Source organism: Melanerpes formicivorus, unplaced genomic scaffold, assembly GCF_026170545.1.
Source record: "Melanerpes formicivorus ecotype bairdi unplaced genomic scaffold, bMelFor1.0.p_v2 SCAF_55, whole genome shotgun sequence".
Lineage (NCBI taxonomy): Eukaryota > Metazoa > Chordata > Aves > Piciformes > Picidae > Melanerpes > Melanerpes formicivorus.
The window spans coordinates 3,003,244-3,147,422 of record NW_027142407.1 but is presented as its reverse complement, the minus strand read 5'-3'; the positions used below and the strand labels follow the sequence as shown (position 1 = coordinate 3,147,422).

Sequence of the window (144,179 nt, the reverse complement as noted above, 5' to 3'; positions counted from 1 at the left end):
TCATACAGATTAATTTGAATTTAAACCTATTGTGTAATTTGTGGTTAAGAAATACTGTAATCTACAGCTGAGCTGGGTCTTAACAGGAAAAGATAAATCTTAACTGAACCTATTTAGAATAGAATAGAATTAACCAGATTGGAAAAGACCATTGAGATCTTGTGGTAAACTGACGGATCTCAGCTTCACTGGGCTTCTGTCTTACTGTTACAGAGGTGTGACGTTTAACCACTACTTAAGAGCTTGTTACCTTTCACTAAGGTGCTGTGAAATGTCATGAAGATATCTAGATTCATGGACTAGAACTGCCAAAAATCTCCTGGCTGGTAGAATTTGCAGTAGCACAACGCTTCACTATGAAGCACAATCAATTGATGCTTAAGTGGCCATTATTTGTGAAGTAGACAGTCTGTTCATTAGTGGAACTGATGAAGAGTGAGATGTTAACAGAGAGTATTTTATTGCCAGCTTTCAGAGCTGCAAGGGGAATATGCAGAAGAAAAGTGAGCCTTCAGAATCTCCATTTCCCATCATTACAGCTACATCCTTAGAAATGCAAAGAAAGCAAAGGAACAGCTCTGATGACTTGCCAAAGGCTGCCTTTTACAGCAATTCATGTCTTGGACAGTTTAATCATATCATGGTCCTTTCTTCAGACATCAGTTTGAGAGAAGTCTAGTCATTAGGCTCTTATGACTCTATTTAGCCTTGATTTATCAGAAGTTCATGATTCCTTCTCCTACAGGAAAAATCCCAGTCTTTTAAAAAGTGCAGAATCATGAACACAGGCAGCACTGCTGTCTTCTAGTGATAGAAGGTAAATGCAAAAGTGGACTTTATGCTACTTGTGAAGAGTTGTCAGGAGGTATGAGAAGCAGCTACCTTCTCTTCAGCCCCTCAAATGTTATCCCTTATAGTGCAGAAATATAGTCTCCTTCCTCACTGCAAATCAGATGCCATCAGGGTACCACTGACCATTATCCTTTAGAAGTATAGTAGGGACAGGTATAGGTTAAGAGAAGCACTCTTACCAAAAATGGTAACAGTAGGATTCACCATTAAAAATGTCAATAACTGGTCTTAAAGGCTTTATTTTGAAGCTGTTGGTGAGACAGAAGAAAACAGACAAGTATGTCTCAATTTCTATCACCCCTGCTCGGGAGCTGGTGAATACAAAAGACAGGATGATGAACCTTTTTATGTTTAGTGGATGACAGGGTTAATTCTCAGTCATATAATTGTTCCTCATTCTGGGAGAGGAGTTTCATCTTAGGCAGAAGGCTCACTAGACCTAAGTGTTTGGCAAGGAGATATTAACACAGGATTTTTCTCTGTTCCACAGGCTCTAGAAATTCCTACTGCATTCCAATGGTACAGTGATAACATGAGCCAAACTGTAGTAATAGTTTAGTCATTTGACAGGCAGCCACATATCTCAGGAGTTCAGGCAGGAAGTTAGAAATACTACTTCAGGTCACATTTTCCTGTTAGCATGCCATGGGATTTGCAGAATTTACACTACTGCCACAGCACCTGTAGCACACTTGTTTTCATTAGTACGTGAAATTCTCAGAGACAAACGAGGGATACTATTAGCTCTAAGAACCATATGGCATTGAAAGCTAGAACCTGCATTTTAGATCTCAGTTGTGATTTCTGCTGTATTTTGGATCTGTTCATAGTTTTGGTTTGTATCTGTTCCATGCTGCAGTTTTGTTTGAGTTTACTCCAAGGAGTGTATGCTTGAATATATTTATAGTTTATCATTTATTTAGGGTTTCTTGGTAAGATGAGTATTTTCTTCTGCATTCAACAACATATCACAAGACTTCCTCTGTTCTTAGAACAGACATTTTGAAATGTGAGGTGCTTCCATTTTCCTTTAATTACATGGACTGAACATGAGCCAGCAGTGTGCCCAGTGGTCAGGAAGGCCAGTTGGCATCCTGGCTTGGGGTTGCTTAGTCTGAAGAAGAGGAGGCTCAGGGGAGACCTTACTGCTCTCTACAACTACCTAAAGGGAGGTTGTAGCCAGGTGGGGGTTGATCTTTTCTCCCAGGCAACCTGCACCAGAACAAGAGGACACAGTTTCAAGCTGCACCAGGGGAGGTTTAGGCTGGATGTTAGGAAGAAATTCTTCACAGAAAGAGTGATTTGCCGTTGGAATGTGCTGCCCAGGGAGGTGGTGGAGTCACCATCACTGGAGGTGTTTAGGAAGAGACTGGATGGGGCACTTAGTGCCATGGTTTAGTTGATTAGATGGTGTTGGATGATAGGTTGGACACGATGATCTCAAAGGTCTTTTCCATCCTTGTTAATTCTATTCTATTCTAGTCTAGTCTAGTCTAGTCTAGTCTATTCACTTTCCAGTATATATCCAGAGGTAGCTGTAAAAATACATTACAAGCGGAAGCATGGAAGCCTCAGGATTTTATTCCTAAGTATCTTCTTTCAGTAAGAAGCCATCTCATCCATCGCTCATATATATTGAACTATAGTTGCTGCTTCTGCATTAAAGAAAAAGTGACATGGCTTGACGCAATCTCTTCCCACCGAAGTACTACTTCTGAATGAATCAATTGTACTGATGTAAATGAGAATCTTTTCCTCAGGCTTGTGACGTCCATCCCAGTAAAGACAACAGAACTCTGCCAGGGACAATGGGTTAATATCTAGGTTCTATTATGCATGAAGAGCTCAATCAATTTACTTTATAAATCTGAATCTTGAACATATGTGGCCATCTTGTCTCAAAGAAAGTACAAGTTGGTACTCAGCCACCTTTGAAGAATATTGTTATTTTGGTTTTGAAGAGTATATGTGGTTCTCCGTCTACAAACGAAGTGACATACAATTGGAGAACAACCTGTACATTTTAAGGGAACACACTGGCCGTGAAACAGAGTTCCTTGTTTTGCTTGGAGGTTCAAAGTGCCACTTGATGACATCAGCCTCAGGCAGATTTGGAGGCTGGAGTTCTACTCAATCCAAATTAACTAAGGATGCTAAGTTGTCCTTTTAGTCAATATTTTTCCCAGATTCAATATTTTCCTATGACTTTCTCTGGAGGAAGTGGCAATGCAGTAGCAGAACTGCAGTATACAACCTCCTCTTCTGAAGCTGCCTTTTTAAGATAATGGGCTACCTCAACCTCTTCCATGTCATCTTAGCCTTCTCATAAATTTCACAGAAGCTTATCTGCACAGCCCACATCATCTCTGTGATGTCCCTTACACACAGTGCTACTGACAGACTTTCTTTGAAGATGAAAGCATGTTTTACCCCAATGGTCTCTTCCCCAACTTTCATATGTTGACTTCTCTGCCTCAAGACCCCAATCTTCTGTATCTTGAAACCTCCTTCACCTCCTCACAAGCCCTCAACCCTGTTCCCAGCCTTTCTCAAGGACCTCTGGGAAAGGAATTTGTAAGCTTAATGTAGTAGGAAATTAATTATCCAACACTTGACAATACAGTCCCTTCCCCAGATGACTCTTCCTCTCTCTACTCCTGGATTTCCCTTATATTACCAGTCTAGCAGCCATTACTTTCTCAATAATCACAGCCACTGTGCTACAGGAGCAAGAAGCTCCCCTTGGAGTCTCAAGTTGTTCTTGCAGTAGTCTAACTCCCTACTTTCTCCATCAGAAGGTTACTTGCCTTCCTTGGGCATGACAATTTTGGTACCAGTGGCAGTTCTTGACCTAGAAGATCTGTTACAAGACCAGCACTCCTGTAGAAATCCTGGATTTATCTGGCTTGGGAGTTCTACTGAAGAGACTAAGACGGTCATTTCTCATTAACATACATTTCTAATGCTTTTCTTTCCCTTAATAGCACATGTAGGCATTGAACAAAATACAGAACCTTAAAGATTTAGATACTTTCTCAAATGCTGTAAGCATCCAAATTGAACTACAACATTATATTTAGACAAAACCATCACAGCCATGTACTTTTATGTTCTTTGTAATCAAGTAAATCTCCTGATGTTATTGGGAAAATCTTGTCTGCAATTTTTGTCCTAGGCAACAGAACCTTTGAGGTGTGCTAGTATGTAATTTCCTGATGCATGGAAAGAACTGGAAGCTAAATGGCAACAGTTGATTCCTCTCAATGCTGCTTAACGTGCTTTTTAGTTACTCTCTCTATTGAACTTTTGCTAAGTTAAGATAATAAAAAAGAAACTTTGCAAGTGTTTTAATTTTGCAAGAGCAACAGAAGCAAGGACACATTTTAAAATTAAAACTGAAATACATTGATCTTTTTTCCCCTTGTCCCTTCCAATCTAATAAAAACTGCAGCACACCAAATTTATGTTCTCTGTTGCAAGACCTCTACTCAGTGGATTCTATAGAGCATAAATAACACTTTCCAAACTGTGGTGTTTGTCTCTGACACGAGGCTTGTCACCCACCATAAACAATAGTCCGCTCTTAATGTCTGCTTTATAGCTTTGTCAGGACTTGCAACATGGTTTTGTTCAGCCTTCAAAGAACCTTCTTTAAGGAGTGATCAATTTTTCCCCCTGGCTCAGAAGTTAATATTTAAAATCTATTGTGGCAAACTTTAAATGAGAACATAACAAATTAGACTGGAAGAGTCCCTCGGCATTTATAATGTTAACAGCTGGAGCACTATAAAAAAATATTGTTCCAATTAACAAAGCTCTAGCTCATTAAGTGTGAAGCAAAGTTAATTTCAGACTTTGAATGCAACAGGCTACTAAATAGTCAATTAACTTTTGAGTCCTGCCATGTTCTTCAATTTGAATGTTAATACGAGTCTCCTAATTGAACGTTGTACCTAAGAGAGAATAAACAATCCATTTCATACCTAGTAATTGTTTAAATGAGCCCTTCTACATGCCATTTCTAATGCCACATGTATCACATTCCTAAAATCAGGACATGTACCATCTGCATTGCTGACTTTGAGATCTAAATTCTGTGCAGTAATCAAAACAATGATTGTGGGGATAGTGAGAGTGATGGTTACAGTTGAGGCTACATTTTGCTTTCACTTTTATAGAGGCAATTTTACTATTTCACCACTTTTATCCCATGCTTATTGTTTTCAACCCTGCATATTGCAGCTGGTATACACATAGATGTTTTCCTTGAATTTTATTTATTTTAAAGGACATCTTAAGATGCACAGAGTCCACAGCTTAATAAATACACTTGAGGAAAAGTGCCAGTTGAGGAAAAGGTTGAGCTGCAGCTTGAAGAATGGTTTCTTTGCGTTCCTGAATTGTATGCTCCACTGTAAGGACTAACATTAGAGATAGCAGAAAAAAAATTCTACTGGTTGAGAAAAAATGAAATTTCCAGAAGAGAGATGTGAAATTTCCAGAAGAGAGATGAACTTTTGCAAAGAAGCTCTGAAACAGAAAGCTACCAAGGATGGATTTTCAGCTCAGATAAATTAATACAAAGCAGGGTGAACCTCCTTTTTGACCCAGGATAAAAGTAGATTAAGTGTCATACCACTGTATCTAAAGGTATGCTACAGATCTACACAGCCAAGTTCAGGGGTTGAGTTTCTGCACACTATCATTTTTCCTCACTTATAACATAAGGAATATTAATTTTAAAACACCATAGATTTGAGAGGGGATGATATTTGCACTAAGAGTCTGTACATAAATGTTCAGATTCCAGATATATGGACCATGTTATCTTCAAACACAACAGCTACTGCTTAGTTTTTAAACCAAGATAATGTTTATCACAAGTGGTTAACGAATATGCAACAGAGGCCAATTATATTTTGAAGAAAAAGTTCTTAGGCAGAAAGCAATGAAGAAAATCCTGTTCACCCAAGACACCTACTGCCAGTTACCATAACCCTCATGAGGGGTGAGAGGCTGGTAGATCTAAGTCTGACCAGAGATTCTGTTAAACAAATTCCCTTGGGCACAGGGAGATTGAAACAACTTCAGAAGATCTTCTTTTCACTCTCCTTAGTTTCATTTTTTATGGTCTTAAAGAATTTTTACCTGTGTGTAACTGACTCCTCAAGAATTACATTTTCATTAAATAAGCATCAATTAGATTTTCATTAAATAAACATCAGATAGAAGTCCCCAGCCTCACTCAGATGCAAGGATCCAGATCAGGACCACCTTGAAGAGCGAACATTCAAGCTTAGGAGCTGCACCCAGCCTGGGAAATAGCCTCCGGCTCTGGTGTATTTAACTGCTTTTCCTCTGAAGCTGGTCATGCTATACATAGGACAACCTTGGTGATTCTGTGAACTTCTATCCACATGGTAGTGAGTTCTTATATAGACAGCCTTGCTCCTACGTGCTGTCCTGCTCCAAACCTCAGAAAGCATATCACATTTTGAGACAGCATGTACACGTATATAAAGAACAGAATCCATGAAGTTATTTTGTCCAGGACAAGAATGACTCTAATTTATGCCTTGGAGAAATCAGAGCTCATTGCTGAATCAAATGGAAATAGCCTGACAATTTACATACCAGCTTACAAAGGGGCAGCAATCAGAAAAAAAAGGGCAATAGCCCATTTTTCATTTTCCTCTGCAATACACTCCTTTCTCTCTATCTACAGAGTAAAAGCACATCTTCTAAATGTTATTCCCTTTTTGTGTCTCTTTCTGAAAAAACCTCTTATTTTAATTCTAATATTCGGTTGCTTTAGTCTCTCACAGGATGTTGTGTCCCTTCTGGTAAGAAATACAGGCCTGTATTTCTGTTTCTCTTGTGAAAGTCTAATCCTTCTCTCTAAAATGAACGACGACATGAGTGTTTTCATATATTTTCTATTTAAATCAGAATGTAAAGATAGTTTTAAATTTCTTTTACTCAACACCAAATATGAATCACTGAGCATGAAAGACATCTTCACCTTTATCCTAAAGAATGAGTTATATCAGAGAAGAGAGTAAGATGGTACAAGAAGCACATATTGAGAAATGCCAGTTTCATTCAATCTGTCTTCACAGGACACATTCAGTACAGATGAACAACAATGAAAATTAAATCAGTGTTCAAGAGTAACTCAGCTCCTCTGTGCAATCTCAGGCTCCTACACTCATCATCACATTCCTAAGCAATTTGCTGCTATTATTCTAGCATAATTCAATTGTTTTAAGAATGAAGTTCAAAACCTCTTGAGCAGCGAACAAAGATAAGAGCTGTTAAAGCTGGAGTATTCAAAATATATCTGAACCCACTACCTTCTGAGGAGATAACTACCTCAATAAGTAGATACCATGAGAAATGGTTTTACGTCATGACAGATCTTTCCCAACTCATGAGCTGTATGAGCTGAACAAAGTCTGAACCAGTCCTTACATATATTAAAATCCTTGTTTGTATTGGTGCTCTTAAAGCTCTCAAAGTCTTAGCATTTTTTAGAAGCTGGATCAGGATGGATTAGTACAAGATATCTTTAAGATAATTAGATGTCTCCTAGGATCTTTTAAAGATCTCTGGGATACATTACAAGACAAAACACTTTACAAAAAAACTTGAAGTTTCACTCTAAATAATATCCTGTGAATGCATTATGCTGCTTTTCACATCTGGAGGGAAATGTGAGCAAAATGAGAAGACAGAAGGAATATACATTGTCTCAAGGAAAGGAAGTCCAAGAAATTCCCAAATCAGCTAAGAAGACTACATTATAAAACACAGTAAGTAAAGATTTGATAGAGCAATATACCTCCACCAGTCTGTAAAAGTGTCTTCTTTGAAACAGATATTCTTAATCCCATTCACTTGCTACTTCACTGGCATCTCTATCCACAGTTTAGGAGCGCCTCCTGGACAGCTGTCAGCAAAGGCAACTAAGACACAGGACTTACCTGGGATGTTCCCTGAACAAAGCATTGGACAATTTATAAAAGGCTAATATTAACAAGAGCCTTTAGCAGGGGATAGCATGGAATCAGGCTTTTCCCCAGTTAAAAGCTTATGGACTGCTAAGGAAAAAGGCTAAGTTATTCACATGGTGTATCAGTCCATGCACACTCCTTCCAAGTCTACAGATAGGTGGGTTTTGACAGGACAAGAGGGAATGGATAAAAACTGAAATGCAGGAGGATCTCTCTGAGCAATTCTTAACTGTGAGGGTGACCAAGCACTTCACAGGTTGCCCAGAGGGGTAGTGGAGTCCCCATTCAAAACACCCTCTGGACATGGAAAATAGATTCATAGAATGATTTGGGTTGGAAGGGACCTTAAAGATCAACTAGTTCCAAACCCTGTGCCACGGGCAGGGACAGCCTCCAGTAGACCAGGTTGCTCCAGGTGTCATCCATTCTGGCCTTGAACACCTTCAAGGAAGAGGACCTCCACAGCCTCCATGGTCAACCTGTTCCAGTCTCAATCTGCTCTCCTCAAGTTTCAGTCCATTCCCCCTCACTCTATCACAACAAACCCTGGTAAAAATTTTCTCCTCATCTTTCTTGTAGGCCCCCTTCAGGTACTAGAAGGCTGCTATAAAATCTCCCTGGAGTATTCCCTTCTCCAGGCTGAACAGACCCAACTTTTGCAGCCTGTCCCCATAGGGGAGGTGCTCCAGCCCTCTGAAAAACTCAATGGCCTTCCTCTGGACCCACTGCATCAGTTCAGTGTCCCTCTTATGCTGGGGTCACCAGGACTGGACATAGAACTGCAGGTAGGGTCTCATGAAAGCAGAGAAGAGGGGGACAGTCCCTTCCCTAACACCCCCAGGTTCCCCTCCTTGAGACTGCTCTTGAACCATTCCTCACCCAGCCTATATTTGTTCTTGGGATTTCCTCAGACCAGGTGTAGGATCTTACTAGCACTCACTGGGGGTGTTTAAATAGCCTGCTCTGCGTCCAGTCAATGTCCCCTCGGTGCTGCATCAGCTCACTCACTTGCATGTGAGATCTGATAGCTCCTGCCTGGGTGTGTGTACTCAAACTCTGCCTGCCATTGCAGTACCATAAAAGTCTCTGGTCTGCCTCGATATATCCTGATATAGTACACAGCACTTACCGTTGCTGCTTCTGAGACCACACTGGGACTGCTCCAAAATGGCAACCCTGGCCTGTGCAGCTCCTGGAGCTGTCCAGTTGGCTCTGTAGTTTAGAGGCCAGGGGTATGCAGCTGACCCCTGCCCTGCTTGTGGCATCCCCAGTTAGTCTGAGGTGGTGCAGCAGGTGCGTGTGGCTGGCGTCTTCAGTCTTTTGTGATATCACAGGTGGCTGGGCCAGTGGTAGGCCTAGGGTGGGCACCTTGGGAGGAAGGGCAGGAGCAGGGCCTAGCCTGTGCAGTTGATGGAGTGGTCCAATTGGCTCAGTAGTTGAGAGGCCAGGGCTGTGGTGCTGACCTTTGACCCTGCTTGTAATGTTACCAATTGCTCTGCCTAAGTCTGTCAGGAAGGAGTCTTCAGCTGGCCTCTGCAGCATTTTGTGATGTCACTGTTATCTGTGTCAGTCATATGGCTGGTGTGGGCACCTTCCTCTTGCATCATGTCAGGGTGTCTCAGGGGCCTAATTGTGAGGAAGGGCAGAAGTAGGCCCTAGCCTGTGCAGCTCGTGACATCATAGTTGGTTCAGGAGATGAGAGGCCAGGGGTACACAGCTGAACTTTGCCCCTTCTTGTACTGTTAATGGTCCCTCTCCTAGAGCCAGGCATGCAGTATCCTGAGGCAGGATTCTGCAACCTTTTGTGATGTCATATGTGGCTGTGGCAGTGATAGTTATTGAGCAGGCACCCTCTTTGTGCAGTGGTTAGGGTTTCTCAGTGGCCTCAATTAGAGCTAGGACAAGAGCAGACTCTGGCCAGTACAGCTTCTGGTGTCATCCTGTTGGTTGGGTAGCTGACAGGCTAGGGGTACAGTATCACAGTATCACTTAGGTTGGAAATGACCTCGAGGATCATCGAGTCCAACCTATCAACACAGACCCCATGACTAGACCATGGCACCAAGTGCCACGTCCAATCTCCCCTTGAACGCCTCCAGGGTCGATGACTCCACCACCTCCCTGGGCAACCCGTTCCAATGACGAATGACTCGCTCGGTGAAGAACTTCCTCCTCACCTCGAGTCTAAACCTCCCCTGGCGCAGCTTGAGACTGTGTTCCCTTGTTCTGGTGCTGGTTGCCTGGGAGAAGAGGCCAACCCCTTCCTGGCTACAACCACCTTTCAGGTAGTTGTAGAGGGCAATGAGGTCACTCCTGAGCCTCCTCTTCTCCAGGCTAAACAATCCCAGCTCCCTCAGCCTCTCCTCATAGGGCTTGTGTTCAAGGCCTCTCACCAGCCTTGTTGCCCTTCTCTGGACACGCTCAAGTGTTTCGATGTCCTTCTTAAACTGAGGGGCCCAGAACTGGACACAGTACTCAGGGTGCGGCCTAACCAAAGCAGAGTACAGGGGCACTATGACCTCCCTGCTCCTGCTGGCCACACTATTCCTAATTCAGGCCAGGATGCTATTGGCCCTCCTGGCCACCTGGGCACACTGTTGGCTCATATTCAGGTGGCTGTCGATCAGCACACCCAGGTCCCTCTCTGTTTGGGAGCTCTCCAGCCACTCCGACCCCAGCCTATAGCTCTGCATGGGATTGCTGTAGCCAAAGTGCAGCACTCGGCACTTTGACTAGTTGAATGACATCCCATTGGACTCTGCCCATCTGTCCAGTACGCAGCTGAACTTTGCCCCTGCTTGTGATATCCTCTGTTAGCTCTGCCTGATCCAATCTGGAAGGTGCCTGCAGCTGGTTTCTTCAGCCTTTTGTGATGTCACAGGTGACTGGGTCAGTGATAGGGTAGTGATCTAAAGCACAAGTCTTAGGAAAAGCAGCTGAGAGAAGTGGTGGTGTTTAGTCTGGCAGAAAGGAGGCTGAGTGGAGACCTAGTTGCTCTCTACAACTACCTGAAAAGAGGCTGCAGCAAGGTGGAGATGTCTCTTCTCCCAAGTAACAGGTGATAGGACAAGTGCAAAGAGCTTCAAGTTGCACCAGGGGAGGTTTAGGTTGGATATTAGGATAATTTTTTTCACTGAAAGGGTTGGAAAACATTTGAACAGCCCAGGCAGAGTCATTGTGTTGGATGAGAGTTGGACTTGATGATCTCAAAGGTCTTTTCCAACCTGGTTTATTCTATTCTATTGTTCCTGGAGATACTTAAAATATGTGTAGATGGTACTCAGAGACATAGTTTAGTGGTGACCTAGACATGCCAGGTTAACAATTAGACATAATGATCTTGAAGGTCTCTTCCAATTAAAACAATTCTGTGACTCTATGATTCTCTTCCATAATGTGACATAAAATATGACAAGGTCTGCTTCTGCAAGATAAATACAGAAACAATTAAGACCAGTGAATCACCAATCCACAACTGTTAAGTTCTAGACAGCATTTTAGCAACCTGGCTGACAATATTTTCTTGTTTATACCTACTGCTAGCATCAGGTTTTGTTTTTCAGGCGGCATTTTTTATGCACAGATTTCCTTAATCTTACTTAGCAAAATATTTCAAAGTACATTTCGAATCAAACACATTAAAATTGTATGTAATTTTGACAAATTTGGTATGAAAACCTTTTACAAACTAGTAAAATCACAGATAAAAATGTTGAAGTTTTGCTATTGCCTCTGAAACAATAGCCAGGTGGATTTTGTTTTTAATATATACAAACTATGAATTATAAAATTAGGCATTAAAAATAAGACATCAAAATACAAAAGAGAGAAATAGAAATTGAGAGAGTATCTTCAGCAGGGTAGGGAAGAATCTAAGACACAGAACATTTATATTTGGAAATTTCTCCTAAAATATCTTTAAGGCAGCAGCCTCTCCTGTTTCCAGTCACTTTTAAAAAAGTTATTAACCTGTGTCACCTATTTACCAGAGTTTCCCAAGAAACAAGCAGCACTGAAAATAAACACATTAGTGGGAAGTTTTCCCAAACAACATTTAGAGCTTTGAATGTGTTTTTCTCCATGGGACCAAGTGCAGGCATTTTGCTCACTGACCAGCCCTCCTATTCAGCTGTTGGAGCTAATCACAATGACATTGTGGCAAAGGGCATGATTGTATAACTAGCTGCACTATCTTTAACAAGATGTCTAATTTGATGATTTTAGTGTTACTTTGCATTGTGCACAGGTTTGTCACTTGAAGTAGCATATCTAATACTATGGCATTAGAGGTGGCTAAGGCAGGATATTTAATACTACAGCATTCAGGGCTTAGAAGTGTCTTATGCCTTTTCTGTTTCTAAGGCTGAATGTTGGACATTGCTGACAGCTCTAAGCACACCTGCATTTTGCTCTGTAACACAGAATCCAGCACCAGGGAGGGCAAAACAAGACCTGAAAGTCTGAGGCAGTAAAAGTAGCTTTCTGTTCTTTTCGATTAAATGTAATGAAAGAAATTACTTAACTGATCAATACAAAGGCAGATTAATAATACAGGTATTTTTCAGATGGTGTGAGTGAATGACTGTTGTCTACAGTTAGAAAATATCCATTGAATTGAGGCTTAGAAGCAAAGAGAAGAGAAAAAAGGAAGCAAATGGAAAAAAAATGAGCATGTGCGAGAGGAAGGAGCAGAGGCTTTGCTGCTACTAGGATCACTTGCTTCCTTGAAATCTGAGAAATAAAGGGGAAAAGGGAACAATTTCTGTTCTTCTGCAATGTCTAATGATACATTAAGTGAATTCTTAGAAAAGAAGGAGCAGCATCCATAATCTGCCAAAGGCAGGAAATTTAATCTGCAGATTTTATTCAGTCAAGCCTCCAATAAAAATATCCCTTTATCCCTTTCCTAGGAACTGAAGTGTATCACACATATTTTATATATCTATTCATGTTGCAATTTATAAACAAGAAAACTAAAAAAAAATCCTATTAGTGAAGTATTTCTGCCTGGCATGATATTGTTGCCTGCACTGAAACTTTTGGACTGTCTGGGAAATGGGTGTCACTAGCACATCATCTTTTGATTTGCTCTTCACAGGAACAGAAAGAGTTGTCTGTTCTTTTCTAATGTTCAAGGTGTGAGGAAGGACTGAGATTTATCACATTAGAGTTGCCTTTTGAGAAGAATTAGCCCTGCGTGCTGATTGAAGAGGACCAGCCATCTCCCATTTTAATGACTAGCCTAGAGCCAAGGTAGAGGGACTCAGAGAAACAGTGGGCTGTCTGGGAAAAGGGGCAATTCAAGTTCAGGCAATTGGAATTACACAGACGATAGCAGAAATTCAGTATTAGCTGGAATTAGGTAGCTGGTGACCTGTACTACCTTTAAGTAAAAAATAAATAAAGTTGAAGTAAAAAGAAAAATGCCTCAAGGCAGGTTTTGATGCACTGAAATCAGGTATTTAAGTTATCTTGGTTGTTAGTGTTCAGAACTTAGTGAAACCAATTGGTCGGGAAGGAAGACCTTGTACAGGGCAAAGTGTTCAAAAGGCTTTCACCTTGGAATCTTATTAAATTTGTGCCTTTCAAAACCTGGCAATACTGAGAATGGCTGGAAGATATGCTGGGTAGCAAGCAGAGTACAAAGGACATAAACATTAGAACAGAAAATTGTAGAGTGAGATTCAGCATATTATCTCAGCTTCACATTAATAACACTGCTATAGGATGTTTCTTGATTGACACTGTACATTGGAAAAAATCTAAGATTTAATATTCTTTAGGGCAGGTGAGGGATGGACATGTTAGATATATTTTAGGAGATCTAGCCTAACTTTGCACCTAACAAATCTCACTTTGTAATGTAGTGAAAGACAAACACAAATGCAATATTATATTTGTTATCCCAAGGTCCTTATAGATACATTTCAGTATCTAAAGGGAACCTACCTACAGGAAGGCTAGGGAAGGACTGTTTGAAAGGGCTTCTAAGTGATAGGATGAGGGGTAGTGCTTTGAAACTGAAGCAAGGTAGATTTAGGTTGGACATAACAAAGAACTTTACAATGAGAGTGGTGAAATGCTGCAACAGGTTGCCAAGGGTTGTGGTTGAGGCCCTGCCCCTGGAAATATTCAAGAACAGACTCGATGTGGCCCCGGGGCAGCCTGGAGGTGTCCCTGCTCACTGTAAGAGGGTTGAACAAGATGACCTTTGAGGGTCCCTTCCAATCCAATTCAATCTGTGAATCTGTAAAAGTTTAAGTAACAATTCTGCTAAACAATCCCATTAAGAAAGCTCCCTAGCAAACAATGCAGTCCTCTGTGGTGGATGTGCAAAACCATTAGCACACCTATGGAAACATTTGTCTCTTTCCAATTCTGTATCTCCTTCCTTGAAAGGGTTAAATATCCCAATTTGAGGTCATTATGTCCAAAGTGAATTGCAATCAGACTGTAAAAGACACCAAAACCAAACAAGCACAACAACAAAAGAGAAACAAAAAAATCAGACCAGACTCATTTCTTGAATGTTTGGGGATATGGTGAACAGCAGATTTTTCCTACAGAAGAGAGTTCCCTTATCTGAGAGAGGAAGGAGGTGGAAGCCTCTGCAAGGCTGTGGAGAAGTGAGCATCAGCCAAAGAGTCATTTTTGACCTAGAAGTTGAGTCTGAGTTGGACTTAGATGGCAGGGAGGTGGCAGAAGAATGACCCTGCATATAAATGAGGGGGAACAGGAACAAACGGATGGGGGAGTGCAGATCACAGGTCCTTTTATTCCAAAAGAGTTAAAGGAATTTTTAGAGATCCAGCAGAAAACAGAAGAGCTGATGATCTTCTAGCATGGACCGATCTCAGCAGTGCCTGCCTTCTTGCTTGTGTACCCCTGAGTAACAATTTGGGGATTCCTCACATGCAACACAAAGAAAACTCCAGTTCTAGTATCCAGCTCCTGGATCTGGTTCCCATCTGCCACTGGGACTTCGAGCATGCCTGCTGGTGATGGTGATGTAACTGCTATCAGGAGGGCTGAGTTCAATACTAGTTTTGCATATATTTGTATATATATTATTATTGTTGTTTAAGCTGTTTTATTTTTCTTTTCCAATTCATAAATCTCTCTCCTTTATTCCTTTTATTTTCCCTTTGTGAAGGAAGTGGGGCTAATAGTGTCTGCCCTGCCCTAACACTTGCCACCTGAAAAGGCTGCGTGTTTCTTCTATCTTCATTCCAGCTCTCCAAGCAACTTTCAAATTATACATTTATTACTCCACCTAGTGACCAAAATAACTATCTCCACACTTCAGGATTCCTCACTTCAGGAAACTGTTGCAGGCTCCCAAATTGAAGGGTCACAAGAAGCTTGTTAGCTGTTTAGATGCTCTAAGATGCACAGAACCACAAAATAAAATTATGAACTTTTTCAAACATCACTTTTGGATTATATAGAAAGTGCCTGCACAAAGGACAGTGGTGAGCAATGAATCTAATGCTAAACTGCACAAAGTCGGAAAGTCTTTCATCTCAATGTGGGATGCAAGAGAGCTTTGAGATTTTTAAAAGAGAAAGAATTGTCTCCAGTGAACTCTCCAATCCAGGGGCTGGACTAGGTTTTATTTGCTGTGTGAACTTCTTCAGTTTCTTTCTAGACATCCTCCACTCGAACCCCAAGACCAGTCTTTTAACTAATCATAATTAATTAAAAACCCATCATTCTCAAATCTCACTAAGATCAGTGCCCATTACAGTATGGGTAAACTAGCAGAGCCTGAATGTTTGTTCACCTTGGGGTGAATTTTGACTCCTTTTAGGCAGTATTTTTAGACATGAGATACCACTTGGTTCTTTTATTACTGCTGCGTACTAAGAAATTTGAATTCACATTAGTTGTCCTGGTTCGGTACTAATCTCCAGTTACGGTCACTTAAACCAGCTGATCTGCACTGTCCTCCTCTCTATAAAGTCTTCTGCATTCCTTCTGATTTTCTTAAGCATCTGTAACATATTTGTGCCAGAAGGAAAGAGCAATACTTCCTAGAGCAGTCTTGCTTTTTGTATCCATGTAAAGTAAAAGCAAGCACAGTTATTGCTTTCTGCTTGTAAACTTGAATTCTCTACTCATTTTAGGCTAATTATCTGTCAAAGAGGAGACCAAAGCTCTGCATTCTCAACATTCTTTATGAAGTTTGTGTGTCCAAGAAATTATTGCCCATTTCTGGATGGCTCCGTGGCTTTCTGTCTGAGTTACCCCATCCTCCATCTGTGCATAGATGCAAAAGTGAACACTGTCTATCTCCAGTTTCTAGTACTGCACCAAATGCTACATTAAAAAAAAAAAATTAAAATCATATTCAAGTAAAACAAGCTATTCTGCTTCAAAGCAGTATTGAATAAATACAGGTTTAAAAGCCTTTCCTTCTTAAAACTTAAAAATCCCCATCTTGTCTTGCAAACAGGTTGTGACAGTTTAGGCTGGGTGCCTCCTGTTAGTGCCACACAAGCTACACCTCCAGTGTCCTGAGAGTCCAGCCCAGTAGTTGGACACAGGAAATAGAGTATTTCATACCCGTAATATCCTGCACCCTATTAATCAATCTGCAAAGTCTTTCTCTTCCTCTTTCTTCCCTCTGCTCCCGTGGGAGATGCTCCCTGCTGGGTAACAGTGGGGGAGTATCTCAAGGCCCCTTAGGCCTGGCTAGGCCAAATGCCAGGAGGCAAAGCGGGGTGACCTGGCCAGCCTGAGGCTAGCCTGGAGGGGGGTGGGGGGGGTGGTGGGTGGGGGGGGGTGGTATTGGTGGAAAGAAAGAGACCTGAGTGTGCTGTAGGGGACTCTGTGTGCTTTGGGATTCTTTCGTCACTATGCTTTGCAGCTTCTGTAAACCACTTACTGCTTTTCCATTTGAACTTTCTATCACTTCACAATCCATTTGTGTGTGTCATTCTTTTGCCCCTCTCAGAGGCAAGAGAGGATCTGCCTGGCCTCAAACCAGGACACAGGTTCATCTTGTGACTCCTGTGTCAATGTCTCAGAGAAGAGAAAAAAGGATCTTTTATTGCAGTACTGAAAAATGTCAGTTGTATTCAGCTTCTTGATGTAGAAGAGAATCTGTGCTAACAGATTTAAGAATAAAAAATGGAAAAGAAGTGTCATTTTAAAAAGTAATTTAAATTCTAAGTGTAAGGGAAACCCCACAACTGTTAGCTGTTCCAGGCTAATTCATCCACATCAGTTATGGAATTACAATGAATAAAGAATAGCCTTACATATTCAAAATATTATGGATGACTTGCATGAAAGTCTTAGAGAAAATACTAGGTCTAAAATTAGTGATTCCAAGGAGACAATCATCTAACATAAAAACTTCCTATGTGTTTTTGGTTCCCAGAGTTATCCTAGCAATGTCTTGATTAAGGGTAAGCAACTGCAAAAGGGTAATGGTAAAATTTCAATAAGCAGAAGCAGATGAAAATGCAGAAATCTGTTTTTGCAGTGATGATCAAATTGGGAGTTACCAAAAGCAAAACATGACAAAAGACAAATAAAAAATCTCATCACTCAAGCGGCAGAGAAGGGTTCCCTCTCCTTTACTCCCTTTTTAGATGAGTTTCTGCCAGTAAGCACAACTTGCATTCCCTACATCTTTAATCTTTGCTCCTCCATGTTCCCATGGAGCAGACCACCAAGGAGTTTATCTTGACTTGAGTTCATCTTGAAGCAAAAAGCTTCTGAAGCTGGGAAGCTACCCTGATAGATTTCCCTGAAATGATCTAAATCTTAGTACCTTCAAAATCTGGTGTAGCTGATGTTTCCAGGGGCCTGAGGGGCAGCTGGGACAGGGATGACCTGAGTGCATTGTGGTATAGAATCATACAATCATACTTTGACTGTATTATTTAAGTAAGTATTTAAGGAAGTATTACTACTTAAGTAAGTAGTACATTAATTCAGTAAGTATATAAGTAAGTAATACACACTTCCAGGTTAATGACAATTTTTTTTTCCATTATCCTGAGAAAGTCATTTAAAAAATTACCTTTTGGTTTTGTTTTTTGGTTAGTTGGTTGGCTGGGGTTTTTTGGTTGTTTGACTTAAATATGTGAAATGTTAAGTGCAAAAGTGTCCATCTGTATTGGGTTAAATAAAAAAATTATACAGCATCAACATCCTCTTGTGAGAAACAGAAAAAAAACAATACAGCTGGGTCAAGGTCACTGAAAACATTCCCAGTAGGGAAAATGGTAACTTGGAATACTTGATAGTTTTTTTCAGACAAAGGTCCTAACTTGAGAAATGTGCATCAACATGCTCGGAGTGAAGTGGGTGAGAGGAATTTCCTACCTGAATGTGTTCTTCAAGCGTCAACCTGTTGCAAAATAAGCAACAAGAGTTTCGATGGTGGTGGTGGTGGGGAAATGTTGGTCATCTGGTGCGACCCGCAGAGAGACAAACGCCAGGGCAGCGGAGAGACTCGACGGGAGCCTCCAGGAGCCAGGCTGACGAGGCCTAGGGGATGCTAGGGGTTGCTAGGGCAACGGCGGGAGATTCACGCGCTCTGTAAGGGGAACTAACCATCACCAGCCGAGAGCGCCCGCCTGGCGGCCGGGCATGCCAACAGCGAAGAGATCTGGGCGTATAGCGGGGGTCCTAAGGCGTTTCTCTTGGCAAGGAAACGCCTGGGGACAGACACCCGCAGGAGCCAGCAGCACTCACAGGACAGGCTTGAGGCGGCCTGGGCCTCGCCAGGGCAGCGGAGGGAGGTTTAAACGGCCTGTAACAGAAACTAACGGCCGGTCGCGAGAGCAGCTGCCCAAACCAACGGCCGCTCGCGAGAGCAGCTGCTTCGGGGCCGGCCCCGCCAGCAGCTGAGAGGTGGATCATACAATGGCCTGGGTTGGAAGGGGCCTCCAAACGCGATCTAGTCCAACCCGCTCTGCAGTAGGCAGGGGCATCCCCACCTAGATCAGGCTGTCTAGAGCCTTGTCGAGCCTCACGTTAAATATATCTGGGTGCACTGGGGGTATCCCCAGGGTTTCTCTCGCTTGGGAAACACCAGGGGAGCAGAGACCCGACAGCAGCCGACCGCTCCAGGGGACGGTCTGAGAAGGGCTGGCCATTGCTAAGGCATTGGCGGGAGATTAGAAGGGTCTGTCACTGAAACTAACCGCCAGTCGCCGAGAGCACTTTCATTGGAACCGGCCTGGCCAGCAGCGGAGAGGCAGATCTGGGGGTATCCTGAGAGTTTATCTCGGTCGGGAAACGCCAGGAGAGCAGAGACCGGCCGGCAGCTCTCGCGGGGGCAGTCTGACAAGGTCTGGGCGTTGCCAAGGCGGGACTAGCCGCCAGTCGCGAGAGCAGCTGCTTCGGAACCGGCCCTGTCAGCCCTGGGGAGACAGACTTGGGCGCGCGGGGGCGTTCCTGAGGGAGGGAAATGCCAGGGGAGCAGAGACCCGCAGGAGGCAGCAGCTCGCGGGACAGGCTGAGGAAGCCTGGGAGCTGCTAGTGCAACGGCAGGCGCGTGGAACGGTCTGTAACCGAAGCTAACCGCCCGCCGCCGGAGCAGCTGCTTTGAAGCTGGCCCCGCTGCTGTCGCCCGCCCGGCGTGCGTTACGCCAACGTGCACAGGGAGCTGAGGTATTCTGATTTTATTACATATTTGCAAATACGGACGCACAAGGTGCCCTTCCCGTTGAATACACGTTCATTACTATTCTATTCCTCTACTGGTTAGTCCATCCCTCGCTTTGACTTAAAGGTGACAAGCAGTACACAAGCAGCCACAAGCAGTACACAAGCAGCCACAAGAAGCAGGCGGAGTCTGCTTTAAGGAGGTATCTTAAGAGAGGCGGTTTGGCAACTAGATGATTATATTGAGCGTAGTTATATATATACATTATAATGAGCGTAGTTTGCACAAGGTTCATCTCTAGCTAGTCTAAATATAACAAGTAAACCTGCTTAGTTATATGCTCTGTTCAAGGCTTTTTTTACCTTGTTGCTTCTGAAGCCTTAATGGTCTTTAAGCAATTACTAATTAATTGTAAATGAAATACTTCGTAGTAACAGGGACAACTGAAATAGCCAAATAGTAAAACAACAGGTAAGCAAAATAAGTATTTCTAAGCACAAAAATAGTTAATTCTGTCAACTATAATTGACTGTCAGGGCACACAAATGGTGGCTGCTCCATCCAGGCTGGAAGTGGAGAGACAAAGGTAGCCCTGGCATGGGCCAGGCTGGGCTGCCCCAAAGGGGCAGTGCCAGAAGCAGTAGAACTAGGCGAGCCAGGCTGCATGGTGACAGTAGCAGGTCTCATCAAGGACAGAAACAAGCCAGGTCAGTAAGGGCTGCCAGTACCCCAGAGCCCTGGCACTAGGCAGAGGAGGAGACATCGAGTAATAGAAGCAATTTTCACCTTCTGCACACAGCTCTGGATCTGTACAACGATTAATAGGTATACATGATACACTACCCATGAATGATGGGCCAGTGTAATGTCATCAGATCATTCTGCATCAAATGGCATGACTTCCTTTTTCTCCCAGCATACATCCTGCCTAGAGCCTCCACCAGTTCCATGCTATGAAAAGTTCCAGCTTCTTTATCCTGTTTTGATAGGGCTGAGCATTGTCTTCCTTGCTGTAAATTTGGTTTAAAATTTATTATTGTAACACTATGTCTTTGTTCATGAATCAGTTCAACCTAGTAAGTATTGTTAGGAAGGCTTTCAGCAGTCCCTGTACTCTCTTACAAGACAATAGAGGAGATATATGTTTACTTAATAGATCTATTAAGGTGTTATGGTCTTTTTCATGTTCCACTAGAGGGTTCTTCTCAGTAAAATAAATTTATTTCTAGCTTATATTATGGAAATCTCTGGTGAGTTTAACATCAGAAAAAAGAAAAAAAAAGACATTTGTTCTTTGGCTCAATCTTTAGGCTATGAAACAGCTGAACATGGGCCATGAGGTATTTCCCTAAGAAAGGGCAGTAACCTTACTGACTTTGTGGCTGTGAGAGCATTGCCTGAGCATTTGCTAGCATGACAGGTTCATAGAAGCAACTGGCAGTTCATTATCAGTGTGGAAAGATTTGAGACCTGTTTGCTGACATGTGATGCTAACTACTTTGTTTATCAAGCCAGAAACTGCTTCGAGTGAAGTTTGGTTTTGAAAGGGGTGTTTGGGGAGGGGGGAAAGAGGAAAGACAGAAGTGGGGTTTTGTGTTTGTTCTGAAGTACAGATCAATGTTATTGAAATACTTCAATGACAAGATGGCATGGTGTTACACCAGACAGAGGTCAAATTATCCTTCAATCAGAAAAGCACAGAAGAGGGGGACTGATATCACAGTAAATTTTGCAAGGCATGTGAGTTTTTCCATAAGGATTCTTTCCTTAGGACGAATGAGTAACATGCTGTAGAAAACAGTGGGCCCATACTCTTGTTAAATCTCACAATATAATTAGGGCTGATTTAGAATCATAGAATCAACCAGGTTGGAAGAGACCTCCAAGATCATCCAGTCCAACCTACCACCCAGCCCTATCCAATCAGCTAGACCATGGCACTAAGCGCCTCATCCAGTCTTTCTTGGAAAATCTCCAAGGATGGTGACTCCACCACCTCCCTAAGCAGCCCATTCCAATGACAAATCACTCTGTGAAGAACTTTTTCCTAATATCCAGCCTGGCACAACTTGAGACTGTGTCCACTCATTCTGTTGCTGGTTGCCTGGGAGAACAGACCGACCTCCACCTTCAGGTAGCTGCAGACAGCAATGAGGTCTCACCTGAGCCTCCTCCAGGCTAAACAACCCCAACTCCCACTGCTTCTTCTCATAGGGTTTGTGTTCCAGGCCCCTCACCAGTTTTGTCACCCTTCTCTGGACACATTCCGGTACCTCAACATCTCTCTCTCTTGAATTGAGAGGCCCAGAACTGGACACAGTATTTAAGGTGTGGTATCTTAATGGCATTATTGTGACCAGTGCTGAGTACAGGGGAAGAATAATCTCCCTCGTCCTGCTGGCCACACTATTCCTGATACAGGTCAGGATGCCATTGGCCTTCTTGGCCAACCTGAGCACACTGCTGGCTCATGTGCAGCCTACTATCTACCAGCACCCCCAGGTCCCTTTCTGCCTGGCTGCTCTCCAGCCACTCTGTCCCCAGCCTATAGCACTGCTTGGGGTTAGTGTGGCCAAAGTGTAGAGTCCTGCACTTAGCCTTATCCCATTGGCCTCTGCCCACCCATCCAGCCTGTCAAGGTTGCTCTGCAGGGCCCTCCTACCCTCCAACAGATTGACACCTGCTCCTAACTTGGTGTCATCTGCAAACTTAGATGGACTCAATCCCCTCATCCTGATCATCAATAAAGATATTGAACAGGACCACCAGTTTCTTTAAAACTGTCTTGCTCCCTCTCCCTCCCCCCACCATTTTAAGGCAAGTGCCCTGAAGAGACTGGGTCAATAGGAACTCCCTTGATTTACATGCAGTTTTGCCCCCTCAGCTTGTGTTTGGAAGGGCTAAGCAGCCTTGTAGCATTTGAAGCAGGAGGTAGGTTCTTGAGGAAAAGGAATAAGCAACCTGACTCCACTAAAGTTTCTATATGCAGTTTATGAACTGTTAAGGATCTTGGATCCAAGGGTAGCCACATCTTTGTGACAGAATACATAAGCACAAAGCAAATCTGTCATGGAATTTATTCTACTGGAACAAATATTTTAAAATCATTATTTACAATATAGGCCTTTATAGCAACAAAAGTAGTAAAAAACTCTTAAGTGCACAGAGTCTCTGTAGAGCAACTCCTACTATTAACAAATTAATTACAAGCAAAACTTAATGATAATAAAATAATTTTCTATGTGATATTTTCCTCTTTCCCATTTCAGTTTCATTCTCAGTTCCTGTGTGGTGGTGGTTTGGTTTTTACCTCTGAAAGTGGCTGTTTTCTCCAGAGCCAGATTGCTTTCTAGGTTCAATATGATTCTACAAGTGCTATTTTCCAAACAGCAATGCTGAAATAAGGAAGAATCTGATCCAGAAGGTTTTGCTGCTGACTTCAGTGAAGTTTGGTTTTTTTCTGAAGAAAAGATCAATTCAGCTTCTTACAGAATTCAACAAATACAGCATGCATATGCATGCATACTTTTTATCCCCAAAACCACATAAAAATGAAGGTACCAAGCCAATGTCTACACATTAGGGTTATTATCTCAGTCATCAGTGAAATAAACTTTATTATAAACTTTAAACTTTATTAGAATAAACTTTATTAGAATAAACCAAACCAGGTTGGAAGAGACCTTCAAGATCATCGCGTCCAACCCATCAACCAATCCAACCCACCCAAACAGCTAACCCATGGCACCAAGCACCCCATCAAGTCTCCTCCTGAACACCTTCAATGACGGCAACTCCACCACCTCCCCGGGCAACCCATTCCAATGGGCAATCACTCTTTCTGTATAGAACTTCTTCCTAACATCCAACCTGAACCTCCCCTGGCGCAGCCTGAGACTGTGTCCTCTTGTTCTGCTACTGGGTGCCTGGGAGAAGAGACCATCATCAGCCTGTCTACAGCCTCCCTTCAGGTAGTTGTAGAGAGTGATAAGGTCACCCCTGAGTCTCCTCTTCTCCAGGCTAAGCAGCCCCAGCTCCCTCAGCCTCTCCTCATAGGGCTTGTGTTCCAAACCCCTCACCAACTTTGTTGCTCTTCTCTGGACTCGTTCCAGCAAGTCAACATCCTTCCTAAACTGAGGGGCCCAGAACTGGACACAGTACTCGAGGTGTGGCCTAACCAGTTGTGGTGGGGTGGAAGGGTAAGGCCAAGAAGCCTCCTCCCTTCCCCCTTGTAAAGTAAAGGGAAAGAAAAATTGAAGGGAAAGGAAAAAAAACTCACAAGCTGAATTAGCAAAGCAGTGGAGCTATATTTACAAAGCAATGTAGGATTTGCAGGGGAATATTTACAAATTTACAATATCTACAATATATACAAAGATATACAACAGAGTAACACAGAAATGAGAGTAACCCCCCTCGGCAGAGGGGGTTCCCCACCTCCGCTCTCCCCTCTCTCCCCCCCTTTCCCCCGAGTGGGATAGAAAGAGAGAGAAAAGAGAGGAAAAAAAGTTAGAAGCAGTTTGTGTTAATTGGAAAGGAGTTAATACAGGCCTTATCAGTTTTTCAAGGCCGGAGCCTTGGCAGAAAGCCCAGCACAAGACAGAGCTGCTGCACCGTGGAGAGGCGGAAGCAAGACTGATAGAAAAGTCCTGGAAATGCTCAGTTCACTCCCAGTTCAGAAGGTGCTTCCTCCCACTTCACCAATGAAATAGTTTTGATTATTCTTTCCGTTTACCAACTTCCGTCCACCATATTCCCTTTCTTAAGGGGGCAACGTCAACCAGCCACACCAGTGCAGTGTACAGGGGCAGAATGACCTCCCTGCTCCTGCTGGCCACACTGTTCTTGATGCAGGCCAGGATGCCATTGGCCCTCTTGGCTGCCTGAGCACACTGCAGGCTCATGTTAAGCCTACCATCAACCAGCACCCCCAGGTCCCTCTCTGCCTGGCTGCTCTCCAGCCACTCTGACCCCAGCCTGTAGCACTGCATGGGGTTGTTGTGGCCAATGTGCAGAACCCGGCACTTGGATGTGTTAAATCTCATGCCGTTGGATTCTGCCCATCTGTCCAGCCTGTCGAGGTCCCTCTGCAGAGCCTCTCTACCCTCCAGCAGATCAACTCTTGCCCCCAGCTTGGTGTCGTCAGCAAATTTACTGATGATGGACTCAATGCCCTCATCCAGATCATCAATAAAGATGTTAAAGAGCACAGGGCCCAGCAGTGATCCTTGGGGCACACCACTAGTGACTGGCCGCCAGCTGGATGTGGCACCATTCACCACCACTCTCTGGGCTCGGCCCTCCAGCCAGTTCCTAACCCATCTAAGGCAAAATAAAACAATATTAATGCAATGGAGTATAAATAGAAATTATATTCTGTGCATGGGACAGAAGCCATAAGCTCCTCTAGAGAAATGAGTGGGGGGTGCCTGGTCATCTTAAGCACAGCAGTTAACAAAGACAGCTATGTAAACCTAGTATCTTAATGGCATTATTGATGTACTTTATTTAAAGGTACACTGCAACTCAGGAGCCTGTCTGTTACTCACCAAACTCCATCAAAAAATATTTTGTTATATAAATAATTTATTTTCAGATTTTATTTTTCTTACATACAAAAAATCAACCAAACCAACCAAACAAAACCAAAACAACCACCCCCAGCATCCCCAAACCACAACCAAACAAAACCAATAAGGTGAAAAAAGGACATTTTATGGACAAAAAATAATTGCTTTCTCTTGCACCGCTTTAAAAAACAAGCAAGAGAGTATCAACATAATCACAAAACTAGTCTGAACAAGGCAACAGGTAACAGCTCAGATGCCGCCGACTTGGAGAAGCAATGCAACGCGAATCTAGCTCTTCGTCAGCTTGAGTTCTAGTGCCACCTGCTGGAATAACAGCATTTTTCCCCTTGCAGCCAGAGCTTAAATGAATCCACCACATTAGAGGGCAATGCATAAAGGAAGGTCACAAAGAAGCGGTGCTCATGTAATCTAAGTGCACATCCAGAGTGCCATACACTGAACCCAATAAACTGAGAACCTTCTCTTGAATGATGTCAACCTGCTCTGAAGGGCAATAGTCATCCAAACTTGATCTGTAACAAGGAATTGAAAAAGTGTTAGGAGTTATCACTGCCATCACCACATTATGTATTCTTGCAATACCCTGTGGACAGGCTGAAGCTACATTCAAACTGTGATGAGTTCTACCTCCTAGTATCCTTTCCAAAGCATACTGTTGTGGTTTTGGTCATTACTTTCAGCAGTAAAGAGTTTCCTTGAAGCCGACTATAAAGTCTGGAGGAGATGAGGAATTTAACCTACTCATCCTTCCAAATCTCCTCTCTCTCTGACTGATACAGAATGTGTTGGCAGTTGAAATTCAAGCAAATGATCTTATTAAAGGACTGATGGAAAATTAAGATTGAAAAATTCAAATGCTACCAGCAAAACAGGCAGAAAAACCTGAAAAACAAGTATTTACAATCCCTAAGATAGAACATAATTTACACTATCTATTAATGAGCTGTAAACAAATACTAGTACAAAAGTAGAGCTGACACTTCTTGGATTTTATACCTGTCAAGTCTACATAATTTATTCTGGCTTTTCTGCAACAGTGGATGTTAATTCTGCAGCTGGCACAGGAAATAAAGCTTTCTTTTACTGCAGGTATTAAGCCGTACTATTTCTTGTTGACAAGGAGAATTTCTTTGCTGGTTGCCAAGAGCAGCTGCCTCGGAACCAGTCCAGCCAGCAGTGGAGAGCTAGATCTTGGTGTCCAGGGGGCTTCCTGAGGGTTTCCTTTGGTAGAGAAATGCCAGGGAAGCAGAGACCTGCCAGGAGTCTGCAACTCTTACCAGACAGGCTGATGAGGCCTCGGCACTGCTTCCTTCCCTAACAGATTGCTATCCACTGTTAATCTTTCAGGTAGACAGCAATGAATTATCAAGACATTTAAGGGCAATGAAAAGAGATTTCCAAGCCTTGGGATTTCTGGTTAAGAGGTCAGGAACACAAGTAGTGTTCTCCTCTATCGCTCCAGTTGTGGGCAGTGATGAAGGAATAGACAGGAAGAGTCAGCAAATCAGTGCCTGAATCTGAGCCTGGTGCCAGGAGCACGACTAAGATCTTTAATCATGGGTTGATTAATTAGACCCCAGGCTCGATGGCAACAGATGAAATATACCTTTTACAAAGTGGCAAAGGAATCCTAGCCCAGGAGCTAGCAGGGCTCATGAAATAGCTTTAAACCAGATTTCAAAAGGTAAGGGCCTTGCTAGAAGTAAGCCCAAGGGCAACACACCAGCATTTGAAGGATGGTATGCTAGTGAGGTGTTTCTGTCTGCTGTGTCAGTGGGAAATGGGAGACACTTGTGGCAGCAAAGACAAAAGGGTTATTGATGGGTTAGTAACCAATGAAGAACCTGAGAACAGCCAGGTAGGAACTAGGACTTGCCCCTGCAAAAATGCAGCAAGACCAACTGAAGAGAGGATCTGGCTGGAAGCCATTGTGCATGGAAAAACTATTACCTAATGGCCATCACAGAAATACGGATGTCTCACATGACTGAAGTGCTGCAATCAATGGCTACAAACTCTTCAGAAGGAAGAGACAGGCAAGGGAGAAGTCGTGAGGTGGCCCTTTATGTCAAGGAGTGTTTTGTTTGTTTGAGCTTAATGATGGTGATGATAAGGTCGAATATTTATGGGTAATAATCAAGGGGAAGACTAATAAGGCACATGTCCTGGTGGAAGTCTGCTATATACCACCCAACCAGGATGAAGACACAGATAAAATATTCTTTAGGCATCTGGCAGAAATCTCATCATCACTAATCCCTTAGCCTCATGGACTTCAACTTCCCTGATGTCTGCTGGAAGTGTAACACAGCAGACAGGGAGCAGTCCTGGAAGTTCCTACAGCATCCTACAGAACAACTTCCTGGCACGACTGGTGAGGGACCCAACTAAGGAAGATGCCCTGCTGGACCTGCTGTTTGTGAACAGAGAAGGACTTGAGAGTGATGTAATGGTGGATGGCCATCTCAGCCACAGCAATAACTAAATGACAGAGTTCTTGATTGTTGCAGAAGTACAAGAGGGGTGTCAGCAGAAATGCCACCTTGGACTCTCAGCAGGCAGACTTTGGCCTGTTTAGGTGATTGGCTGACACAGTCCTGAAGGGACAGACATTATTCTGGAAGGAAGTCTCAAAAGCGCAGGAACAGGCTGTCCCCATGTGCTGTCTGCAGGAAAGAAGGCAAACCTGGCTGAACAGAGACATTTGGTTGCAACTTAGAGAAAAAAGGAGTTTACGTTCAGTGAAGAAGGGTATGCAGCTTGCTGAGCTGGAAGATAGGCATGGGGAGCAGAATGAAGCCCTCGTAATCCAAGAGGAGATGGTTAGCAACCTGTTGCATCACTTAGACCACTTAGTCTATAGCACACAACCTGACAGAGCTGACCAAAACGCTCACTAAGCTGTTGTGGTCTTCAAATAAGTTTTCTCAGGACAAATCCCTGGTTCCCCAAGGTCCCTGGCCTCAAATGCTATCCTGTTCTCCCTGACAAAACACTATTAAAGTCCTGTAAACATTACTTTTTTCCCATCCAAAGCTTTACTAGAGCTTTCTAGAACACAAACCCCTTTCATCTTATTGGATGAAAACCACTTCCATGAGAAGTTTCACTGAAAATCTGAAAATAAAAATACTGTCTGTACTACCATAAATCCCAGAGCAAGGGAGTAAGGAAGGGGTGATCTCAGCACGTGCAGCTTGAGCAAACTAGCTTTGTCTAACACACACAAGTAATAAAAGTGGAGATGAACCCCAGTCACAGCTGTCAATATCTACAAACACAAGGCCTCACCACAGGCTTTCTGTAACCTGTGGGGAAGCTCATGAAATTATCTTTTGAAATCTGTGCCAGCTATTCTAAAGGCCAGTAAGTGGCCATCAGTGCAGAACCTTCCCTTACCTGTGCAGATATTGTCAGTGCCTTATGATTAACATTTTAAAATCTCCATTTTCACTACACTATGCATGTGCCAACCAGTTGCTATATTGACAGAATCCTTTAGCTTTGTAAGCAGAGTCTGAGATTTTAGAGTGAAAGTATCTATATAACCTTACCGAGCAACTGTCACAAGTGTGGGCTTAGGCAGATCTTTTAGTAGAGCTTTAATGGATTGTATGAGGCCTTCAATCTCCTCTTCAGTGCTAACATGGTGAGGAAGCTCCATATAATCACAGGTCAGACCTGCCTGATGGACCTATATGTAAATTGAACATACTTAATTTCTGTTGATGAATAGTGATGCAGCTCATCTGTGTAAAAAAATCTTTCTAAGATACTATCCCTAGCCCAGCAGGTAACTTACACTTCAGGCAGTAAGATGTTTATTTGTTTTCCCAAACTTGTCATACCCAAAGAATATTCTGGAGGCTGCATGGATTGTTTTGCTACCTACAGTACACTGGACCTCTCATATGAATTCAGAGCATGTTATAACCCTTGATGATAACTCTTTTACAAATAGGTAACTTCAGTTCTATACATTCTGTCAACAGTCCCTTGTGAAAATAAACCTTCCTTCACAGGAAGCTGCCTGAAACATCAAAATTCTGGAAAGCTCATATTAATGTTGCCTAAATACAGACAAGCAGAATATAATTTCACAGTATTTAAAAAGAAAAGCTTGCTTAAGTAATAAGGCATTAAAAAAACCAAGAAAACCACCCAAATCTGACATAGTCCTGAATGAAGAAGCAAGTCTGAAAATGAAGAAAGATCTTTTCTTTCCCTGTTGAAGCTATGCTTCTGGAAACTTTGTGCTTTTTAACCTAGTCACCTACCATTTCATAGTCTGGGCTTTCCATCCTGGTTTTCAAACTGTGAACTAGTTGAACAAGTGACTTCATTCTGCAATTAAGACAAAACCAGAACTTGTTACATACACAGGTCAGTTAGAAACACATATATTTACCCTGGGTGATTTTTGAGAGAGAAAGTACAAGTTATCATGGTCCCTCTGTGTCCTCTTGCAACAGAGAGCACTTGTTATTATCAGTACTATTGTATTGTTTCACTAGGGTCTTTCTTAGAGAGCCCTACACTAATACCTGTGTCTGGCAAGACCACTTTGCACTTCTTTTAGGGCAGATAAGGAGAGAAGCTGTTGTAGCTCAAACTCAGATGAATTTGATAGGAAATATTTGCGGTCCCTGTTACACAGGTCTGCCAGTAAGTGCTGCACTTGATGGAGAAAAGGGGTGGATGTCCTATCAACAGAATCACAGAATCACTAAGGTTGGAAGAGACCTCAAAGACCATCAAGTCCAACCTGTCACCACAGACCTCATGACTAAACCATGGCACCAAGTGCCATGTCGAATCCCCTCTTGAACACCTCAGATTTGTGCTGCTGCTTTTCAGCTGAAAACATTTAGTTGAAAAGCATAGGTGAGGCTGCTGAGATGTTCTCTGGACACTTGCTCAGGTACAGCCTTTCATTTTTTTCCATTTTTCCATAGAAAGCAGAACCTTTGGGAGCACCAAAGCAGTCCTTTTCCATATCCTCCCTAGTTTCTTGCTTTTCTGAGGGCTCTGCTTCACACAGGTCAGTAGTCACCAAACCTGCCTCCCTCCACAGACAACAGAATTTGCATACAGCTGTACAAGGATGATCTTAAAAGGCTTACCATGATACTGAAGACAGCAGACTACCTTTCATTTTGTTTGACTCTCCTCTAGTACTAAAGAAAAAATGATAGGCTTGCATAGATCCTATCCAGCTTCTCTCCTTTTGTTAGCAAAGTGCTGGTCTAAGCAGTTCAAGAACTACTGTTTTCATTTTGAGGCATTTAGAAATCACCTACCCAGGATATGAAGCCCACTTCTGTAGGGTCTCTTCATCATCATTGTCACACAAATCTGCAAATGCTGCTTCCAGATCTTCTAGCTGGTGAACACGGCTTTCAACACAATCCAGCAAGCTCTCCTTTACATAAGCACATATAAAAGTATGTTAGGAAAATAGGAGGTAAGAATGTCATGGCTTACCCTATGGCTTGAATTCTGACATGAGTGATCCATTTGGAAGTTAGGTATCCACAAGTATTGATTCATTACTAACAGATTATCTTTTCAAGAGGAACAGAACAAATTCCTGCAGAATAAATGTTAGACCCACAGAATAAATCGGGTCCTTTTGCTTTGTCTTTCCCACAACAATTGTGGGAGAGCTAAGAAACTGTGTCAGACTAATTGCTACAGCACTGAAATGCTCAGATGAGTACAAGCTTTATATCTTTATATTGAAAGGAGAATTTTTTATTATTTTTTTTTTACCAAGAGTATTATTAAATAAATATTTGCTGAAAAAAACAAAACAATTGTTGATGTTTTGAGGTTCTTTCAACTCTGCATGCCTGAAAAGACAAGGAATTCATGCGACAGCCTTCTTGGAGTGAGGCTCCACACATGAATACAGTTGTGTAGGCAAATATTTGCTGAAAGAGATCCTACATATCAAATCAAATGCACTGCTTGGCATATTTGGTATTAAAAATGCTGAGGGCAACAGTGTGTGAAGGAAATTAAAAGCCTTTTGGAATAGATGGACAACAATTAAGACCATGTAAATTCCTTCTTAGGATTCTGGTGGTTGTATCATGTAACAGCTACTGCTTCTTTAGGCCAGAGATGTCAGCTTTGGGCCATTTTTACAAGGAGCTCAGAAGGTATCAATCATTCATGAAGTACAACTTTGGGATCCTATCCTGGGGTATGAATAAGACACTTTCCAAAGCATCGCCAGCAACTAACCTTGAAGACACTTCTGTTCTCCCTCTATACTATCTAAAAAACAAAAGCAAGCAAAAAACCTCCCAATGATACAGCTTATTGTATGATTTAACCATTGTGTATTTAACCATACTCTGGAACTCTGACACATTCAGGATATTATCTGAAACTTTGAAAAACAGAAAGTTCACTGTTTTCAACCTTCAAAACCTTTAAATTGACTGCCACTATAAAACCACCCATGAATCTTGCCTAGTTCAGTTCTACACCTAAATATAACCATCTGCTAACCATTTTAATTTGATCCTATAATTTTTTTGCTTTTGTAAATAATTTATGCCCTGAAATCATATTGGGAACTTAAATCACAAGTGTTTACCCTTTCCATATTTATCTACCTTTTCAATAGGGAACTGCTTTCATTGCCAGCTGAATAAGAAATATGAAAATCAATTTGACAATCTCCCACAGATCTCCATTTCTATATACACACACTAATTAGGATTAAACTGTGATAATTTTATGTGTTGAATAGCATACAGATGAGATTATGACTCCAAAAACAAGACCAAGGTTAGAAATTATTTGCTGTAGTGACCTTCAACATGTCTGTCTCCATGGTCTGAATGACTATTGGTAGCTACAGCAAAACACCATTCTGTGATTCAGAAGCATACAATGCATATAAAAATACATTCAGTAGTATAATAAAGGCCTTTCCACGCTTAAATATATAGCTAAAATACCAGCTAGGCACTCAGCACAGCTCTGACTATGAAGGAAGAGCACTTATGGCAAAGAAGGGGAGAGCCTGGAGGGAAGGAAAAAACCAAAACCCAAGAAGATCACAAACCACCCCCTAAAAATCATCCAAACAACAACCACCCCCCCCCCCCAAATCCTATGGAGCTAAAAAAATAAGGTTGCAAACGACTTAGTGTGTTTTCATTTTTTCCTTGTCAATTACCACTTGTATATTCAAATTAATTTTCACACTCTTGCTAAATATTTATGTAGTTGAGATGTTTAACTAAAATATTTCATAGGAAAGAACTCCTAAGATACTCCTGATTAGCATTCAGCGTGCTGCATAGCTTAATTTGAGACCACTTCGTTAAGCACCTTTCATAGGTTCCTTCCTTGTTGTAACTCATTTTTATTGGGTAAATCAAAAGAATCACTCACTTGAACAACCCACAAGGAAATACCATACCTCTGTTGCATTTCTATGAGGCTTCTTGAAATTGTACAACTTTTGCAAAAGCTCATATTCTGCCTTTGAAAAAGACAAAAGAAGCAAAAAATTAGGCTCTTCAAATGAGAAACAAAATCCTCAAAGCCCTCTTTCAAAAAATGTTGATCACCAAGATCATTCTACAACTCAATTAATGCAGACAGTTCTCTGTAACTGCAGCTGAGGAAGACACTGTGAGGCTTGAAAAAGCAATATTGCACAGCCTCAGCCAAGCACTTTGCAGTTGTTTAAACCTGACTTCAAGCACACAGCTTTAAAAGCTAAGTGCAGTCTGTTGGAATCTCTGAAATGAACCATGCATTTCGCTGAACTCTAGTCTCAGTGAAATGCTGAGTGAAACTCAGATGGCAGATGTAGGCAGACAAAACCATCAGAGTATGATTGTAAATGAAAACCAGACAGGTAAAGACTTCAGGCTGGTTGGCCAAATTCACAAGTAAACCAATGTAGTGGCTTGTCATGCCTAGTTCCTGATAATATTCAGGTTTAATTAATCAAGGACAAATGATTTTATTTATTTAATAGCATTCCAAAGGTGAACACCCACGAATTTTTTAGGAGTACAGGCAGAAAGAATAAATTTGTCAGTTTTTACAGAAATACATCTTTCAGGGCAATGTTTTAGATTTTAGACTTTTTGGGTGGAAGCCAATACTCTTGGTATTGGAGAACCGTATTTGCTTTTTGTTTTTCCCTTGTATTCTTACATTCCAAGTGTTAACTTGTGAAAAATTGTTGGGTGGAATTATTGTCATTTCCTATAGTGGGAAATACTAACTACAAATGAAATGTTGTATAAAAAAGGTGCACTGCACCACTTCTGAAAGTTGTTCCTAGAACTGAGAACCTATCATAGCACATAACCCCCCTTAAAAACACAAGAAAAAAAACACCCTACACCACCAACCCTGCCCCAAAACCCAACCAAATAGAAAAAGCCCCCAAAACTTCCCCATTATTTTATTCAGAATGTATTTTACCTAAGAGAAGCATTGAATTTCATTCTTATATGGCAACACCCCTATGGGGTTTTCCTTTTGCTGTACACTTCTGTTTGTAATTCAGAACTGGCACTGTAAATTATCTGAAGACATTGATCATCATCTCAAGAGATGTCCAATGACATTGTCCAGGGGAAATGGGTGCACCCTGGAGCATAGGAGGTTCCATGTAAGCATAAGGAAAAACTTTTTCACTGTTATGGTGACAAAATACTGGAACAGCCTGCCCAGAGAGGTTGTAGTTTCCTTCTCCAGAGACATTCTCTCCTTCTCCGGAGACATTCAAAACCCATGTGGATGCATTCCTGTGTGATCAACTCCAAGTGATCCTGCTCTGGCAGGGGGGTTGGACTAGATGATCTTTTGAAGTCCCTCCCAACCCATAACATTCTATGATAAATACTGAATGTCAGAAGCTTACAGGGACACTGTATTCACTTCTTTACAGTGAACAAGGAAGCAACAGTCTAGGTGAAACTCAAAAATGTCAGATGTTCTCTAGCATATGCTCAAGTTAAAACAGTGTTAAAGAGAGATTTAAATGCCAAAACAAGCCACGATGTTGCAGAATATGTAAGCCCAAATGTCACACTGAATTTTCAGGGTATATTAATAGTTCTTAATCCTGTTCACATCAGGAAAAGCTGCTAACTGCTTTACACCTCTGAGGACTTACTGTGATTCCATGATAATATATTTATGACTCTATATAGACAAGCTACCTTTGCTGTGCTAGCAAATTAGAAATAGAATGTAAGGTAGAGTCTTAAGGTCAGAGCCACAGCATTAGAGACAACAGTTGCTTTGTTTGCTCTTCTGCTTAGCAGTCCAAACGAAATAAGAGTAACATTACCACAAGTTACCACTCCTGGGGGTAAAAACTGATAGTCTGTTATCACTCCTTGATGAATCTTGTTGTGAGTATTTGGGATGTTACCTTTAGAAGCCCAAGCATAGCTATTATGTCTCAAGCAACAAGAAGTAAGCCATCCACCTTTGATCTTGAATGTGCACACAATACTTATTTCAAATGTAAGGATCTACCCTTATTAAACTGTTATACTTTTTTGGAGCACACACTCCTTTAGCATGTCTCTCCTTCAACTAGTACCATGATTCATTAATCATGATCAGTTGATCTGCTAAGTGAGCTTAGATGAAAGTTTCTCCACAGATATAAATGCTAGGACTTGTGACTGCTAAGAGGCCTCTCCATTGTAAAGCTTACCTGTGTGTACATTTCTTTGAAAGGATTTTTAACTGAAAAGAAATCTAAGTCTATGTCTAAGACATATGGGTCCCCTTTCTGCAGTACTTGGCAGACATCTTTAATAACTTCCCGTACTGGGCATTCACTGTTCCTGGGAGAGCTTGAAGCTGAGCACTCTGATAATGTTTCTGCCTTGTTCGGGGCACTTGCATTTTGTACATCCTTCTTCTTCAGTCTTGGGGTGCTGTGATCAAGGTTACCAGGAGCCACTGATGAAGAGGCAGAAGAGGTGCTTGCTGTGTCATCCGTATTTAGCTTCAATCTCTTAGCAGCTGCTACTTCACCATGTTCTTCCTGGCTGTTTGATGCTTCAGTAGGATTGATGAGAATGACATGTAAATTTAAAGGCTTCTGGTTTTCTAGCTGGTCAGCAGGGACATAAAGACCATCACTTAAAAAGTAATGATCTGTACCTGTAACCCTGCAATTGACAATAACTCACAGTTAATATACATAGAATGGGTTGGGTTGGAAGGGACCTCCAAAGATCATCTAGTTCAACCCCCCTGCAGTGAGCAGGGATGCTCTCCACTAGATCAGGTTGCACAGAACCTTGTCAAGCCTGACCTTGAAGATATCCAGGGATAGGGCCTCAACTACCTCCCTGGACAACCCGATCCAGTGCTCCACCACCCTCATGGTAAAGAACTTGCTCCTAATATCCAATCTAAACCTGCTCGAATTTCAAGCCATTGCCCCTTGTCCTATCACTGCAGGCCTTTGTAAACAGTCCCTCTGCAGCCTTCTTGTAGGCCCCCTTCAAGTACTGGAAGGCTGATATTAGGTCAGTGAAGCCTTCTCTTCTCCAGGCTGAACAACTCCAGTTCCCTCAACCTGTCCTCGTAGGAGAGGTGTTCCGGCCAATATCTTTGTAAAGAGATTAGGAAAAAGCATGTACACTTACAGGAATCTGAGAAGAGTGAAGAGATGATTGATGGGCAAGAAAAGTAATAAAACTATGTATAAAAAAATTATTCAGGGCCGGGTTGGATGAGGCCCTGAGCAGCTGAGCCTAGCTGAGAGGCATCCCTGCCCATGGCAGGGAGGCTGGAGTAGATGATCTCTAGGTCTCTTCCAACCTAACCCATTCTATGATCCTATTCATACAGAGGTTTTAAACTTGAAGGTTTGTATACTACTTTATTGCTGAGCCAATACATTTAAATTCTCTCTATATATTTTGATAGCCCAAAAAGATTTCTAACCGATAAGATGAAGGGTCCATGTGAGGTACCACTGAAATTAATTTGCCTTTGAATTGCATTTTAAAGACCAAATTCAGAATTTAACATGGTATTATCAATATTGTGGCATGTGAGACTGCAAAACTATGGATATTTTGTCTTGGATTGCTTATTTGTTAGTTGTGCTTGAGAACTGGCCTGAAAGCCATGAATATTGATTTAGTAGAAGTAAATTATTATTGTTAACTAAATGGTAGCATTCCACTTTCCTTTACCATTAAAGTGATCAGAGGACTGGAGCATGAAAGGGAAGCAGAGGAAACAGGGTTTGATTTGTCCTTCTAAGGGAGGACTGCAGAGGATCTAAATGCTGCCCTCTGTTACCCAAATCAGCTGTCAAAAATTACTACTTTCTGAGATTTTTGACATTAATAAAGAGAATAAACTTAAAACTTGGGGAGATGAAATGTGAATAGGTAGAGTTACCTATAATAATAAAAAAAGAATGTAAGGCACAATTTTAACTGTATCCACTCTCACCAAAAAAGGAATGCAAAAATACAATTATTTTTTTCTTTTTAATCCAAGAGAAGAAAAAAAATTGATTAAAAGCTACAGAAATAGTATATAACAGCAGAGACTTTACCTGATTGTAGTTGTTGATATGTCTTTCCCAACTAAAAATTGATGTTTTCCTTCTGAGATCTGCTGGGCCCAGGGTGGGTGAAGCCATAGTACTTGAGAAATATGACCAGCATAAACAGCAGGCATTATCCAGTTCTCAATACTTACTTCACTGAAATGAATGGAGAAAGACTGGAGATAATACTGTTACTTTTCTTGTTAGCAAAACAGGGTTGGTTAAAAATACCAACACCTTCCACACCTTGAAAGTTCTCAGACAAATCACCTGAAATTAAGACTCACATGAAAGAAACAAAGAGATGGAAATCGTCATCCACAAGACAGACCAAAAATGTCTACTGTAGAATTAAAAAAGTTAAGAGTATAAATTATAATCAGCTTCATGCATTTTGAGTATAAACTACATTGATTTGTTGTCCTTCTTCTCTCATTATTTCACACAGAGGAAAGTACAAGGAATATCATCAACACTGTTACAAACAACGTCAATCTAACCTCAAGGAAATATTTTACTGTAGACTGCTCTAAGAAGATTTAAAATATAATCTCATATAGAGTCAACCAGCACCTACAGAATAACAACTTCCCTGATTATCAATGTCCCCATTTTTTAGGTGTATGATGTAGGCCACAAAACTTCTTATTCATTGAACAAACTATGAGTAGCAGGATACAATTACTTGCATACCAATTATACAATTACTTGCATACCAATTACATAATTTTATCATCACCCTAAAATGGAAGTAATCAATACTTATTTTAAAGCAGGGAAAAAAAGCAAATACCAAAGATCACTCTGTGGCTTGAGAAGTTGGGTGAAAATATTGGTCTTAATAGGAAAAGCTTATTTAACTTCCCATATTCACTGTTCCCTATTCACAGGAGATAGTAGCTCAATTGTAGAGTCAAGTTTTCAGTGTGAAGAAAGAAAAACTGTTTTAAAACCACAGCTCTTCAGACATAAAGCACACACTCAGGGTGCTGTCCTATTACTCAGAGGAACTACCTATTGGCCTAATAACATTTTATGCTACAGAACAAATAAACAAAGTAAATGTATCTTAAATGGCTTGATATGTGGCTTAAATATTTGACCACAATAGCAAATACAAACATAACTTTTTTCATCAAAAAAAAGTGTTCAGCAAGAATGAAGAGACAGGACACACAGCTTCAGGCTGACTGACACTGCTTTTGTTCATACCTACTACAGAGTCATACCAATATCCACTCTAAAGTCTTGACAGGGCTCTGGGGCAACCTGATCTAATTGAGAATGGCCCTGCTTACTGCAGAGTGGGTTGGACGAGATGACCCTTAGAGGTCCTTTCCAGTCCAGACCATTCTATGACTCTATTAATCAAAGGCAGCAGGAAGTTTAAGGGTTGGAAGGGACCTCTAGAGAACATCGAGTCAAATCATCCTGCCAAATCAGGATCACTTAGGGCAGGCCACACAGGAACACATTGAAATGGGTTTTGAAAGTCTCCAGAGAAGGAGACTCCACAATCTCTCTCGGCAGTGCTCCGTCACCCTCACAGTAAAGAAATTCCTCCTCATGTTGAGGCGGAATCTCCTGTGTTCTAGCTTATACTTGTTGTTCCTTGTCCTATCACTGGACACCACCTTCATCTTGACACCCACCCCTCAGATATTTATAGACCTTAATAAGGTCCCCTCTCAGCCTTCTCAAGACTAAACAACCCCAGTTCTCTCAGTCTTTCCTTATAGGAGAGGTGTTTAAGTCCCTTAATCATCCTCATAGCTCTCCCCAGACCTAATATATTCTGATACAGTACCTAGGACTTACCTAAAAAGAGCCTCTTTGTCAAATACAGTGTCTGCAGGCATATTCACAGGAATAAGAAGGTCTGGATGGGAATCAAGGTGAACAAAGCTGATGTTACTAGCAGGAAGATGCTTTGAACCAATGGCTCGATAGATGAAAGGCAGCACCTACAACAACACATATATATCCACTGCAATTAGTGAACTTAAAGATGCAATAGCTTTTACAACAAAACCAGTAGATCCACTATTATTCCTTTAGAATTTGGGTTAGAGGGAGAAGGAGGTAGAAAACAGTACAAAGGAGAAACAATTCTAGTGGCAAGAACTCATGAACTGTAACTATTATGAGATGAAGTGTTCCACATGAGAAGATGATGAAGAATCACAGTTCTGCTGCCACATTCCTTTAAAGGAAGTCTTGATGATAGAAGATCTTCTCGCTAATTATTTTACTCAATTCCTAGGTCCAAGAATACCTTTCTTCTTCGGCAGAACATTGCCCCTGTATTATGTCCTCACCACGCATGGGTGCCATGGAGAGAGACATCTTGTGTTTTATAAGTTAACTGATAGTGAAAACTGACCCCACCATCGTTTAAACTGTAGCTCATCTTTTAACCTAGCCGCACTGAAGAAAGGGCTTACTTCCTAACCTCTACATGGTTTAGTCACTGTAATATAAAGACTGTCATTCTCAACTGCCCAACCTTATCCCTTGCTGAAAGTCTTCTCTCAAAGGTGGGAAAATCGGAGATGAGGCAACTCATCAGTTTGCAGTACAGCAAACCCCTGAAGTGCAATAATATTGGGTGGTAAAATGAGAAAACTGATGGCTGATTCATACCGTATACTGAATTCTGAATTGCAGTACATGTAGTCCCTCCCACAGAGACAGGATAGTAACTGTCTTAGCTGCCACAACAAATCCAACAAGGACTGGGGGGGGGGGGCCGGAGGGACACTGCACCAAAGATCCACCGGACACCTCCCTTCGCTTCCACCTACCAGACTAAGCTCCCACACTGTGGAGAAGGGAAACGCAAGCAACCAAGGAAGAAACAAACGAAGCTACTCCACATGCACCACCCAAGCGACTCTTCATTCCACCGCCCCACCGCCCAGCACCGGGTACTCACATCCTGATGGTCCTCCACCACCCACACCGGCAGCACCGGGTAGGTCCGCAAGCAATCCTTGCGGGAACAGTCCCAGCCGCCAGCCACCGAGGCCCCACCGCTCATACCGCCGCGGCAACTACAGACCGCCAAGTCGAACCGCGGCCCAGCCTCCGCCTCCTCTGCCGGCGGACGGTGCTTCCGCTCCCCGAGCCCTCCCATCGCTTTCCTCTTCCGGAGCCGGCGCTACGGGCCGGGCTGGCCTCGGCTGCGGGCCCCAGGTGGGCTCGGGGGGGCGTCTGTCTGCCGGGGGTGCACAGGGACAGGCGGCGGGGGCATGTTCGAGGTGCTGCGGATCGTTGTGCGGCGCGGGGGATCTGGAGCCGGGGCGAACGGCGAGAGCAGACCCCTGGGGCGGGGTGGGGGGGGGGGCGTCGGTGCTGGCGAGCTCTGTAGTGCTGACCGGGATAGGGGTGGCCGGGCCAGGCGGCCGCTGCCGGTAGCGCCTTCTGCAGCAACCGCCTGGCCGGCCTATGGCTAAGGAGATCCCTCTGTGTGGAGCGAGCCGTGCGGCGGGAAGCCAGGTCGACGGAGGCGGTCGGGTGGCGGGCTCCCCGCGGGGCTTGTCTCCGTTGTGTTCTCTGCCGACCCTTTGGTGGCCGTTGGAGGCCGTTACAAACCGTTGGGAGGCGGTGGTCGGGGGAGGCCGGGTCTCGGTGTCCTGTTGATCTTAGCTGTGTGGTAACAGGGTTAAAAGAGTTTTTCCTGTGTGTTTTAAGGAACCTGTGTTACTTTCGTATGTGGTAGGAGCAAACTAATTTCCTATTCTAGGTGATAGGAGAAGGAGAATTTGTTATTTCCAGTGTTTTAGAACTTCAGTTTAAGTGACGAGTGTGACCGAAGCTCGGGGCAGAGAGAGATTTTCAGTAATTTGGGCGCTAAAAATAATTTCATGTACTATTTTGTAGCTTTGATTCTGTGCATTCTGAAACAGAGAAACCAAGGTGATAGAAATAGAGCAGCTCTTTGGTGCTGGACAAGTCCTAGAGCTCTATTTAAGAGGAAGCTGCTACACAAGACCTTTTGTTTGAATGCCATGACACAAAGCACAATGGCTTTTGCTTTATTTAAGGTAATAAGAGTCTAGCTCAGAAAGCAAAATTGATTCAGCACCTAATGGATTAGAATTAATAATAATTAGTTTTCATATTGCCAGAGAAAATACCTTTTTTCTTTTTTTTTTTTTTTTGAGGATCTTTACACAACTGGAGGCTACAGAGCAGGCACAGGCTCCTTGGAAGGAACAAATGGCTTTACCATCATGTCACTTGGGATATGGATTAATGGCCATGGCGATATTAGGTTGATATTTGGAGTCAGTGATCATGGAAGTCTTTTTCAACTGAAATAGTTCTGATTCTATGACTGCTATCTCCTAGAAATGTGGAATTCTTGCTCACGTTAGCTTTTGGTTACCCCAGAGAGGGAATGAATGTTTCCACCACCAATTAACAGTGGTTTCCACTAAGCCCTGCATGTGTAAGGACAGACTTAGGATCCTCTTGGTTCCCCCTCCTTATGTCCATCCATTGCCCCTTCCTTTCTTTTTTCCTTCTAGTTCCAGAAGGTTTGGCTGTCTCTCAGCAAGCTACATCACTTGCAGCACTGGCAGCAGAATGCAGTGCTCTGGACAGTCTAGGTTGGCCATATTGCACGGTAGCAGGTGGGAGAGTATTCTGTGTGTACTCCAGCACCAGCAAAGTCTCAGTAAAAAGGAGGCTTTATTTTCTTTATTTGATGATTTTTCCAATTACATGCATGTCTCCTTTCCTTCTCTGCCTTCCCTTTGTGGAAAACTGGATTTGATTTCTGTGGCTGCTTAACTAATTTGAGTAAACAGCATAGTTGACTTTTTTTTCTTGTAAGAAGCTTATTCCATGAAAATATACCCACCGAGCTTAAAATACTTCAAAGTATGTGTTTAATCATTTACTAAATGGAGATCTCAATTATGAATGTAAATTATTACTGTCTCATTTTAAATTTGTATGATTTCTTGGACCGGATAAAATACAATGAGGTAACTTAACAATGCCTGAAGTTTGTAATAATGTTTTAGAAAGGACACTTCCATATGGGACTTTGGATGACAATTGCAGTTGTTGAGTGATTCCTTTGGTACGGGCTTTCTGAAGGATTTATATCAAAGTGTCTCGACAGTACTAATAGATGCACATGTATCTTTGGCAGTTATCATATCTGTCATTTGAAATGGATATTGCCATTGTCAGAGAGTGTGGTTTGGTTTTGGGGTCTGGATTAAAGAGAGTAGAGTGCTCTCGTGGATTGGAGGCTTAAAGTAATCAAGAAGGCATAAATGGCCTGTACCTAGAGGTCCAAGGAGCACAAAGCTTCCAATGAGAGTCAGTGAACATTGTTCACTGCTTATGCTAAAGGAAACTGCAAAAACTACTTCAGTGCTTTGGGAGGAGTTCCTGCAAATGCATTAAGGACATCCTACAGAAATTGTGTGACCTTTATTTTCCTCATTAAAGGTGAGCCATGTCTTTCCATTCCGGGCGAGGATGTCCCCGTGGTCAAGGGGGACCAGGAGCAAGAACTTCAACACAGACCTACCGCCCTCAGAACCTGCGGCAGCTTCATCCACAGCAGTCGTCTGTACAATACCAGTATGACCAGCAAACTGCCCCTCCAGCAACCTATTCAAACCCTCCATCCACAGGTTACATACCTCCCAGGCCAGACTTTGTGCCCTACCCTCCTCCAGTGCCCCCTTCCACACAAAATCCCATTGGCCAGTGTACCTTGAGGCCACCATTTCCAAACCACCAAATGAGGCAGAGCTTTCCAGTGCCTCCGTGCTTCCCTCCCACTCCTCCACCAGTGCCAAATCCTGGCAACACTCCTGTGCCAGGAACTCCAGCTGCGCAAAGCACCTTTCCTTATATGATGCCTCCTCCAACAGTACCACATCCTCCCCCACCACCAGTCATACCACAGCAAGTCAACTACCAGCCTGTGTACTCCACAGGGTATTCACAGCAATCATTCCCACCGCCTAACTTCAATAGCTATCAGCACAACTCTGCCTCCTTTCAGAGCAACGCTGCCAACAGCAGTGGTGGCAGCAGCCATTTCCGGCACATGGGTCAGTACCAGGGAGAGAAATCACAAAGCGATCGACGGTCCCCAGACAGGAGCAAGCACTATGATGAGCACAGACACCGTGAGCACAGTCACATCCATGGCGACCGGCATCGGTCCACTAACCACGGAGATCGTCGGGATCGAGGCCGGAGTCCAGACAGGAGGAGGCAGGAAAGCAGTCGGCACCGGACAGATTATGACAGAGGAAGGATATCGCCTCATCACAGAAGTTACGAACGTAACAGGTAACTTGAGGTGTTTCCTTCCTGCAGAGGGAGAGCTGTCATCATTGTTGTGTAGTATTTGTGTCAGTGTTCTTCCCTCACTTTTCCCTCTAGTTTGGGAGGTAGCCAGTACCTGGGTTTGATGGAAGAGCTACTGTTTTGACACCTTTCCGGTCGACTCCTTCTGCCTCGCCTTTGTAAGCTGATGACTTGTTGGTCTTGTCCATGGAGACAGCTGGAAGCAAAATCTTGTTTGAAACCCAAACAGATTGCTGAGTAGTGCTCTACTCATTGATATTTACCATACAAACTTGTGCACTTGTGGCATTAGAGTAGACTTGGCACAACTTTGTGCTAAAGACTGTGTTCCCAGTTGAGCCTTAAAACCGGTTAAGTCATAGCACTTAGATTTAGGTACCAGACATAGGGTTCTGGATGTTGAATTAAATTTGGCCTTTCTTTGAGTAAATCCTGTGTTTGTAGAGAACCAGCACTTTGTGTGTGTGTGTTTATAGTCTGATAGTGCACATACCTAATCTCTGCAGTGAGGTGTTTTAGCGAAAAGCACGCTGCTCAGTGTTCTTGCATCCTGCTGTGCGGGAGACCAGCATGGATGTGTGCAGACTTCTCAGGACCTACCAGTGGGTGCTTAGACTACCTGTGTGATTCTGTTCAGGACGAAGACTTCTGAAAGCCATCCTGTAATCTCGAGGTGAAAATTAGTATACACCGTATAAAAGAGATAGACCTCTTAACGATTCTTGTTCTGTCACTTGTTGCTCTATAGAGGAGACATCCCATCTTGATGCAGCCTCCTTTCAGGTAGCTGTAGAGAGCAAGAAGGTCTCCCCTCAGCCTCCTTTTCTCCAGAATAAACAGCCCTAGTTCCCTCAGATGCTCCTGATAAGAACTTCCTCTCCAGATTCTTCAGTTTCATTGCCCTTCTTTGAATGTGCTTGAGCACCTCAACATCTTTCTTGTAGTGTTGGGCCCAAAACTGAACACAGAGTTTAAGGTGTGGCCTCACCAGTGTTTGAGTTACAGAAAGGCAATCACTTCCCTGGTTCTGCTGGCCACACTCAGCCAGTTGTTGATCAATGTCCTTTTCCATCAGGCACCTTTCCAGTCTCTTCCCCAAGCCTTCAGTTAATTTAAAGCTCTTTTACCCTGGAAATATGTTTGCATGGTCAAGTTCTTTATATGTATGCAACAGATGAGACTGATAGTTTCAGCATGTTGCAGACTTTTTGGTTTTTTTGTACTTTTTGTGTCCTTGAGGTGACTGTCAGAGCGGGCTTGCCTAAAACACTCAAATGACTGCTGTGCTTACAAAGCTATTGTGCCATGGAAAAGGTTTACTTTCTGTTTCCTGAGGCATTAAGAATGGTTAAAGATGCAGTAATCCTAACCTTTGCCATTTGTAACAGGAGAAGAGGAGCAATGGCAGCAAGTCCTGTGGTGAATTTCTAGATGTTACCTCTGGGTGGTATTGAGATAGCTGGCTTTATGGCATAGGTGGAGAAGCCAAGGGACTGTCTTTTACAAATTACTGGAAGGTCAGCATTAAGAATGAGTTTCTAGTGGTCAGCATGTGTGTGTCATTTTTCATAACAATCTCAGCCTGCTTCTGTGTTCCTTTCAGGTGTGGAATGTATGAAATGCCAGATTTCTCAATTAACTTATGTTTTGAACTCTCCAAGGGAGCGGGAGAGGGAGAGGCACAGGCACCGCGACAGCAGAAGATCACCATCACCAGACAGATCCTACAAAAAAGATTACAAGAGAGCAGGAAGGTAAGGAAGATTACATTTGGTCTCTTGTGTGTTTGAGACTCTGTGCCTTGACACATACAAGCTTTTGTCTATGTATACATGTGCACATGCCTGGTTTGAAACTCAGAGAAGATGAGTGACTTAAATTTGTAACCATCTGCTTACACATGCAAAAGAAATCATTTAGGTTGGGAAAGACTTTCAATGTCAAGTCCAGCCATGAACCTTATTCTGCCAAGTCCACCCTAAGCCACATCACCAAGCACCACATCTACAGGTCTTTTAAACACATCTAGGGATTATGATTCAGCCACCTGCCTGGGCAGCCTGTTCCAATGCCTGACAATCTTTCCAGTGAAAATTTCTTTTATAATGTCCAGCCTAAACTTCCCCTGGTGCAGCTTGAGACCATTCCCTCATGTTCTATCACCAACACTCACCTCATGACAATCTCTCTTCAGGTAGTTTTAGAGAGTGATAAGACCTCCTCTCAGCCTTCTTTACTTCAGACTAAACAGCCCCGGTTTCCTCAGCTGCTTCATATAAGACTTCTCTAGGCCCTTCACCAGCTTAGTTGCTCTTTGGACCCACTCCAGCACCTCAATGTCTTTGTTGTTGAGGTGCCCAAAACCTAACACAATACTCAAGATGCATCCTCACCAATGCAAAGTACAGAGGGACAATCACCTTCCTGGTCCTGCTTGTCACACTGGTTTTTATATAAGTCAGGATGCCACCTGGGCACACTGCTGGTTCATACTCAGCCTCTTGTCAAATAGTATCTTCAGGTCCCTTTCCACCAGCCAGTTTTCTAGACACTCTTTCCTTAACCTGTAACATTGCATGGGGGCTTTGTCACCCAAGTGCAGGACCTGACACTTGGCCTTGCTGAAGCTCATGCAACTGACCTCAGACCATTGATCCAGTCTGTTCAAATTCTGTAGACCCTCCCTACTCTCAAGCACATTAACACTCCTGCTCATCTTGGTGTTGTCTGCAAGCTTGCTGAGGGTGCACTCTATCTCCTCATCAGAGTCACTGAAAAAGATGTGAAACAGAAGTAGTCCCAATACTAAGCCCTGAGGAATGCCAGTTGTGTAATGTCAGTTATCTCAAGACCTTGTAAAGTTAGAAACAGAATTAATCTCTGGAGAGGGCTTCACTACTTCTTTTTATTTTAAGTCATTCTGTTTAGATCATTAAGAGCTTTTTTAATATTGATGCTTTTATGAGTCCTGGATAGTCAAAATCAGAGTGACATTATTGGCTTTGTAGGTATAAGAAATAAAAAGTAGGTTTCCTACATTTCAGCTTTTAAAAGCATTGATCTTGCAGTATGTAAGGAGTCTCACAGATTTTGCTCTCCAAAGAAATGTCAGAGGCAGAGTAACACAAGCAGGGTGGCTTCTATGTAACCCTTCTAATAAAACCCTAATTCTTTTCTCGTGCAAGTAGTTTGTGGGCTACGTATTAGAACTTTATATTAGAACTTCTAGTTGTGGGTGATGTGACTTGTAGTTTTTAGTGATGAGCTTCCAGATTTGGAACAGAATTATAAAAAAGTCAGAAGTAGGCATTTTAATGAAAAATACTTATTTTTATTCTAAAATATTTTTTTACATTTAATTACTGAATAAATTTTATAGTATCATAGTATCTGTCAGGGTTGGAAGGGACCACAAGGATCGGTAAAAGCTACTGAGTGCTTTACTCTTGATTGTGCAAGTTAAAACCAGGAAGAGGCAATTGGATTTTGCTGTAATGTATGTGATAAAATGATGTACTGATCTGAAGCAAACTATTTGCTTTTCATTGTAAAACTCTCACTGTTAAGATAATGAAGAGAATTGTTCTCATTTGCTTTCTCCCACTAAGCCGATCTCCAAGCAGAGAAAGAAAAAAACCTCGATGGGAGGAGGACAGGGAAAGGTGGTCTGAGAACCAGAGCTCCACTAAAGAGAAAAATTACATTGCTACCAAAGACAAAGAGTCAGAGGAGAATGCATCTGAAAAAAATGAAGAGGAAGATGAGGAGCTGCTAAAGCCAGTCTGGGTTCGCTGTACCCATTCTGAAAGTTACTATTCCAATGACCCTATGGATCAGGTGGTACGTTTGTCAGAGAGCTCGGCACTGCTGTGCACAATCCTTTATTGATTATTTGACTAATATGAACATTTCAGCAGGATCATGTTTCACATCATTAATCCTCCTCTCCTCCCAACCATCTCAGCCTTTTAACCCTCTTAAGAACTTTGGTATTTTGGTATTATTCTCTTATTTTCATCAGATTCTTCTGTCTGCATTCAGAGCAGCGGTATATGAGAGAGGGCTACTTTCTAGTCTGTAGAATAGAAAGGTGGATTTTTTCCATTCTAGCTGTATTTGAGCAAAGATGCCTTAAGCACCATCCATTCCCACAGCTTTGGAGACATTTTGGACAGAAGCAGGAAGTCAGGATTGTTTGTACTTGAAAGTACCACTTGGAGATGGAGTAGTGATAAAAAGCAAGAAGTTTCTGGGATCTTGTGTGGGGTATTTTTGTGCTTATGGCTGGTTGTAGGTATGGGGTTTTTGAGAATGAATTCATGGAGTTGCAAAGCAGGCAACAAAGTGAACTGTGTTTTGTGTTTATTGTGTATGATAAAATGCTTTTTAATTGCAGAATACTTTCACAGATGTCCTGTTTCTTGTAAACCATGTTAGAAATCAATGCTGAGCTGTACTAAATTTGCTTAGCTATAGTTCTGCTTCGTTAGGCCAAAGGTTTGATGATAATGCACCAGCACATGAAGTAATTTCTCTGCTAATTCAGCTGGCAGAGCAATGTAATGGTATGCTAAAGTCTTACCAGGTATTTCCATGTTCTGTGAACTACACAGATCTGTCTTTTTCCCCTTTTCATTTCACAAAATGCTGGTACATTGTGTTCATGTGCTGTTTCAGTGCTGTCTTTTTGTTGTTTGTTTTTTAATTAACAGGGAGACTCTACTGTGGTAGGAACAAGCAAGCTCCGAGATCTCTATGAAAAGTTCGACGAGGAGTTAGGAAAGCGACAGGCAAAGGCCAAAGCAGCCAGGCCACCATGGGAGCCACCAAAGACCAAGCTGGATGAAGATTTAGGTAGGCAGAAAACACAACAAATCTCTGAAATGGAATAATCTATAGTTAAATTGTTTTTATTCAGCTGTGTGTATTTAGTAATGTTGGTGGATTAATCTGTGTTTTTTAAATCTTCCATTATATTGCATATCTATGGGAGATTTCCTGTTGATTTTGACTGATGTGGAGCTAGATTCTTGGCCCGGAGGAAAATGAAGAGTATCTAGCACTGAAGTCTCTTGAATAGCATAAAAGTATCCTAAGTATGGTGTGATAGGTCAAAGCCTCCTCTAGATAAGGTTGCTCAGAGCCTTGTTGAGCCTGACCATGAGTATCTCCAGGCATGAGAAATACTACTTCTCTTGGCAAACCTGTTCCAGTGTTCTACCACACTCATGGCAAAGAAGGTGTTCCTAACATCCAATCTAAATCTACTCTTCTCCAATTTCAAACCGTTGCCCCTCATCCTATCATTGCAAGCCTTTGTAAACGGTCCCTCTGCAGCCTTCTTGTAGGCCCCCTTTGGGTACTGGAAGGTCGCTCTAAGGTCTCCCTGGAGTCTTGTTTTCTCCAGGCTGTACAGCCCCAACTCTTTCAGCCTGTTACAGGCATTTCCTCTCCACAGTATTTGCTGCCAGTTGTAATTAAAAATGCAGTTGCTGTCCTTCTTTATCATAGTGTGAATGTCGTGCAAAATGTTGATAACTTCCAATGTGTGCCCCAGTTATCTGTGTCATGTTAGAGAAGGCATTGCTATTGGAGAAGGCTGTGTGGAAGGGGTTTTCAGCTGACTTTATTTTTCTTCTGTGAATCAGAGACCTCCAGTGACTCAGACTGTGACTCTGAAGATGACAGCAGCTGCTCCAGCAGTTCAGATTCAGATGTTTTTGACGTCATTGCAGAAATTAAGCGTAAAAAAGCACACCCTGATCGTCTCCATGAAGAACTATGGTACAATGATCCAGGACAGGTACAGTGAGAGGAGAACTTGCTGTGTGTCTGAGAGTTGCTCTCCCCTGTAGACCATGAATTCTGTATTGTCAAACATACCGGGTGACATGCATTTCAATATGCCTCTTCTGTTTTGTTTTTTGTGCCCCCTCCCCCTTTTCCCCTTGTCTCCCTCATCTACTTAAATCAACTTATTTCAAGAATGTGCTTTCAGCTCATGAATTCTGTGGTTATTTAGCTGGAATCCTATCTGCCAGTGTTAGTAAAACCTGAATTGCTAACAGTGTACTAATGCTGTCCTCTTAGCCCTGAGATAAAGGTACACAGATGAAGTCTGGGATGGAGAAAGGCTATGTATTTACCTCTTTTCCAAGTTTAGCACCTAAAAGCTCATAATGATAAATAACATTTTAAATATGCAGTTAATGCTCCTAATTTCTTGTCTAATGGTTCTTTTGAAATTGCATGGAAGTTGTAGTTCTCATTAAATGTAATTGCTGATCTCATGAAGTGTGGAATGTACACATTGCACAGAAGGCTAGTTCTTGTTTGAAAATTTGCCATCTTCATCTGTGTTACTTAAATATTTTACAGTGTATTCTAACTCATTGTCAGATGGCACCCCAGCAAATTCATTGTTCAGGCACTTTGTGATGCAGGAGTTTAGCGTGCAGCAAACCATAATGTGAAGACATGCTTATGGCCACTGTGGTAATTCAAAGGTCTGTTGTATATTCTGTTACAGACTCATCAATGCCTCTTGTTTAAAAAAAAAATAACAGCATAGTTAGATGTTTGTAAGGAAAACAGAAATAGCACACTTGTTGTATAACTGAATCAATTGGCTAGCTCCAGGGCACACTTCAAAGTCACATTGTAGGGCAGAATAGTGACTAAATAAGACATAGAATAACTGTAGGTTTAATAGATTTAGGAATGTGTGGTTTATGAATTTCCTGCTGAAAAACTTTCTTTCCTGAAACCTTCCTCGAGACTGACTCTTCATCTTTCTTGAAGGGGTGACATGAGATCGTGGTGAGCTTGTCAGTGCTGTACTGAGTAGATTTCATTTGAAAACACTTGAAGTTTTTCTAGTTATTTATCTGCTATGCCAAAAAGCTTTCTAACTTTCACTGCATAAACCAGGAGTGATTGCTGTGCACAGTGGCATGTACAAGTACACAGTGTGACACGGAACGAGATTTTTAGGCTGTATCTTCCCAACCCCTCAGTCTAAGCAGTATGTTTGTTACTTTGGATAATCTCCAACAGTGCTGGCAGTTTCTAGAAAATAAATTGTTAAAGCTTGATGCCACCATATTGGCCTTTTCCTTCCAAGTGTTGCCTGTTGGACAGAGAAAGTTAGAAGCCACTGCCTATGTAAAATTGTGATCTTTTAACATTTTATCATCACTTCATGATACTTTTTTCTGCATTTTTTTCCATGAATAGTGTCATTAGGGACAAGATAGATACATATCTGACTTGTTTCTCAAGTTCTGGGCTTCACATCTCTCTCAGTTTCAGTTTGTGCATTTAATGTAACAGAGGCAGTGTAAGTGCTCAACTAATGCTCTAGCACTCAGAGCTAAAGGTCAAGGATAAGGTTTTAAAAAGTAGGTGGTGATGATTCTAATAGCCACAGTAGGTGTTTATTTTGGGGGAGTCATGAGCAGTTTGCTATTGATTGCATTTTTTGATTCTCTTTGGGTTTGTGACTGTATCAGCCAGTGAAGGAGTATGCTTTTACCTACAAGAATGGTTCAGTTTCATTGAGCTTGTACTTTCCTCAAGGGAAAAAATGTGTTAAAAAGCCAGCATGCCAACTCTGTTAAGATTGCATGACTGAGTTCTCCAAGCAGAAGAGAAGTGCCCTACTTGTTACATTCCTTTGTTAGTATGACAACTTTAACCTAGCATGAATGCAGCAAATCGAAAAAGTTGTGTCCCTCTCCAAACTGTAGACTACAATAGCAGCAGTTCGGTTTGGCTTTTGCTTCATGTTGTGTCTACTGTGTGATGATACAGTTTAACCCTGCTTTTCTACATTTTGAAACTGCTTATTGTGGCACAAAAAGTTCTACTGCTTTTTGTATTACATTACAAGCAAAGTTGTTTGGTTTTGTTTGGGGTGTTTTTTAAAGTCTTGAAAAAAATGTTTCATTTCTTGGATCCAGACTTTGAAAAACTCCATTAAACTTGGGAAATTGACTTGTTTCTCTGGGTTTTTAGTTGGATTTCTATGATGGGCATGATGTTAAGAACTGTTAGCTTTAGGCTATTGCAGCAATTTATAGTCTGCATTGAAATTGATATAAAAGTGAGAAGAAAGACACTAGATTTATATGATTTGCAAAGGCTTTTCTGGGTATAGCTACTTGAGGTACCCTTACAGAATACTCAAGTGGATATCTGGATATTTTGTTCCCTCTCTTTTTTTTTTTTTCCCTTCTATCTTTTTTTTTTTTTTTTTTTTTTTTTTTTTTTTACAGATCTGTTAACCAGGATGGGTTTCAAATGCTGCTATTAGTTCTTTAAAGCACCAAGTAAAATCTTAAAATGGTCTGCTTTGCATCCTTCTAGTAATAGTCTTGCTACATGGCAGAGGGGTTAGTCCGGGGCAGAATTTCAGCTGCTGAACCTAATGGAATGTTTTGGACTTGGAGACTGCATCGTGAAAATATTTGTTAGTGCATGCTTAGGGCCTGAATTTCTTGAGGCAGACAACCACGGGGTTTGTGTGTATGAGAAATGGAAAAGATGTACATGATAGAGTGGTACATTTCTGAGAGTTTTTCCTTGTTGTGCTTCTGGAACAGTGCTGAAGTTCTAATGCAATCGTGCAGTTTTCTTACATAAATCTATACTCTTTTCAGTTTTATTGGCTTAAGAACATCCACTTAATCCAAGCATGACAGGCTTTTAGAAGCATCAGCACTTCAGGCATTAAAACCAACATACTTTTCCAAACCCATTTCTCAATAGAAACAGAACTCTATTTTGTTTTCCACAGATGAACGATGGACCTTTGTGCAAGTGCAGTGCTAAAGCCCGACGAACAGGAATAAGACATGGCATTTATCCTGGTGAAGAGGTGAGTAATCCTAAGAATTGCAATTATGAATACAAACTTGCTGCTGTAAACTCATACTGTGGTTGATTAGAGGATTTTTTTCCCCCCATGATTTACAGGTTGAATAAAAACTCCTGCGTAACATTAAATCTCTTAGTTGTGTAACCTTGTATTTAAAACACACTACCAGTACGAAATCCACCTGAAAACTATGGAAACCTTTTGTCTTCATTTGGTTAGTTCCAGATACTTTAAAAAAAAATACTGAAATACAGTTACATTAATAAAAAAGAACTTAAGGTCAGAGATCTGAAGTGGGTCCAGAGGAAGGCCATGAAGATGATCAGAAGGCTGGAGCACCTCCCCTGTGTGGGGACAGGCTGAGAGAGCTGGAACTGCTCAACCTAGAGAAAAGGCAGCTCTGGAGAGACCTTAGAGAGGCCTTGCAGTACCTGAAAGGGGCCTACAAGAAGTCTGGGAAGGGAGTTTTCACAAGGGCCTGTAGTGATAGGATGAGGGGCAATAGCTTTAACCTTGAGGAGGGCATATTTATGCTGGAGTGTAGGAAGAAATTATGTACAGTGAGGGTGGTGAGACACCTGAACAGGTTGACCACAGAGGCTGTGGATGCCCTCCCCCTGGAGGTGTTCAAGGCCAGGCTGGATGAGGCCTTGAGCAACCTGGTCTAGTGGAAGGTGTCCCTGCCCTTGGCAGCAGGGTTGGAACTAGATGAACTTTAAGACTCTTTCCAACCTAAACCATTCTATGAATCTTGAAGTGAGTATATGAAGGGATTGCTTTGAAAGTGAAAGCAAAAATAAAGAAATAGTAGTTCTGTTGCTGGTGGGAGCAGGAAGCTTGTCAAGAGGTATTCTGGCCTTAGAACTAGAGCCTCTCATGTGAGGAGAAAGTTCTTCACTGAGAGAGTCGTTCGCCATTGGAATGGGCTGCCCAGGGAGGTGTTAGAGTCACCGTCCCTGGAGGGGTTCAAGAGGGGATTGGACATGGCACTTGGTGCCATGGTCTAGTTATGAGGTCTGTGGTAACAGGTTGGACTTGATGATCTTTGAGGTCTCTTCCAACTTTGGTGATACTGTGATACTGTGACACAGTCTCAAGCTGTGCCAGGGTAAGTGTAGACTCAAGGTGAGAAGAAAGTTCTTCACGGAGACAGTTGTTAGGCATCGGAATGTGCTGCCCAGGGAGGTGGTGGAGTCACCATCCCTGGAGATGTTCAAGAGGGGATTGGACATGGCACTTGGTGCCATGGTTTAGTAGTCATGAGGTCTGTAGTGATTGGTTGGAATTGATGATCTTTGATCAACCAACCTTATTGATTCTATGATTCTCTGCACTGTGAACTGTCAAACACTATTCAGTTCTTCATGTCATCAGAAAAAATTGCTCCATTTTAGAATGGTAGTGCCTTTCTTTTGAAAACCATTGTTAAAATAGTGTTTGGTTATTCTCCTTAGAAATATGTATAGAGCATGATTGATGATCAGTGTTGCTTCTGGAAATAAAAACAGTGCCCTGATGACCTCAAGCTATTTTGTCCTAAAACCCTTTGTTCTTGTGAAAGAATCAGAGAACATAAATACGTAAGGTTTACCATTTAGCTTTGTAATTTTTCTTAATGAATTTTATTTTTCTTTTTTTTTTTTTAATATATGATCTGAAACATTATTTTATTTAGCTGCATCTAAGGATTTATGAATATTTCTGGGAATTATTCCAGTTCAGAGAAATGGCTTTGGTCTGAAGCTTACTTTAAATCACTCCACTTCAGGATCAGTGCCTCCCTAGATTGCCTCTAGTGTTTGTGAGGGGTTTTTTGCTTGGGGAAATTTTAGAAGGAAAAAGCTGATGTATCAGACTTCCTGCATGAATACAGCTGCTTCCAGGTGCAAAGCCAGCTAGGAATTTGAGGTTGCAGAAAACCTCCTAGGAATTGTTCTGTGTAGCTCTTAAACTAGCAGGTTTGTAACTGTCTTGTTGCAGCAATAAGAACCTTAGCTTGGGCATGACCAGCCAGAGTAATTACCCTACTTATTCATAGATTCATAGAACAGTTTGGGTTGGAAGGGATCTTAACAATTGTCTTGTTCCAAGCCCCCTTCCTTGGCCAGGGACATCTGCCACCAGACCAGTTTGCACAAGGCTTCATCCAGCATGAACTTGAACACCTGTAGGGAGGGGGCTTCCATGACTTCCCTGAGCAACCTGTTCCAGTGTCCCATCACCCTTGCTGTAGAGAATTTCTTCCTAATATCCAGTCTAAATCTGCCCTCCTTGAGCTTCACTCCATTCCCTCTCAGCCTACCATTAGAAGCCCTTGTAAAATGTCCCTTCTCAGCTTTCTTGTTAGGCCCCTTTCAGGTACTGGAAGGCTGCTATAAGGTCTTCCTGAAGCCTTCTTTTCAAGGATTTATTGGATGGGTTTTGCAAAGTAGGCAGTTGCACAGCGGTGTAGTGCTCTTGCCATGGCAGTCAGGCCACTTTTCCTGCTGCTGTTTGGTGTAGTGCACTTCTAGCTGCTGTGATTTTATTTTGTTTTCATGCAGACAGATCTGTTCTGAACAGACTTGTGGCTGCCTTTGAACTGCAACAAATTTGATGTAGGGCATGTGAGAAACTTTTGTCTGGCCTGAGGATTTTTAGGTCTTTAAGATGGGATGCTTCAGAAGCAGCTCAGGAAAACATGAGTCCCAGGTGTTTGGCATTGCATCAGAGTGCCTGGAGGGCTGGCTGCCTTTAGATCTCACAGGCAGGCATTACAGCCTGGCAGGCAGAGCAAAGTTCACAGAGCTACCTCAGAATATTAGGGGTTGGAAGGGACCATGAAAGATCATCCAGTCCAACCCCCCTGCCAGAGCAGGATCACCTGTACCAGATCACACAGGAGTGCATCCATGTGGGTTTTGAATATCTCCAGGGAGGGAGACTCCACAACTGTTCCAGTGTTCCATTACCCTCTCAGTGAAAAAAATTGTCCTCGTGTTTCCATGGAACTTCCCATGCCTCAACTTCCACCCATTGCCCCTTGTCCTGTCATTGGGCATCACTGAGAAGAGCCTGGCTCCATCCTCTTGGCACTCACCCTTTACATATTTATAAACATGAATGAGGTCACCCCTTAGTCTCCTCCAAGCTAAAGAGCCCCAGCTCCCTCAGTCTCTCCTTGGAAGGAAGATGTTCCACTCCCTTAATCAATTTTGTGGCTCTGTTCTGGACTCTTCCAAGCAGCTATCTGAGGCCCCTCTTGAACTGAGGGGCTCAGAACTGGACACAATATTCCAGATGTGGCCTCACCAGGGCAGAGTAGAGGGGGAGTAGAACTTCTCTCGACCTACTAACCACACCCCTTCTAATACACCTTAGAATGGCATTGGCCTTGTTGGCCACAAGAGCACATTGCTATCACCTCCCTGGTGATATAATCCTTTCTCTTCAGGCCCCGGATTTGCCCCTAGCAGATGAACTGATCCTTGACTATCTTCATAACATACTTTGAAATCTCATGTGAGCTCCATGTTGCTTTATGTGAGCTTTTAAAATCAGCTTCCTGAAAGAAATTTATATAAAGGAGGGAATTATTCTGGTATGTAAACAACTACCTGCTGTGTCTGAGAAAGACCGAGAGTCAAATGGAAAAAGCAAACTCTACAGCAATGTTTTTTGCCATTTTTTTTTTCCTCCTTTTGAATAGCTTTAAAAATATTTCTGGAAGCAAAAATGTAGTTGAAGCCAGAATGCTTAATTATGACAGCCTGCTTTTATTTAATTTTTCATAGTGCATATTTCATGGCTATTAGAAATGCTTTATTCTCTCATTTAATCTAAACTTGCCTTGACTTTACACAGAGTTCTACCTTATCTCTTTCTTTAAGCCCATTAAGCCGTGTCGCCCCATGACCAACAATGCTGGCAGGCTCTACCACTATCGAATCACTGTGTCACCTCCCACAAACTTCTTAGTAAGTACTTTATAAACCTTTTGAACTAGAACTGTCATGGGTTAAGGCTTATGCCTTTAAGAACCGTGGAGTACAAGCCTCCAGAGCATAGATGGGTCCAGGTAGTGGACAGGACATTGTAATCTTTTGGTATTTCATTCCCATGATTCTGTTATTTTACCCTATTTAAGCTGGCAGCAAAGCTGGCTCTTCCTCTTTCTTTCCTCTCTTCTCCCAGGGAGGCACCTCTTTTATCTCCTGGTATTTTTACTGGGCAATCATGGCTTAGGTAGTGCAGCCCTAATGGGCCTCAGTAGGGATTAAGGCGGGGGCAGCCCTTAACTAGCCTAGCAGGGGAGGGGGGGAAGAAAGAGCACTGGGGGTTATGGCAAATCCCAAGTGGGGGTGGGGAAAGAAATGCTGGGTTTTGGTCTGATTTGATGGAAGTTTGGAGAAGGCTTTGGCATGATGAGGTTCTGTGTTAAGCCCAGAATGTGAATTTGTGTATTTCATAGGCTTTTGCACTGCTTTGTATTGTAGTTTGCAGTTATTAATAGCACCTTCCATTTAATTTTCAAATAATATTCTGTTCTTCTGTACAGTCCAATCCTGTGTGGAGTCTTTTTTAATTACTTGGAGAGTGGTTTTAGAGCCTGACTTCCTCTACTACTTAAGCAACTGCTAAAACAAAGACAAACTCTTAATTTTGTTTTCTGCGATAGAAGTAGTACTGCTTCGTGCTTACTCCATGATGGTTGTGTTTGCTTTTTTAAGACAGACAGACCTACTGTTATTGAGTATGATGACCATGAATATATCTTTGAGGGGTTCTCGATGTTTGCACATGCTCCACTAACAAATGTAAGTATGCTCATTGGTACAGATGTGGAGTTTGTCTGGGAGGTAAGCTGGTTCTGCCCCCAGGCAGAATTCTAAACCAACCTTAGCACTGATCAGGGGAAGGGCATTTGTGTTAATGAATGTTGGGCTTTGTCTTCACTGATGCTGCTGAGTATTATCTTTAAACTGTGACTGAGACTGTGATGTGCATCAGAGTACTGCCTTTACATGTTTCACAGTTTGGAAGTGAAATAAATCATGGAATAACTTGTTAAAACTGTTAATTGAATTTAAACTGAACAAGGAGGTTTCTTAGCTTGGGAAAATTTTAAAACACAACAACAAAATATTTTTCCCTTTAACTGACAAATGGCCTTTTTTCAGAGGATTTTTCAGAAATATTCTCTTATGAAAACTGCCTAGATATATCCAGTGCTTTCTGACATCTTTTCAGCTTCTTTAGGAGCTAGGCAATTTCTTGTTTTTATTAAGAGTCTTAAATATTTAAAAGCAATTAATTTTATGCTTTGAAAGTAGATATAACAAGAAAAGGACATGGTTGGTACCTGGCTGCCCTGCTTTTCAATATAATCATATTTGAATGAAAAATACTCAAATACTTAATTTCTGTATGCTGCAGATTTTTTGGTATCTTGGTATTTCAAGAACTGTTTTCAAATAATGTGTTGGTTGCTTGGTTTTATAACTGTTACTGGCAACACCAGCAATACCAAAACTCAGTATGAAAGTGTTTATCACTACAGGACTAGCATGTAGTTGGTAGCTGTCCTGAGGTGATTTTTTGGCAGCATAATTGCAGTTTCAGAGATATTTAGGAATGTGTTTCATAAAAGGGAAGTGATAAAGAGTAGTAAAAGCAGAGATCTGAACACCAGCATCTTTGAATGAACCAATACTGAAACTGAGAGGCACCCAGACGACAGTATTTTGTTTCCTGACGGTTTGCTTACATAATGTATATGACAAAGCTCCACTGGGGAAAGAGCTCTTCGTATCAAGAAATGAGAGGCTGAAGTTCCCAAGTGCTAACCTGAATAATTACTGTGAAATCCTCCCCATTAAATGTTTGTGAAAGGTGGAACGTTGCAGATCACATGTAGTTCATCATGGCCAATACATGGGAGGGATGTGGAGTGCTGATGGGGGACAAGACAGTGCTCAGCATGCCCTTCAAGTGTACACTTTCTTATTTCCACACTAAAAGAGAACAATTGTACTAATATTCCCATTTACAACTGCCTCAAGGGTGGTTGGAGCAAGGTGGGGATCAATCTCTTATCACATGCAACAGCAGGACAAGAGGAAACAGCTTCAAGTTGTGCCAAGGGAGGTTCAGGCTGGATATCAGGAAAAATTTCTTCACAGGAAGTGTTATCAATTTTTGAAACAGGCTGCCCAGGGAGGTGGTAAAGTCACTATCCCTGGAAGTATTTAAAAGATACATGAATGTGGTACTTGGGGATGTAGTTTAATGGTGGGAGCTTAGCAGTAGTGGTGGGATTGTGAGCTCTAGGCTTGTGGTTGGACTTGATGATGTTAAAGGTCTCTGTTGTGTCATAGTGTGAAGCACTCCAGGTTGGTAACATTAATTCAGCCTTGTTGTTCAAGGCAGGTTTGTCCTGAGGCATTTGCATTTTCACTTTGCAAACAAGCAAAAAGAAACAGTTTTATTAAAAAGTTAGAGCCTATCATATCTATAATTTTTGTATCTACTCCATGACAGGAAGGCTGAGTTATGGAAATATCTTTAATATACAGTGATTTTTTTTTGTGGCCAGATAGTCAAATATTTGGCAGTAGGCTGCAATAAGATGCAAGCTGGATACTGCACCACTGCTAAGTCCATTCATTTGTGTGTTTATCAGTGCAAAATAAGCTTGGGTTGCCTCACTTTGGCAAACCATTGAATTGTTCTAAAATTCTTTCATGCTTGCAAGACCAGTGAATAGTAAAACTTACTAAAAGTTGTGGATCTGTGGGATAGCACTAGGCATTTCTGTAACCTTGTAGAGATTCAGCTTTTTTATTTTTCTGGAAAAAATCCCATTTATAAATACCTGCAGCAGTCCATGGATTTTGTAAGCAAAGGAACCTTTTATCAAAGATTGGAAAAAATTGAATTAGATGCTTCTCTTACTAGTTACCTGAGTGAAATTCTGAGGATGTTTATTGGATGAAATGAGTATAAACCTTACATTGTGTTGCTGTGCCTTAAAGCCATGTTTTAAGACAGTACAGATAACAGAATTGGCAAGGTGCTGAGAACACCTTGCCTTCAGGCCACTGTATCAATCTGACGTCTCGTTATCACCAACAATAAATTCACTTCCAGATACACAAGTGAGAGGAGATAGAGGTTTCCTGAGCTTTGTTTTTCATTGAAACAAAATTTCATCTCCAGTAGATGGCATTATTTAATCTTCCTTTACAATCCCTCCTGTCATTTCTGTGTTATTACAGAGGTGGAGGTTAGAACTGTTACTTCTCTTGCACTTGCTTGTCTTTTCATGATTCCCCAGAGCAGCTGTTTCAGTAAGTGTCCTTTTCAGCAGACAGCGATGCTTTTGCATACAAAACTGTATTAAGTATACGTTCCAGGCTGTATAGTTTTCAGTGCTGTATTTCTCTTTTCCTTCCAGATTCCTCTATGTAAAGTAATCAGATTTAACATTGACTATACAATTCATTTCATTGAGGAAATGATGCCTGAGGTAAGAAGGATAATTAGTCAAAATGTCAGATTAGGTAATGAGTTGTTGGTGTGCTTAATGGATTAAACTCTTCAGAATCCCATCTCATGAAGTGTCTGAGGCAGGCTGTGTTCTGAATGAATGACTGAAAAAGGACTTGCACTGACAGGTACCAGCATAGATCCATCTACCTAGGTTATCATATATTAAAATCAAATGCTAAGAGATGCTTATACCCCTAGCTTCTTTTCAATTTAAGTTATATACAACATATATCAGGTACTCTTATCTTCCTTTTATGGGTGACAAAAATAAGATGTGCCAGGACTATATAAGTCAATGCAGAGCTGAAACTTAATCATGAGTTTGAAGCTCTGATAAGATTGCTTATCAGTGATTTCATATAATCTGTTACTTGAACAAATTTCCAATGAATACAAGCAAAGCACATTCAGATCATCATTTTTTATAGATTTTTTTCTATTACAAATTAATCCCTAGTGAAGGCCATTTGTGAAGTAATTGTTTCAGTGGAGCAGCATGTGGAGGTACAGAAATACCCCTGCATATTAACTACAAAGACAGGATCAGTGTTTCATTTAGTCACATATATTTACATCTTTTTCTTTCTACTTATCTCTCCTTTTGTTGCTCAACAGCATCTAAATATATGCAAGAACCCTGAAATTCCTCAGCAAGATGTATGTGATCAAAGCAATTCATTTCTTGTTACTGCATCTGCTATGCTGATTCCAAATCTTCTTCTAAAATAACAAATGGCTACTAAGAAAATGGAGTTCTACTTTTTGGGGTTTTGTGTTTTCTTTTTTTACTCCTGTTCAATTGGCTACAGCACTACTTGGAGATTACCTTCTAATGTATTCTTGCAAGATTGTGTTGATGGATTTGGGATTTATGGCCAGTATCATACTCATACAGTGTATATCAGCCTGGCCTGATTTTGTTCATTAAGCAAAGCTTTTGAAGTTCATTTCTGAATGAAAGTTCTTTGCTTTGCAGGAGCTGCTTCCCCACTTAATGAGAAGAATCTCTTTTTCTGTTGTTGGGGTTTTTTTTCCTTTGCCCCCTTCCTCTTGTCTTTTGAGGTCAAAATCTTCAATTTGCATTGCACATTGCTATGGAAGTGATTGTGGTATCACAGGTGGTGATTTATAAACTTTGAATGTGTAGAAGAAAAGTGACTTAGGGGAAAGCCTTCTCAGAAATGAGTCATCTCCTTAGCTTACTTAGGTGAGAGGGGATTAGTGCATGGTAAATCAATGCAAATTTGTGATTTCTACCTGTTGTTTTGGTTTTGACATTGACTAAATAGTCTCCATCACAATGCTTTCTGAAGAAGTCACTGTTATATTAAAGTGGACGATTACTAATATATCAATGCTGTTTCCACAGCCCAGTGTCTAGCATTTGGAAAAATATGTTTCTTCAGTTGTTCTATGTAAATAGATGTGAGTGGCATTATTTGCATTACAATATTGACTAATTCTGGTTGGTTGGTTTGTTTCTTTCCCCAGAATTTTTGTGTGAGAGGTCTTGAGTTGTTCTCTTCATATCTGTTCAAAGATATTTTGGAGCTCTATGACTGGAATCTTAAAGGTAACTTTTATTTAGGGGAAAAAGAATACAAAAACCCAATTAATTGTAGCTTTGGTAATAAAGCTGGTGAAGAGTCTAGAGAACAGCTCTTATGAGGAGCAGGTGAAGTAACTTGGGTTGTTTAGTCTGGAGAAACGGAGGCTCAGGGGAGGGGTTATCACTCTACAACTACCTGAAAAGGAGGTTTTAGCAAGGTTTGGTTCAATCTCTTCTCTCTAGTCACAAGTGTTTGTACAAGAGGAAAAGGCCTCAAGTTGCACCAGGGAAGGTTTAGGCAGGGTATTTCCAGAAAATTCTTCACTGAAAGGGTTCTCAAACTTTAGAATTGGCTTCCCAGGGAGGTAGTTAAATCCCCATCCCTGGAAGTGTTTAAAAGAAACATAGATGTGGTGCTGAGGATGTGGTTTATCCTCAGACTTGGCAGAGTTAGAGAATGGCTGAACCTCATCTTCTTAAAGGTCTTTTTCAATCAAAATGATTCTATGGTTTGACCTCAAAACAACAGAATCAAATTCTGGTTTACATGAGAGGAGGGAACTTCCACTTTGTTCTTCAAGAAGAGGAGATATATCAAGAGTTCATTATTGCAAGCTGTAGCAATTGAAGTGCACAAGCATTGCAATGTGTTCTTGCAGATGAACTAAATTCCTTTCATAATCAAACCCTATTTTTTTATCAGACAGTAAATATTACTGTATGTTTAATATTGCACAGGATCCTCTGCACCTTACCTTGAAAGCCAAGGTGTCAGGTAAATGGTTCTCTCTGTTTTTACAAGCTAACACACTAGTTACTCAGACAGTATTTTTCTACAGTCAACATGGAAAGCAGTGTCCTTCAGACAGCCATAGAGGGATAACATCAGAGCTGAATGGTTTTGACTTTACAAGATAAAACTACGTCTGTGTAAAGGGCAACAAAGCTGGTGAGGGGTTTGGAGCAAATGCCTTATGAGGAGAGGCTGAGGGAGCTGGGGCTGCTTAGCCTGGAGAAGAGGAGGCTCGGAGGAGACTATATTGTTGTCTACAATTACCTGAAGGGAGGTTGTAGCCAGGTGGGGGTTGGTCTCTTCTCCCAGGCGGCCAGCATCAGAACAAGAGGATGCAGTCTCAAGCTGCGCCAGGGGAGGTTTAGGCTGGACATTAGGAACAAGTTCTTCATAGAAAGAGAGATTGGCCATTGGAATGGGCTGCCCAGGGAGGTGGTGGAGTCACCATCACTGGAGGTGTTTAGGAAGTCTGGATGGGACACTTGGTTCCATGGTTTAATTGATTAGATAATGTTGGATGATAGGTTAGACTCGGTGATCCTGAAGGTCTTTTCCATCCTGGTTAATTCCTATCCCATCCCATCCCATCCCATCCCATCCTATCCTATCCTGACAAAAGACAATTTCAGGGATGCTCCTTCCCATGGTCTAAAAGAAAGATTAGCGTATCAGAAGAATTTAATTTCAGAATGTGTAGGTGTGCTTTGGTGTCTTGGTTTTGTCTATGGAGGTGCACTCCACACTTAACTGCAGTTAAACAGAGGAGTGCACACTTTTCATATAGTTTGTGTAGCCTTCTTTGGTTTGATACAGAATGTATTCTAATATCACTGCTATCAATCCTATCACTGGCCCTGATTGTTCTTTCTCTTTTATCACCGGGTACTTGCTGGATTTGTTTCATGTAAAGCTTTAGATGATGAAATAGGAAATTAAAAAGCTACAAAATAGCATCATGGAAATTTCCTTGTCTTTGTTGCTGTAACCAAAAAATGGCCCACTGATTGGAAGGGAACAATAAACTGGTGCTTGTGTCTATAAGGCTATAGTGAATTAATGATACAAAACTATTTTTTTCTATATCACAGTTTGAAATAAAACCACTGTGCTTTTGTTAGGTGATTTTTATTTTCAAGGTATTGTAGCTTTCTTTTGAAATTGGCCATTGGAAGGCTTTCACTAGAAGCTGAAGGGTCCCAGAAATTATCAGGAGGTTGGAATAACTCTCTTATGAGGACAGGCTGAGGGAGCTGGGTTTGTTCACCCTGGAGAAGACTGGAGGGAGGTCTGGTGGAAGCCTTCCAGTACCTGAAGGGGGCCTACAAGAAGGCTGCCAGACTGTTTACAAAGGCATCCAGTGATAGGACAAGGGACAATGGTATGGAATTAGGGAAGAATAGGTTTAGGTTGGATGTTGGGAACAAGTTCTTTATAAGGAGGGAGGTGGAACACTGGAACAGGTTTCCTGGGGAGGTAGTTGAGGTCCCATTCCTGGAGATCTTCAAGGTCAGGCTCAACAAGTGTCTGAGCATCCTGATCTGTGGAGAATGTCCCTTCCAACCCAAACCATTGTTTGATTTTGTGATTCTGCATTGTTACTCTATTCCTTTCTGCTGTGCATTTTGTTATGTTTTTGAGTGAAACTTAGACCTGATCAATTGTTATCACTGTTAATTGATTTAATCTGCAGCTGTATTGCTTTTATTTTTTCCTCCTTGTGCAAATCTGTTGCTGTTTATAAATATTCCTCTTTTTTCTGTTCATATTTAAGGTCCTTCACTTGAAAACGATTCTGTTTGCTGCCCCAGGTTTCACTTCATGCCAAGATTTGTGCGATTTCTTCCAGGTAATGTTTGTATTGTGTGGCTCTATGGAAGTGAGATCTAAAAAGTCCCCAAGAAAACAACAAATCTCTCCCCAGACACCCTACCCCATTCCCACACAAAGCAAAACAAACAAACAAAAAGAAACAAACAAATCCAAACCCCAAAACACCTCACCAAAGAACACCACACAAATCTTACTGCTAGTTAAATGGTTCAGTCAGTGTAGGGACCTGGTGCTTCCACCTGAAGTCTGGGTGGTTTACTTGGAACTGGATTTTGCATGAGCAGGCCAAGTCTTGCTTCCAGCTTTTGTCTCTGTCATGGTGATTTTGGGCAGCTCTAGGTCATCCCTGTCCTATTCTGCAGTAGACCTGTGGCATTTGGGGAGTGCTATTGCCTCATCTCACACATGATACTGTATTTAATGTCCCCTCTTCCCTTCAGGATATCAGGTAATTGTACTGAAATTCTTGATGTGTGGTTTTGAGGGTCAGCCTGATTTGCACCCCTGAGCACACGTTGTTCTGGTTGTTTCTTTATCTTAATGTAAGCTTAAGACCTTGCAGACAATGAAAGACAGAAACACTCCTTTGCAGTAAAATTCAGCCCTAGCTCACCAAGCTTCAGTGTGGAGCATTACGCTCATGTTGAGTGAGCAGCTTATGCAGGGATTTAACACATCATAAGATGCTGGGGCAGACTTTCAGTTGATGTAGCTGTCATGGCTCCGTTGATAGTGTGTCCTGCTGAGATCCTGCCAATGACTGTTGTAAAGGGGTTGCGTGGACAGGAGGATGTGTTTCAGCTGCTGGACTGGGGGTGCAGATGAGACATGGAACAATCATGAAGGCTGTGGCCTGGAGGTGCTCTCTGCTCTGGGCTTTGAAACTTAGTTGGGATATTAATTAAAGCTGTAGCTAAATGAGGTTTGGCTCATTACTGTGGAGAATACTGATGGCTAGATGACTATGTTTGTAATTGTTGTTCCTTCCTGGATACACTACACTGTTCAATCAGAAGCAGAGCTCTGAGTCTTGCTAGCAAACATTGATTTGGTTCTGCTGAAGCAATTTACAAAATAAGCCATCAAGCCACATGTGGCTGATTAACTTGACCTCATCACAAAATGAGAATGTTTGACCTGCCTGGTTTGTATAGCTTGAGGGTGTTCTCCTGTTACTTTGGAATTTTTTATTCTCACTTGTTTTAGTTTGGAAGTCAGCTCTTTCTGCACTCTGGGATTGATTACTGATAGGAAGAGAATTCTCTGCATTTGTCTGTGCTTCCTCTTTAGAGTTCCCAGCCTTATAACTCTGAAAAAATACCTTTTTCCTGGTATTTCTGCACGTATAGTTGCCTTTTAGCATCTTTAGGACAAATACTTACTTTTTTTCTAATCATGTTTTCACTGTGTGTTATTTCCTGAGATGTCCTTGGAGATCTTTTTAATTTCCAGAGGGTGGGAATTTAATTCCTTCAGGTATGTTTGCAGAACACTGTATATCTGTGTCTATTCAAAGAAGGTACATTGGTGTAACAGATCTCCAGACATCCATCAGCTGTCTCTTTAATGGCAGAAATTAATTGCCAACTTCCCATCCCCTCTACTTGACTTTTCTTTCTAATTTTTCTAATGTGGTCTAAAATGATGAGGTTTGGGATGGTAGATTTTCTGTGTGAGTTACATAAAGACAGGCCTCTGAGCTTTGAGCTAATCACACCACGTTTACTGAGTGTCAGAGATGCATAGCATGTGGAACAGTTGCTGTAGTGTGTTCATTGTTACAGGGGTCTGTCCTGGGTCCAGTGCTCTTTAACATCTTTGTCAGCAACATGGGCAGTGGCATTGAGTGCACCCTCAGCAAGGTTGCTGATGATACCAAGCTGTGTGGAGCAGTAGACTCGCTTGAGGGAAGGGATGCAATCCAGAAGGATCTTGACAAGTTTGAGAAATGGGCCCATTTCAGACTGCATGAGGTTTAACAAGTCAAAGAACAAGGTCCTGCATCTGGGTCTGGCCAACCCAGTCACAAATACAGGCTGAGTGCAGAGTGGGTTGGAAGTAGCCCTGTGGAATATGACTTGGGGATGTTGTTTTGATGAGAAGTTCAATTTCAGGGCAGATTGGATGAGGCTCTGGGCAGCCAAGTCTAGCTGCAGGGGGGGTTGGAGTAGGGCACTTCCATCCGAAGCCATTCTGTGATTAAGAGACTGAAAGACTAGAGGAAAAAATTAAAAAGAAAAAAGGAACATTTGAGGTCTCAAATACTGAGTTCTCTGACCAAGGAAATTTCAGGTCTCTTAACTGCTGTTTAGCACAGCTGTCTGTAGCAGCCTGTACATAGTCTTCTGTGTACACTACACTTCTTTTTCCCTTTTTCTTTCTTATTTTTATTGATTCTTGAGCATGGGTTGCCTCTTGTGTAACAGTATCATCTGGTTGTTCATAAACACAAAAGTCTTGTAAACTGAGCCCCTTTTCAATTTGAAGGAGAATTTTTCCATTGCCTTTGTAGCTATTTAGAAGTATTTTCAGTTCTCAGTGAGGTTAGGGGTGTATTTCCCCCATTTAAGCTTTCCTCTTGGAACCTGAATGAGGTTAATTGCTCTAAGAGGCCAAATTTTATCATGCACTCTCATCTTTTCTATACCATAGCACTGTAATCCCTTCTGAAGTAAGAGAAGCTTGTGCTTGTGAGGCCTTACCTGGAGTTCTGTGTCCAGTTCTAAAACTAATGGAGAGAGTCCAGCACAGGGCCACAAAGATTAGGAGGCCACAAAGATTGTGAGGAAAGGCTGAGAGGGCTGGGGCTGTTTAGCTTGGAGAATAGGAGGCTGAGGGGGGATCTGACTTGCTGGAGCGTGTCCAGAGAAGGGCAGAGAAGTTGGTGAGTGGCTTGGAACACAAGCCCTATGAGGAGAGGCTGAGGGAGCTGGGGCTGCTTAGCCTGGAGAAGGGGAGACTCAGGGGTGACCTTATCACTCTCTACAACTACCTGAAGGGAGGTTTTAGACAGGCGGATGATGGTCTCTTCTCCCAGGCAGTCAGTACCAGAACAAGAGGACACAGTCTCAGGCTGCACCAGGGGAGGTTTAGGCTGGATGTTAGGAAGAAGTTCTATACAGAGAGAGTGATTGCCCATTGGAATGGGCTGCCCGGGGAGGTGGTGGAGTCGCCGTCACTGGAGGTGTTCAGGAGGAGACTTGACAGGGTGCTTGGTTGCATGGTTTAGTTGGTTGGGTGGTGTTGGATGATAGGTTGGACACTGTGATCTTGAAGGTCTCTTCCAACCTGGTCTGGTCTGGTCTGGTCTGGTCTGGTCGGGTCTATTCTATTCTATTCTATTCTATTCTATTCTATTCTATTCTATTCTATTCTATTCTATTCTATTCTATTTATTCTTATTAAGCCTTACAAATACCTAAGGGGTGGGTGTCAGGAAGGGGGGGGCAAGCTCCTTTCAGTGGTCCTCAGTAACAGGACAAGAGGTAATGGGCATAAACTCAAACATAGGAAGTTCCATCTAAACATAAGAAGGAACTTCTTCACTGGAACAGGCTGCCAAGAGAGGTAATGTTAAGTCTCCACCTCTTGGGGACTTTAAAGCCCCACCTGGACATGTTCCTATGTGATTTGCTTTAGGTGATCCTGCTCTGCCACAGGGATTGGATGCACTCTTCAGAGGTCCCTTCCAGCCCCTACCATTCTGTGATTCTTGTTCCCTTGCATGTCTTGCAGAAGGCATCATCTTATGCAACACTGCTGTTAGGCAGCTACACTGCTGTAACATTTGGAGTGTTCTTTACGACAGCTGCATAAAGGTTGTTTGACTGCCATTCTGAAATGGATGGTAAAAGTGTGAAAAGGAAAATATAACTGGACAAGGGAACTGATTGTTCTGTCTCCTCCTTTTAAAGGTTTTTCAGGCCAGTTAGAAACTTCAGCTTTACAGTATGCTGAAACTGACAGTCTCACCACCACTACCATTAGTGCTCCCGGTTTAGCAGAGTGTTTATGCATGTGCTGTATGCATCAATAAAACATTGGCTTTCATATTTGTCAAGTCACTTAAGCATTTTGCTGTTTATTCTGCTCATCCAAACATTGTCTTCTGCATATTTTCTCTTTTGCTCATGCTTTAGGAATGACTATCTGAAGTGTGTTTATTTATGTTTTTAAGATGGAGGAAAAGAAGTACTCTCAATGCATCAGATTCTTCTGTACTTGTTACGATGCAGTAAAGCCCTGGTGCCTGAAGAAGAGATTGCCAACATGCTCCAGTGGGAAGAACTGGAATGGCAGAAGTATGCAGAGGAATGCAAAGGGATGATTGTTACCAGCCCTGGCATGGTAGAGCAAATAATTCTGATTTATGAACAGTGCAATGGCATGTACCTGAGCCAGCAATGTGTTTTTGTGGTCAAGAAGCCAATTGTATCCTGGGGTGTATTAGAAGAGGAGTGGTTAGTAGGTTGAGAGAGGTTCTCTTGCTCTGCACTGTACTGGTGAGGCCACATCTGGAATATTGTGTCCAGTTCTGGGCCCCTCAGTTCAAGAAGGACAGGGAACTGCTTGAAAGAGTCCAGCGCAGAGCCACAAAGATGCTGAAGGGAGTGGAACATCTCCTGCTGAGGAGAGACTGTGGGAGCTGGGGCTCTTTAGCTTGGAGGAGACTGAGGGGTGACCTCATTCAGTTTTATAAATACGTGAAGGGTAAGTGTCAGGAGGATGGAGCCAGGCTCTTCTCAGTCATGCCCAATGGTAGGAGAAGAGGCAGTGGAAGCAAGCTGGAGCACAGGAGGTTCCATGTGAAGATAAGGGAAAAACCTTTTCACTGTGGGGGTGATGGAACACTGGAACAGGCTTCACAGAGGTTGTGGAGTCTCCTTGTCTGGAGACATTCAAAACCTTCCTGGATGCATTCCTGTGTGACCTACTCGGAAGGGGGGGTTGGACTGGATGATCCCTCCAGCCCCTAAAGTTCTATGATTCTGTTCATGTGTTGTTTCAGGAAGTTTGCTATGGGCTGAACTGGAAAGGTGAAAATGAGCAGTGACAGCTGCAGATTGCTATAGGAACAGCTCACTGACTTGCTCCAGTCCTGGGAAGAATTGCACCCTCTGCTGCTCTGCTGAAGGGCAGATTTCCAGACGAGCACAGTTTCAGTGTGCACGTTAAAAGCAATAGCTAAATTTTATATGTGTGAAACACTAGTTTAGTTTGTTTCTTTGCTTTCTTACTCTCTCAGACAGTCTTTGTGTGCATGATCTGGTTCTCTTTTCCCTGACAAGACCAGACAATTAGTAACTATTTGCTGTTTTCTTTCATCTTCCTCATTTGAGCCCCTCGCTCTATTTAAATTGCTCCATGCAGATTCTGCCTTAAATATAGAGAAGGTGTTTCCTGCAATGTGGTTTTTTCCATGCTATTTCTATATTTCTCTCACTCAGACTGAGGAATTTTGTGTACTCCAGTACTGGAGCCCCTATTACAAGAGGGATATGGACATGCTGGAACGTGTCCAGAGAAGGGCCACAAGGATGATCAGAGGGCTGGAGCACCTCTCCTGTGAGAACAGACTGAAGGAGTTGGGGCTGTTCAGTCTGGAGAAGAGAAGGCTCCGAGGTGACCTAATTGTGGCCTTCCAGTATCTGAAAGGGGCCTACAGGAAGGCTGGGGAGGGACTTGTCAGGATCTCAGGTAGTGATAGGACTAGGGGGAATGGAATGAAGCTGGAGGTGGGGAGATTCAGGCTGGATGTGAGGAGGAAGTTCTTCCCCATGAGAGTGGTGAAGCCCTGGAATGGGTTGTCCAGGGAGGTGGTTGAGGCCCTGTCCCTGGAGGTGTTTAAGAGCAGGCTGGATGAGGCTCTGGCCAGCCTGCTCTAGTGTAGGGTGTCCCTGCCCATGGCAGGGGGGTTGGAACTAGATGATCCTTGTGGTCCCTTCCAACCCTGACTGATACTATGATACTATGAATGCATAAAATGTTAGTGCCTCGCTTGACACCCCTATGGCCTTACTATTTTTGGAACAATTACTATTTTAAAACATATTTTCTCTGAACACAGCTCCTTTCTACTCCAGTATTTATGTGAATTTAGCCCATTTTTCTGACTTAGATATGGGTCACAAGAATAGATGATGTCCACTAAAAGCTGCAGGGTTCTGTTTACACAAAGTGGTATCTCAGTAGTAAAGGCATGATTCAGACTTAGCATTTCAGATGGCCATGCATGTTTCTTGGTTGTGATACCTTTCTTTGACTTAATTTTCCTCCTTTGCTTATAGTTCAGCCTCTTATCTTGTGCAGAAAAAGTGGGACTTGGTATCCTGCCTAAAGGGAAATCTGATCTGTTAACTGAAAAACCTGTCCCCAAAAAGTAGCCAAGCCTAAGTATATTTTTCAAGTTCCTATTTTTAAGTATGGTAGCATTACATTTAATAAACTATAAGCTAAATAAATCCATCCAATTTGCTTTATATAAAGTGACAGGAAGGTGATGTGAATCTTCTGTCACATGGAGAAGTGCTATTTTGCTTTGGGTGCCTCCAGAGTCATGTTGTCCCTTGGTGGGGCAAATTACTTCCTTCAGCTCTGCATCACCTCCTTTTTCTCTTTCACCTCAACAGACAAGCATGCACATAGTTGAGAGAATGTCTCAAAATATCTTGTGTCAGCTAAAAGGAGTGTTAATATGAGAGAGATGGTGAAAAAGAAAGTGAACAGACAGAAGGAGAATAGGCACACAGTGGGCCACAGTTTAACTTTAGTGGGGGTCAGTAGATATTATGGGTAGAAATGGCACCGTAGGAGGTTTAAATTGGCTATTAAGAAAAATTTCTTTACTGAAAGAGTGGTCAGGAGTTGAAACAGGCTGCCCAGGGAGGTGGTGGAGTCATTGTCCTAGGAGGTGTTCAAGAAACATGTGGACATAGCATTTTGGGACATGGTTTAATGGCCATGGTTACAGGTTGATGGTTGGACTTGATGATCTTAGAGGTCTTTTCCAACCAAAATAATTCTGTGATTCCTATCATGGCTTGGGCAGCATAATACTATTTTTCCCTTCTTCTCATTCTGAGTACATTTGTTCTGGATAAATCTTTCTAAACAAAAAAGAAAACAAGATCTTCTGTGGGATACATGAAATATAGAATACAGGTGAACTCTCACTATGGAAAATTCTGCCTGAGCTGCTTAAAATTGAGTGCTAAAGCAGAAGCTCATAATACACAGACTTAACTGGTTAACTTAATGTGGCTTGTGGTTTCTCTGATACCAGATACATGCTAGTGCACAAGTTGTGAGCACTGCATGGTGTACACTGACACAACATCAAGGGTTTTGCTGAAGGTACTCTGGTTTCAGCTAGCAGAAACCTTACTTTTTTGTTTAGCATAAAGGAATTCAGGCTCCTTCCTTGAGTCACTGAACTGTAAATGCACAAGGCAGTGCAGGATGTGAGTGGCAGTGTTAATTTTGAGATTTGAAGTGGGGTTTTGTGTGTGTGTGTTGGCTTTTTTTTTACTGAGAGACCTTGCATTCTACAAGACAATACTTTAGAATAGAATAGAATAAACCAAACTAGGTTAGAAGAGACCTTCAAGATCATCACGTCCAACCCATCAACCAATCCAACCCACCCAAACAGCTAACCCATGGCACCAAGCACCCTGTCAAGTCACCTCCTGAACACCTCCAATGACGGCGACTCCACCACCTCCTTGGGCAGCCCATTCCAATGGGCAATCACTCTTTCTGTATAGAACTTCTTCCTAACATCCAACCTGAACCTCCCCTGGCGCAGCCTGAGACTGTGTCCTCTTGTTCTGCTACTGGCTGCCTGGGAGAAGAGACCATCATCCGCCTGTCTACAACCTCCCTTCAGGTAGTTGTAGAGAGTGGTAAGGTCACCCCTGAGTCTTCTCTTTTCCAGGCAAAGCAATCCCAGCTCCCTCAGTCTTTCCTCATAGGGCTTGTGTTCCAAACCCCTCACCAACTTTGTTGCCCTTCTCTGGACTCATTCCAGCAAGTCAACATCCTTCCTAAACTGAGGGGCCCAGAACTGGACACAGTACTCGAGGTGTGGCCTAACCAGTGCAGTGTACAGGGGCAGAATGACCTCCCTGCTCCTGCTGGCCACACAATGTTTTTAAAGTTACATGTGGACATCTAAATATATAAGCATAAAAGAAGAGTTGGGAGCAGTTTGAAATGTTGTCATGTTCCAGTGCCAACATGAGACCATTTTTGTTCTCTCAAGATTACAATAACGTTCTTAGGTTGGTATTTTTTCTGTTCATTGCAGTGTTACTATTGAGTATGAAAGCAAATGAAGAGAGTATGAAAGTATTTTCTGTGTTAGAAGATAAAACAGCTCTGTTATAGACATAATGTGAAACTGGTTTAGAAAATGACAGCTCTTCAATTCCATTTTATCTGCTTGACACAACAAAGTGAAAACACTAAAGTTCATTTTGTTGCTTTCTTCCACAACATCATTTCAGAAATAATAATTCCTCTTGTGAGCAGATCCAGTTTTTATTCATGTGTTTCATTTTTTCAAGGGAGGTGTGTGCATGCATGCTGGAGGGAGAATTTTGATGGGCATATAAATCCCATTTATTTAAACACTTAACAATAGTTCAGCATTATTTAAAACCATTGAATTTATTAATGGAGTTTCATTAGTTCAGTGAAACTTTGTGTTGGAAGAGATTTAAAGGCTCACAAATGTTAATCCTCTTTAATACTTCACTCTTGCTAAAATAGGGCTGCTTTTCTCAGTAGCACAAATGTAGATGTGTTTTAACATACTTCTCTACTGCATCTGCATACCATCTATCTTCTGATATCAGCAAAGCCTTGACTGATGAGGTTCAGAGCAGGAAACAAAGAAAATGGGCCTCTGCTCTGTTAGAATTTCCTTTTTTAATGAGATTTCAAAAGCAAGGTTGTGATAATTGAATGGTCTCTCACAGCACTTCTGAAAGAACACGGGGACTGAAAAAGAAATGGGAAGAATTAACACATTGCTTATGTCCTGTCTTCTGGTGTGTAATTTCTGTTTCTTTATATGCTACTTGTTCATTTAGCCTTAAGAAATGGCACCAGAGAAGGAGCTAGTGGTCACTGTGCCACAGGGAAAAAGCACAGCCTAGTTGCACCTCTCTCATAACCGTCAGTGAAGGAACAATTAAGATGAAGTCTTAAGGAGGTCTTTTTCCTGGCTGTTATTAGGCAGCTGTGAAAAGCTGCATGACAAAACTGGAAGGCAATGAATGGCATGTAAAGTAAGAGTCTAGTTTTGAGACCTGCTATAGGTGTATTGAAAGCTCTTCTCCCTTTCATGCTTTTGACAATCACAGAATGTTAGGTTTTGGAAGGGATCTTGAAAGATCATAGAGTCCAACCCTCTTTCCAGAGCAGGACCATTTAGAGTAGGTCACACAGGAATGCATCCAGGTGGGTCTTGAATGTTTCCAGAGAAGGAGACTCACAACCTCTCTGGGCAGCCTGCTCCAGTGCTCTGTCACCCTCGCAGTGAAAACGTTCTTCCTTATGTTCACATGGAACCTCCTGTGCTCCAGCTTGCACCCATTGCCCTTTGATCATATTAGTTTAAGTGTCTAAAATGTTTGAGTAAGAAAATTTTATGTGTGTTTATTTTTTTAGAAAACATCTTGATTATAATGAATGCATGGATTCGTGAGTCATATTCTGTTAACCACATTTTACTGCCTTGGTTCTCAGAAGAGTCGTGTAGTGAGGCTCCTTTTCTGAGGGGAGTGAGGATGGGAGAGATTGAGGGGGCAGAACTAATAAAGTTCTGTGAAGATAAAAACTTTACAAGTTAGCTTTGTGCAAACCCCTCAAACCCAGATAAACTTAAATTTCAGGACTTTAAGCTCTCTTTCAGAGAACAACATTCTGCCTGCCACAAATCCTCTCTGTATTTTTCATTAGATTTTTTTTGTCCTAATCCCTTTTGATTGGAAATGCTGTAGGGAAAACCTTTTCTCTTCCTTTTTTCTTCCTACTTTTGTTTTAAACCTGGCAGCATGAGCTAACTTCAATTTTTTTTAATCTTTTTTCCTTGACTGGGGAAATGTAACTTTATGTTCAGTCATCATGTCCAAAAGGGGAGCTGATAAGCATTTTTCCCTTGGAAAATGTTTCTCTATCTGAATGTCAAAGTTTTAAGTAAGTTTTTGTTCTTCCAGAATAGATTGGAAATGTGACCACCTGATGAGGCTTACCTTTATTTATAGAACTGGCTTTGCTTATCCATGCAGAAAATGATTCTTGTGAGCAGTTCTATCAAGGTGATTTGAAGGGTGAAAGCTTTGTTCTTGACACGTTTTTTGTTTTGTGAAGAGAATGGTAGGAGCTGTTTCTGCAACTCTGGAGCTCATCTTGGAGAAATTCACAATGCTAAATTAGAAGGTTTGAGATGCAGGTAACTAGAAGTAATGCCCTTTTTCTGAAACCTTAGACAAGCAGAAAATATTGGCCTCATCCAGCTGATTGCGAAGTGGGGGGTAGGCAGGCACATAACAAAGCAGCTTGCGAGGTAATGGCAGAAGTGTTTACTTGGAGACAAGCTGTGCACCTTCAGCTGGCTTTTTCAATGTGCTGGGTAAATGATGGAGAGCTCTGCAAGCAGCTTGTCTTCTACAGTGATCTGCAATTTCTCATTTTTTTGTGGGCTTTGGAGGTGAAGCAAAAGTTGCCTCCTTCTATGCTGCCCTTTTTAACTACAAAAAGAACTTGTGTTCTTTTGATGTGCAAAAAGGCCAAAGGGCTCCTCATTATACAAGACTGTTTTCCTCCTTGTACACATCAGCCTAGGAGCCTTTGTTAAGAGTAGTGTGACATTTTTTTTCATGCTGTTTAGTTGGTGATTGAATGGATCTAACAATAGCTTCACTGGCTTGGGGAAATCAGGAACAGAACTAAAATTAGAGAGGTAACCTGATCTTAGTGAACTGTTCAGGCATGTGGGACCTTGGATACCAGAATGCTAATGCTGTTTTTTTTCTAGTGTGATGTTCAGACAAAGAAAGATGCTTTAATTTCTCCCAAGTTATCTATATCTGTATCTATATCTATATCTATCTATATCTGTGTGTGTACTAGAGGAAATAAAATATATGGTAAAAAATAATACATAGAGGTTAAAAAAGACAGAAAAAAATATATAGAAAAACATACATTATAGAGAAAAACATACATATTACAGAGAAAAAATACATTATAGAGAAATAATGTATGTATATTATGGAGGAAAATATAGAGAAAAAATTATATAGGGAAAAGTATATATTAGGGAGAAAATATATATATTATATAAAATATGTATATACTAGAAAGAAAAATATATATATTAGAAAAAATACATATATTAGAGAGAGAAAAATATATGTATTAGAAGAAAAAAAATACATAAAACTATTTCTTGGCTTGTAAAATCAAAGCAAAAATACTTCCTTTTTTTTTTTAAACTGAAAGATCAAACACGGTTAACTTGGTTGGAGTCATTGTCATTGCCAAATAGTTATTATAATATTAATGATTAGTTTTAGGTTAATTTTAATAAGCTTGGAATATTGCTGCTTGGTGGTCCCTGGCTACTGTGGGCTAGAGGCAATAAATCTTCCATGGAGCAGTTGTCATTTGGGTGTGTTGTTTGTTTTTCTTTCTCCTAGAAGCCCAGCTCAGTTCGTATTGATCAGCTGGACCGGGAACAGTTCAATCCTGATGTCATTACTTTCCCCATTATTGTCCACTTTGGGATACGACCTGCTCAGCTCAGTTATGCTGGAGACCCTCAGTAAGATGCTTTTCCTTCCATCATTCATTCAGCAATGCATTACTGTTGTAACCTGTGGCTTACCTAAGGCTTTTTTGTGTGCTTACTTAATTGAGTCCAAAATAAAAAGCTTAGCTTTTAATACAAAGCTTAGCTTTTATGACACTGAGCACAAGCTCCTGTATATTTCTGGATGTAAGGTAGAACTCATTTTTTTTTCTGGCATGATTCAGTAGTAAATGTGCAGAAGTAAATGTGAATGTGTGTCCAATATGAAACTTCTCAACCTAGTAACAGCTCTTCCAGGTCAGACCAAAGGTTCACAGAATGGTAGGGATTGGAATCTCTAGAGATTTGAGTCCAGCCTCCCTGCCAAAGCAGGATCACCTCAGGCAGGCTGCACAGGAATGCATCCAGTTGGGTTTTGAAGATCTCCAGGCAAGGAAACTCCACAACCTCTCTGGGCAGCCTGCTTTATCACACTCACCATAAGGAAGTGTCTCCTTGTGTTGAGGTGGAACCTCTTTTGTCCTAGCTTGTACCCATTGTTCCTTCTTCTGTCACTGGACACCACCAAAAAGAGCCTGGCACCTTCATCTTGATACCCACCCCTCAGATATTTATAGGCATTAATAAGATCCCCCCTCAGCCTTCTCTTCTCCAGCTTAACATCCCCTGTTCTCTCAGTCTTTCTTTATAGGAGAGATGTTCAAGTCCCCCAGTTATCCTTGTAGCTCTCTGTTGGACTCTCTCCAGCAATTTACCTCCAGCGTCTTTTAAGGACATTGAATCTGACCTGCAGCTTTGAGGGCCAAACACTTGTGTACATGTATGACAGACAGACAGATTCTTCTACAAGTGCTTACTGAAAATTTTAGATGAAGAATGTTGGGAAATGGGAATAGGGGACACAGTCTCAAGCTGCGCCAGGGGAGGTTCAGACTCGAGGTGAGGAGGAAGTTCTTCACCGAGCGAGTCATTCGGCATTGGAATGGGTTGCCCAGGGAGGTGGTTGAGTCATCGACCCTGGAGGCGTTCAAGGGGAGATTGGACGTGGCACTTGGTGCCATGGTCTAGTCATGGGGTCTGCGGTGTCAGGTTGGACTCGATGATCCTCGAGGTCCTTTCCAACCTAGGTGATACTGTGATACTGTGATACTGTGAATAGTGAGGGATTATCCAGATAGTGCATTTTCTTTTGTCTTTGAGCATGACTCCTGATCCTCCTTGTCTCTTAACTTTCTTGTCCATGAAAAGAAAATAATTAGCCTGAATAATAGAAGAACTATTTCTGTTCTGATGCTGAATTTCTTAATGTTTGTAAAGTTCTGCACCTTGCAGTATAAAAATAAAAAAATCAATCTTGCCACACTTTTTTTATTTGAACTGCCTTTAAAAATTCCATGGCTTTTTGGGCTTGGTTTCTCTTCCCCAGAGCTGTGTACAGAATTTAGATGTGATTCTTTTTATCCTAGCAACAAAGACATTTTTGTGAAAGCTTTCTGTGGTGACATCATAAATCACAGGTTTAACTCTGGTGTATGTGTGAAAGGGGTAATGCCCAGAAAATATTTTCCTCAAACTTAACTACAATAACAGAGTTTATTACACTCATATTAATACTGGTAGTAAAATTCATGTTGTAGATCATAGTTTTAAGTTCTTGGGTTTGGGTTGAAACCTTCTCATGGCGTTTGCTTGTTTTCCGATTGGCTGATCTGTTCCTTAATTAATTTTTCTTCTTTGGATGGGGATTTGTCAGATGTGTTATTCTGCAGATTGCAGTAATATGGAGAACAGAATGTAAGAAAAATCTGTGCATTGATGATTTAGGATGTGTTTACAGACTGAAAAATATCAGCATCTCGAGAGGCAGAAAGCAGACATTCAAAAATGCTGCAGAGAAATATCTATGGGGAAAATTGGTAATAAGAAAAGATGCTTGTGTGCCTGTGAATGTGGAATGCTGGAAAGATTAGGAAACAGTGAAAGCTGCTTCTTCATACACTCTTTGCCACTAATGTGGTAACTTCCTACTAAAACCGTTGCTCTAAATTGGTCCTGAAGAGATCCTCTTTTAGAATGTAAATGTAAAAACAAATGGCTTGGGCAAACTTCTTTCCTTTTGTCCTCTAATTTCCTGCTTCCTGCTAGAAGTCTGAGTTTATAGGTTTTCTTGAAAAACTCTACAGAGATGATACTAGTTTGAAGACAGCATTGTTTTCTAAGGAAACAAAGTCCATGGCATGATTCTCTTGGTTGCGCCTCCCATAGTAACTTTTGAACCTGTTGGTCAGTTGCAGTTGGAAGAAGCTGCCCAGGGAGGTTGGGGATGCCTCCTCACTTTGTGTGTTTAAAGCCAGGTGGGATGAGGCTGTTAGCAGCAGAGTCTGGTTGAGAGGTATCCCTGCCCATGGCAGGGAGGTTGGAGTAGGTGATCTCTAAGGTCCCTTCCAACCTAAGCCGTTCTGTGATAATGGTAGGATGTTGTCTACAAATGGAGTGAAAATCTGTGCTAGATTGCAGAGGGACTCTCACCAAGGGCAAAGTTCTGTTATTTGAAGTTCATGTGTGACTAGACAACCCTGAAATAGGAAAAGGTTAGATGGTTGGAGAAAACCAGAAACCTTAAGTAAATGCTAACTACAGAGAAAACTTGACTTGCTCTTTCCATTCAGCACAAAACCACAGGGAATGAAACTTTTACTGCACTATTCACACAACGATCGCAGGTGGTGCATGACTTGGAGGCTTCTTCCTCCTGTGCTTTGCTAAAACATTTCAGCCAGTGGAAGGGCAGACATTTCTTGGGAAAGGTTACTTCTGCTTTTCAGTGAGTGATAGGCAAACCCTGTGAAGAAAAGGGAATTTTCACCTGCTTGAGATGTCCTACTACAGTCAAGTCTTTTCAGCATGTGGAGGTTGCCCAAGTGAGTATCTGCAGACCTGAGTTCTGCCTTGAGCTTTGCTGTTCACCTCATACTGCGCACTAATGGCTCCTCTGCTGCTGTGTCCAGTCTGGTGGAAAAACAGAGACGCTGTTACTACTCCTGGGAAATGCTTTGAGATTTCTTTCTGGAGCAAAAAGATGCTCATGGGCAATCTGTGTGTGTATGGTTGCAGCTGATGTGTTCATAAGGATGAATGATGAGAGGCTTTAGTTGTATTGACCAAAATCTTTATTTCCTGGTTTTGTCCTTCAGGTACCAGAAGCTGTGGAAGAGTTATGTGAAGCTGCGTCACCTGCTGGCTAATAGTCCCAAAGTCAAACAGGCTGATAAACAGAAATTATCCCAAAGAGAGGTAGGTCTGCTGGGCCTTCTAATAACTGATAATTGAGTATTCAGAATGGAATAAAGCAATGTGACTGCCCTGTGTATGGAAACAATAGAAATCCTTCACAAAAGATTTTCTTTTCAGGCTGTTAACACTGATTTTATTTTTACCTTTGCTTGTTACTGAATGGATTTTTTTCCCTTTTTTCAGCTGTCAAACTACTGCAAAATTTGAGCCAATTATAGAAATTATCATTATAGAACCATAACTTCTTCATAGCTGTTGCTGTTAATGGTTTCAAGAGTTTGCATAGAGAAGGATTTTTTTATTTCAGGGTGCACTTTTTAACTGGCTCATAATTTGAACCATTGCTCTTCTGAGGTAAAAACTGCCACAGTTGTTGATGGTTTTAAACCGTAATTTATTAGACAGTCTTAGTGACATTCCTTGAGATCTCTCACTTCAAGTCATTTAGTTGTTACTTTCAGTAATCTCTAATGACAAATGAGGTATTTGTCAAATTTTTGTCTTTTCTCTCTTTTTTTCTTTCCCCAAAGTGATGAGCAATAAGCATTTTCAAAGTGCAGATACTCAACCAATTGGGAACTCAAATGAGAAGAATAGTCATCTAAATATAGACTAAAGAAGCCTGCCCTCAGGTATCTGGGATTTTAAGATTTTAGTCAGATGGTTTGACTCTCTCTGGTGCATGTCTACCAGGCATTGCTAATTGGACAACTTATGGAAAGAATAGAATCATAGAATAGTTTGGGTGGAGAAGGACCTCTAAAGGTCATCTAGTCCAACCTCCCTGTAGTGAGCAGGGACATCCTCCGCTAGGTCAGGTTGCTCAGAGCCTTGTCAAGCCTGACCTTGAATATCCCCAGGGATGGGACCTCAATTACCTCCCTGGGCAACTTGTCCACTACCATCATGATAAAGAACTTGTTCCTAACATCCAGTCTAAATCTTCTGTTCTCTAATTTCAAACCATTGCCCCTCATCCTATCACTACAGGCCTTTGTAAACAGTCCCTCTGCTGCCTTCTTGTAGGCCCCCTTCAGGTAGAATAGAATAGAATAGAATTAACCAGGTTGGACAAGATCTTTGAGATCGAGTCCAACCTATCACCCAACACCATCTAATCAACTAAACCATGGCACCAAGCACCCCATCCAGTCTCTTCCTAAACACCTCCAGTGATGGTGACTCCATCACCTCCCTGGGCAGTTAATTCCATAGGGCAATCACTCTTTCTGTGAAGAACTTCTTCCTAACATCCAGCCTAAACTTCCCCTGGCACAGCTTGAGGCTGTGTCATCTTGTTCATGGGAGAAGAGACCAGTCCCCACCTGGCTACAAACTCCCTTCAGATAGTTGTAGACAGCAGTAAGGTCTTCTCCAGGCTAAGCAACCCCAGCTCCCTCAGCCTCTCCTCATAGGGCTTGTGCTCCAAACTCCTCACCAGCTTTGTTGCCCTTCTCTGGACACATTCCAGCAAGCCAACATCTTTCCTAAACTGAGAGGCCCAGGTACTGGAAGGCCTCCATCAGGTCTCCCTGGAGCTTTCTCTTCTCCAGGGTTAACAGCTCCATCTCACTCAGCCTGTCCTCATAGGAGTGGAGTAGAGGGGACATTAACTTTGGTACTGGATGGAATTTAATGAAGTGATGGTCTATTTTTATTTATTTATCAGAAACTCTGATTTAGAATCATAGAATGTCTTGAGTTGGAAAGGACCTGTGAGGATCACTGAGTCCAATTCCTAAGTCTTCCCCAGTTTGCTAATTGTGTAGCTTTGGGGCAAATGTTTGATATATTTGACATTACAATTGATTTTTATTATTACTGCAAAGCATAGTGTGCTGTTGTCTGAGCAGGAGCCTTAGTTAACGTTTTATTGATGCTGGTATTAAATAATCCCATAGCTTCCTGTAAGGAAAAAAATATGTCCCTATAGGTGATGATTTTATTTGACACAGCTTTCTACAGTCAGAGCAGGTAGAAGGGAACGCTGTTGTTTAGTGGGAATGTTTTCATTAGGGGCTATTGGATGACTGATGTGTAAAATTGTAGTGGATGTAGGGGGATGATTATGCTTTGCTTCAGAAGATAGAATGCTCTTTTAATATTTATCACATACTGTGTGGTGTGCAGATTTTTGTTTCTTGATGGTATTACCTAGGATAATAAGTTTATCAGGTAGTTTGCCATCAGAGGGCCATATGGGACTGAAGCAACAGCTTTATGTCAAAGTAACGTAATGCATTTTGCCATTGAAGGAGTCAATAACTTAGAAGAAGCCATAGGGCTGCCTGTTACTGGTACAGGCACTTATAAAGGTTATTAATTATATCATATAGGATGGTAGGGGTTGGAAGGGACCTCCAGAGAGCTCCAACACCCCTGTCAGAGCAGGATCACATAGGGCAGGTCACGCAGGAGCACATCCAGATGGGTCTTGAAAGTCTCCAGAGAGGAAGGCTCCACAGCCTCTCTGGGCAGTCAGTACCAGTGCTTCATCACTCTTACAGAAAAGATTTTCCTCATGTTGAGTTGGAATGGACCTTCCTGTGTTCCAGTTTGTATTCATTGCCCCTTGTCCTATCACAGGACACCACTGAACAGAGACTAGCACCTTCTTGACACCCACCCTTCAGATATTTACAAAATAAGATCTCGCAGTCTTTTCCAGACTTAACAGCTTCAGATCTCTCAACCTTTCCTTGTCAGAAAGATGTTCCAGTCCCTTAATTATCCTCATAGCCCTCCACTGGACACTCTAGTATATCCTATAGAACTGGGAAGCCCAGAACTGGATGCAGTTCTCCAAATGTGGTTTAACCAGGGCAGAGCAGAGTATTATAGGTAGCACTGGAGTGCTCCTGAGCCAATCAGCTTGAAAGTATAGCTCGGTCTAGCAAACACCTGAACAGTTGTCTCAGAAACCACCCATTGACCCAGCCCCAAAATGCAGTTTTTAGAGTGTGCATAAGGAGTGCAGTGCTATAAGGATCTCTATTCCTCCTGCTATTCATCATTCACTGCTATGAGACTACAATATTCCTCTAACCTTACTTGAAGCATTTACAGCAGGTGCATAAATTGGAGCCTGAAGGCTCACTTTGAAGTCAATGGAGAATGAAATGCCTTCTTTTTGTTTGTTTGCTTTTGAAGCCTTTTATGCCCCTTCATTGAATATAAAAGGAACCAGGGCTATCTAGCCTCATACACTAGGTGCCTCAGTAGAGAGGTGTCAGAGGTTTGATGAATCTGTATCTGGACAGAGGCATGTTTTGGAATCACCCTGTGAGTCTCTGCAGAACAGTAAACAGAACCAATTTCTTCCCAGAGGCGCTCACAGGCTTCACACTGGAACCTGGGATGAGACAGCTTTGAGCAAGTGCCCTGTAGTGAAAAGGAGAAGGAGAGAGAGGATGGGTTGCAGCTTTGAAAAGCTTTGTGTTCTGAAAAAGGAAGAGCAGTGAGAGAATCTTTAACCATCAGTGCAAGCTGTCTGGGGAGCTTGCACACCTCAGGGGCCTTCCAGTACTGAAACCAGGAGATCCTGATCTGGAGATGATTTATTTTAGCTGGGTTTCTTTCATTCTAGTTTTACAGAAAATCTTTTCTTTTAATGATTCTGTCAGAGTCTTCTAATAATTCTGTCCCTTTTGTAGCTCCTAGGGACAAACTGTTTACATGACACCAAACAGTCAGTGATCAAGGCAAAGCAGGTTTTGGTTAGGGTTGGTTGGGTTCTGTTTGTTTCTGTTCTGTTGTTGGGGGGTTTGTGTTGGTTTTGGTTTTTTGCAGGTAGGTTTGTTTGCTTTAGAAAAATAACATATAAGTAATATTGATAGATTTCATTGTAATAGTCTTCAGGACTAGTCAGTACTCCTAGACTCGGAGTACTGACAGTGTTGAACATGAGCTATTATGAAGTAGCTGAGATCACAAAACAAAGCCTTTCTTTTACTTAGGTCTGTTTTACTCCTGCTGGGTACTTCAGGAGTACTTGTGGTGGTGGGCTTCAGTGAAGAGGTTGTTTTTCAACAAGGGTAAAGATGGTGCTTTCATGCTAGGGACTTTAACTTGCTTATGTATCATCTTGGATACATGAGTTGGACTGGTTTGTTGTGTCATTTACAGTAAAAAATGTAGGCACTTCTGTTCTCCTCTTGGCCTGCCAAAGTCTTCTGTCTACACTGTACTCCCAGCACGTCTACCATGGTCTGTGGCTGGCACTTAGAAGATCTGGGCTAGTCTTATAAACTGCTTACCAAAAGCAAGCCTTAAACAAGCATGGTGAACGCACTCGTGTGCATTGAGACTGCTTTGCTGTAGGAAGTTCTTCACAGGAGCTCTCGTCTCTTCCTGTCTAGGAAGCACTGCAGAAAATCCGTCAGAAGAACACCATGAGACGTGAAGTCACTGTCGAGCTAAGCAGCCAAGGATTCTGGAAGACAGGGATACGCTCTGATGTCTGCCAGGTGACTGAACCGCGGAGCTGTCTGGGGGAGTTTTCCGTACTCATAGCTTCCATTTACCTCTTGCAAGGGTTTGCTGCGATGGAAATCAATACCTTTTCTTCAGTAAGATCTGGTGATAGAGGGAACTGTTCTAGTGTCCTGTCCACCTCCTCCACACACACCAAAAGTTATTTTAACGTTTGGGTTTTTTTATTGCCACTTGTTGCTGAGCTCTAGGGAGAAGGGGTAGGAATGGCCAGCTTGAGGCCGTTTGCCTGGCTCTTCAAACCCAGATTTTACAGGGAAGCATGAAGAAAGACCTTTTTACTTGAAAGAAAAATAGAGAATAAGGCCACCATAACTAACTTCTGGATTAAAACAGGTGACACTTAGTAGGAAGATACCTTTCAGATACTCTGCTTTTTATATGCTTGACTTCTCCAAGGTACAGATCATATTCTGAAGTAGTTGACAGCCACCAGCTTTGTGATATGATAAAAATCAGAGCAATTTTCATGTATTAATATATTAGCAAAGTTCAAGTAGTTATAACAGCAGAATAATCTGGAGGTATATTTGATTCTTTTTAGCTGTTGTGTTGGGGATGTAATTTAAGAATTAAAATGCTTAGGTTGCTAAGGTGTAGGGAGAAATCCCATTGTGAAAAGTCTGATAAGGCCAAAGGGGAGCTTGTGATGGGAGAGAAATGTTAACAACTAAAATTGCTGCTCCTCTGTCTGGAACATTTCTTTTGATTCTACTGTTGCTTCTGGAGTCAAATAGAACAGCTGACCAGTATCTTCTCACATAGCTAAGGAACATTTCAGCCCTTTTCTAATTTTTTTTGTTGTGAAGTGTATTTTTACAGGTTAAGTAAACACTGTAAGCTTCTAATTTAGTAGCTTTGAAACAATTCTGTGTTATTCATAGTATCATAGTATCAGTCAGGGTTGGAAGGGACCACAAGGATCATCTAGTTCCAACCCTCCTGCCATGGGCAGGGACACCCCACACTACATCAGGCTGGCCAGAGCCTCATCCAGCCTGCTCTTAAACACCTCCAGGGACGGGGCCTCAACCACCTCCCTGGACAACCCATTCCAGGGCTTCACCACTCTCATGGTGAAGAATTTCCTCCTCCCCTCCAGCCTGAATCTCCCCACCTCCAGCTTCATTTCATTCCCCCTAGTCCTATCACTACCTGAGATCCTGACAAGTCCCTCCCCAGCATTCTTGTAGGCCCCCTTCAGATACTGGAAGGCCACAATTAGGTCACCTCGGAGCCTTCTCTTCTGCAGACTGAACAGCCCCAACTCTTTCAGCCTGTCCTCCTAGGAGAGGTGCTCCAGCCCTCTGATCATCCTTGTGGCCCTTCTCTGGACATGTTCCAGCACCTCCATATCCCTCTTGTAATAGGGGCTTCAGAACTGGACACAGTACTCCAGGTGGGGTCTTACCAGAGATGAGTAGAGGGTAAGAATCACCTCCCTTGACCTGCTGGCCACACTTCTCCTGATGCAGCCCAGGATCTGACTGGCTTTGTGGGCTGCAAGTGCACACTGAGAGCTCCTGTTGAGCTTTTTGTCCACCAGCACCCCCAAGTCTCTCTCCTCAGGGCTGCTTTCCAGCCAGTCACTGCCCAGCCTGTATTTGTGCCTGGGATTGCCTCGACCCAGATGCAGGACCCTGCACTTGCTCTTGTTGAACCTTATGAGGTCGGCTTGTGCCCACCTCTCCAGCCTGTCAAGGTCCCTCTTAGTATATCTGCTGTGATTCATCTTACTGTCTTCTTGGATATTTGTTGAAGGACAATAAAACACCAAAGAACAATGAAAATAAAGCTTTTTCAATGTTTTGTGCCCATCTGCAGCCATAATATGTAAATAAGTCAGTTGTGGTACAGACGTTCCTTGATTTGATTTCTTTGAGAGGCCAAGGGTATGCAAACAAGAGTCTGTAAAATGAAAGATGGCTGCTGTTGCTATGTATTTTCTCTTGAATTAAACTAAATACACACAAATCAACTGTGTGGGCAGAGCTAAAGTGCAGTGCTATAAAATTAATGCTTTTAAAAGCATTAGTTTATAGGAGTGAAACTCTTTTAGGTTGCTCTGATAGTTTGTAGATACAGTAAGTTCCACATAGTAGTAATGACACTGGTCTTTGCAGTCTCAGAAGTGAACCACCTAGAGGGGGAGAAAAAGGGTGAGGGAAATGTTCCCAAAATATAAAATGGCTTTATTCTGCCAGGCTCACTTGAAATTACCCAGCAGATGAAGTGCACTAATTGGCCACTAAGCTTGGCAGGATGGGGCTGAGGAGATACCATCCCTCCCCCTCTCCTTCCCAAGCCAATGTCGTTGCCTGTATTCCTGCTGGTGTGCCTTCACCAGCTGTGTTAAATGTTCAGGCTGGAAAGAAATTATGCACTTCAAAGTCTTTCAGGCAGCCTAGTTCCTCCTTAGATTCAGGTCACAAGTGTCTGCCAGCCTGGGGTGTGGTGGCACTAGCTAAGGGCATCTGAGAGAGTTCCTGCCTTGATATGGCAGCTGCACAGCTGCAGCAAGAAAAGAACTTGCAGCATCATTAGAATAATATGCATTAAAAAAAACAAGAAAAAACTTGTGTGTTGCTTCCCCTTCTGCTTCATAGTTCTGGGGAAGAAGCACCTTCATATAGAATGAGTTTGGTTGGAAGGGACCTTAAAGATGATCTTGTTCTAACCCTTCTATGATGGGCAGGGACAGCTTCCACTTAGACTTAGTTACTCAAAGCTTCATCCAGCCTGTCCTTGAACACTTCCAAGAAGCAGGCATCTGTGCAATCTGTTCCAGTGTCTCACTATGCTCAAAGAATTTCTTCCTCATATATAATGTAAATCTACTCTCTCCCAGTTTAAAACTGTTACCCTTTGTCCTATAATTACATTCCCTGATAGAAAGTCCCTCCCTGTTTCTGTCTTCATCTTTGGTACTAGCCTAAAACTGCAGGGTGTTAATAAGAAGGTACAGAGAGCATCATATTCAGGCACATCTTAGTGAAAGTTGATGTTTCTGGTGACCAGCCATTTTTTTAACCTCATTAAAAATAAGGAAGACTGGTTTTATGTGTTTTATTTAGTCTCAGTAGGGCTGTCCCCACTGTGATTATGCAGTGGGACAAATCTAATTTAATTGATGATTCAAGGTTCAAAACCAGTGAATTCATTTTTTTTTTCTCATCTAAACCGAAACAGCAAAACTCAGTATGACAAATGGGAAGTGTTTCTATTTATAGCTTATTCCACTGCATGCTCAACACTGAATTTGAATGCTTTTCCTTCTTGCAATTGTTTTTGTAGCACGCAATGATGCTCCCTGTCCTCACCCACCACGTCCGCTACCATCAGTGTCTGATGCACTTGGACAAATTGATAGGCTACACTTTTCGGGATAGGTGCTTGCTGCAGGTAAGAGAAGGGTAAAAACCAAACTATTTTCAGGTTTGTCTTCTTCACATTACTGACTTTATCCTGTACAAACCTGAGGAATACTCTGTATTGCTACAGCTTGGATATACTTGATTCCTTGTACTGCAGATCTTGTTCCAAAGTTTAGGTACCAGTGACCAGACAGTTCTAGGTTAGCAGCTGGATTTCAGGCTTTGGAATAGGTTGCCCAGGGAGGTGGTGGAGTGTCCCTGGAGATACTAAAAAACCATGTGGACATGGCACTTTGGGGCATGATTTAGTGGCTATGGTAGTCTTAGGTGGAAGGTTGGACTCAGTGATCTTAGAGGTCTCTTCCAACCAAAGCAATTCTCTGATTCTATGATCCCAAGAGACTTCTAAACAGAGTCCTCAATCATACACATAGGCATACACCTACCATTGCTCCAGAGGTAGGGCTGGATTTGCCTGTAATGTGTAGAAAAGCAAACATGCCCCCTGAAAATGGCAGGTATATTTTATTACATATCTACAAAAATAACCTGCACAGAAATCATGTATAATATTTGTAAAGAATACCAGGTTAGTCTGCAGATGAGTGTGCATGCCTTGCTACTTCATTTTCAGTCTGTTGTTCCAAACAAAACCAACTTAAACATTGCCTTTTTAATTTTGCATTTATAGCTAGTGGAAAGGAATTGGCAAACTTCTGCAAAGAGGTGATGAAATTCTTGTGTTTAATAAACAAGGGCAGGTACTGGGGAGAATTTCTTAGGTGTTTCATATGTGTCCATGTCACAGAACTGGTTATTCATGTAAATGCACATTTAAAAATTATCAGCTCCATTACCATTTTTCTGAAGTTACTGGAGGGCATGGGAGACTTCTGTTAATGATTTCCCCCTGAAATAAGCATCATTTCTCTGGGAGGGGAATTTTAAGTTCAAAATATGCACTTTCTGTACGTCTATGGAAACATTACATAATCTTTACTATATACATGCATATAATACTTCTGGGTGTATACAGACAAAATGTGTAAGTTTGTAGTGGTGGTGGCAGCAACAGAGTAAACTTTCGATAACGCTAGATGGTACAAATGTGAAACAGAAGATCATAGAATTATAGAATTGTCAGGGTTGGAAGGGACCTCAAGGATCATTTAGTTCCAACCCCCCTGCCAAGGCAGGGACAGCTGACACTAGATCAGGTTGTTCAGAGCCCCATCCAGCCTTGCCTTAAAAACTTCCAGGGATGGGGCTGGGCAACCTATTCCAGTGTCTCACCACCCTCATGGGGAAGAACTTCTTCCTGACATCCAATCTGAATCTACCCACTTCTAGTTTTGCTCCATACAAAGATGCAGCCCACCGTTGCTGCTCGCTTTGAATTGAAGAGTGGCCCTATATAGTTAGGAGTTCTTCTGTGACTAACCATGCCAGAGATAATTGTTTGTTATGAAATGGGAAAGTTTTATAGATAATTAAATAGCCTAAATCAAATATGAGTGGTTGTGAATCTCTTTGTTTATGTATTTTTAACATAAATATTTATGCTGCAGTGGTAGGGCGGATATGTGTTTAAGTACATGTATTGAAATCAGGTCAGCAAAGCTGGTAAGCAAAACTCATAGGGCAAATTGACAGTTCATGCTTTTTCTCTTCTAAACTATTTTTATTTATGTATTTTAAGAAAAAAAAGACTGTTGAAAGTTAATTAGTTGAAGTGATGATAAGGCATAAATGTTTCTCCTTTCTGACACCTGAAAAAGAACATCCTACATTGAAATTGCTGGAACCAAGCTGCTAATCACTTTGTAGCCTTTCTTCAAACTAAAAAAATAACCATTTTTAGCTACCAGTCTAATTTTTGTTTCTTACATTTGCAAAAATACATCTAAGACTTTTTTCCCCCCTGTATTTGCTGCATTATAGCTTGCCATGACTCATCCAAGTCATCACTTAAACTTTGGAATGAATCCAGATCATGCCAGAAATTCCTTATCCAACTGTGGCATTCGACAGCCAAAGTATGGAGATAGAAAAGTTCACCATATGCACATGAGAAAAAAAGGTATGCTGCTGCATCACTACCATTTTTTTCACATCACAGTTAATCAGGAAGAACACGCTTTGCTCATTGATCAACAGCCAGCTGAATGAGCTAGCACTGTGTCCAGGTGGCCAAGAAGGCCAACAGCATCCTGGCCTGTATCAGGAATAGTGTGACCAGCAGGACCAGGGAAGTGCCTGTCCCCCTGTACTTAAGCACTGGTGAGGCCACACCTTAAGTACTGTGTTCAGTTTTGGGCCTCTCCCTCACTGCAAGAAATACCTTTAGGTGCTGAAGTGTGTCCAGAGAAGGGCAGTGGAGGTGGTGAAGGGTCTGGAGAACAGGTCTTAGGAGGAGCAGCTGAGGGAACTAGGCTATTTAGGCCGGAGAAAAGGAGGCTGAGAGGACAACTTACTGCTCTCTGCAACTACCTGAAAGGAGGTTGTAACGAGGTTGGAGTTTGTCTTTCCTCAGACAAAAGGAAATGTCCTCAAGTTGCATCAGGGGAGTTTTAGACTGGATACTAGAAGAAAATTCTTCGCTGAAAGGATTATCAAACAGTGGAATAGGCTTCCCAAGGAGGTGGGTGAATCACCATCCCAGGAGGTGTAAGGGACATAGTTTAGCAACAGACTTGGTAGCATTAGGTAATGGTTGGACTCGATGATCCAACCAAAACAATCCTATTATTTTGTTGGCCATTGCTGTTCAGAGAGATCCCTTCAGTGGAGGATTTTAATGTTTACACAGAGATCAGTGATGTCTTTCTAAAAGACTGAATTTTGTAAATTAATCAGCAAGTATGGGGCTGAGAAAAAACAAGCACAATAAATGAGAGACTGCATTTTCAGTGGGATTTGGCAAGTATTGTTTGCTTAATTTGCTGCTCAACACCGAGCGAACTGGAGGGTATTGTGTAAAAATGACTTATTAATGTGAAAGCATGTGGGCTGTCTGCTGCAAAGATTCCTTGCCCTTTAAAAGCATATTCAGCTGTAATGAAGTAAATATTTTGTATTGTTTATGTAATGTTTAGAATGTCTTTTCCATGCTCTGGTGGGATTTTTTTATCTGGCTCTCTGAATGCAAAAATACAAGAGAATTGCAGTGGGACTGCGGTCAGTTAGGCACAGAGCATCTGTAAGGATTATACTTGCTGTGAGTGAAACCTGTAAGTAACAGCATGAGCTTGTGTGCAGCAATTACAGAGTAACAGTTTGAATAATTATTTTCTAAACCTATTCAAATTAAATTAGTGCTTGGTTGTTTGATAGTGCATTGTTTGTATTTCTAGGGATAAACACCCTGATAAATATTATGTCACGTTTGGGACAAGATGATCCAGCTCCTTCCAGGTAATGAAAATAACTCTTTGTGAGTTGGGAAGCTGTTACAGAGGGAGATGTTTCATAGAAACAACCAACTTACCAGCAGCAGCAGCTTTGGCAAATAGTTGAAATGAAAAGTTGTTTGGAATTGACTTTTATATTATGAAGATGTGTGCAGACCCCATTAGCAGTGACATGGTAAATGTTCAGTCATACTTGCAGGAAACTCCTGAGGATAGCCTTTAACTGGTAATTCTATCATTTATGGTTATCTTTGAAATGAGGAGGACTAAAAGGCCTGCAAAATAGCAAATAAGGTTTGTTGTGGTTATTGTAATTGTTATAAATTGGGTTCTCCATCACATTTCCTCACAGTAGTACCTTCCTGGCATGGCACCTTGTTAACATGAGTGTGGTATTGAACGTGGGCTTAGCTGATTTACTGGTCCAATTTAAAGATAAATACAAAAGCCATTGATGTTGTAATGTAAATGATCCTTAAATGACCACTAAGAATTCTGTGCAAATAAAGAATGTTTTAAGATAGGGTTTATAGCCACAGGCACTGTAGTTAGCCAAAGTGAATAAAGAAAACTTACAGGGCTGATGCAAGAGAGTTGCATATGAAATCTCCTAAATGAAGAACTAGAGGGCAGAGTGTATTTTAGTTAACTAATGCTAGTACTGGGACTTTCAAGAGTCATCGTTCTGGAAGATGCCTGGGAACATCTGAGGGAGACCTACAGAAAGGCTGGGGAAGGACTGTTCAGAAGGGTTTGTAGTGATAGGATAAGGGGCAATAGTTTGAAACTGTAGCAGGGTAGATTTTGGTTGGACATGAGGAAGAAGTTCTGTATAGTGAGAGTGGTGAAATACTGGAACAGGTTTGCCCAGGGATTCAGGATCAGACTCAATGTAGCCCTGGGCAGCCTGATCTAGTTGGACATGGCCCTGCTCACTACAGGGGGGCTTGGGAAAGGTGACTTCTGACAAGTCCCTTCTAACCCAATGCAATCTGTGAATGGGAAAAGCTGAATTTTGGATAAATTACTACAGTGTACCTCAAATAATATTTCTTTATACCACACCCCTTTCTTTGAGAGTCATCCTGAAGCTTGTTTCAACCCTCTTAAGATAACATGAGACAAGGTTAAATTTCATTAATTCTCACAAAATAACACACAAATATCAAACCTCATTTCTGAGAGGTCTGTGGGGTTTCACTCTGTTGCTATACAGAGGAGGTGTAGCTTTGCTCACACTTTTGTTTTAAACACCAGAGGTAACTGAGTTCCTTCAGCCCATAACAGGCCTGGTATAGCAGAAATTAAGCTACCTCTAATAATAGTTGGGGGAAAACAAATTATAATAAAAGCTGGCAAACACTTGGAGAAGAATCTTCTGGATTAAAGCAAAAAAAAACCCTGTTGCATTGGCCTTGATTCTATTGCAGTGAAGTCAAAACAGCGCTATTTATATGCTTTGATGTTCACTGCAGAAATGAGTATGTATTTGAAGGCAAATTCATGTTCTTTCTCAGCTGCTGTGTCCTGTTAGTTCTTTGTTAATACAAGCAGGCAGAGAGCTTGGAGGAAATGAAAGCTAATGCAGTCTTCAGGAGCAGTGATAAAAGAAAAGGAAAATAAAATAAGTGTAAGATTCTACTAGCTTAATGACATCTTTGAATGCATCTCCATGGCATCTTTGAATGCATCTCCTTGAACAGCCATTTCTTCTTTGAAGCTCAAAGGAAGTTCCAGAAAATGGGTCATTTAAAGGTGCTATAAAATATCCAAGTCCTTACTCTCTTGTAGTTCTGCAGGTGTTGATGTTAATTACATACACTGCCCTAGCTGCATGCAGAGGATAGGCTGTTGGCTTCAATCACCGGGTGCCATCTGATGGATGAAGAAACCCAGCCTCAGTGCCAATGAGCAATGCCATTTCCTTTCACCATTTGTTAACTCTGAATGGAACATGTGAAAATTTCAAGGGTGGTAGCATCAGTCCTGAATATCAAGATGCAGCCTCCCAGAGTTTGGGAGAGGCTGCAAGAATGTCTTTCCTGGCTCATTACCAGTCAGTTCTGCTTTGTTCCCTTTTGGTTGTACTTTGTAAATAACTAGCATGATGTATTACCTAGCTGATGGTAAAGATTAAAATGCCTTTTTCAGGATTAACCACAATGAACGTTTAGAATTTCTGGGAGATGCTGTGGTTGAGTTCTTGACCAGGTAAGTGGGCAATTCTTCCCACAGTCCTCACTTTTGTATGTTGGCATGTGGTTGGAATTATTAAGCTTTGTGCTGTCTATGACTGTGCGTGTTTGCAGTCCTGCCTGGTAATTAGAGCTGCAAATCCGAACACAGCGCTCCTGAAAATTCCCTCAGTGCTGATGATACCACAAGGAAGAGTCCAAAATACAAAGTGAGATTTCCTGTTGCATGGAGTATGATACTAAGTTGGTTCAGGTTAGAGAATCAACTACAGACAAGTTGCACTTTGTACTCTTTTTAAAGGAAATATTTAGCATGCTATTCTCTTTCCATTGGTTCTTTTTCTCTAGTCACAAGTTGAAAAGCATTTATTGATAATACAAAATGTGATGCAGTTCCTATATTTCCAGTTACTAGGGTTGGAGCCTCCTCAGTGTCTGTTTTTAGAGCAGGAGCGTCTGTGGTGTCAGTTACTGGGATAGGAGCTTCTGTGGTGTCAGTTACTGGGGCAGGAGCGTCCGTGGTGTTGGTTATTGGGATAGGAGCTTCCGTGGTGTCAGTTACTGGGGTAGGAGCTTCCGTGGTGTCGGTTACTGGGGTAGGAGCTTCCGTGGTGTCTGTATGTAAATGCACAAATGTAATTTATTTGGAAGTAGTAACAAAAACCCACAATGTTTATCAAAATCTGCCTCAGTTTTGGTCTGTTTTGAGTATCCTGCAATTGGTGAATGATACAGGGACATGATCAGTTACCTCTGTTGGCCTCCTTTAGGTGAGTACTAGAGGCAGGCAGTTTGCACAGAATAAAGATCCATTTTCAGCTGCTTTGTTCTGCCCTTTCAAATAGGGGACCAGTCTTGTTTACTGTGTAAGCTTCTTTTTAAGCAAAAGTGCCCTTATCTCCATTCTCTCTTAGCCTCTACTGGTTGTTAGCTACTCAGTAGTACAAGTTTAATCCATAAAGGTCTCCACTGCCCTGAAAACTCCTGCCCTTTTCTCTCATAAAGTAGTGCAGGCTGATGTAAGACTTGCTGATTGAATTGTCTTGCATTTTTCATTGTCATTGTTCATCAACCATCAGTTGGCTTTCTGAGCTAGCTTTTATCTCCATTCTGAAAATTCTCAGGCTACATTTCTGTTCAATAGAGCATAGAAGCACCTATTTAAGTCTTTTTTTTTTGGTAAAAAAATATTCCTACATCTCAGACTTCAGGTCTCTGCTTTTGTGAATTTTGTGGTGCTTGATTTCATTGCCTCTATGTTTTACAGTAGTTCTCCTTAAATAATCTTTCAGCCATCTGCACTTTTCTCCCTGTGTACTGGATTAATAAAATATTCTCATAATTACTGCTATCCACTGCCTTGTGGGCTGTTGAAAACCTCTGTATTAACTTCTTTCCATCATGGGTTAAGTGGTCACGTGAAGATAATCAGAATCATTTGTCTGTTACTCAGATCACTGAATTGGATCACTGAATTACTTTTTGTTTCTGTTTTATGAAGTATCTCACTTGCATGGTGACAAAAGCCATTAAAGGCAGTTGAAAGCCTGGGATTTTTACACTTTTTTTTTCTGTGATATTAATGACTTCACACATTTGATGAATACAAGTATTTGGCTTCTGTTCTTAGGCTCTATTAGCATCTGTTAAAGTACTGAGGAAACTTGTAAGCCAAATATGCTGAATGGTGCTCCAGCTTAAATCAGTAGTGTCACCTTAAAGCACTGCACACCTGCAGGACTGAGTTCCTCAAGGCTCACAGTTCCCTTGTGCTTTATTCCTCAGCATCCTCTAAGGGTCAACATTGCTGAACCCACTGCTGCTGACAGAAACCTTCAGATGAGGAAACTGCTTCTGATTGTAGGAATTTAGAGACTATGTATTGCCCAGTAGAGATACAGCACTCCTCTCCTGCTGCCAGTGCCATCTTGTCAAGTACTACCAAGAATTGTTTTAATGTTTCTTTACCTTAATTCATGCCCATCTGCTACCCTGGAAGGGACCTGTGTTCCCAGCTAGGATCTGAGAGAAGGGCATAGTTCCCTAGAAGCACACATCTTTAACCAAATGCTGACAGAGTCTGATTGGATTTTTGTTTTTCCAGTGTCCACTTGTACTACCTGTTTCCCACTCTGGAGGAAGGAGGATTAGCTACATACCGCACTGCCATCGTACAGAACCAGCACCTGGCCATGCTGGCTAAGGTACAGTTTGATAACTCTCTGTGATGACACCCATAGGTGGGACACTATTAACACAGGGATTGCTTCCTGAGGAATCTGCTCGTTTTGAATATCAGTGTCTTTACCAAGATTTGTGTATGAGATGTAGATTACAGGAATTCCTTTGAATTTGAAAGAAGAGTAGAATAGAATAGACCAGACCAGGTTGGAAAAGACCTTTGAGATCATCGAGTCCGAGTCCAGCCTATCACCCAACACCATCTAATCAACTAAACCATGGCACTAAGTGCCCCATCCAGTCTCTTCCTAAACACCTCCAGTGATGGTGACTCCACCACCTCCCTGGGCAGCACATTCCATTGGCAAATCACTCTTTCTGTGAAGAATTTCTTTCTAACATCCAGCCTAAACCTCCCCTGGTGCAGCTTGAGACTGTGTCCTCTTGTTCTGTTGGTGGTTGCCTGGGAGAAGAGACCAGCCTCCCTTCAGGTAGTTGTAGACAGCAATAAGGTCTTCCCTGAGCCTCTTCTTCTCCAGGCTAAGCAACCCCAGCTCCCTCAGCCTCTCCTCATAGGGCTTGTGCTCCAAACCCCTCCCCAGGTTTGTTGCCCTTCTCTGGACACCTTCCAGCAAGTCAACATCCTTCCTAAACTGAGGGGCCCAGAACTGGACACAGGACTCAAGGTGTGGCCTAACCAGTGCTGAGTACAGGGCAGAATGACTTCCTTGCTCACCACACTATTCCTGATGCAGGCCAGGATGCCATTGGCCTTCTTGGCCACCTGGGCACACTGCTGGCTCATGTTCAGCCTATCAACCAGTACCCCCAAGTCCCTCTCTGCCTGGCCACTCTCCAGCCACTCTGACCCCAGCCTGTAGCACTGCATGGGGTTGTTGTGGCCAATATGTAGAACCCAGCACTTAGATGTGTTCAATCTCATGCCATTGGACTGTGCCCATCTGTCCAGCTTGTCAAGGTCCCTCTGCAGAACCCTCCTATTCTCCAGCAGATCAACTCCTGCCCCCAGCTTTCTGTCATCTGCAAACTTACTGATGATGGACTCAATACCCTTGTCCAGATCATCAATAAAGATATTGAACAGGATGGGGCCCAGCACTGATCGCTGGGGGACACCACCAGTGCCTGGCTGCCAGCTGAATGTGGCACCCTTCACCACCACCCTGTGGTCTCAGCCCTGCAGCCAGTTCCTAACCCAGCACAGAGTGTAGATTTTAAAGATTAATTGGGACTTAGTGTTTTATCCAAAACATGGTTTTGAGAGGATTAATTTTTGCAGGCAGAAGGATAAGTTTTTAGGATGCCTATGTTGAAGGTGTGTCTATATATATACAAGGATGATTAAGGGATAGCTCCTGAACAGCTTTTCTGTGAAGAAAGACTGAGAGAACTGGAGCTATTTAGGCTGGAGAAGAGAAGGCTGAGAGGTGATGTCTATAAATATTTGAGGGGTGGGTGTCAAGATGAAGGTTCCAGGCTCTTTTTGGTGGTGCCTAGTGATAAGACAAGGAACAATAGGTACAATCTAGAACACGGGAGGTTCCACCTCAACACAGGGAGACACTTTACTGTGAGGGTCACAGAGCACTGGAGCAGGCTGCCCAGAGAGATTGTGGAGTCTCCTTCTCTGGAAACTTTCAAAGCCAACCTCTTCCTTTGTGGCCTGCCCTAGGTGACTCTGCTTTAGCAGGAGGGTTGGATTAACTGATTTTTACAGGTCTCTTCCACCCCCTAACATTCTCTGATTCTCTATTTACCTTTAAATAGCACACGTAATGAAGCTGATAATTTAGTGAAGAAAAAAAGAAACAAACTGGGGGTTTAAAAGAACTTGCTGATACTGTGTGGGGGAAACATAGCAGCAGGTGGTAGAAAAAGTGGAGGGGGAAATAATTTTTTTCTACTCCCTAACCCATGCAGTCATTTTCAGATTCACTGTGAACTATGAAAGAAATAGGTTAGAAAGGCTTTTGGTACAAAGTTGTATTATCTCATGGAAAAAAAACTTGAGATGTCTCTGAATTTTATTTCATGTAATGATGGCATTTTACATTTCTACATGATACTAGGGGGTGGGAATGTGATACAGACAGTTGTTGAAGTCTCTATTCATAGGTAATTTGGTATTGTTCATCTTGATTTTGTTAGCACGTTTTAAAATCCAGTCTGAGACTTAACTGATGTAATGTACTGTGCATGCCTGCCTGCATGTCCACTGTGTACTGCTGATAATTTTCAAGTGATCCTTTAATGCTCTTTGTTCACATTCACACAGTCATTTAAAGAAGCAAATCCAGTCTTGAGAGTTTGGCAAAGACTGCATGACTTTATCTCTTTGCTCAGGAGAGTCATAGAGTAGGGAGTGAACACAATCACTTTGCTCCAAAGCTTTCTTTAATGTGTTAGATAAGCATAAATTGATTGAAATGTTTCAGATCAGAGCTTTGTTTACAAATGGGGGTGGGGGTTGCTCTCTTCTCCCAGGTAACCTGTGACAGAACAAGAGGACACAGTCTCAAGCTGCGCCAGGGGAGGCTTAGGCTGGATGTTAGGAAGAAATTTTTCACAGAAAGAGTGATTGGCCATTGGAATGTGCTGCCCAGGGAGGTGGTGGAGTCACCATTGCTGGAAGTGTTTAAAAAGAGACGGGATGAGGCACTTGGTGCCATGGTTTAGTTGATTAGATGGTGTTGGGTGATAGGTTGGACTTGATGATCTCAAAGGTCTTTTCCAACCTGGATAATTCTGTATTCTGTAAATACAGTATTGAACTGCCTGACATTTGAATTCATCTTACCATTTCAAAACTTGCATAAGGCAAGCTTCTATATTCTGGAAATCATCAGTGTGAACGGACAACTTCTTTGAAACTTCTACTGCAATGTTCACAGGACCACAGGATGTTAAGGGTTGGAAGGGACCCTGGGGATTTTCAGGTCCAAACCCTTACCAGAGCAGGACCACACAGTGTTGCACAGGAACACATCCAGACTGGTCTTGAAAGTCTCCAGAAAGCAGACTCCACAACTCCTCTGTGTAGCCTGCTCCAATGTTCCATGACCCTTACAATAAAGAAGTTCTTTCTTATGTTGGGGTGGAACTTCCTGTGCTGTAGTTTACAGCCATTGCCCCATGTCCTACCATAGGACACAAGTGAAAAGAGGCTGTCCCTTCCTTCCTAACACCCAGTCCTCAGATACTTACATACATTTATTAGATCCCCTCTCAGTCTTCTCCAAACTAAACAGCTCCAGGTCTCTCAGCCTTTCCTCATAAGGCAGTGCTCCAGTCCCTTAATCATCCTTCTAGCCCTCTGTTGGACTCTCTCCAGCAGATCCCTGTCCCTCATAAATGGGGGAGCCCAGAACTGGATGCAGTATTCCAGGCAGGCCTCACCAGGAATGCAAGTACTAGATATTTGTACATTCCTGGTTTCTCAGCTTATCCTTCTTTTCCCCTTGTATATCTTATGCAACGTTCCTGATTTCATCCCCTTAATTATCCCCTGCTTTCATTTCACGTAACATAATTCTCAGCTCTCCCAACTTCTCCTATGCATCTGGAATGCTGTTTTAATTGAGGATGCAATTATCAAATTTTCTATCTTCTAAGGGACATTGTAGCAGAAGTTTTAAAAATAATTTGAGATTTTTTTGGTGATCAAAAACTGAGAAGCCAGACACATGCAAAAAAGCTGAATGCAAGCTCAAAAAATGGAGATAAGCTGTTGGGGATGGAGGTGACACAGCAACACACAAACATCAGCTGTTAATGTGACCAAATTGACAGTAATCTGTGAGAAGTTCAGATTCAATGTAGAAAAAAGTTTCTGCTGCCTCTGAACAAGTGTTCCCTGCATTTTCTAAAGTGTGATGGAATGTTGTAGGTGGCAATTCCCTATCTTCTGGGGCTGTCATTCACTGAAAAATGCAAGACTTTTTTTCATTTTTTTTTGCAATGAAATGTGTCTAAACCACAAACTACTTGCTCTCCACTTTTACCTCTTAAATATACTCCAGAAGTTGAAAGTTAATGAATATTAGTCAGTAGAAACTAACAACCAGTTGGGAAGAAAATATTTGCATACAGACTTTGCAAGATGCACGAATCTCCTCTTGAAAAATCTCAATAATGTGTTTGTGTCAAAAAGATGAATACATAAAGAGACTGTAGCAGCTCCTACCTGCATTTCTATAGCAGAATTATGTATGATAGGAAATACCTGACTCACTACCTGGGATTGTGACTGGCAAACAGAACTGTGGCTTAGGCACTGGATGAATGTTAATGATGCACACTTGAAAGAAGCAAGCAAGCTAGGTGGCACTGCAGATTAAAGTATCCTCTGCTTGCAAGTACCCAGAGGCTTCTGTTACTGCCACCTGTTGCCACCCTTAGAGGGAAAAGCCAGATGTTCAGTGGATTGCATCTGTCAGAGCTGGAGCTCCCATTCTTCTCCCTGTTCTACTTTATCTTCATCTTTTAGGCATTTTTTTTTTTGTTCCTCCTCTCCCTTTGAATGTCCCTTTGGCACTTCTGAAGGCAAGTCACATGAGGGCAATCTACCAGCAAAAACTACAGCACATTGCACCAGCCAGCCAGTCAGTATCAGGCTATTTTTCTGTCACATCTTCAGCCCACCTTTTGAACTCACTTCTAAATCTCACTAGTAACATATTTTAGTCTGGCTTCTCTTGACAATTTGACAGCCCTGGCTTTCCCACACTATCACACTCCAGTTGCTTCCCTCTAATAAACAAATATGAAGTCTTCTAATTTTAGCCTGTGTCTGAACTGAAAGTATGGAGAAAACCTTTAAAGTTCTCTCACATTCAGTTGCTGCATATTAGTGGAATTTAACTCTACTGAGGAGAACTGGTGCTCTTACACTTCTCAAGCCATGTTTTTAACTCTTTCCACATATTCTGCAGAAGCTGGAACTAGATCGATTTATGCTTTATGCTCACGGTCCAGACCTTTGCAGAGAGTCAGATCTCCGCCATGCCATGGCCAACTGCTTTGAAGCCCTAATAGGTAAAGCATGTGTATTTTGTGTGTGTAGACAGTGATGTTTTAATGCCCTGCTGACTGGGCTGGAGGAAATGTGTGTTGAGTAGTAGTAGTAAGTATAGGCAATAGTTAATCTTAAATCTTCATCTCTTTCCATCTCCTGCACGTATGCCACGTGTGTAACATGATGAGTGTGCCGTATTACAATGAAAATTTCATCTTCCTTGTCCTGCCTCTCACATACTGAAGGTGCACCCATTTCATAATGTTGGCACACAGCACTTCTCTCCATCACTGCATAACTCCGTCTCTCATGTGCCACCATGCCCTGCCACCTGCAGTCATCTAGGGGGAGTAGTTCAGTCACCACAGCCTGGCAGGAAAAATGCAGCTTCACTGATTCCCATAGTACTTGCACAAACCTGCAAAGAACCTGAATCTTAAACTCTGCAGCTTGTTTTCTGAATGCATCAGGCACTCCCAACCAAGTCATCAGCCTGCTTCCTTCTCTGCCCTGCTAACCTCCTCCTGTGACTTAAACATAGCATTTGCCAAGTAAATATTTTTTGATCTTTGCATTTTCCTTACAAATAATAAGCGTGGCAATATGCCATAACTGCTGTCACAAAGCTACCAGACCCCTCTAGCTGAGGATGAAGCAGATTTGTGTCAATTTTGCTGCTTGTCACTAAGATGCTGATTAGTGACTGGCTGCACAAGTCGGTATGTTGGAGAAGAAATCAAGACTGACTGCCCACAGTTAAGAAATAAGCAAGCAGTAAGGCAGACATCTGATCCATTCTATACACACAAGCTCTATTTTAAGCAGCATGCTTTTATAAAACTGTCCTTGTTTGAATACACAAAGCAAGCTAAATCTCACTGATTTGGCTTTATATTCATCCAGATGTCCTGTATATGATATGAGCTATGGGTATGGTTTAGCCCTGATCCAGATCTTTACATACTGCACAAGCTCCTAAAGCATTTTTTCCTGTTTTGAAAAATAGATGATAATTGGCTTAGATGTCAACTGTTCTGTGCATTATGCCTTGGGCCAAATTGCATTTCATCTTATCAAGAAATAAGAGGTTTCTTTTCAACTCTATTTTGCTTCCATGAGTGCTTTGATCTTTAAAAAACAATCAGAAAAGGAACACTGATCTGTATATCTGTGGTTTTGTTTGTGTGCTTCAACTTGTCTGGGATGTAATGATGAGGACTATTTGGCAAGCACTGAGATTTGCTAGGAGAGCAGGCTTGCTGTTTAACCTCCAATACAAAAATTGTTCACAAAGTTAATTGAGCAATAAGATTTTGGCAGGGCCATAGCTTAAATGTGGGAGTTTTTTCAGGGACTGTAAAAGTATATGTGGGGTCTCAAGTTTCTGCTCTTGAGAGCCATTGTAAAAGTCTGGTGCTCTGTGAAATCCTCTGCTCTATGCTTCTGGCAAGATATAAACCCTGAAACTCCTCTCCAAAGTGTCCAAGAAAATAGTTGACCCTGTGAGGAATTAAAAAGAAAGAGGCAGGGAAAGACACAGCAAAGTGTGGGAACATTGACTCTCTGTGTTCATGCAGCTGTGCATTCCCTCTGCTTTTATACAGATGTGCTTACAAGAACTAGTTTGAGGCTTTGAGAAACCTTCCTGTAAAGAGTATCAAAGGACAAAATGTTGACACTGTATTCATAAAGTTCCTGTGCAGATACAAGAGTGTATATGGTACACAAAAAGTGTAATATACTGGTACGAGTTTTGCAGGGCTACTTACTAAGAAGGGTGTGGATGGCTAGGGAGGGCTGTATATGATTTCTGTTTGGTTTTTGTAAGGCAGTTTTGAATAGGCCTGCCACAGCACTTACATGCAGAATGTAATGTTCCTGAAAGTACAGAACAAATTACAATTATTTGCTAGCTGTTGAAATGTATTTCGTGGCTTTGGCCATTTACATGTATGGCATAGTTAGATGATTATTGTGAACTGCTTTTAGAAATGGATTGCTTCTATCCTCATTTATTTAAACTTTGCTCTTTGGACATGTCCTTTGCTGTCTCTGATTTTACTCTTTCAGGTTTTTTCTGTGCACTGTATGACTGTCGATTTATGTTGGTGTTTAAAATGCTTTCAGTTTCTCAGAAAGTTAGGAATTATGACAGAAAGCACACTTTCAAAACATAAATGTGTTGAAGAAGGCAGAGATCTTTCACCTTCCTGCTCTTTTGACATATTGGTCCCCTCATGTAGGAGCTGTTTATCTAGAGGGGAGTCTGGAAGAAGCAAAACAGCTATTTGGACGTTTGCTCTTCAATGACAAGGTATTTCGGTATTCCTATGATTTGATGTTCATTTTAAAAGTCATTGAAGTCATGGTTTCTTGTCCATTGTTTTACTTGAGAATCACAAATTAAAGCACCTATTGTACTTATATCCTGGAAGCTGCACTGGTTCAGGCAAAACAGTTATGGTTCCTTGGGTGTGTTGTTTGTTGGTTGGCTTAGGTAGGGAAGGGAGGGTGATGTGGGAAGCCAGCATTTAAAGTGTTGCTGTAACAACAGAGATGCGTGCTGTGAATCCAGGTGGCATACTCTGGGGAAATGATGCACACAGAGATTCCTGTTTCATGGTTAAATTGGCCTAGCCCTAAAAGTTTTAAGCATCTCTTTGGAAAAAAATACAGGGGATTTCATCCAACAGCTACACAACCACATAACTACAGTCTAATCAATTCTTGCATACTGTATCTTAGGTCAATATTAGTTAATCAGTACAAAGATGATAGGGAACTGGAGTTGTCTCTCTTATAAAGAAAGGCTGAGAGACCTGGGGTTCTTGAGCCTGGAGAAGAATAAGTGGGGATCTTACTGATGCTTATGAATATCTAAAGGACACGCATCACAGGATCACATAGGATGTTAGGGGTTGGAAGGGGACTTCTGGAGATCTTCAAGTCTGACCCCCTCCTGCCAGAGCCAGACCGTAGAATCTGGTGCAAGTTGCACAGGAACTCATCCAGATGGGTCTCAAAAGTCTCCAGAGAAGGAGATTCCACAGCTTCCCTGGGAAGCCTGCTCTAGTGCTCTGTGACCCTTACAGTAAAGAAGTTCTTCCTCATGTAGAGATGGAACTTCCTGTGTCAAGGGGATAGGACCAGTCTCTTTTCACTGGTGCCCACTGATAGGACAAGGGGCAGCAGGCACAAACTAGAACACCAAAGTTCCACCTAAACATATGGAAAAACCTTTCAATTTTGAGAGGGATGGAGCACTGGAACAGGCTGCCTGGAGAGGCCGTGGAATTTCCTTCCCTGCAGACTTTCAAAACTCACCTGGATGCAATCCTATGCATCTTGCTTTTGGTGAACCTGCTTTAGAAGAGGGGTTGCACTAGATGATCCCCAGAACTCCTCTCCAACCCCATTGTCCTGTGAATTTACCCCACTTAATGACTAAGGAAAGTTACCAGTACAGAGTGTGCTGGGACAGCACACATGAAAATGAAGATCAGATTAACAGTATTATTATCCTTCTTGAATGTCTCTGAGTCTGTGGAATGACAAAGCTTGTTAGAAATAAAAGAATTTAGAAACGTCTTGCAACTCAGTGTTTCTTTCCCTGCTCAGTGCCTGTAGTGAAGGAAGCCTTGATGAAAGAGAAGAAAATAAAGTGGGCTTTTTATCTCTTTCTTTTTTTTTCTCCAGTCCTTGCCTTTGGTGAAGTCAAACTTACTACTGAGCAAAGTACTTGCAAATAAAGTTAGTCCTGAGGCTTAAACAAATCGTTTCCTTCTTTTTAACCACTTCTGATTTGGTTCAAGGATTTTTCCACCTCTTTGACATAAGCTAATTGGGAGAACTACAGGCAGTTTGAACAGCAAATACATGATTTTAAAAATTAGTTTGCCAGCACTATTGAATTTGCAATAAGCAGAGTCAGCATCTGAAATAGTTCAGTATTTCAAGCAATGACATTTTATTTAGTACTGTGGAATTTGTTAAATGACTCCCTTGAGCATTAAAGGCATCTCTCAATGTTTGCAGGACCTGCGGGATGTATGGCTTAATTATCCACTACACCCACTCCAAGTAAGTGTATCCCTTTCTGTAATAAATTTTGTAGCTCTCTTTTATTTTCAGGGATGCTTTTCCATAGTTTTCCATTGTAATGACATCTCAGAAGCCATGCTAAAATGTAGTCAAAGGAGCATATGTATTTACCTTTGTGTTTGACTTTGGCTTGGTTGAGTTTTTTTTTTTAATAAATAATGAATCTCTGTCTAAAAGATTAATCACTCCCCTCTCCTTGGCCCATGTCTGCTCTATAACTGTGCTTATATGGTAAATCTAGTGAGGGTTAACATTTTGGCAGCTTCCTGTTCATCTTCTTGAAGTTGTATAATTTTTTTGTCAACCTGAAATTAATACTGAAACTTGAAGACACATTAATTACATGCACTAAAAATGCGAGTCTTGAGTTATTTTTATGTTGTGCATACGTCTGCAGTGGTAGCATGGTTGTTTCAACGATTCCTCTAGCTTTAGTACCAAGTAAACACTGAAATGATGAAGATGTCTGAAGGCAAATTTATCCTCCGTGTACCGAAGGCTACAAGTTCACAAGATGTTAGTTTACAAGGCTGGGAGTTGGTAAAATGGTTGCCCAGTCCTTGTTCCCTGACTGAATTCTGTGAGAGATCTAGAGCAGATCACAGCCTTTCTGCACTGTAGCTCCTTGTCTTCCCAGCAAACATGGGAGCATTTTCTAAGTGTGCAGGAATAGCTGTAATCAAATTCCAGTCAGTAAGGTTTTCAGGGTTGTATGAACATCTGAGAGGTTTCCTTTATCCAGCCAAGTCTCTGCTGTTTGGCGCAGTCAGTTCAAGTCCTTTGAAATATTTTTCTGAGTACACCCATCCAGCAGAAGGTCACTTTGAGGTCTCCATCTGGAATGTCTTGTATATTTGTATGGATTTTGCAATGGGCACATAGACAAAATCTTCAGCAACAAACTGGTGCACATGAAGCATTTTTACAGCCAACTCTCTGAGTGTCAATAGGAAAGAGTCTTAATGGGAAGATAAACTTTGGAGCTTCAGCAGCAGCTATCCTGCATGGTTACACAAGCTCCCAAGACAATTCTTCTTACTCAGGATTTCTTTCTTTTCTCTTAGTTTATTGTAACCTTTTAATCCCTGCTTTCACAAAGAAGACTTGGACTCTGCTTAGAAATTGGAGATAGCCAATGAATGGAGCTTATAATTTCTTCCTACTGCCTTGACTTGTGTGATGAAAAATTATTTTCTTCCACATCCCAGAGGTTATCCTAGCTCTCTGCTTGCCAGTAGGGGAAACACAGTCATCCTAACAGTACTACAAATGAGATGCCAATGAAAAAAACAGAAAGCTTTATGTAAGACAGGTAAGCTACAGAACAGAAGGTCTCTGACCCTGTTATTTGCAGTAATCAAGCCAATACAAGTAGTGCTGAAAAAGATTAGTAGTCACCTGGATAGCATGGGGTTTTTAGAAAGACAAATCCTGTCTCACAAATGAGTAGGAGATTTTAGAGGAGACAAAAAAACCCATGTGATGATAGAGGTAATACAGCCTGTGGGTTTCTAAGGAGGCTGTTAGAAAGGCACTCATAAAATGCTTTTTAAAAAACCAAAGAAGGAATCATAAATAAAATAAAAAAGCAACCCCAGTGAGTACTGTCAGTCCTCACAAGATTTAGAGAAATGGCTGAAACATATGAAATGGAGAGAAGGAGTGAAATGACCACATCTTTACAAGGGATGGAGATAGCTGACAGATTTCCCCAGGGATCTTTGCTGAAGTACAGGCTGTTCACATCCACAGCTTAGGGAAGAGGATGAGCAGTGAAGTGGCAGTTTCTTGACAGTACCAAATTATTCAGGGTAGCAGGGACAACAGCAGGCTGAAAAATTGCAGTCTGATTGTGAGAATGCAGGAGTGACTATGGAGAGTAAAGCCAGATGAAATTCTATGTAGATAAATATAAAGGACTGTGCATGAGGAAGCTAAGAGCACACTCAGCTCCACATGCAATTTGAACTCCAAACTGACCATTATCACCCAAGTGTGGGGTTTTGCTCTCGGGATATGTAGTTGTATGCAACTGTCAGCTGAAAGCTCGGCTGAACGACAAATTGAGTGTAATCAAGAAATGGAATAGGGGCAGGCATCAGACTGAACAAGTTTTTTATGCCACTTCAAAAAACTGTGGCAATTCTTACTGTCCTTTAAATATCCTCATCGGGATGATTCCTGCTCTAAGGCATTGCTATAGAAGAGGGATGCCCAGAGTGGCTGGGCAAAATGCTTACGCTGTTTCACAGCTCCAGAAGGCCATTTAAGTGTCACATCAAGGACATTGGACAAGAAACTGATAAAAACAGATACTGACCTAAAGTGGTAACTTTCATTTTCTTGTGTTATTGTGCCCTTTTGAATGTCATATACTAAGTGCATATTCTTGATTTTTTTGATCCTGAAGGAGAGTGGAAAAAATACATTGGGGTTTTGTCTCATCTTGACATGCTGTCAGCCAACCCTATTCTAAATGTCTGAATTTGTTTCTCAGTTGCAAATAATGTGATAACATTAGAAAACTCAGACACGTACAATTGTGCATGTGTTGTGAAAACAAGTAGGCCATACAATCCATGTGCAGAGACAAGACCATGTAGGCAATGTGTAACAAATGTCTCACCTGTTTAAAAAGCATGCAACAGAGCTCACATCTTCTTTGAGTACTACCTATCCAAGACAAAAAGCCTGAAGAAGCTTGGTTTTCTCAGTTAGCTCTCCACAGAACAACTCATTCACTATATTCTTTGTCCTCGGTTTACAGAAGGCTTGCTTTTCTCTGAGAAGTTCTAAAACACCAACAGCTTGTCATTATTTTCACTTCTCTTTATTTACAGTTGCAGGAGTCCAATACTGACAGACAACTCATTGAGACCTCTCCAGTTCTTCAAAAGCTTACAGAGTTTGAGGAAGCAATTGGAGTCATCTTTACTCATGTTCGACTTCTAGCTCGTGCATTCACTCTGAGGACAGTAGGCTTTAATCATCTGACTCTGTGAGTACATAGCAAGAGCCCTCATGTTGCTCTGTCAGTTCTTCTGTTAGCATCCCAGATTGCTTTACTTTTAAACAAACTGCAGCTAATGCATCTGTTCTCCAGAAGAGAATAGAGCAGCTATGTTTTCAAGCCCACTTGGCTCAGTATCCCTTTTCTGACAGTAGCCAGTAGTGGATACCTTGTGAAAGACGACACAGTGTGTTAGAGAGCCATCCCAGCGTTTCTTCTGAGCTTCCCACAGCACTGATACTTGCCTACCACTCCTCAGACAGTAGGCAGACATACTTGGAGGCAGAGGAAAGAAGTAAAACCATGCTCTTTGGTCTGAGTGGAGCTCTGTTGTGTGTAGAGCTGCCAGGCCCTGTTTTAAGGCAAACAGCAGACCTATAGCAGTTCTTCCCCAGTCCATGGTCTCACATGAGTTTAAACCCTGATCTTTTTAATTCCCATGATTGGACAGAGCTCTTTCTCTGTTGAAGTCACTGCATTCCTTATTTCACTTTCTTACAAGAAGTTGCAGGTAGAGAACTCATCCCAATAAAAACTTGATGTCAACTTTCCTTCTCCAATTAGAAGAGCCAGATCTGTGATCTAGTAATTGCATTTGTATTAGATTTGTGATCTAATAATTACATCTGTGACCTAATAATTGCATTGATCAATTGCATTTGCATTACTTGCTTTCTCCCTGCAAGTTGGTGTTGCAACACTAATGAACTGTGTCTTCATCCCACCTGGTTAACACTGGAAAATTGCTTTAAATGCATTTGGAAATGAGCAAGGCTGAACTCAGATCACTCTATTTTAATTTGTGTGTGCATCCTGGGGTTTTTTTTCCTCTCTGAGTGCTTATTGATTTTGCTGCATTGATGTCTCATTTTTCAGAGGCCACAACCAGAGGATGGAATTCCTGGGTGACTCCATAATGCAGTTGGTAGCCACAGAGTATTTATTCATACATTTCCCTGATCATCACGAAGGGCACTTAACGGTGAGACTGCCATCAGTCATGCTCTCCAGAAAAGTGGGAGTGGGATGGAGACAGAAATTATGGGAGCAGTTAGTGAATTATTCTGGATTTGATTAATAAAAGAAACCTCAGCAACCACTCATATTAATAAAGCTTTGTTAATTTTAAGTCATGTGCACTGCAATGGATAGGAAATGGTGTTTTATGAGTCCAGGGCAAAATTTTTGGTTCTGTGAAATGGATCAATACTTTTAAGGTTGTCAGTGACAAAGCTGGGAGATAAGACTGGTTCTTGCTTAAAGATAGGTGTCTTAAACCATTTATTTAAATTAGCTCACCACATGGCTTGTGTTATTTATGACTTCTAGTCTGTTGAACCTGCAACCAGGCAGGGTTATGTTTCCTAATAAGAAGATTTTACAACCTATTTCAGTCTGATTTTCCTGTTTTCTCCCACCTGCAGCTGCTGTGATAGCTTTGTTATTTAATTTTAGTATTGTTATAGTCATTAGTTTTTATTTGCCATAGCCTTTGAGCCTCTCTTATCCAAGCTGTTAACAACCTAGTTTGGGAGTCTTATGATGGTACTTTAAGAACAGGGTGGCAGTACATGTAGTTTCTGTCCTAAATAATTCCTTTAGTACTGCAGCTGGACAGCTGTGGCTTTGTTTCTGAGGAAGACATTTTTTTAGGCTTACTAAATATTTCTTAGTTTTGAAGTATTGACTAAAACAAAAAAGTGATACATGTATCAGGAATGTGAGTCAAGTCTTCTGGTTAAAATTAGGAAGTAGCACTGTAGGTTTCTTAGCTACTTAGAGCCATTTTCTCAAGTCAATAAAAGGATGACAATGCTACCTATCAGGCAGTGTGCTTTCAAGTATATGCTTCAAGTATATGCTGTTTGCAGGCAAAAAGTACATACTCTGACTGAAACTAATTGTAATGTTTCTTCACCAGTTCTTAAGTTCCATTTACATTTGTATTTTTCTGTACCATTAAAGAGACAGAGTAGATAAAGCCTGAATTTTTGAAGTAAAAGTTAAAAGGGAGAAGAGCCTTGTCATATTAATTCTTTGGAGAAACAAAAGACAGGGCAAAAATCCAAACCTGGTGGGTTTATTTTCTTGTGTTGTAGGCAACTGTGTTAAGAATGTAGGCATTAATGTTGTAGTAAGATAAACCTTTCAAGAACTATTTGACAGAAAGAATTCAAAGTGTTGCTATTAACTGAGACCAATGATCAGAATGTCTCCATGTTCCTTAATTTAATGATTAGTGAGTAGGCAAGTTAAACAAGTTGCACAGCCCATGTTTGTAGTGGAAACCTCAAAGTTAGAGTGGAATGGATGCTGAAAACACATAAAGATATGGAAAAGTAGGCAACAATACTTAGAATGCAATTTCAACTCTGAGGATGATATTTATGCAGTTAAAAAAAACAAAGAAAATTGTCTTAGAATGGTTTTTGAGGATAAATTAAATGAGACTTGTGAGAAAGGAGACTGATATGGGATCTGAGTTGGAAAAGCAAACACTGAGCTCTTGTCGTCTGGGAAGATACATTCTGAGTAATGACAGCAGCTGGCTGGTATTTGTAAGTTTTGAGGATGATTTTGGTCAAAGATGGGAAGGTTCCACTTGACTGGCAATGCAGTGGCTTCCCAGCATCTTGTGATTGCTTGTGTAATCTCCCTGGCAGAGAGGGACCTTGGAGTGCCCTTCTGAACGTAAGCCAACAGTGTGCCCAGGTGGCATGGAAGGCCAATGGCATCTTGACTTGTATCTGGAATAGTGTGGCCAACAGGCCTAGGGATTTTATTCTGCCCCTGTACTCAGCACTGGGGCGGCCTCACCTTAAGCACTGTGTGCAATTCTGGGCCACTCACTGCAAGATACTGAGGTGCTGGAGTGGGTTCAGAGGAGAGTGACAAGACAGGGGAGGGGACTGGAGGGAAAGTCTTATGAGGAGATGCTGAAGGAGCTGGGGTTGTTTAACCTGGGGAAGAGGAGACTCAGGGGGGACCTTATGTCATTCTACAAACTACCTATAGGGAAGTTGTAGTCAGGTGGGGGTTGGGCTCTTCTCCCAGGCAACTTGTGACAAGGTGAGAGGGCATGGCCTGAAGCTGTGCCAGGGGAGGCTTAGATTTGGTGTTAGGAAGCAATTCCTGATGTTTCGAAAGGGTAATTAGACACTGGAATGGACTGCCCAGGGAGGTGGTGGAGTCACTGCCCCTGGAGGTGTTTAAGGAAAGACTGGATGTGGCACTTAGTGCCATGGTCTAGTCAATATGGTGGTGTTAAGTCACAGGCTGGACTTGATGATCTTGGAGGTCTATTCCAGACTCAATAATTCTGTGTGATGTCTGAAAATTAACTACATTTAAGAAAAAGAAAGAAGAACATAGTCTTGTCTACATATTTTGAAACAGCCAAGTGATTGCTGGCTGTTAGAAGACACAGCTTCTGCAATAATGGCTTATGCTACAGTGATAGATAGTAGCATGCTATGTGAAGGTGGAAGAACTAAGAAAATTAATTGCTTTGTAATTAGAGTTAAGCTCCAGTCGAGCATCCATCACACATTAGAGCACCTGCAGTGATGAAGACTATATGTTGCCAGGGTGGAGACTGCCTCTAAAATACTGCTGGGAAGGTAGAGGTACCATGTCTTCCCTGTATCATTAAGGGGAATTGTGTTTCTTGGTAGGCCATACATGAAGAGGAGGCAAATTCTAATACACAGCAAGTTGATTAATCACAGTGCTAGAAGGTTAACTGAGGGGGTTTTCCATCTCTTAATTCACTGTGTAGAGTATAGGTTGCTCTTAGTTTGATGATACTACAAATCCTGATTATGGGTCCCATAAAAAAAAAATAAATACTCTGCAAACACAGTAAAAGAGATCCTTCTTGTCCCATTACATGAAACAGACTTGTCAGGTGATACTGGGCTTCTATCTTGTAGGTCGCATGTTGTACTTAGCATTTCATGGGGGAAAGTATTGCTTCTTTATCTGAAGAACTTAAAAGGGAAGAATTTGGGGATGGAGCAAGTAGAAGGTGAGTTTAAGCAGATGTTAGGGAAGCAGGTATTAATTCCATCTGCAGTCTGCTGAGTTTATGAAGATCAAGTTGTGAGTATTTGCTTCATACATCACTGCCAAGCAAATTATGAAGATGGTGTTCCTGCTTTGTCTGTTGTCAGAGATGAAGTATCAAGTTCAGCAAATAAATCTTGATTTTCATAGACTTAGTTGACATGCTGGAGCCAGGTAGCATATAACTTAGATCTAATTGGCTGAGCAAATGTGATATGGAAGACAGAAAAAATGTGTATGCAGCTTCTCAACTCTAGACTACACAGAAGCAGTGGGAAAAAGAGAGACATTCTTTCCCTCTCACCTTCACCTCCTATAATAACCTTAAATTAATGCTGTTTCATTTAAAGCAATAGAAAGGGGGAAATCTCAGTTTAACCAGGGCTTCAGCGAATTGCAAGAAACACTTAAAGCACCAACTACTCTCTTAAGATGTACAGGATTGTAACTTTGGCAGACCTCTGTTTATTTAAGCAGTCAGCCTAGAGACAGAATTAAGCATTTCAGGGAACTCTACTGGAGAACCAGGGGTCCTAGACATTGTTTACACTGAAGAATGCTGGAGCCAGATGTTTGTCAGGGATGCATTGGCTCAGCCATACTGCCTGCAGTAGATGCTGTCTCACTATACACTTTCTTCTCTGGCAAAAATAAATGGAGCAGCTTCCTCATCAGCTGGTTCTGAAAACTAATCTGTCTTGCTTTAATGTGTACTTGTTTTAATTAGTGCCTGTTTCTTTCTTATTTGATGGACACTGCTGCTCCACAGAACGTGGCATGTTTATGTGGGGAAAGGTATACAACTGCGTATTACATACATGGAAATAATGCAGCTCAGCTGAAAAAGCAAAGACTGAATAAAAGCTCACAAACAAGCATTTCAAATGCAAGACATATCTGCAGAAGTCATCTGTCCCTAGAAAAGTAGTATTTGGTGGGAAGAACTGGAACAGGAGGAAGAATCAGGTTAGAAAGAATGAGTGTGTTTATGCAAATCATTTGAAGTGTATCAATAAACTGAGAGAAGGAAAAGGCTACAAGGATAAAAGTAACTTTTTTTTTTTTTTCCCAGCTCTCTATACCTTTCATAATTTGATACTGCTAATTGTTACCACTGAGTAGAACTTCTTTCTATTACAGCTATTGAGAAGTTCTTTGGTGAACAACAGGACACAGGCCAAGGTGGCAGAAGAGCTGGGTATGCAAGAATTTGCCATCACTAATGACAAGACAAAAAGACCTGTAGCTCTTCGAACTAAAACTCTGGCTGATCTCTTGGAATGTGAGTTAACTTGGTTTTAACAGCTTAGTACTTCTGCAACTTGTTTTTCCTTAAAGCCTGCTTTAAAAAGTCATTAGCTACCTCCCAAATCAAATTTAAAAACATTATGTTCAGGTTTTCAAATTAATTATGCCTATACCTCCAAAAGCCAGACTTTTGAACACTAGCCTAGATTTTAGAAGTCTGTATGAAAGCCTGAAGGAGATGTAGCTGCAAAATTGTAGGCTTAGAAATGGCAGGGTCATGGTGACCAGATCAAAAGCACATCCAGGGGGAGTTAGAGCTTATAATCCAAGGTGAGCTGTTTACAGCAGTTTCAGTGTTGAATTAGTTCATGTCATTGTTGGAAAATAAATGAACCACAGAAATATGCACCCACTGAAGGAACTACTTTTGAGTGCATTTTAGGAGGTTTCAAAGTGGTCATTTCACAAGAGGAAAAGGTATGCAGAAATTATTTTCAGCCCATTTATGGAAGTTTGTGATACCTTCTTTTCACAGAAAGTGGAAATGGTGGTAAATGTTCTGCCAAGAAAGTTAATCTGTATCTTGTATATTTTGATATATTTTATGAGGCATTCAGAACTTCTGGCTTTTGTCAAATCCACTGAAAAAAAAAAATAGCACACAAGCAGGTGTGATTTATATCTAAAATATTTTATGGTACCCAATAGTGATTTATTTGTAAGTATCCATGGTCACCTGGTTAAAATGTGAGATTAGGAGCCAAGTGTCATTTCTAGCTCTTTCAATGACTGAGTGGATTTGGGTAAGTCACTTAAATCTCTTGGCCAGCTTTACTTTTTCCTGTGATGCAGGAGAATAACACCCTCCTCAGATCACTGCTGTGAAACATAATTGACTGTGGCTTTAGAGTGCTGAGGCACTTGTTCTAGAAGTGCAAGCCATTAACGTTCTCCTTGGATGAGTGACAGTGCCTTTTTTGTTCCCCAGCCTTTATTGCCGCTTTGTACATCGATAAAGATTTGGAATATGTTCACACTTTCATGAATGTATGCTTTTTCCCACGCTTGAAGGTAAGATCAGTCAGGTTTCTACTTTCCTGCCTCTGTTTTAAGCATGTTATTGTTTGAGACTCATACCACAATCTCTCAGCTGTAAAAGCATCTTTGTGAACTTCTTACAGGAGTTTATTTTAAATCAAGATTGGAATGATCCTAAATCTCAGCTTCAGCAGTGCTGCTTGACTCTCAGGACAGAAGGAAAAGAGCCAGACATTCCTCTTTACAAGTAAGAACTGGCATCTTGTTGAATACAAGCTAATTATCAGTCTTGTTTGTGGAGGAAGATGTGATAACATCACCCCACATTTTGCCCATCGTTTGGTTTTATTGTGGTTGTTCAGGTGCTCCTGTCTCCCTTTGATGATGAAAAATACTGAAACAACATTCTCCAATTTTTTGTTGATTTAAGCCATTAAAAGGAAGAATTAGTAAGCATTTTCTCTTGTACAGGTACAAAGGAAAATATAATCTGTCTATTTGAATGGAGTATTTCATTGGCATCATTCTATACTTGCTCTTTTAATGTAAGATATAAGTCAGAAGTGTGCCCAGGTGGCCAAGAAGGCTAACAGCATCCTGGCCTGCATCAAAACCAGCGTGTCTAGTAGCCGTAGGGGAGGGATTGTGCCCCTATGCTTGGCCCTGGTGAGGCCACAGCTCAAGTACTGTGTTCCGTTCCAGATGTCACAATATAGGGAAGACGTTGAGGTTCTGGAGCATATCCAAGTAAGAGGCACAAGGCTGGTGAGGGGTTTGGAAGGCATGTTGTACAAGGAGTGGCTGAGGAAGCTGAGGTTGTTTAGTCTGGAGAAGAGAACGCTAAAGGGAGATCTTATTGCCCTCTACAACCACCTCAAAGGAGGTCATAGTGAGGCTGGTGTTGGTCTGTTCTCCCAAGTAACTAGCGACAGGATGAGAGGAAATGAGCTTAAGTTGTGCTGGGGGACGTTTAAGTTGAATATCAAGAAAAACTTCTTTAGTGAGAGAGTGGTGAGGCATTGGAACAGGCTGCCCAGGGAGGTGGTGGAGTTGCCATCCCTGGAGGTAACATGTAGATGTGGTGCTTCAGGATATTGTTTAGTGGTCATGGTAGTTGGGTTACAGTTGGACTCAATTCTCTGATTCTGTGGTACTGTTTTAAACTAAATGAATGGAACAACAGCTGTGGGATGAAGTCAAGGTACTTCCATTGTGTCTTAAGTAATAGTACCAAGTTTCTCATGATTATGCAAACATAAATGTCTTGTGTTACACATCCTTGATTGTTGACTGTGTTTCTGATCACATTCGGGCACTGAAGGGCAATAGAAGTTCTGGATGTTTTCCCTACAATATTCACCCCACATATGTCATCCTGGTTAGTGACAGAAGAGTCCAGGGCCATGTACCTCTTGTACACTTCATTAGATACATGAAGCTGGTTGGGATGGATCTCTCTTCTCTCTCTTCTCTCTTTCAGATGTAAAATAGCTGCTTCAAAAAAGCTATAATAAACTTAAGATTGTATATTGCTTCCATAGCCTTTTTATTAATGCAGCAGCTGCAAGGTTTTCCCTCCAGATAAAGGCTGTGAATGTCCAAGGCTTGTGGTGTTGGACTTTCTATATCAAAAAACTATGGAAAATGAAAATCTTAAGTGCATTTGTCACGCTTAGCAAAGTTTGCAGTGAAATGTGGCAGCTCAGTTATGGTGACAGAATGCACTTTAGAAATATGATTGCTTCAACACTGCAACTGATGCTCTGCAAATCTGACTCCTCCTTGTCCCTGTATGAGGGCTCACAGCTTTGTCCTGAGTGAGGGAGATGAGTACAGTAAAACCAATTCCTGATTCTTGTAAAACCCACTGAGTATCAAGTTCCAAATGTTTGTTTTGTTTTGCTGTGATGATAAATTGATTTTTATAGTAGAGCTTAGAGCTAGTAATATGCTGTTATCTTCCTATTATCTTGTTAAATTCCTTTTCTTGGAGTTATCTGTTTCACTGCAGTCAGTTCTATTGCTTTTAAATTCAGGTTGGGTTTTATTTGCTCTTGTCACAGCACACAGAGACAGAGTACTATAGTTAGCTACTTTAAAAATTGATGTGAAATTGGTGCTTTTTCCAAACAGAAAAGAGGTGGTAGATGGAACTTCAGCTGACAGTGGGGAGAGATTTGGGACAGCAGGAAAAAACAGCAGAAAAGCAATTCATTGCATGTCTAGGGAATGATCTTCTTCCCCTTTAGATGGTTTTTGATGCACACCCTAGACTTCAGCTTAAATCAAAAGTTAGGTTTGTGTAACTTCAAAGCTGGTTGCCAATTTATTTGTACTGTGCTAATTTACTATGTAGAGAGTAGAACAGTACAAAGTCCTTTAAAACCTTGCTAGCTGCACAACTCTCAGGGACTACAATTTTTGTGCACACAACAATCAAATGGGTGTGATTCTTTGCAGCTGCACAGCTCCACAATATTTGTGTGACTATTACGAGTGTTTCAGCACTTTGTGGTATAATTTGCATTTTTGTTTTGAGTTAAACTTTTCATTTTCATATGGTGCTCCTGAGTGAACCTCAATGAGTAAATGCCGGAATATCAACAAGATGCATTTTATGTGAATTTCTCCTTTTTATTGCCTACTAGAGTGGTAATCCCTGCCTTAACATGATTTATACAGGCGTCTTTCAACCCTTGCTTTGTGCTTCACACTGATTCCATTATGTGTATTGACCAGACTGAAAGCTTGGTGATGTATGTGCCACAAACAGATTCTGGGTTTTAATGCTTCCTGCTCTTTCTTCTTTCAGGACTTTGCAGACAGTGGGACCATCTCATGCCAGGACATACACCGTAGCCGTTTACTTCAAAGGGGAAAGGATAGGATGCGGTAAAGGCCCGAGGTATAGTGAAAAATTAATCATGGGGTGCTAAAATTTGAGTCTGGCAGTGTCCAAAATGACACTGGAGCTGTGGAGACAGAGAAGTGTATGGTTTGCTTTAGAAAAGGAGAGCTGTGGAGCCTTCTTCAGGCTCTGTGTTTCTGCCTCAGGAATACCTGGAAGGGTTCACCAGGTCTGTGTAGTTTGGGGTCTTAAGCTTTTTGGTGACCTTCTCTATGAGGTGGCAAGCTATGCAAGCTATGCTAACCCATTTGTGGCTCTAAGACTAGAAACTGCAGAGTGATTTCCAGGAACTAGTGACTGTATCTGTGGCTTTGTTACTGGATTACTGTCCAGCTCAGGATGGCAAGTTAAGGGTGCAAGACTCAGGTTGTTTTTCTGATGTTATTACTTCCAGGCATTTTAAAATGGTTTCTAAAGTTGCAAAGACCTCATCTTATTTTCTGCTACCAAATCTGGTGGTGGCTATAAAAACATCATGGTTCACACCTTTGTGACTTTGCTGCTTTTTCCATCTCAAGAAAAGCAAGTGCTTCAGTGAGGAATGGACTAAAATATGCTGTTATTGATCCAAGTTTAAAAATATTCTGCTGGAGCTGAGGTGCCGTTGCTCACATATTTATGAAAAGACTGCTACATCACACACTCCACTAATAACTAGGTACTGGTTATCCAAAGGGTTGTATTACAAAAGAGCAGCTAGTGTTTCACTTGGTCAGAAACTTGAGTTTATTCTGGACAACTTCCATCTCGTGTAACATTTTTTTGTTTGGCTTTCACAGTATTCAGCAAGCAGAAATGGGAGCTGCAATGGACGCGCTTGAAAAATGTAAGAAATTCAGGCAACAAAGAAAATACTTTGTAGTTTGTATGCTTGGTCTCTAGTGAGCTGAGGTTCAGGTTCTCTGGGGGGGGATAAGATTGGAACAGGATGTATATCATAGTATCATAGTATCAGTCAGGGTTGGAAGGGACCACAAGGATCATCTAGTTCCAACCCCCCTGCCATGGGCAAGGACACCCCACACTAGATCAGGCTGGCCAGAGCCTCATCCAGCCTGGGCTTCAACACCTCCAGGGACGGGGCCTCAACCACCTCCCTGGACAACCCATTCCAGGGCTTCACCGCTCTCATGGTGAAGAACCTCTTCCTCACATCCAGCCTGAATCTCCCCACCTCCAGCTTCATTCCATTCCCCCTAGTCCTATCACTACCTGAGATCCTGACAAGTCCCTCCCCAGCCTTCTTGTAGGCCCCCTTCAGATACTGGAAGGCCACAATGAGGTCACCTCGGAGCCGTCTCTTCTGCAGACTGAACAGCCCCAACTCCTTCAGCCTGTCCTCATAGGAGAGGTGCTCCAGCCCTCTGATCATCCTTGTGGCCCTTCTCTGGACACGTTCCAGCACCTCCACATCCCTCTTGTAATAGGGGCTCCAGAACTGTACACAGTACTCCAGGTGGGGTCTCACCAGAGCCGAGTAGAGGGGGAGGATCACCTCCCTCGACCTGCTGGCCACACTTCTCCTGATGCAGCCCAGGATCTGATTGGCTTTGCGGGCTGCAAGTGCACATTGAGAGCTCATGTTGAGCTTTTTGTCCACCAGCACCCCCAAGTCTCTCTCCTCAGGGCTGCTTTCCAGCCAGTTACTGCCCAGCCTGTATTTGTGCCTGGGATTGCCTTGACCCAGATGCAGGACCCTGCACTTGCTCTTGTTGAACTTCATGAGGTTGGCTTGTGCCCACCTCTCCAGCCTGTCCAGGTCCCTCTGGATGGCTTCCCTTCCCTCCAGTGTGTGTGCTGCACCACACAGCTTGGTGTCATCAGCAAACTTGCTGAGGGTGCACTCAATGCCACTGTCCATGTCACCCACAAAGATGCTGAACAAGACAGGTCCCAGGACTGATCCCTGAGGGACTCCGCTTGTCCCTGGCCTCCACTGGGACATGGACCCATTGACAGCCATTCTTTGGGTGCGGCCATCAAGCCAGTTCCTTATCCATCTAGTGGTCCACCCATCAAACCCATATATGCCAAATGCTGTCAGCTCTAAGCAGCAGGTTTTCCTTGTAGTACTTTCAAGACAATTTTGTAACAGGTGAAGTTAATACAATACCAACAGATCCTTTTTTTCCAAAGGGAGATGATCAGCTACAGAGGTTGCAACTTAGAGGGAACGCTGTGCAGTGAAATTTTGGGAGATTTTTCCATGCTTAAAATGTGCAGTGGGATAAGATTGCATAGTGTCCTATGGTGTGATTGTCCCATCCTCTATTTGGGGGAGAGAGAAAATTATTTTTCAGTTACCATTTTAGAAAATAAAATTTCATCTCATATTATACAGTAGACTAGGAAAATACAACAGGAAGATCTCAGCCAGTGTAGGTCAATATTTATGTTAAGAACAGCTGAGGGCTCAGTATGCATCTCTCAAAATTCTGCACAGGATATCCAGCATGGGAGCAGTCCTTCATTGCAGTGCAGTCTTGGATATGAAAGGAATGAGTGTATGGAAATTTCTTGTATGCAAGATCTTTGGTCAGCTGAGTTAGTGCCAGGTGTGAATATACTGTAAGCAAACAGATGACAAGTATTTTGTGCAGCAGAAGCTCTATTCAGAAGCAAACAAGGAGGTACAATTTTTATTCGATTTGATTCAAAGGAAACACGTGTATTTCCTCTGATGCCTGGAGATCCCAGGGCTTAAACATTTCAGAAGACAATGAATCCCTGTAATTCAGAAAAAAATTTATATCCATCTGCTAGGCATATACTTCTCACCATCAGTAAATTTGACAAGTAGAAAAATATAAGTCCCCTTCTCAGCTGAATAGCTGCAAAATCTTAATGAAGTTTGGAGTGTTTTTTTCTTGTGACAGTATTAACATTCAGAGAACTATGAGCTTAATCTCCTGTCAAATCCAAGGACTTCACAGCTCTCTCCTGGCATGTGTATTTGTTTGAATACGACAGACCTATAGAGGTCTTTACTCTAACCACCCCTCAAAACAGAGCCAACTTTCCAGTTAGGTCATGTTTCTCATTGCCGTGCCAGCAGGTTTTGACCGTCTTTAAGGATGGAGGCTCCACAGCCCTTATGGGCATCTCTTCTGTTATGTGTATTTGTGGAGTGGAGTGGGGAGCTTTTTAATGCATAAATAGTTAAATTCAAGTAACAGTCATTTTCATGTACCCATTTATAGATATGATAGCCATAAGAAGTTTATTACCCAAATTTCCTTTTCAACACCTTAAATGGATTGTAAACAAATGGGTTCTTACCAAGCTGAGTTCTTAAAGAATCGTGTTACAAGCACGCTGCTGAAAATCCCATTTTCATTTTGTTGTGCACATGAGCAACAAACCTCCCAGAACTGCATTAAACAAAACACTACTGCTTTAAAAACACCACCAATTTTGAAAGAGTTTTCTTTAGGTGAGATTGCTTTCTGGTTTAAATAAAGATACCCTCCTATATCTGACTTGTAAATGATGTATAAATCCTTTATTCCTATAGTGTGTAATAAAAGGCAAAATTTTCACCAGCCAATAAGACAATGCAGCAGAAGGTCATTCTGCTGTACTACAAGCTCCTGCAGATTGTTTTCTGCACCATGTTCTGCAGCTGAACAATCTGTGCTGCCTGGGATGCAGAAAGAGAAGGAAAACACTTAGTGCCAAGAGATTCCTCTCTAAGGAGCCTCAGTGGAATTCTCTCAGTAGCCAGCCAGAGGGAAAGATCAGTCCTTTGCCAAGTCATCTCCCAAATTTGTTTATGGTTTTAAAGGTCAGTGTAGTAAACTTTTGCATTCATCTCAGACATACATAGATAGCCAGTGCTGATCCCAGAGCTCTTTGTGATCCCAGCAAGATGTACTGCCAACTACAGGCTGCCACATACTCTGTCATCTCTTCATTTTCTGACCACCTTGAGGGTGCAGGTTTCTGCTGCAGAGAGACACAGAAGAGTGTCAGCACTGTGGTCATGCAGAATGTCACATTCTGTCAGCTGTGCACTAAATTAAGAGCAATTCTGATCAATTATATAAACTGATTTGACAGCCTTGGTTTTAACTAGTGTACACCCATAGCAGCCAATGGACTAATGTCTGAAATCAGAAGCATCCATCCCCCTAGCTATTTTTCTGTCACCTCAGCCTTGTCTAGTCTGTCTTAGATAGTCTTCACTCATGCTCTTAGACTGTGCTAAGGCTGTATTCTAGTAGGTAGCCAAGCATTAACTTTTAGGAACAAATTACACTGCCTTCCATTTTGCTGCACTATTACTTCGCATTAGGAACCCTGGCATAATGTGGGGCATCCAGTGCATTCTGTGTGGTCTAAAATAATAACAGTAATGGAAGCATCTCTACAGTGCTTTGAACCAGTGGTTCCTACTTTCTGACAACAAGAGAAAAAGCCTTGACAGCATTGACAGTAGCTTCACATTTGTTTTTCAGTATTGCCCACCTGTTGCTAAGGGAACTGAATGTAAAATCCAGGTAGTACCTGGCCATGTTGCTATACCAGGATTTGATTTGATTTTTTGAGTGTATGAAATTCAGCAGGGGAAATCATAAAGAAACAAAAACCTTAGGACACACAGCCCTGGTTTATTGTGACTATTAGAAATAAATGAGTAAAAAAGGTAGTAACATTATTCCCTCCATTGCCCTAATCTCATCAAAGTGGTTTTGTGTGGTTGTTGTTGGTTTGGGGTTTTTTGGGGGAGAGGGAAGGCTTTCTGTGTTATTAATTTGTTTATTAATGTAAAATATTTCTCCTTGTGTCAGACAACTTCCCCCAGATGGCCCATCAGAAACGGTTCATTGAACGGAAGTACAGACAAGAGTTGAAAGAAATGAGGTGGGAAAGAGAGCATCAAGAGAGAGAGCCAGATGAGACTGAAGAAGCAAGGAAATAAAAAGAGGGCACAGAAGCAGTGGCATATTTACTTACTCTAATAACTCTCACAGTGGCCTATGGAGACCTAACCTAGTTTCTTGCCGATGATGAATGAAGAGTGCCTGTTGATATCAAAGAGGAAATTGTAATCTCTCCTTTTTAAAGTGTGTGTATATGTAGTATTGCTTTTGTTTTGGTTTAAGTGCACAGTTTGGGGTTTTAATATGATTTGTTTTAAAAGCCTTCTAATGTTTCTGAAAAGCTGTGGGATTATTTTAATTACTTTTACTGTCTTGTATGAAGTAATAAAGTACTGATTTCAAAAGCCTGTAGGAGGAAAAGTTGTTTAGCAGTTGTCTCCAATGTCTAAATGCTGTTTTGTCAGTGACCAGCAAAGTTATTGTATGAACTGCACTGTGGAGGAGGAAAGTGTTACAAGAAACTGATTCAGTAGAGCACTTACACATGTACCTAAGTTTGGCAGCTAAATGTGCTTCTTGACTCTGCTCAACTAGAGCCATAAAGTTCAGGTCCTTTTACAGTAACTTATGCAAAGGAGAGATTCAGGTTTGGTTTCGACAGTGGATTCCACATCTGGAATGTGGCACACCTCTGTGTGGTGAGGTTGGGGTTTTAGTCTTTATCTCAGTACGGTAAAACTCAGAAAAAGAGAAAAGGTAATTATGAAGCAAGAGGATGATAGCTTTTTTTGGTAACAAATGTACTGAGTTTGTATTTACAAATGTAATTTCAGTCTCAACTTCTTGCTCTATCAAACTGATGGTTATTTTAATGGATTTCTTTGTCCAGAAGATACCAGTGTGACCGTAACAGTCAAATGGTTTATTAGAAACTCCACACAGTTGCTCTTCCACATCGGTTCGCTGCAAATTGTTTGCATCCAGAGGGCAGAATTTGTCACCATGGTGCAATTCAAAGGTGGTGTACAGTTTCAAGGCAGCCAGTTTCCTTGATGTTTGGTGTCTGTGGTTTGTGTTAGAAAGACAGTTGTTTTCTTTTATAAAAGTTCTGAATTATATCCAAAGTGGAACACCCACTGTGTCTGTTAGTGATTTTTCCCACCCACTCCATTGTAGGTGTTGGCGCATTGTTCGTACTTTTAATGTGCTGGCTTCAAGCCATTCCGTTCTGTTATGCTGAGTTCTCAGTTAGAACAATCCCATCATGCATATTGTGTAGTCCATTTCTCTCCTTTCTCATAACTGAAACAGATACAAATTTTCTTTTCTTTAACTCTCTATTTTCTTCCTGTTTCAGATCCTTTTTACTGAGTCATTTATGCATCTTTTCTAACGTAAGTAACTTAGGAGTGCGATGTCAGGCAGCTTCATGAGCATGGATGCACAAGTCTGGCCCCAAGAATTCTTGCAGACGTCTGCAAGAACTTCTCAATGACCACACTATGCTGAGCAACTCATTCAGCAGTTGTCTGAAGCACCTTTATGTAGGTGTGCAATGGGCACCCCTGAAAGCACTTTATCGAAGGTACCAAAGTAGACACAAGTGTAACTGAAAAGTTCACATTACTCAGATAGCTTTGTAAAGTTTCACTTGTGAGCTAATTAATGTGTATTTTCATAAGCACAGTTTTGTACACATGCAACATGAGAGAAACACTTAAATGTGGGGTGGGTTTTTATTTTTAAAACTTTACCCCATAGCACTACCTCACTTCTTCCAGCTTCTATGGTTGCCTTTTCTTAATGGATTGATGCTTTAAATCTGTTTCAGAGGATGAGAATAAAAAAACCCACACATTCTGTAATCTGGAGCGTGCTAGTAAACCATTAAAACATAAAGAAGGGGACAAAACAGTAAACAAAACAAAACAAAACAACAAACCACCAACCAAGATAAAGCCAAGCTGCTGCTTTCCACTGGATGCAGCTGTTGACTTTTGAGAAGTGATTGTACCTCTTTAGAGAGTCAGTCTAAATAAAAAGCTGATAGGCCTCTGAACAGTAGCAGGCTTAATAAACGAGCACCAACTCCCCTGCCCTCATGTCTTTTTGTATTTCAAACTCTTGCTTCTAGCAGTAGTTGAAATGGTGCCCAGGTAGAGGGCTATGGGTAATTGTGTACACCAATTATTGTATTAATCAAAATTAATTTATTTTTCCCTCTTAACTGTGATTCAGAGTCATGTGTTCAGGTTGAACTTGATGATCTTTGAGGTCTCTTCCAACCTTGGTGATTGAGTGATTCTGTGTTTAACAAGTAGAACATGTAGTAACTTAATTTGGGGGTGTATGGTTGCTTTGCAAATTTCTCTCATCACATCTGATAGCACCAGAGTACCCCAGTGGGATCGTTGGCTCAGTTTAACATGACTTCCATTCTTGCTATACATCATTTCATTTTTCAGCTGTGAAAAGACTCTGAGCTTATTCATAAACATTTGCTTAAAATAGATTGAATTAATCAGATACGCTGTTTGGGAGGAGGAACCCAGAACTATTCTCTTTTCTTCTTTGACCCAGAAATTGCTTGAAAACAAACTTTTAAAATGATTTCTGCATTCCATTGCTACACTTAATGAATTTTAGGTCATCCTCAATAAAATGTTAGATGAGAAACTTTTTTTTTTTCTTTTAATGAGTGGGCTATTTTGCCTTGTTTCACTGTGTGAGCATGAGCTAGCAAGATTGCCTGGAGAAATTTTGTCTTCCTGGTCTTGAAGGCAGAAAACAAAAGGTAAAGAAATTCACATTTTCTTTGTCCAAGTTACAACCACGGTGTCTTTCTGTGCAAGTACTGTCTAACAGCAGGCTGTGAACATTTCTGATAATTTAGAGAGGTGTACAGAATGTGTGATTTGAGCACAGTCCTTTATAACATACACTAAGGAAAGAAAGTTGTTCCCTTAAGTTGCCTTACATTTGAGAACTGATTACTGAACTCATGCAAATCAGTGGAACAGTTGCGGTTTATAAATAGGCAACTTTGGCTGCTCGCTTGGAAATGGGATGGTGTCTCTGGCTTATTGATAACATAAGGCCCTTTTTTGATTGCTCCAGAGCCTGATCCACACTAATCTAGAAGATCTCATTCAGGATCTGTGGACTTGTTTTGGGTACCAGTAGATGAAAAAAAAGCAGATGGAGATGTTTTTGGTTGGTTTCTTTTTAATGTGCATATGATACAGAATTGTCTCATCACTGATTGCTGGAAATTATTCTTGGCCAGTAAACCAAAGTGTCAGAAGACAGGCATTCTGGATTCTGCTGTCTGGTTTTTTCATTCCTAGTTATATAAATCTGGTGAATAACCTGGAAAGCAGCTGCAAAATGAATTTGTTTACTTACCAGACTCACAAACAAACCCCCGCAACTACCGTAACAGTATGGTAGGCGTAACAGGGAATTGGATCTCTCATCTGTCATGAACATATTTCAATACCATTTATTCTTATTTTAGAGTTGCTGATTAGACCTTCTGCCACAGAAAAAAAAAATAGGTTGATTCCCTGTGTTTTGAAGACATAATTTCTCTTTGTATAGAGATGCCAGTTAAAATGGTAACAAATCTGGAGGTGTATGGCCATCTCAAATTACAGGCAAGATGGCAATTTTTATTTTAGTAAGAACGTGTTCTCAAAGGATTTAATGACTTTTTTGTTTTCTTCCCTCATATTCTGATATATTTTGTTCACAGTGTGTGTTACAGGTACTGTGTTTCTTAGCAAATTGTTCACATTTATGGACATGCTATTTCTACGTAGCAATGAAATTGTAAGATCATCCATCACATCTAGTTACTGTTTGTCTATATTCCCCTTTTAAGGTAATTCTCTGGAAAGATGGGTCAGTAATTTTGCACCAGTCTTGTTTTCCTTATTGTCTCATTGCTGTTGCAGTGAGTTGTTCATCTGGAGCCACTCTCTGAAGCTTGCAGAAGAGAAGGCCATCCTAGGCTCTTGTGTCTGTGCTTTCTCTGCGTAGCCACACACTTGACCTGGAAGGTCATGAGCAGAGGGAAAGGAACATTGCTGACTGGAGTGCACTGACTGATAGCAGCACGCTGGAAGATCTCCCAAGGAGTCATAAAAGTAGTGCAGAGAGGCCGACCCCATAACTGTCAGGCAGAACAGGTAGGCTAAGGCTGTGAAGAGAAATTGTAGGAAATCTCTCCCATTTTTGAACAGTCAAAAGACAAGGACTGTTCAAAGACAAGAGTAACTATCTTCTTCAACTGTCCTGCATTTTTTTGTTCCCAATCCCGGTTTTTCAGCCCTCCTCAAATTTCAGATTCTTTCTGGGGCCCTAAGATGAAACAGGATCTGTGCTCCAGCCACTCAGATTTCTGTATCAGGCTTACCTTGGAGGTCCTTTTCTTCACCTAAGAAGATAACAAGGGAAACACCAAATTACATACAAAATCTCTCTAACTAGTTATATTGTGCAACCTGATCTAGGTGACCCTGCATTAGCAGGGAGGTTGGACAAGATGATCTCTAGAGGTCCTTTCTAACCCCTGAATCTGTCATATTTCCCTTTGGCTAAATCCTCACTGCGTTCCTCAAAAGGATTCCAAAGTCTTTCATTACTAAAGGTATAGGTGATATATACCTGTGATTTACAATACAGTGATACCTCAGTGCCTCAAGCATGTAATTCTGTTGCTCTTCACAACAACTGAGTGGAAGGAGCAAGAGACTATTTGTTCTGTTGCTGAGAGATGAAACTGAGAATGAAACTCAGATGGGTCCAGGCCTCAGGAGAATGCTTCATCTAGTTGATGCCTTAGCCTGGGAATTAAGTATCTTCTTTTCTTTGAAAGCCTTTTACACTTCCCATTCCTGAGAGTCTTTGAGAAAAAGAGAACTTGGCTGTGCAAGCTGGGCACTCACTCTTACGCTTTACTCCTGCAGAGTCTTGGGTCCAACAATAATTGAGAAACATCTCTAAAACTGAAGGCTCTACTCAGAGAAGCCAGAGCCACAGAGTGTTGCTTGCACACATTTTCAGAAAAAGTGGAGAAATAAAACCTTCCATTTACACCAGATATTTCAAAGTGATCCATTAGCAAAGGCCAGACTCTGGAGCTGGCAAATTGGGAATTTTTACTGGTGGCAGAAACAGCTCATGCATCAGTGAGCCAGACATGATGCAGCAGTGATGGGTGAGTGTCACTTAGAGGTAGCTTGTTATTTTAAATAAAGATGGGGATGGTGGTCATGGAAGCCCATGGGACCCCACTGATGCAAGCTGAGCCAACATTACTTAAATAAATAAAGAAAGAAAATACTTCCCTGCAGATTTCCTGCTGTTGTTACTTCAGCCGCTTACTCTGTCAGAACAGCTCTGACATGCTGACCAGTTTTTGCTGCCAACTAAAATTACAATTCAAATACTGCAGCTCTGTTTCCAGAGGCATACTTGAACTGGCAAACCAGAAGCAGCTATCTCCCACTTATGCACCCCTTGAAAATGTTAATGTCAGTATCATTTATTTATTTATTTATTTAAAATTAAAAAACAAACAAAAAAGCCACCCACAATTTAAAAGTCATTACAGTTCTCTACAGTAAGAATTTGTAATGACCTCATTGGTCGAGTTATCCAAAACCTCTGGTCTTCTATTCCTGTGATCATAAACATTGTCAAATACATGAGAATCTTTAGCTTGATCATCATTAAGGAAAAATAAATATCATGCTAGCCAAAGGTAAAAAGTAAGAAAAAAAAACACCTGGTTTAATGTTTGACTTTTAAAATCCCTGTTATTCAATACTGTTGTCTTCTTCCTCCTTCCAAAACTCAAGGCAAGTATTTTAAATACGTTTTGCACCTGTCAGTCTGTCAAACATTACAACCAATATCCTGTCCCAGTAGGTATCTGTACCTTAGCAAGCAAAAGCAATCTATCTGTTATTGCTAAATGGTTTTTGAATCAGGTCTTGACCAGACATCCAAATTGATGGGACACTGCCAACCATATGAGCCTTCAAACCTTCAAGAGAATTCAATGGCTTTACCCAGGAACTGATTTTCATGACTTCCCGTTCCTTATGTTCTCATTCCTTTCGAAGTTATCTGGGTTTAGGGGGGTTTTGTTGTATTTTGGGGGGTTTGTTGTTGGTTTGTTTGGGTTTGGGGGTTTTTTTTCCTTATTTTTTTCAGTGTTTTCATCTGTTTATCTCCTATTTTAGTGCTTCCTAATCCATACTTTTGGTTAGCAGATACAGCATCAATTTCTTGCCCGCTACAAGAAAATAAATTACCTTGAATTACTTGCCCTTATAAGTCATACCTCAATGCTTAGAAATACATTTTAAAAGAGATTGTGCTGTCTTCAGGCATGTATCAATGTAGTTTTTGCACCTTCTGTTATGAATTTATGCAATTGCATTAAATTTGGTCTGTTTCAGCTGGTAGTTTAAAAATGGACATTTATACATGTAAGCAAGAGATTGAAAAAAAAGGCAGAACCGGTACCTAAGACAGTAGGGAAAGGCTTATTTCAGCACTGCTGAGAACAAGATTGACTTGATAGAAAAATACGTTGACCACTTTCAAATATGAAAACCACTGAGTCTCATTGTGAAACAAATACAATTCTATGCCACTTGTTTTGAGATAAAGATGCCTTTAAAAATGCATGAAGAGCTGATTTTTATGCAAAGACAGAGTACAACTCTTAAAAGATGTAGAAAGGCAATAGTTTTTATTACAAATAAAACTGAACTGATGAAACTTGAAGAAGTAGGAATATAGCAAAACTGTAGTAAACAAACAGAATTTAATTAGGAACGTGCTTGAATATGCATGTTTCTGGTAAATGCATATTATACACATTTCATAGAATCACAGAATAGTTTGGGTTGGAAGGAAACTCCAAAGGTTATCTAGTCCAACCCCCTTAAGAAATATTCGAAGTTTTCACTTAAAAATGCAGCATGGTATTTTTTTGCCATTAAAAGGTCTCCTCTGTGTTTATTTAAATACTGTTTAGAGTGTAAATAGTCTTTGTGCTGCAGCCAGAGATTTTCACAGGCTCTGGAGCTTTTTCTGGGCCATTGCGAAACCAAAATGAGAGAGTTCCTGACACGGGGGAGGCGGGAATTAAAAAGGAAACCACAAGGCTTGAGTCTAGCGGTGGGATAGGTTGAAAGTAGATGATCTTTAAGGTCCCATCCAACCCAAACCATCCTGTGATGTCCTCAGTCACCAAATACGTCGAGGGTAGAAAAGAGAACAAAACCTGCATCTAATTTTCAGCTGAGATTTGTTTCATCTTCGTACCCCGTAGCTACTTATTTACAGCACTTCCTTATTCGTGTGAGTGCTCTAATTTTCCTGCACAGCAAAATACAATTTGGTTTGAGGGAATCTCTATGTTCCTGAAGGCTTATAGAATTAATTATAGAAACTGAAAAGAAAGATACCGAGGGTTAAGGGTTCTGCTGCGGCTGACCGCATGGACGGAGCACTGCGACAGTACCAAACCCGCCAAGACAAAAGCTGAGCGCGAGCCTGCTCCGCTCCCGCCGCGAGCGGGAGAAGTGAGCTCCGTGATGAGCGGCAGCCGCGAGGCAGCGCGGGCGGGGACTAGAGGGACAGCGGCAGTGCAAAACCTGGGGGAGCCGCTATTTTAGCGAAGCCTCTGAGAAGAAGGGTCGCCCCTTCGGACCCTTCTTAAAGAGGCAGAACTGTGCAAAAATGCAAAGCCAAAAGCGGAGAGAAGAGAGGGGCTGCCTCACACCCCGGCCCGAGTGGAATACGCGAGCTCCCCGACGAGCGGCAGCTGTCAGCTAGCGTGGGCGGGGACAAGAGGGACGACGGCAGTCTGAAAGCCGGTATAGCCGCTGAGGCCAAGGGCTCGCGGGTGGAGGGTCGCTCAGCAGACCCTTCTTGCAGGGGTAAAAACACAAAGGCAAAAGCCGAGGCAAAGAGAAGGCGCTCCACCAGCACCACACCCGGCCCCGAGCAGGAATAAGCGAGCTCCCTGACGAGCGGCCGCTGTAAGGCAGCGTGGGCAGGGACAGGAGGGACGACGGCAGTTTAAAAGAAGGCGCAGATGCCGTTTTAGCGGAGAGTGGCCTCGCAGACCCTTGCTAAAGTACTAACACCGCAGCAAACGCGCAAAAGCAGAGAGGGGGCCCCTATCCCAAGCGATAAAAGTGCTGTAACGAGAGGCCGCTGTGAAGCGGTGTGGGCTGGGGCAGTACTGACAGTGGTACCTTAAAACTCAGCTTAGCTGCCATTCACCAAGTCGCGAAGGGCTCCAGAGCTGAGGGTGAAGTTGCAGCCTCTTTCTAAGGTAGCCAAACCCCGGCTAGAACGCAGAGGCAGCAGCGGAGAGAGAGGCCGCTCCGCGCCCCGAGTGGCAAAAGGGAGTTCTGTGACGAGCGGCCGCTGGGAGGCAGTGTGGGCGATAGCGACGGTGGCAGTTTAAAGCCCGGGGGCAGTTTAAAGCCGGGTGTAGCTGCCGTTTCAGCAAAGTTACCGACGCGACGGACTCTAGAGTGGAGACCTGTGCTGGTGGACCCTAAAGCAGGAAAAGTGCAAAAGAGATGGGGTTCTCAAGCCCTGCCCCAGGTCTGAGCGGGAAGACTGAGCCCTCCGAGGAAGGGCAGCAGTGACCTAGTGTGGACAGGGCCATGACTCGTGGCAACCAATATCCTCTCATTAAAGAATCCCCAGCCAGTATGAGCTACTAGGAGAGCAGCGACGAGGTTAGGTAAGCAGGGCATGACTCACAGTCTGTGCATTGCATTTTCCACCAGCAAGGCATTCAGGGAAGGCACTTAAACTGGTGGTCATTGCCTTCCCAGAAGAGGTCTGATTTGTGGTTCATTCATCCACAAGCCTTCACCAGAAGGAATGTGATTCCCTTGATGAAATTTGTACACAAGAATGTATCTGGTCTAAGTCTCTAGCCTTTTGTTCTTTATGATGTTTCCCTGGGATCACTTACCTCACTAAGGTAGGCACCATTAATATAACTTTCTCAATTCCTTTTTCATATCTTAAGGCAAATAATGTTAGCTTAACTTGTAAACAGTCATCAATGTGGGACTTAGGACACAGTTTAGTGGGCATGGTAGTTGGGTTGGGTTGGCTTGATGATCTTCAAGATTTCTTCCAACCTTAATGATTCTATAATACTATGACAATTCTTGTGGTTGATGGCTGTGTGGTAGGAGTCTCTCCACAATCAACTGGTTCATGCTTGTTTGCCTTTACTGTTGAGCTCTTGCTGTGGTAGCTTGGGCTCGAGGTCCAATGCTCGCATGTTATGAAGGTGCATGTGACAAGCATTACTTGAGTACTAGCAGGCATTGTCATTGTGTTGCAAAAGACCTGGCATTGGCTCTGTTATACACAGGACAAGGCAGGTCTCTGTTGTGAATTCAAGACCAGGCATTACAGCTGGTGGTTGTTGTTGTTGTTTTTTAACATTTGATCATATGCTCACCAAATTTGCTGGAGGTTATTACGGCTGTAAGCATGCAAACACCTATGTTCCTGTGCACACAAAGTATGTGAGTTTGAAGTGATAGATTTCCTTGGTTCCTTGAAAATGAAGTGCTCAAGAACCTTCCAGTAACAGCCACAGGTAGGTAGAGGGGACCATGGGTTAAGACTGTCAAAAGAAAAGAATGTGCTTTCTTCTTGGTCTTGCAGCTTACATGTGTACTTGCTCCTGTTGGAGGATTAGTGGCTGTCAACCCCCAGTAGTGAGAGGTGGAGGTAGGGTTAAGAGTGCTTACTACATGCTTGAGAATGGTTCCCAAGCCAGCAATATGGCACCAGCGCAGAGGCACGCTAGCGGGAATGCATCTAGTGCGTTTTCAGCCAGTGAGAAGGCAGAAAAGAATAAGCACAGGGTTTAGCTCAGCCTTGACTGACAGAAACTGCTGAGAGCTGAAAGTAGAAGCAGGACCTCCTGCTACAAACTGTTTAATCTCTGACCAAACCAGTATTTCCTGTATGATGGTGAAGTGGAAGACAAGAGGTCCAGAGGGCAGTGTGCATTACAGAAGACCTCTACTCAATGAGCTATTTCCATACTGTTTAGTAATGACTCATCTCTCACCTTCACACATGTTGAGGGGATTTTTATGTGCTCCCACATGTGCACGCATACAGATGTGCATATGCATACATGTGCCTAGAATCAAACAGATGAGTGTGTGTGTGCAGATCAAGTCTGGGACTGTGCAAGTGTGGGAGTGATGGAGGTCCAGAGGGACAGCTGGATGACTCTTTTGCCTCCTAGGCAGATCTGTTATTTCTGGCAATAGAATTGGTTTGTTCATTCTGTTTAATGATACTGACCTTTGTGTTGAATAGGTTGGCCTGTTGCAAAGGTAGGATTTCTGATCTTTTGGGACTTCAGTTGTTTGGAAGAATGAGGATAGTTTTTACTTGCATTGGGCCCAAAGAGAACAACTTGTGATGACCAGGCTGCCCTTATAACTCATTTGCCCTTTACATTTTGACAGACAATGTGACTTCAGATTTAGTTGTATGTTAGAGACTATCTAAAGTTAAAGAACATTCTGGAAATAAATGATGTCTTATGGCAAAAGGAAATTGCAAGCTATTTTGAATTTTACATTTTAATGATTTTTTGTATACTGTATTGGGAAACTAATCCTGAATTTGTCCTGTGAATTCTAGAAACTACTTATCTTGAAAAGTAGGGGGGGAAGGTCTTTTTGATACATTGAACTGTATTGTCTGAGAGATCTTATGCCAATGCTAGTTTGTACATCTCTGAAAGAGCAATCACTCTTAATGTAAAAAATTGTCCCTAAATCTTACCTGATCTTGGCACTCCCAATCCGATTTCCCCAATCGCTTTTATCTATGTGAACCCCTCAGATTTGGTACAGAAAGGTTCAAACCTGTGATGTTTTGCAGCCCATGAACAAATAGCCTCTTTAGGGTTTCAGTCACTAGACTTGTAGGGGCCCTGATCCTGCAGTAATTCTACCTAAGATTAATTTTAAGTATCTGACTGTCTCTGAGTTCAGCACTTCAGCTAAGATTGGGAACTTGTGTTATTTTGACTTGCATGCCATTACTGACGCCAGCTTTGCAAGCTTTGCTTGTATGTACCACTCTGTGCTGTCTGTAGGGGGAGTGTAATGGTGGTCACAGTCCAGAGACCCCCAGGCTGCCCAGGTGACCTTGGGGTTTGGTTGATAGTCAAAAATCCTGTCCTGTTTTCTTCCTCTGAGGTGTCTGGTTCTTCTGGGTGGAAAGCAGAGAGGCAGGGAGAAAATGGGGTTTGTATGTTGTACGGTAAACTAAGCAGCACTCTGACTGCACACTGGAAAAAGAGATCTGCTGAGTAAGAAAGTGCTAATTCCACATCACCATTTTCGCAGTAGAGCTACACTCTAGGTTTCATAGTTTCATAGTTTCATTCAGGGTTGGAAGGGACCACAAGGATCATCTAGTTCCAACCCCCCTGCCATGGGCAGGGACACCCCACACTAGATCAGGCTGGACAGAGCCTCATCCAGCCTGCTCTTAAACACCCCCAGGGACGGGGCCTCGACCACCTCCCTGGACAACCCATTCCAGGGTTTCACCACTCTCATGGTGAAGAACCTCCTCCTCACATCCAGCCTGAATCTCCCCACCTCCAGCTTCATTCCATTCCCCCTAGTCCTATCACTACCTGAGATCCTCAGAAGTCCTTCCCCTGCCTTCCTGTAGGCCCCCTTCAGATACTGGAAGGCGACAATTAGGTACCAAGCCCCAGAGGAATGATAGCATAGTCAAATTAATGAAAAATAAGTTATGATGATAAATTATTCAAATGGATAAAATTACTTTGTATTAAGAAGACACTGAAACTTAAAACTTGATTTTTTTCTGGTATAAAAAGATTTAGCTTCCTCACTTTCAGGGAAACAGTGGGAACATGTATCATTCATCTGAGAATCTGACTATGATTGGCAGCATAAGTAATCATTCGAAACTTGGTGGCACATATTTCATCTCCTTTATGTGACAGCCATAAGGTGAATGTTTTTTATTCTGACATGGCATAGCCTTTCTTTTGAGTTCTGTGGTGTGATTTTTAAAGGATGTGAGATAAAAGCTGTGCCTCTCCAAAGGCACTCTTTCTCTGATGTTAAAGGAAACAATGTAAAAATATGCCCACTAAATAAGTCATCAGGGATTTTTTGGAATAGATTACATCCTTCTGTCTTAAAAACTGTAATACAACTCAAGATACTCACCTTAACTCAGTTTTTGTTCAGCAATTTTTCTGTACAAGGAGGCATATGTAGTGAAGGCAAATCTGGAGGAGACACCCTAACAGAAGAGGTTCCAGTGAACAGAGAGAAAAGAAGCTCCTCTTTTGACTTCTGTAATGGCACTTTGAGGAGTTTAATCCTCATTGGTCCCTCTCCCATTTCTAAGGAGGGGATAGCAGAAAAAAGGTTGAGAGTTGTTACTTTGCTACAGGTGAATACCAGCAACCTGTGAACATATCTGGCTCTGCAGAACAGTCTTTGATTTTTAAGTTCCTTAGCTTACATAGAGGAGGATGTGTGCTAATTTGGCTTTTGCTGCTGAGATGAATTTTCACAAATGGCTGTCGTCAGCTTGCATGCATGCATGCAAGCACATGGAGCAGCGGAGGGAAGCATAAGGTGGCACAACAAACTTTTAAGGACCATGTCAACTTGCAGCATGTTGCATCTATGGAAAAAAAAATGCCCCAAACTCAAGAACTCTTGGCAAGTTTGTCTGTGGGTTCCCAGTGTTAACAGTGGCTGCACCCACACCATTATAGGAAGCTCTGAAGGAGCACAGTGGCCAGGTCACTGCACACTGAGGAGGCTTACAGGATGTGCGAAGTCATCTGGGGTGTGGCTGGGTATGGCACAGCAATTCACACAGAAGGATGTCTAAGGAAGATGCTAAAGCTTGCCCACTTTGACCAGGGAGTGATGCTGTCCATCCAGCAGAAGGCCATGGCACCCCCACGCCCTGTGCCTGCCAGGTCTGATGATGCTTTTCCACATGGAACAATTCTGTGATTCCGTACACTCTTGTCTGAGAATTGAGGAGTGACAGTGCTTTTGTCTTTGATTAGTACAATGCCTGTCGTTAGATGAGTTGAATCGAGGTTTAACATTTGTGGCATGTAGTTGTTGTAAGACACAAGTGCTCAAATTGAGCCAGCATAGCATTGCCTCCTTAACACTTTACACAGCCATTGCCTGTGAGGAGGACACTTCTCATCCCCAGATGACTCCTCCAGCCATCCCCTTATGTGCAGATGAGAGGAGGAGTGACAGTTTCTCCAAAGTGAGAGTATTTTCAAATGTCAAGAAGCTTTATTTTCTGCTGTGTTAAACTATCAAACCCCCAGATAATATACCTCATAAATGAAATGAGACTCATTAGTGGGAACATAATGAAAGAGAGTTTACAGAGGTTACATCCCAAGGTGTGGTCACTGCTGTGGAAAATGTAGGAAAGGGGTAAAACCAGCAGTCTGGTTTGTTCCTTCAGTAGTGGTGTGCATAGTTGTTTATTAACCCCAGAAAGGGCAACTTTAAAATGACAAAATGAGGATAAAAATGTTAAGGGACTATGAATTTTGTGTTTCCTTTCTCTCCCCTTTGTCTTCTACCAGTGTCACTGGGCTGGCATGAGCTCCTTACTACCCCTGCGTCTATGGCAGTGCTGTGGCTCCATCCAGTTTTCCTTATGTTAACTGCTACACATTTGGAAACTCAAGTTCAGGTGTTTTGTCCAGGAACAGCTTTAGGGCTACTGGAATGCCACAGAAGTCCTTTTGTCTTAGATCATCAAGGTTCTGTAGGTTCTCAGCTCCTTTTTAACTGAGAGTTAATTGCACATCTGCAAAAGCAGAAAATAGCACTCCTTGACTTAGAGTATTGGAAGTGTAAGCCTGTTAGGTGGTTTTGAGCACTTGCTTACAAAGGTGTGGAGAGTTGTGTGAGGACTTAAACTATTGAATTAGAATGCCATCTGTGATAGGAGAAGTGGAAACTATTGTACTGACTGCATGGCAAAGGATCCCAATGGTAAATTTATGTCCTGGGTTACTTAGGCTTGAATAGAAGAATAAGTTCTCATTCTAAACTCATCTGAATTAATAGGAGTACTTTTCCTTGACTTTAATAAGCTTCTATATTGAGCTGGAAGTTAAGCCTTGAAATGCAACCTTGGCATGTGAGTAACTGAGACTTTAAAAGCATGAATTTACAGTTTGTCAAAATATCAAGGAGGTAGTGCTGATGAAACAACATCTATGCTGTGTACTAAATCATAATGTACTTAGTGAAAAACAGATGTCTCTTGAGGGACAAGACCTATTGAAAACCACCCCTGTGTTGAACAAGGGTCATCCATTTCCATAGGTTTTAGTAGTTTCCACTTACTCCTGAAAAGCTCCAAGCTCTCTTGAAACATGACAGAAGTCAAAATGCTTGAGGCAAATGCAGCTGGAGGAATTTACAGTCAAATCAGCGCTAACTGCAAAAGAAGCACCTGTGTCTATATACCAATTGAAGGAGCTAGGTGGAAAGGTCACAAAATGATGAGCTGTGGAGATGCAGTGAATGAAGTTTAACAGATGAGAAGTCAAATAAGAAAAAAAGAATAGCACTGCTGTCACATAAGAAATAATTATGAACAAGCAGGTGTAATGAAAACAAAGGTATGTTGCAAGTAATGGAATTTGAATGCTGCCAATCCAAAATTGATCAGACCATTGTGGAGGAAAAATCATGGACAGAGTGCCAGGAAAGACTCTCTCCATCATTTTATTCATGGACCAATGTTCTCAAATACATGCATTAATTGTACCTCAGCCACCTTTGAATTTCTCACTAGCCTAATTACTCTTAGGATAAGCATGAACAAAAATCTAAATGTTTCCTTCTTTTCCTCATGGCTATTATTTTTCTATTGTCTTCTGAGACTTGGTGTAATTTCCTTCATTTGTTGTGTTGCGTAGAAGATATTTACAGGCTATGTTAATTTTCCTCCCAAGTTTTCTTTTCCCCTCATGAAGTTCAATAAGAGCAAGTGCAGGGTCCTGCATCTGGGTCGAGGCAATCCCAGGCACAAATACAGGCTGGGCAGTGACTGGCTGGAAAGTAGCCCTGAAGAGAGAGACTTGGGGGTGCTGGTGGACAAAAAGCTCAACATGAGCTCTCAGTGTGCACTTGCAGCCCGCAAAGCCAATCAGATCCTGGGCTGCATCAGGAGAAGTGTGGCTAGCAGGTCGAGGGAGGTGATCCTCCCCCTCTACTCAGCCCTGGTGAGACCCCACCTGGAGTACTGTGTCCAGTTCTGGAGCCCCTATTACAAGAGGGATGTGGAGGTGCTGGAACGTGTCCAGAGAAGGGCCACAAGGATGATCAGAGGGCTGGAGCACCTCTCCTATGAGGACAGACTGAAGGAGTTGGGGCTGTTCAGTCTGCAGAAGAGAAGGCTCCGAGGTGACCTAATTGTCGCCTTCCAGTATCTGAAAGGGGCCTACAGGAAGGCTGGGGAAGGACTTCTCAGGATCTCAGGTAGTGCTAGGACTAGGGGGAATGGAATGAAGCTGGAGGTGGGGAGATTCAGGCTAGATGTGAGGAGGAGGTTCTTCACCATGAAAGTGGTGAGACCCTGGAATGCGTTGCCCAGGGAAGTGGTCGAGGCCCCGTCCCTGGAGGTGTTTAAGAGCAGGCTGGATGAGGCTCTGTCCAGCCTGATGTAGTGTGGGGTGTCCCTGCCCATGGCAGGGGGTTTGGAACTAGATGATCCTTGTGGTCCCTTCCAACCCTGAATGAAACTATGATACTATGAAACTCTGTTGTTCTTTTCAATTCCTTTCTTTTTGTTTGCTTGTTGTTTTTCCCTAATTTATATGCTCTCCATTTCTATTTAATGTCAGAGCAGTTAAGTATTTTGACTAATTTTACGTCTAATCTTTTTCTCAGATGTCTAAGTCTATTGGTTTAAGCTGACTGGTCTCACTAGAAGGGATGGGGCTACCCCCTACACCCCCTGCTCAGTGTCACAGCTTGTGTATTCTACACCATGCTAACATCATGCTTACTGCATGACAGGAAGGGGTTGCCCGAGGCTTATGGCACTCGAAGTATATTCTGTAGTTTCTGAAGTTTCCTGTTTTGGATTCTTGTGGTTTCTTCCCCAGCTTCCGTGCAGGGGTGTGGCCCTTTTGTTCCGGTTTTTCGACTTGCATGGTGTTAGCTCTCTTGATTTCCCTTGCTGCTGCGTATGCTTCTGGTTATTTCTTGTGCTGTTTTCTCTCGTGCAATCTTATATCCCTGCGGTAGAGTAGTAAAAAGTCCTTATCTCAACTAACATCTTTGTTTCCTGAGCCCTTTTTTACCGTGTCCGTTTGCGGGGATGGAGGGGCTTGTGGGAACTGGCTGTGCTAACCCAGGACACTACTTAAACTGCTGTGAGGGACGTCTCTACAAAAAATGCTCTATAATGATTTCTGTTTTGTGCTTTTGATATCCAGCAGCAGCACACTTTGGATGCTTTTTCATTTAAGAAAGACTGGATCAGGTTTACAGCTGTATTTAATCACATGGTCCTGTATGTAAATGTCTAACAGGATTTTTGGAAGTGACTAAGCAGACTGAGTTCCTAATCCTTAATTTCACTGTATTGCCCCTGTATTCCTTCAGACATCTGCTACATGTTACTGATAAATTGGAGTGGAAACTACCATTTTCTCTGTGCAGTGCTGAGAACATAGCCCTTGCTCGTTTACTCTGTAGTGCCAACTTGAAAGTGCCTAACAGCAGCATAACAAAACTAGGGGCCATTCAGTGGGAGATAATATGAAGTAAAAGGAGCCATGCAAAAAGGCACCACACAGCCAGCTCATCTGATGAGGAGAGTGAAGAACTCACAACTGGAAACACTATGCTTAGCAATTCAAGATAAGGCATCGTTTTTCTCTTCTTTGCAAATAGAATTCTTAGGTTGGATGTATAAAAAAAGCAAGAATATATTTTCTTGCAACCTCTGATTATATATTTAATTATAAATATTAGCTAATAGGGAAACAGCTGTAATCTGACAATGGGCTTGTGCTGGAACCATGGTGCCAGGGAGTAGGAATCTTGATCCTGTCAGAAAATGTGTATAGGAACACATGAGCTCCTTCACCCTGAACTCCATGTTGTCATTGGCTGCTGTCAAGCAGAGGATTTAGTTTCAGTGTTGTGAGAAACCTTAGGCAATCTCACACAATGCAAGTGAGAAAATGACAGCCCTCTGATGATGCAGCCAGTTTTCCTGATCAGCGTGATTGTATGAGAGCGCTGTACTTAGTTATATCGATTTGTCTCTGAGAGCTCTTTCTGCCACATAAATCTCATTGAAAATCTTTAAAGATTTTGCCCCAGAGTGCCACTATGTTTTCTTTCTCAGTAGAAAGAAGCAGAGCCTGGAATTCATTTCTCAAGTTTTAACTAGAATAGTCCATTTATGAGGCAGATCTGAATGCATCTCTATTTTACATTTTGAAACATTTAAAAACAGCACTACACTTTATGATTAACCTTCATATCTAAGCAGTACTACAAAGAGCTGTATCTATCTCCTCTCCCTTTTCTAGTTTGAGAGCCTTGAATAAAGAAAATCAGCTTGCTTTTATGTCATTTCAGATGGAGGAATTTGAAAGAGCATTGTGCTTATTATAGCTCAAGCCTTGGGTACTATAGGCATCATATTATAAAGATTCTATTTGTTCTGTTCTGGTTACAAAAACCTGAGCATGCTTCTCTGATGATTTTATTATTATTTTTTGAGTAACAAATTATTTTTAAAATAGATATCTTAAGAATTAGGTTTTTTAACTCAGCCATACCTAAGAAATCTCAAAATATTAATTCACGCTAATTCTCTGTAGAGTTATCCACAATTCTTGAGTGTGATTCTATGCCTGGCAACTAATATTTTTTTCTAGCACATATGTAAGTAAAGGGAGGTGGTTTTGAGGCTGTTCAGGTACAGAATAGCTTATATGATGGGGCTCTAAATACGTTTGCAGTACTGAATGTTTGGTAATATTATTTTATTCTCTTGAACAGGCTACTAAATTATTCCATGGCTTTCTCTGTCACTTGCACAGATGCAGCAGTCTGTCCACACACTGTATTAGGAGACTGGGGACTTCATTACCTGCTCTTTTTTTCCTTCTAAACAAACCAACTTCAAGAGCTTTTACAAATAATAGATGAAAAAATGTCATTTATTCATTTAAATTACATGGCCCAGAGCAACTTAAATATAATTATCACACTGTGCGATAAAGCAAACTTCTTAAAGCCATGAGATGGCTAGCAACATCTGTCATTAGACAAGCATCCCTCTACAGGGTGGAGCCAATTTCAACAAAGGAAGGTATTGCCTTAATCCAGAACATAATAGGAAATCAAACAGGTTATCATTTTTCATTTTAGGCAGAGGGATACACCACTAATTTGTATGGAGCCAATTTTAAAGAAGTGAGCTTTGTACCTATGCCTTCAAATGGATCAAGTTTGTGAATATGGCATTAGTTGTGTTAATGAACCCCGTCCTGGACAATGGTCATGTTTGTAAATTCTCCCCAAAGGGAAGGGAGGCCTCTAACCCACTGCTGTGCCAAAGAGATCGAGCAGTGGGAAGGCACTCTAAGTAAAGAGTGTTTTTGCTTTGATTAATTGAAGTATTTTGTGGATTTTCTCATTTCTTTGCAGTATTAGCTCCAGTGATGACAGGAGTAACTCATATGCTGTCATTACTGCAATATAGAAAAGAGCTTTTGGACTTTACCAGTGATTAAAAGGTACCTAGGGAGTGCCCATAGCTGTGTGCATCAATGAAATGTGAATGGTCCATTCACTAAAGCATGGGCTAAGTACCCATCAGGGTTTCAGAAGACAAGATGGAGTTAGATGGTAAGGCTGAGTAATTGTTAGCATGAGAGCTTTTTATATGTATATAGTTAGTATATAATGTAAATGTTTATGAATGTGTCCAGATTATAAAAGAAAGGAGACGTAAGAGCAAGAGCTGAATGAAAAAGTTTGCAGTTCAAGCTTTGATCCAGTTAGTCTTGATGCTGGATGTGCAGAAGAGGTGGTCAGAGTTGGCACAAAGCAAGCACTGCATGCAACAGAGATACAACCTTCCATAAGAGAGGAAATGAAAGGGTGGAAGGAGAAAGCTGACAGGATTTGATGATGAAGCTGAGACGCTGACAATACAATGAGAGTTGCTTATTTTAGTTTTGCAAGGTAATGGTAAATGGGCAATAAAATGAAATGCCAAAGTGTTGGCACAGTGTTTTATATATAATGATACTCATGTCAGATCTTTGCTCTAGGACTCAAAATCAATATCTGTAATCGAAGTCCCTTTGCCCTCTGCTAAACTTCGTGCTGGTTATCAAACAGTTAACTTGTATTGTCTTTGAGGAATCCCATTTCACCACTGCCAGAATCAATGATAACATTCTGACTTCACAAATGAACAAGCCCATGGGCCAGATGGATGTTTGATAACAAAACATTTGAAAGGCTCTTTCTGCAATAAAGAGCTATATGAAGTATTTGTGCTAAAGACCAGTACCAATCTTTTGTCTCAAGGGCATTTGTAATCAATATTATATTACAGCTTGATTAAATACCAAGATATTAGAATGGTGAATCTCAAAGTGTAGTTTTTACTTCTTTGTTGGTTAAACACAAATGTAAAAAAATTTTAGGGAAATGTTGACAATACTGGAAAACAACAAAATCAAAATAGTGTCATAGTTACTCTTTCTGAACATGTGAGCTTTGCAAGGAGAAAAGCTCATCATTGGATTGGTACCTGGCAGATGCTGTAGGTGGGCAGAATGTTATACCCTTGCTGCTAAATACTTTGCCTATTTATCCTGCACTCCTGGCATGTAGGTAGTAGAACATGTGGAACATTTCTATGTATAGCTTTTTAGATTAGAATGGAATAGAATAAACAAGGTTGGAAGAGACCTTCAAGATCATCGCATCCAACCCATCAACCAATCCAACCCACCTAAACAACTAACCCATGGCACCAAGCACCCCATCAAGTCTCCTCCTGAAAACCTCCAATGATGGCGACTCCACCACCTCCCCAGGCAGCCCATTCCAATGGGCAATCACTCTTTCTGTATAGAACTTCTTCCTAACATGCAACCTAAACCTAGTATTAGTATCCAATGCATGCATAAAAGGTGGGTGCCTCTTAAAAAGCTGGTGGCATGCATGGGAAGCCAGATAGAAAAGCTGAAATCTTTCTTCGCAGATACATAATAAGGGGTGTGTCTGGTATTGGAAACTCCATAGATGGATGGATTTGAAACTGTGGCAAAAAAGTAGATAATAAAGAGAATAGAGGCCATGTGAAGAGGCATAGTTTGGAGCAGTAATAGGTGGTTTGGCCCTCTGTCACTGAATTCTTTTTATCCCTTTAGACTTTCTGTCTTTGGCAATATGTATGAGGTTCATATGTACCTGAACATGAGTAATGAGTTATTAGACTGGTGTGAGAAGGAGGAATTAGAAAGAACCTGGCTCCATACTGTTTAACTATAAAAGAGCTGAGCAATCAAAATGCCCAGCAGTGGCAAAACAAAGCTCTGGTTTTTGGTTCTGACAGGGATGCCTTGGTACCTTGGTATTTGAGAGGAGAAAAATACATGAAATGAGTAACAGGGTGAAGAGCATACCCACTGTGAGCCAACATGAGACTGAGCCAGCTGGGCCCCCGCCTTTCTTACTCAGTCCCTACGTCAGCTTCCTCACTATTTTACTTACCAGAGCTCTTTTATTCATTTCTTTTCAGTGACTTGCTACCAAAGTTTAGGTTTGTTCTATGGGGACACTTTTGGTTTTATTTTATTTTATTAAAGGAGGTTTGAGAGTTTGTTTGTTCTAATAAGCTAGAGCTATAATTGGGAAATGGGTTAAGCTTGTTTCCAATTAAGATAATTGATGTGAAATACCCAATTGCATCCTGAGAGAGAGAGAAATAAGTTCCCCAGCTGAGTTGTAGAGGAGAACAGCTTTGTCTAACAATGTAGGTAGAAGCAGATGGTTGGGGGGGGAGGGGAAAGTAAAAGCAATCAGAAGGGGATTTATTAATTTGTTTATTAATTAAGATGCATGCATGAGCAGCCAGCCAATGAAGTTCTCAGTTAAGAAAGACAAAGTTGCAGCAGGAGTTCCAGGGAAAGCTGTATATATGGTTCGTTGGTTTTTTTTTGGTTTGGTTTTGTGGTTTTTGTTTGTTTTCTTCGGGGTGTTTCATTGTTGGTTTGTTGTGCTTTGTTGGGGGGGGGGCTGGGGGATTGTGTTGGGTTTGGGGGGAGTTGCTGTTCTTGTTGTTTGTATAAATGTGGAAATGCTACAAAACATTTTGTAAGCTTCAAGTCAGTATGTCCCCTTGAATACAGCATTCTTGTCTCTGTTTCTCTGATTTTAGAAAGCTCCCACCCCACACACCCCTTTTGCATTAACAAAATAGGATGTATTGAGCCGTGAGTATCTCCATAGCCAGCAAAAATATGCACGGTTTTGTGAACACTGATTTGCCAAGGTTAAAAATTGCTTAAGGAATGCTAGAGGAATGGGGTTTGTTCGCTTTCTAATTTGTGGGGCATAAGGAAAGTAGAATCAGCTTTTCTGACTGGAGGGACGGAAGTGCCAGGGGATCTTGATGTGGGGACAGACCTGTTTAGAACCTGTTAGTTGGTGCAAGCAGTTTGGAGAAAAGAAAATGTAGAGGGTGGATATTTGCTAGATAGCTGTCAGTGCTGAAAACAAGGAAAGACGTGCTGGTAAGAAAGAGGAAAGGCTTTGGATAAGAATATGTACTCTTCTTTCCTCCGTTTGTTTTTTTTAATGCTGTACCTTATCCAATTAACTTGGATTTAATTTACAGTATTAACATTATATGGGATCAAAACTGGAAGGACCAACACTGAAGTCACTTGGTTGCTCATGTAAGTGATCATTCTGGCATTTTTTATGCAAGTATTCAAGCAATGGTTAAATTGATGTTTCCTTTGGCTTCCTCGTTTGAGCTGTTATTGAAATTCAGCAACAGTTAAACTTTTATTTTTAAATGAGTCTGTAGGCTTTAATGGCTTGTCTAGCTCACCTGTCTGTGTGGTGACTTTGTTAGTATTAATGAAAGATGCGTACTGAGGTGGATGTGGTTTGTATGTTGCTTGTTGCAGGGGTGTTATTTACTTAGATAAACCCAGTAAATAAGTTCCTGAGAATCAGATATGCTTTGTGTTTGGAATGCTAGCTTTAGCTGGACTTTTCTTTGTGATTGCAGTGCTCTTTGATCTGGTAAATGAAGTAAGATAATTGCAGCAGATTCATGCAAACAAAAGGGGTAGGATCTTTCTTTTGTCCTTCTGGTACTCTGTACATGTAGAGGGTTGCAGAGATTGGACCACCTCTCAGCAGGTGGACAGTCAGGTTTCTTGCTGATCTTACTGTCTTCACTTAGAAGATGAAAATCTCAAGCAGACGTTTTATGAAGTCTTTTAAATCTGCTCTAACACGTAACAGAACCATGAACTGGAACAACTGCAGCCTCTCTATGCATGCTCCACCAAGACTGTATCCTTATTTGGCATATGGAGGGGAGGTGGATAGAGCCTTCATGTACAGTGCCTTCCTTAGTTTCTGTGATTTGGTGTTCAGATAATGGGATAGTTAATAATAAAACACTTTTAATTCCTGCATAGACCTATGTATTCATAGCCTTATGATCTACTACTGAGTGTCTTAAAAAACCCCAAAACACCAAACCAAAAAACACACAACACCCCACCTCGTTTCTTAGGCTAGTCATACAGAATTTTTCTCCTGGAAGTACACCAAAGATTGCAGGTGGATGCTAAGGCTAATTGCTCTCATCACTTAGATAAGTTACTCAATTCTTTCAGAAGCTACATGTGAGTTTGTTAAACCGGGTTTTGTTTTTGCTGTGACTTTTCCTACTCTTTGGCCTTGTATTTAGGAAGAATTTTCAACATTATGCAATTTCTGGAGATGTAGACAGATCTTTTGTTATGGAAGTGTTAAAATTAATAGTCTTCTCTGCAGGTTGTCCTTATATAAATGACATCTGGACTCCCCATACATGAACCAAGCCTTTACATCTTTTTTGGACCTCACACAATGCAACACAAATAACTAAACACTGCTATTAATTATATACTTCAAGGAGGGTATTTGACATGGTTTACTTTGGCAAAGCTCCTGCTGACTTCTGAGAAACCTTGGCTAGTCAAAATCAGGCTTGTAATCGTAGACTAATATCCTCCTCATAATAAGCATCACTAAATGATGCCTTCTGAAATTATATCACTCTTTTGAAAGGCCTCATTGATCACAGAATAGTGAGCTTTCTGCTCTTACAGCACACTGCAAGCCAGACATAAATGGCATTTGAAAGACTGAGTCAGTTTACTCCTGTGTCTTATAGCGATT

The 144,179-nt window shown here is 41.7% G+C and overlaps 2 protein-coding genes and 1 long non-coding RNA gene across 3 annotated transcripts; 1 reads left to right on the top strand and 2 right to left on the bottom strand.

Moving 5' to 3' along the window:
- Positions 1-24,623: 24,623 nt before the first annotated feature.
- Positions 24,624-39,811, bottom strand: CUNH5orf22 (chromosome unknown C5orf22 homolog). The gene is made up of 9 exons (XM_068160990.1): positions 39,596-39,811; positions 38,479-38,624; positions 36,667-36,816; positions 34,795-35,257; positions 32,524-32,586; positions 30,383-30,504; positions 29,360-29,426; positions 28,637-28,776; positions 24,624-25,594 (listed from the first exon to the last, which is right to left on the bottom strand). Exons 1-9 carry the CDS (start codon positions 39,794-39,796, stop codon positions 25,465-25,467), a joined length of 1,482 nt encoding a protein of 493 aa, XP_068017091.1. The 5' UTR covers positions 39,797-39,811; the 3' UTR covers positions 24,624-25,464.
- Positions 39,812-39,813: 2 nt separating this feature from the next.
- Positions 39,814-121,711, top strand: DROSHA (drosha ribonuclease III). Its single transcript, XM_068160988.1, has 32 exons — positions 39,814-39,855; positions 42,130-42,987; positions 44,667-44,759; positions 46,614-46,845; positions 47,718-47,859; positions 48,654-48,808; positions 51,803-51,883; positions 55,753-55,839; positions 56,593-56,679; positions 59,319-59,390; positions 60,905-60,986; positions 63,527-63,601; positions 67,763-67,932; positions 75,294-75,418; positions 78,601-78,700; positions 83,059-83,166; positions 86,486-86,593; positions 88,507-88,645; positions 89,919-89,979; positions 92,127-92,186; positions 94,275-94,374; positions 99,304-99,406; positions 101,630-101,700; positions 103,422-103,466; positions 106,328-106,485; positions 107,374-107,479; positions 111,703-111,844; positions 112,799-112,881; positions 112,992-113,095; positions 115,661-115,753; positions 116,536-116,582; positions 120,547-121,711. Exons 2-32 carry the CDS (start codon positions 42,137-42,139, stop codon positions 120,675-120,677), a joined length of 4,011 nt encoding a protein of 1,336 aa, XP_068017089.1. The 5' UTR covers positions 39,814-39,855; positions 42,130-42,136; the 3' UTR covers positions 120,678-121,711.
- A 1,913-nt stretch (positions 121,712-123,624) lies between these two features.
- Positions 123,625-128,999, bottom strand: LOC137452517 (uncharacterized). Its single transcript, XR_010990103.1, has 3 exons — positions 128,862-128,999; positions 124,997-125,017; positions 123,625-124,780 (listed from the first exon to the last, which is right to left on the bottom strand). It is a non-coding gene; the product is annotated as an uncharacterized lncRNA (long non-coding RNA).
- Between the last annotated feature and the right edge of the window lie 15,180 nt (positions 129,000-144,179).

What these genes read in the sequence shown, in the direction of transcription:
- CUNH5orf22 (XM_068160990.1), bottom strand. Translation starts at nt 39,796, where the DNA reads ATGGGAGGGCTCGGGGAGCGGAAGCACCGTCCGCCGGCAGAGGAGGCG. An exon ending in ATATCAACAACTACAATCAG is followed by an intron (nt 35,258 to 36,666) that starts GTAAAGTCTCTG and finishes TGTCAATTGCAG; the next exon opens with GGTTACAGGTACAGATCATT. An exon ending in AAAGCCCAGACTATGAAATG is followed by an intron (nt 28,777 to 29,359) that starts GTAGGTGACTAG and finishes ATTTACATATAG; the next exon opens with GTCCATCAGGCAGGTCTGAC.
- DROSHA (XM_068160988.1), top strand. Translation starts at nt 42,137, where the DNA reads ATGTCTTTCCATTCCGGGCGAGGATGTCCCCGTGGTCAAGGGGGACCA. An exon ending in TACGCTCTGATGTCTGCCAG is followed by an intron (nt 83,167 to 86,485) that starts GTGACTGAACCG and finishes TTGTTTTTGTAG; the next exon opens with CACGCAATGATGCTCCCTGT. An exon ending in GGATGCGGTAAAGGCCCGAG is followed by an intron (nt 115,754 to 116,535) that starts GTATAGTGAAAA and finishes TGGCTTTCACAG; the next exon opens with TATTCAGCAAGCAGAAATGG.